Source organism: Mustela putorius, unplaced genomic scaffold (genome assembly GCF_011764305.1).
Source record: "Mustela putorius furo isolate JIRA1106 unplaced genomic scaffold, ASM1176430v1.1 tig00000253_pilon_pilon_pilon, whole genome shotgun sequence".
NCBI classification, from domain to species: domain Eukaryota; kingdom Metazoa; phylum Chordata; class Mammalia; order Carnivora; family Mustelidae; genus Mustela; species Mustela putorius.
The window spans coordinates 10205572-10349750 of record NW_025421329.1 but is presented as its reverse complement, the minus strand read 5'-3'; the positions used below and the strand labels follow the sequence as shown (position 1 = coordinate 10349750).

Genomic DNA, 144179 nt, shown 5'->3' with positions numbered 1-144179 from the left:
CTGATGGGTTAGACCCTTCATTGGCTTGGGAAGACAGGAGATATTATACCTCAAAGAAATAGGGGTTTATAGTTTGAGGGTTTTATGATGTGTAAGTCAGCACCTCAAGGGAGAGTTAGTGAAAAATCACTGGCAGGACTGACAGGTGTGGAGCAACAGTCCTATCATTCCAGATACATCTATCTGCCCTTTGACTCTATATTTTCATATAAGGCATTCCCTTGTGGCCACAGATTAAAACTCAAAGTGATCATCTGTTGTTTAATCCACTGTTCACTCCGACTAGGACAGAAAAATTTAACAAAGACAAGCACATTCTATTGCCATAGGAATAACCAGATTCCCCCCTAATTCCCTAAGGTTCTTCTTCCTTATCTTTTTCCTTAGCATTCTTACCTGTGTTTGAAAAATATGCAGGCAGGGCATTCCTCTGCCTGTAAATTAACCCCCTTCCCTAAGTGGAGCCCTTATTCCTTCCCTCTGATATTTTTTCTCCTTTGGCAATTCTCTTTTCTTCCCTGTGTCCTGTTTCAAATGCCCTTGAAGTTCTGCTTTTCTTTTTTCCTTCTCTCTCAGAGCTCCTATTTGGTTTTTCAGACAATAAGCATGTCTTTTCAGATGAATGCTATTTCCATATCTCTAGTTCAAATGCCATTCCCAACCTCTTCTTGGAGAATTTCATTTGAATGTAGAGAAAAGAAAGTCATCCAACTCCACATGGAAAACTGGACAATCCCAGGAGGTAATAATTTAACCCCCGGAAATTTAGTGTCTGAATCAAGATAAACTTTGTATTACAGAACATATTACTAATAATTTTTATATTGGTTACATTTAATAAATAAAATTATATTGTTACATTTAATTAAATAAAATATGTTATTAAAATTAACTTCATCTGATTCTTTTTACTTTTGAAAATGCAGTTCCAAGATAATTTGAAATTACACACATGACTCGCATATTTCTATTAGTGCTGGTCATTGCGGTAATGCATTTCAAAATACTTCAGCTTAAACAGTGGTAAGTGTGTGCATTCACAGAGATAAACTCTCCATAATCTAAAAACAGCTGTGAGTGTTCAGCACTCCATCAGAAATCTCCATCTCAGGGTGATTCATTGGAATCAGAAGTCACTAATTCGCAAAATGGCAGACAAGTTAACATTCACCATTGCAGAAATCCTCACCAGAAGGTTTAATCAACAAAAATGCTGATAGAATTTTCTTGTGTGTGTGTGTGTGTGTAAATAATAATAAGATTTGGCTGAAGAAAATCTTCACAGATTTGACCATCCTTGGATAACTGAGGCAAGCTCAGGAACCCCCAGCATCTTGGGGCAATGCGCAAGACGGATGGCTGTGCTGGCTGTGTGACACTCTACTTCCTGGTGGTTCCCATGCTGAGCCAAGCCCAAAGAAGCCCAGTCTAATCCACAGAATGTCTTCATCCTGGAGTCACCCTCTCAAGCAAACACCAGCTGGAGAAGCTAGAGGGGGGGACCAAAGGACTGTCTGGTGCCTGCACATTAATAATGTGTGAATAGAAGAGTCTTGCTTCTATAACTGGGTGACAAGTTTGGGAGGAAGAGAAGATTGTAAAGCCCTCTCTTAGCTTTATTTGGGAAAGGTTACTGATATATACCAAAAGAATTGACTTTTACTGAATGACCATATTTACTTACGTTATTTCAGTATATTTCCTCTGAAGGCAACAAGGTTAGGACAACTAAGTGGGTTATAGCATGTCATGTGCTGCTACAGCCATGCATTTTTCCCCTCTCTCCCTCCTCTCCTCTCAACCTATCTCTCTCTCTTTTATTTTTTTTTAATTTGCCTTCTTTATCCTTCCCTTTCTTTGTCACAAATCACATTCTTTCCCTAATTTCCTCGTGTCTTTTAATGGAACCATCCTTTTCTTTGCTACCCAAACTGAAAACTGCATTGACTCCTCTTTCTTTTCTTCCCTCCCCCACCCCTGCCAACAATATTAAGACAATTTCCAAGGTTGAATCAGTAAATAAAAACTTCCCAACAAAGAAAATGCCAGGAACAAATGACATTCGCCTTTCAGTAGGTGAATAGATAAATATGCTGGGTATATATCCACATAACAGAATATTATATATTGTTAAAAGGAAATGAGCTATCAAGCCATAAAAAGGCATAGGAAAAACTCAAGTGCATTTGAGTAAGTGAAAGAAACCATCTGAAAGGGCCACACACTGTAATTCCAGTTAGAGGACATTCTGGAAAAAAGCAAAACTATAAAGGCAGGAATAAGATGAGTGTTTCCAGGGATTAAGGAGGAAACAGGAATAAAAAGACAGAGCATAGAGGATTTTTAGGGCAGTGAAACTATTCAATGTAATACCATAATGGTGGATACATGTCATGCATTTGTCCAAACTCACAGAATGAAACTGTGGACTTTGTGGAATAATGATGTATCCATGTAGGTTCATCAGTTGTAAAAAAAAAAAAAAAAGAAACACTCTAACGGGGTGTTGATAATGTGGGAGGCACATGTTTGGGAGCAGAAGGTAAATGGGAAATCTCTGTAAACTTCTGCTCAATTTTGCTGTGAACCTAAAGCTACTCTAAAAAACAAAATCTCTTTTAAAATTTCAGTACCGTTTTTATGATAAAAAATGCAAAACAGAGAGAGAAGAAAACTACCTCAACATTTTTTTAAAAGATTGTATTTATTTATTTGACGGACAGAGATCACAAGTAGGCTGAGGCAGGCAGAGAGAGAGGAGGAAGCAGGTTCCCTGCTGAGCAGAGACCCCGATGCAGGGCTCAATGTGGGGCTCGATCCCAGGATCCTGGGATCATGACCTGAGCCAAAGCCAGAGGCTTTAACCCACTGAGCCACCCAGGTACCCCAAACTACCTCAACATCTTAAAGGTCATACATGAAAAGCACATAGCTCACCTTATTCTCAATGGTGAAAGAATGAAAACTTATCCTCTAAGATCAGAACAGCACGAGGCTGTCTGCTTTTTCAACTTCTATTCAACATTGTACTAGAAGTTCTAGACAGATCAATGAATCAAGAAAAAAAGACAAAAACTATTCATATTAGAAAGGAAGAAGCACTGTTTGCAGATGACATGATGTTATATGTACAATACCCTAATCACACACATATTTGAACTAATAAATTCAGCAGTTGTGGATACAAAGTCAACATAAAAAATCATTTGTATTCTATACACTAACAATAAATAATCTGAAAAAGAAAGGAAACTGTTTTATTTTTAAAAGCATCAAAAATAATAAAATACTTTGAAATAAACTTAACAAGGAAATCAAAGACATATACTGATAGCTACAGTGTGTTGATGAAAGAGAGTAAAGCAAACACAGATAAATGAAAGATATCTTGTGCCCTGGAAGAGATGACAATATCATTAAGATGGCATTACTATACCAAACAGTCTAAACATTCAAAGCAATCTCTAGCAAAATTCCAATGATGTTTTGCAGAAATAGAAAAATCCATCTTACATTGCATTTAATTTTAAGGGAATCTAAATAACCAAAACAAATTTGAAAAAGAATTTCAAAAGTGACTACAAACTTGCAGTAATCATAGAGTGTGGTCGCGACATAAAGAAAGATATATAGATCAATGGGATAGAATGAAGAGCCTAGAAATAAACTTCTCTATATATGGTCAAATTATTTTTGACAAAGGTACCAATAGCTACTCAACTGGAAAAAAATCTTTTCAACAAATGGCTAAAACAAGACAAGGATACCCAAAGAGTTGGGTAAACTAGATATCCACATGCAAAAGAAGGAGGTTGGGTCTCACTTAACATCATACACAAAAAATAACTCAAAATCATTATAAGACTTAAATGTAAAAGCTAAAACTATACAACTCTCAGAAGAAAATACAGGGGGAAAATCTTCATGAAATTGGCTTTAGCTATGATCTCTTGGATATTACATCAAAAGAATAGGGGACCAAAGAAAAAAATCAAATCAAAGTCAAAATCAAAATCAAATCAAAATTTTAAAAAAATCAAAAAACACTTTTGCTTGACAAAGGACTATCAAAAAAGTGAAAAAGAAATTCATAGAACAAGAGAAAATATTTGCAAATCATATACCTGAAAGGGATTAATTTCCAGAATATATAAAGAATTCTTACAACTCAACAACAAAAAACAAACTTTATTTAAAGATGAACAAGAGTTTAATAGGCATTTCTTCAAGGAAAATGTGCAAATGGTGGGTATTCATCTTTTTTTCTTTCTTTTTTTTTTTTTTTAAGATTTCATTTACTTATTGGAGAGAGAGAGAGAACACAAGCAGGCAGAATATCAGGCAGAGAGAGAAGCACGCTTCCTGCTGAGCAGGGAGCCCAGTGCAGGGCTCGATCCCAAGACCCTGGGATCATGACCTGAGCTGAAGGTAGATGCTTAACTGACTGAGCCACCTAGGTGTCCCGGGTATTCATCTTTTCTGATGGAGGCATGATATTCCCTTGTAGATATGGACCATATCTTCTTTATCCATTCCTCTGTTGAAGGTCATCTTGGTTCGTTCCACAGTTTAGCAATTGCGGCCATTGCTGCTATGAACATTAGGGTATATATGGCCCTTCTTTTCACTTCATCTGCATCTTTGGGGTAAATACCCAATAGTGCAATTGCAGAGTCATAGGAAAGTTCTATTTTTAATTTCTTAAGGAATCTCCACACTGTTTTCCAAAGTGGCTGCACCAACTTACATTCCCACCAACAGTGTAAGAGGTTTTCCCTTTCTCCACATCCTCTCCAACACATGGTGTTTGCTGTCTTATTAATTTTGTTCATTCTAACTGGTGTAAGGTGGTATCTCAATGTGGTTTTGATTTGAATCTCCCTGATGGCTAGTGATCATGAACATTTTTTCATGTGTCTGTCAATCATTTGTATGTCCTCTTTGGAGAAGTGTCTGTGCATGTCCTCTGCACATTTTTGGACATGATACCCAATTTTTGTATCAGCATGGATGGGCCTGGAGGAGATTATGCTGAGTGAAATAAGTCAAGCAGAGAAAGTCAATTATCACATGGTTTCACTTACTTGTGAAGCATAAGGAATAACATGGAAAACTTCAGGAGAAAGAAAGGAAAAGTCAATATGGGGAAATCGGAGGGGGAGACAAACCATTAGAGACTGTGGACTCTGATAAACAAACTGAGGGCTTTGGAAGGGAGGAGGGTGAAGGGATGAGTAAGCCTGGTGTGGATATTAAGGAGGGCACATATTGCATGGAGCACTGGGTGTGGTACATAAACAAGGAATCTTGGAACACTGAAAAAAAATTAAATTAAAAACAAGAACAGAATTTTTTTTAAGAACAGAATTTTTTAAAAAAAGAAAAAATATGCAAATGGCCAATAATCACATTAAAAAATGATCAGCATCACTAAATCGTTAGGGAAATGCAAATGAAAACTGCAAGACATACCATTTCACACCCATTAAGATGAGTATTAATAAAAAATTTGCAAATCAACAGCAAAAAATGGAAAATAATCAGTGCTGGTGAGGATGTGGAGAAATTGGAAATTTTGTGCACTGATGTGGTTGTGTAAAATGGTATAGCCACAACAGAAAACACATGATGTATGTGGTGGCTCCTCAATAAGTTAAAAATAGAGTCGTCAAATAATATAGCAATTCCACTTCTGGGTATATACCCCCAAAAATTTGAGATAGAGACTCAAAGAAATATTTGTACTCCCATGTTCATAGCAACATTACTCAAAATAACCAAAGGATGGAAGAAACCCCAAGTGTGCATGGGCAGATGAATAGATAAACAAAATGTGGTGTGTACATACAATAGAATATTTCCAGCCTTATAAAGGAAGTGAAACCTGACACCTGCTATAGGGATGAACCTTGAGGATAGTATGCTAAATCACAATAAGACAAATAATCTATGATTCCACTCATATAAGGGGCCTGGAGTAGTCAAATTCATAGGGATAGAAAGCAGAGTGGTGGTTGCCAAGGGCTGGGGGAGGAGAGAATAGGGAGCTGTGTACAGATGGGGAAGATGAATAGGTCTTGAATATGATGATGGTGATGTTTTCACAACAATGTGAATGTACTTAATGGCACTGAACTATGCATTTTAAAATGGTTAAGTTAGTAAACTTTGTTATATACATTTTACATACCAAAAGTGGAAAAACTCTCCAAATTGAGGCAAGTTTATTTTTTCCATAGATTGTTTCTTTCATCAGTCATATCTTCATACTTGCAGACACTGAAGTCTCACTTCATGCCAGAAACAATTGCCCAAAAGGGCAAGGTCTTACACATCACCAAGACTGGGGTGGACAGAACAGTATTTGGAGTGTGGATTTCTTTCTTTCTTCTTCTTCTTCTTCTTCTTCTTTTTTTTTTTTAGATTTTCTTTATTTATTTGACTGAGAGAGAGAGAGATCACAAGTAGGCAGAAGTAGGCAGAAAGGTAGGCAGAGAGAGAGGGAGAAGAGAAGCAGGCTCCCTGCTGAGCAGAGAGCCTGATGCATGGCTCTATCCGAGGACCCTGAGACCATGACCTGAGCTTAAGTTAGAGGCTTAACCCACTGAGCCACTCAGGCACCCCTGGAGTGTGAATTTCCGAGGAGGATTTTCACCTTCTACTACAGGCCCTGTGCACTTCTAGTTGGGACTTGCTGGGCTGGGACACAAAGGAGTCACAGTGAGGGGCAGGAGCAATAGGTGCTCTTCTCATAAGAGCTCCTTTCAGGTCCCAAAAGTAATCACAACTTGCAAGATGTATGGCATGGGCAGAATATTCCTTATGGATGGGTGTGTTGCATTAAGTGACATGCTGTGAGCTGTGAGCAACCTGGAAGATCCTTCAGATACTCCTCCTACTAGCATGTTGCCCTGTGTTAGGGACGCATTCATTGATTCAAAAGATCGTGAGACAGGAGAGCTCAAAGGACCTTTGAGACTTTCTTCCCAGTGCTTTCCAAATACTGGCCTAGAGATGATGCCCTTGCTGCTACACCAGAATCACCAGGAAGGTTTGTTAAAAATGCAGGTTCCCAGACCCCACCGCCAGAGGGTGTGACTCTATCAGAAAAGACCTCGGAATCTATATACATTTTTAAGCTCTCCAGGTTTCTCTGGTGGGGAGTCAGATTTCATATTGCTGGCAATGCTGAAGAAAGATAAGCAAAGTACTCTGAAAGTAAGTTGTAATTTGAAGACGCAGGGTCTGGTGGAGCTCAGTGGTCTCCCTATGGCATAAGGAGGATTGGACCAAATAGTCCCTGACAATCTCCTCCCCAAACTCAAGCAGACTTTGAAATTGGCCACATCTTCAGGGCTTTAATACCCACCTAATGACAGAGAAGAACAGGCAAGATTTTGTGCCCAGAGCATACCTGTGCTGGGGCTGAAATCAGTACTCTGAGCTTTCACTGAGGATTTCTTTGGTTTCCTGAGGCTCTTTGGTTTTTTCAGTTGGCTGGGGTTTTTTCAGTGCTAGACTGAGTAAATGTTGCTGTGAATTCAATTTCTCCAAAGCAATCTTGCAATCTCATGAGACAGGGTAATATGCAACCTCTGAAGAAGAATGTCCAGAAACAGAGACAGGAGTACAGAGATGGGTGTAGATTGGGGATCCTGAAGGCAGACTCTACACCCTCAGAATCTGACTGTGAAGACCCAGGCTTTAGGCTTTTGAAACATGTGGTCGTGAATGAAGAACTCCCCATGGTTATCTTAGATCATTTAACTGGAAAATCTAAAGACAAGTGCCACGAATTACTGGCTGAATGATTCACTAGGTTTTCCAGGAACTTTCCTGTCCTGTCCTGCTGCTCACCTGGGTACTGCTGAGGAGAATGGATCACCCCCTAAGGAGGATAGAGCACCCCCTAAAGAAAAGGGAGAACCCCTAAGGAGGTCAGAGCATCCCTTAAGATATTCTTTCATCCTCTTGACCCTGGCCCCCAAACTTCAATGCTCTATTAAGTCTGACAGTTTCCCTTTACAGTCAGGAGTATTAAAAAAAAAAAAAAAAGCTGAGAACCATTATCTTATTTTTGTTCAAAGTAATATTTGCATATAATAGGAAGTACAGATGAGCTTAAGATGAAAAGCAACAGTCTCATCTGCTCCATGCTACTGTCCTGACCCCCAGAGCAGTCTGCTATGCTCCAGTTCTTCTAGTGCCTTCCATTATGACTTGTCTAGGCTGTAGACATTTGTCAGCATTGGACAAGATCCGTCTGATCTCTGATATGAAATTGATCCACACAGGCACAAATCCATCTCCAGTATTTGATATTTCTATTTCAATACTACTATATGTTATCCTTTAACTTCAATCACTGTGTATGGACATTAGAGATATATATCCCAAACCTAATTCTTTAGCCTGAATTCACATGGATTGCAATGAGGCTTAAGAAAGACATTCACTTAGTCAAGAGCAGCTGATGTGTTTGGAAAAGTAAAAAGGTGGAAACTGGACTGAATTAGTGTTTTGTTCCTCCAAAAAGGAATGTTATCTTTGCAGCAAGTTGACTGTTTTATGTTTCCAAAATAAGTGCCAATGTTGGACATTTGTGGTTAATCTCCAAACAACACTATTTGAGGAAGTGGAAATTTGGCCGAGTCAACGGAAACTGTTGCAGGATACCCAAAAAGAACTCTGAATGGAACCATTTCAAGGAGAAAGCAGCCGTTGTCCATGCCTGGATAGCCATTAAGGAAGGCAAAAAGGAGACGTTTGTCAAATTAGCCAGGTTTAAAGAGACTGTTTTGAAAGAAGCAGCAGTAAACATTGCCCAAAAACTGTCAAATGAAAAGAATTGAGGACACCGTGAACAATGTGAGTAAAATGCCTAAGGCGGACAACCCTGACAGGCTGTGCAGACAGGGCTTCTGTGACAAAAGGCCAGCATAAAATAAAACAGAGCAGTTGGACGGAAGGCTTCAAGGGCCTCAGCCAATAATTGCATCTTTTGCTTAGGCCTTATTTTATAATACAGAAAACTTGCTCCCAGCAGAGAACAAGGAGAACCCATAACTGCTTGGACTTCAGCATCAGGGAAGAGAATAGGGGTACTCCATGAGGCAGTAGTTAACTGATGTGTGAGAGACCACACATCATCACTGCACATGCCTTTCATGTAAATTTCACAAGTGACCATGCCATAGAAGAGGGGAGGGGGCCTTGGGAAGCCTAGGTATGGGGTAGGAGTTTCCCAGCTGCAAGGTCAGAACACAAGGACCTGAACCCAAGCTTCTCAATACTTTGAATTCAAAGCTCTAGAGGGTGAGTTTAGTTGTCAGAACTTCTCAGAAGGAAAACCATCCTATTTGAATCTCTAGATTAAGTTTTCTTAAGCTCTGATCTCAATATGAATCAGACCAGAAGTCTAAACCTAAAGCCAAACAACAGTGCCTCATCCTGTGTCCCCACCATCCCAGCCAAGGAAACCTCTGCTTCGCTGCCTCCTCCACAAGCTCCCCAGTCCCACAGCTCAGAATATGTAGTATACACCTTAACTCAATCATCTTCTGCTGGTGATGAGGATGGTTAAAAACAAGCTTGGCTACTGGGGGATACTTTTTCAATAAGCAGAAGAATCAAACAGCACAAATAGGATCTGTTGAGCATCTAGTTCTGCCAGGTTGTTTGTCATTGTCTCATGCACATTTTCTCATTCACTTCATAACAACCCCCTGGGTAAGATACCAGATCATTCTAATTTCATGGTTGTAGAAACAGAAGCTCATATATAGTAAATTTTGTCCCATTGCTGAAACCAGCAAGAGGTGCAAAATGGGACCTAAACTCGGGTATGTCTAACTCCAAAGACCTCCTCTACTCTGTTTTGCCTCCTTCATGGTTTCTATAAACTACAACATATTGACCGTACAAATCATCTAAAAACTTCAGCCTCTATAAATGGATACAGTGATGATACAGCTTCTTTGCAATCAACTCACATTCTGAGTCAGCACCTGCAATTTTTTCTCTTGCTCTTCTGGGAAAGTGTTTGCCTGCATCCAAGAGATAATTCCAGCTTCCAAAAAAGACAAACTCTTTGAAGAACAAACCCACAAAAGTTCAGAAAAGGATAAAAGAAGAAATCTCATGTTTCTAAATGTTAAAGGAACAGGGTGGAGCTTGTAGGGTTGGGTGCTGGGAATATTAGCAACAGCATAAATTATGATGGCTAATCCAGGAAGGGCTTTCTATGACATTTACTCCCTTTCTGGCCAAGGTCAAATGATCACTTTCTTATATTAGGCCTGTATCTTCTTCATCCATCAGTAGAGTAGAAAAGAGACTCAAAAGCAACCAACGTGTTTTAGAAAATGGCCATATGATTCACAGACCTGTACCCCTGGGGATAAAAATACATTATATGTTTATTTTAAAAATTAATTAATTTTTAAAAAATAAAATAAAATAAGTCTTAAAAAACAAAAAAAAGAAAATGGCCATAAGACAGGCAGGCTACTAGACTCTGGGAGTAAAAAATGAATTGTTCCATGAACAGTGCTAGAAAAGCCAGCTGTGCATCCAGGGCTGGTTGGGGGGTGGGGTGGGAAGGAGTAGGTGTCAAACCTTAGATCCCTACCTCACACCTAACACACACTCAGACTCCAGCTGCATCACACATATAAAGGAGAAAAGCAAAGAAAATAACACAGCTCAAAAAAAGTATTGTCCCAGCAATATTCCTTCCAGGCCTCACCCAGAGTAACTCACATAAGTGCACATGGAAAACGGGATGAAGGTACCTGTCGCAGGTCCAACTTTAACAGGAAAAGAGTAGGTCAACCCAGTGTCACTCAGCAAGGAATGATCTCATTAACAATGGTCAATTATAGTAAGGTTCTAATGCATTAGATCCATAAGTGCCTACATGGGCAACCTCACCAATATGATTTGAGTAAAAGTGTAAAGTTGGATAAATGAAATGCAGTATGATATTATTTATGCAAATTGATAAAAGCCTTCAAGTTAATAACATATATTATTTTGGCTGACTTTCTCCCTGTGAGGTTTCACTGTGACAATGCTTGTAGAGAGCCTGAGGCAGCACCTGGCAAGAGTGAGCCCATGTGAATATCAGCTACTGTCTGTACTGAGAAAAAAAATAATAAACCTCTTGCTTCTTGAAGGCACCGTTATTTGGAATTTCAGTTCTGTTGAGGCAAACCTACATTTAGCCTAGTAAAAGTGTTTGTGTGTGAAAATATTTTTTAAATTTATGGAGAATATTTTGAAGTTAAAAAAAAAACTAAAGTACACAGGAAAGAAAAAAGTGGGCAATGTTAGGACAAATTCTGTTCGGGGCACATGGCAAGCTTGTCAAAGGAAAAGGTGGGTGCAGGTCTGCATTGAGCCAAAGTGAGAGAGCTCAGGGTCTGTTGGAATCCAGAGAAAGATACATTAGGAGACAAGAGCTCAACAACCATGAGCACATTTATAACAGGATTGGCTGTTTTTCTCTCTTGTTTCAGTTTTCAAATCCACTTTGCCCATATACAAGTGACAGTCAAACAACATGCATTCGAGCTGTATGGGTCCATGTATGGGTAAGATTTCTCCAATTAAGAATACAGTATGGTGGTGGGTATTAAGGAGGGCACATATTGCATGGAGCACTGGGTGTGGTGTATAAACAATTAATTCTGGAACACTGAAAAGAAAAAATAAAAGAATACAGTATGGTGCTGTCAATGTATTTTCTCTTCCTTATGATTTTCTTATTAATATTTTCTTTTCTCTATCTGCCTTGATTATAAGAATATAGTATTTAATATGATATAACAACAAAAAATATGTGCTAACCAACTGTTAAATTATCAGTAAGGCTTCCTGTCAACCTTAGCTAAATTTTGAGTGGGTCAGAAATTACAGACATATCCCATTGCACAAGGGTCAATGCCCCTAATCCCCATCTTGTTCAAGCTATATAGCCCAAGTTCAAGGAAAGCCTCTGTTTTCGTGTAGACAACAATGAAGGAGATGGGGCAGCCAGCTCTGGTCACAAGAAAGGCAAAGAATGGTTTGCAACAGTAAGTCATGGAGAAGGGAGTGGAGAAACACTCTGGTTCAGTGGGAGCCAAGCTGCCTTGAGACAAGAGGTCAAGTGGTCCTGTTCCTCCTAAATGAGTCTGTAAGACCACTGGCTCATAACCACACAGCAGGATGGATTGGTGGATAGGGGAGCAAACTACCACAGTGACTTTCCATCTGCACATGCCACAAGCGATTCCTGGTGGAGGGGTCACATATCTTATGGTCATATTAATATTTTTATTCTTTCTTTTGTCATTTGTATATTCAGTTGTTACTCCTCCTTATCAATTTAAATTAGCTAGAAGTCTAAATGAGATGCCTGCCTTACATGACCAGGACTCAACATCTCCTGAAGACTCAAGAAAGAAGAGCTCTCAAGATGGAAGCCCCAGGGAAGGGAGGATGAGGTAGGGAGCAGCTGTGATAAGCCTGAAGGTCTCCTGCTTCTCAGTGTTTTCTTTTGATCTGACTGTGATTGCTCTATTATGTCCTGAGTCCTGGGGTTCTCTCTGTTCCTGCTTTTCTCTTTTACTCACATGAACTCTGGGCATAGACTTGTTTCCCAGCACAGGAACCTGAGCATCTCAGGTTATCTGGGTGGGGCCCCATGAGGCAGTAGCAAGCTGGAGGTGCAGGGCCCTTAGGAAGTGGTCGGGAAGCCAAACAGGCAATCCTGGGCAAGATGGTGCAGGGCAGTTGGAGGGTAGGGCAGAGTTAGGCTGGGCAGTGAGTCAGACCACCTGGAAGGTGTTGAGCAGTGAGGTCAGAGGGAGGGAGCTGGGAGGACTGCCATGCCTTGTATCTGAGACAGAAATGGTGGTTTCTGCTTGCTTGCTACATTACCTTTGTCTCCACAGGGAAGAGCTGATGGTTTGGTCCTGGCCATGCTGACATTTCCTGATTTCTGAAAGGAAAGGAATGCTTCCAGAAATACAGGGTTTGGGTTCAAAGAATCAGGCCCATTGCAGTGAGCAGTTACTGAGACCTTCCTATGTGACCTACATGGGGCACTCTGTGCCAGTAACAAAAAAAGTGGACTTGACAAAAGTCCTGCATCTCCCAGGCGACAAAAACTTATTACTTAGGTTATTGAGATAGAGTTCTGCCATGGGCCTCAAGACAGCATTAGAGAAAAGATACATTTGGTCTGGGCATTGAAGGATCAATAGGAGTCCCTGGAGAAAAGGCATCCCAGACCCCAGATGGAGATGTGGCAAGACAGAAGGCTGTGAAAGGCTTCTATAGGCTTTCATATACCCAGATGGGGATCATATACCACTGAGCTTACCTGGGGCCTACCAAACATCTGTGCCTATGTCTTTCAGGTTCTGACAGGGTAGGATACACATTCACTCTTCTCATTCCTCGGCTTAATATGCTTCTCATTCCTTTTGATATGGTAGTAACTCTCAGTCTGGAAAAGGAAACCACTCCAGACCACTAAGGACTTGTCAAGAGTATAAATACATTTGTAAGAGAAGTGTGTCCATGCATCTGTGATCCCAGGTCTGGTATCAGCCGCCAACTTCCTCTTAGCTGCACCGTGAGGACCAGTGTGGTGCACAGAGGTCTAAATCATGCCTCCTGTAAGATGATGCAAAGACATTTCCTTGGATGGGGAAGACACAGGCATATGTAGGACAGATCTGTGCTCTGCAGGCCCTTTCCATGGCAAAGTGTGAGAGGCCTCAGTGAGTGGCCTCAGAGCATGCTGGCTCTGTTGGGTCACTTGCAATCTATCCATGTGTGTCAAGATTCTACTTCACACAGGTTTCCACAGCCTGTCCCCACCACTGAAAATCCACAGTGACATTGCTGTGATTGAAAACACTCTTATCCCACCTCTAAACATGCACAGTCATTCTTGGGCTAAAAACCACATCACTTAAGCTTCAGTATGTGTAAACTTAAAGCTATCTGAGAATGTATCTGAGAATTATAAGATCTCTTTCTTTCCTTTCCTTTCCTTTTTTTTTATTTTTAATTTTTGTTTTGGTTAATGTGGTTATTGAAGAACGATTGACATAGAAAAGCTATAACATTTAATATCTACAACTGAGAGTTTGGAGATGAGTATACACCGACGAAACTATCCTACCATCATTACAAATAACACATCACAACCTGGCAGGATGGAGTCTGTTGGGGGACAATAAAACAGTGACCATGGAACTTTGCCTGAAGAGAAAAGTCACAAACAACCATGGAGGATAAGACACAGGGATGCTCACATTCCCTGTAATAAGATGAAGTTCTTAGGGGATAGCTTTAGCTGAGGGCACCCGGCAGGGTCTCCTATTGTAGGCAACCTAAGAACTGCAAAACTTGGGGTGGAGAGGTCCAGCTCCTGGGAAGGATGTCAGCTCTGAGGGCCTCTGTGCAGTGAGGACATCCTGTCAGCTTCAAAGCAGCCTTCTCTCTGTCTGTAGGATCATCTATCTAGTCACTGATGCCCAGGGTCTGCAAATCCTGCACCAGGCATGGAGTTCTGACCCCTTCCCTGATCCAATGTGGCCCCACAAACCATCCTCAGACCCACCCCGTGCCCTTCCTTTGAGTGTCCTCTCCTGATGATTCAGCTGTAACTCCCCCCTCCCAAGCCCAGAGACTGTGCTCCCCAACATGTGGTCCAGAGACCAGGAGGATAAGTCTCCCCTGAGAGGTGAAGCATCCAGAAACAGGTGAAGAGGCAAACTTGCCAGGCCTGCGAGACTGACTGGGTCAGAGTCCTGGCTGAGGGAAAGGCCCAGGGCTCTGGGTGTCCACAGACCTTTCAGGGCATTCTGGTCTCCCTGAGTGCACAAGTAGTGGCATACAAATATTGAAGCCTTTCACAGGGACAGAGCTGAAGACTTGTTTGGAAAGATGTGCTCCTTAGTCCTTCCAGAGCCCCATCTGTGGCTCCACATGGACATGGTGAGGGTCCCTCTCTAGAACCCAGACTCTGCACAGAGGAAATTGTGTCCACTGAGCCTTGAGGACCTTCACCATGAGAGGGCACTGATGCTCACCCAATGGTCACAGCTCAGCCATCCCTGGGAGCTCACTGGCTTTGCTCTGTGTCTGCTTCTCCCTCATTCCACCCTCTCTCTTCTAGAGAAAATTCCTACAAAGGGATCTATAGACCCACTGTGTGTCAAGGGTCACCCCAACGGCAACACCTTTGGAGAGCTTATGCTTACATCATCCTGCCAGGCCCCAGACTGAGCAAGTGGCAGCATATCCAGGGGCTGAGGAGTGCAAAAGGATATGCAGTGAGCTCAGCTGGAAGCTCCTGGTTCCAAGACCCTGAAGTTCCCTTGCCTGACATCATCCCAAGGGCCAGTAAGCCTTCTCTGCTCCACTATTCAAGGGGGACTGGGGAGCTGAGAGGGACAGAGACACTTGGACTCATCAAGACCTCAATGCTCCTTCCTTCCAAAGATACCAGTTTTCTCTGTGTAGCTTACCTCTGTCTCCCCCCAACTTGGCTCTCAACTTGGACCATGTCCTTATCTCCATGGTCCTCACCCATTGCTCTGCCATGGGGTCACCTTCCACTTCCACATCTTGCTCTTGTGTCCTTGTTTCAGCCTTGGATTCTGAGGCATCCAAATGAAGTCCCTCCCCACTGAGGAGCTGAGAGGGATGTTATGGCTGGGGCTAGGCTACGGGGGATGCCTCGCACCCATTGCTGGTTCTTTGCAACCCACTCTGCCTGGGCTTGTCTGAACAGGAAACAATTATGCCACTTGGAATGGGAGGCAGGGTGACATGTGGGAAGGGACAGTGTGTAATAGCAGAGAGGATATCCAGAGGGAGGAGTTGTTCTGAAGCTGATGTACTGGACCAATGCCCAGGGAGGATTTGAGGGAGCTTGAGCTACAAGAAAAAAGGCAGTGGGTCTCCAGATTCCTGTAGCCATGCTGCACTTGCTGTTCAGGTGGGCTCTGCCCTGGGCCATGCTCCTACTACTACTAGGTTCCCAGCTCCTGGTGACTCACAGCTGGATTTCCCAAGAGGATAAAGACAGTTATGAGCAAAGGGACATAGAACTTCATTTCCCTGCTACTGTGGAGTATGCCTTGCACATATTCAACCTACAGAGCAAGGACTCAATGGCCTACAGGTTGGTGCACATCCTGAATTCCTGGAAGGAACAGGTAGGTGACCACATCTTCCTGCCTGATGACCTGAACTTGCTATAAAGACAGGGTTGTGGGAGGAGGGGTCTTATCGTGGTATCTTGTTCACCATCTGAAGTTCATAAAATAGGGAAAGTACAACCTGCCCAGTTAGATTCAGTTTTATAAAATAAAAAATGTGGAAATTTAAATACCTCAGACAAAATCTACTCTCATGTAAGGTATATTTTTAATCTCCATCATTTTATAGCCTTACTGATGAGTGACTCAGAATATAAACTATGAGGTGATAAAGATCCCGAGTAAGGAAAAGGTCCACAGAAGACATAAGCTGAGGAAATATTCTAAGGAACAAGTACAAGGAGATAATTAGAAAATAGAGAGCAGACACCAAGAGAGAGGGAGGGAGAAGGGCCTGAATATCAGGGCAATAAGGATTCTCCCTCATCCAGAGAAGCCCCTGTGACTTTGGGACCTCTTCTCTGGGCTCCCCCCTGTGGTCTCCACCTATGGGGAAGGATGCCATTCTACACTCTTCCCAGACCATGGTTCTCAATCCTAGAGCATTGATTGTCCTTGTAAAGGGATGTCTGCAGAATGCAGCCAGGAAGGCTGTTTTCGCATGGCCTGCATCAGGATCATGTACGGTCGTGGGTGGGTGGGTGGGTGGGTAGGGTGTAGGTGTGATTGTGTCAGTGAGTGTATGTGTACATGTGAAAGTGTGAGTTGAGGAGTGTGTGTTGCTTTGTGTGTCTCTGTGTGTACATGTGGATGGGAGTGAGTGTGTGTTGGTGGATAGTGGGGTTGTGTTAGTATGTGTGCAAGTATGTGTTGGTGTGTGTGTATGTGTGTCTTAGTGTGTCTGTGAGTGTGTGTGTATGTGTGCACATGTTGGGTCCTGACCCATTCGTTTCTCTCCCTCTGGACCTCTGCCCTGAAGGAAGGATAATGGGATCTCCACCCTGCACAGCCTTCAGCCTCTGTGAACACTGCTGGGCCAGGTCCTGGCTGGCTCTACTGCCTGAGCTTTCTCCGAGCTCTGTTCTGGGCTCCTAAATCGGCACTCACAGATCTGCTCTGGGCTCCCTAGAGCTGCACTCACACTAAGTTAGGGTGTGGGGAGTATGGAGTGGAATGAAGAAGATAGAGTGGAGAAGAGTATAGAAAATTCCAGCTGTACTTTGTAACAGGACAAGAGGTATATGGAAACCATAGTTGGTGTGCGTGTTTGTGTGTGTGTGTGTGTGTGTGTGTGTGTGTGTATGCTCAGTGGAACATGTGAGTGTTCCAGCAACATTGTAGGACATTTTCCTGTTTTGGGGCAGGTGAAAGGTGTGACAATGGTGTCATAAATGACTCTCCTACTCTGGGGCTAACATTATTCAGCAAACTGTTGCAGAGCCAACACCCTCCTAGACACTTGGCACCTGTCTCCTGAGAGTGCTGTTGCAGCTTCAGAAGGATGCTGGAAGTCAGGCTGGGTCTCCCTGGGGTATTTGGGGACATCATGCTGCATAGTGAGATATATAAATGGTGTGTGACTCAGCTGGCATCTATCCCTGGCCTCAACAACATCCTCAGTCCTCTTTGCTCTGAATTCCCCAAGCTTGGCTTTACCCCCAACAAGCTGACCCAGGCCCAGAGGCAGCTCCCTAGTGGAGGAGTGATTGGGGCTCTCCCTACACTGTGTGGATCTACATTAGTAGTTCCTCACAGGAACCGAGAAGCACATTGCCATTGTAATGTCTCCATGTACCACAGATAGAAGACATTTTGACATTCTCCATGGAGATAAAGCTTCGCAGAACTGAATGTGAGAAATTTGATGATGATATTGACAACTGTCCCTTTCAAGAAAGCGCAGAGCTGAACAATGTAAGACACACAGCAGATCCCTCAGGTCACGCAGCTGAGGATGCAGCTTGGGACAGATGGGGAAATGGGGCAGATGACAGTGGCATTCCTAGTAACACAGATGAGTGAGGGAACTTCAGGCCCTGCCATGTCCACTGCTGGCACTGCAGCAGGAGCACAGCTGGGCCAGCCAGCCCTAAGGTCCACTTGTATGCTCCTGGCCAATCTGGGAACCAACTTTGCCCACTCACTGCATTCCAGCTGCCTATGCCCTGCGCCTCACTGATATCAGGCAGGTTGCTCCTGGTCATGAGGATCCAAGTCTTCTGAATGGAAGAGACAAGATGTCTCTTCTCTGAACTTTATCCACCTCCCTTCCTGACCTCCAGGAATAGGGGAATGTTAGGGTAGCCTACAGCATCTTTGCCTCACTGACTATTTTGGAGTCCCCCTTGACCCTGTCAATAGTGTGAAGGAATGGGGCTTAAGGAAGGACCCACTGCCCTTTCTCCTATGCCCTGACCTGGGTCCCAGTGAACTACTAGCTCCTAGTACAAGGAAAAAGGTCAATGTGAACCCCAGCTCTGGGGCAATCCCACCTTGACCAGAGACTCCTCTGAAATAGTACCCACTGGTAAAGAGTACCCCAATGCTGCACTAGGGGCAGGTGAAAGGTGTGACAATGGTGTCATAAATGGCTGGCTCTACTGCCTGAGCTTTCTGGGTCAGTTTGAGTGTACCCCTGGAGACCACAGACCAGGGTAAGGAGTATGACACAGGTGCCCCTAAGGTCAGGACAGGTCCTAGGTCCAAAACAGGAAGGCCTTGGATGGCGGTACATCAGAGAACCACAGCCTGCATCCATAGCTGTTCACCTCAAGATGGGTGGTTGGGATGTGTCTTGTGTTTAAAGCTAGAGCCACTGCTTTCCAGTGTTCTTCACCCACCCTCCTTTCTTGTGCTTGTTCCCTCAGACCATCACTTGTTTCTTCACCATCAGCACTGAGCCTTGGAGAACCAAGTTTGTACTCCGGAATAAGACCTGCTTGGAAGACTTCCTTTGATTGAGGTCATGTCCCACCTGGCCTCTAGCTGATCTTCTTTTGGACACCAGCATTTCTCTGTAGGAGGCAACACAGGTTGTTCTCTTGCAAGTATCTGGGTCTCACTTCCAGGCATTGTGGAAATGCCTCATTGTCCAATTTTTTCGTGTAGAATAGATCATTAAACATCTGCATTTCAAGAAGCTTTGTGTGGCATGGTTCCAGAGAGGCTGCACAGGTGAAGGACTGGTCCCAGCAAGGCTGTAGGGTGGGCCCAGGGAAGTGGGTTCTCTTTCCTCTTGGACCTCTGGAGGTGGCATAGTCTGAAAGTACAAGGTACTTCTGAGCTGCTGTCTAAGGGTTCGGGAGGGATCACTTTTGTTCCCAAAGTTCCAATGACCATGACTTGGCAGAAAACCCAAATTGCAGGGTGGACCAAGACAGACCCTCAGACATTCATGACATATGAGTACCCTGTCTTCAGCGGTTTGCTAACACCCATATCCTGGTCCACACAGCTGTAAGGATATGGGACTGTCAGTATCCTCACCCACGGAGTGATCCAGCCACCACCAGTACCAGCAGCAGCCAGTCTTGAAGACTCAAAAATGTTCTATTAGGGCCTCCCCAACTTTTCACAAGAAGGCTGCATTTTCTTGAATTCCCAGGAGACCCATGAACACTTACCACTTGAGAGGTACTGTTCTCCCAAATGCCATGAGACTCAGCCTGAATCTCCTAAGAGAGGATTGTCAAGCTTTTTCTGTAAGTAGAGTGTAACTGTTTTGGCCTCTGTGGGCCATAGGGCCTTGTTCTCAGCTCCCCGACTTTGCTCTGAGAGTTCCATAGTGTAAACACAAACATGAGTGTTGTGTTCCAGTAAGACTATTTACACAAGTACGCAACTTCTCCATTTGGTCTTGGAGCTGTGGCTTCCCTCCTCAACTAGATGTCCCTCTTTTGCTCATGCAGCTCGACCATCCAGTACTTGACACTTTCCACTCCACTGAAAGATCCTATGCTCCCCTAAGTTCTGCTCAGGGATTTCTCTGTACAAGTGGCACTCCATCTTCAGAGTAGGCACACCTCAGTGCGGGGAGGTAGGCCCAAGGACAGCACTCCACCCCCACATACAGCTGCAGTAGGAAAAGGCCTAGAGTTCCAGCACCACAGAGGCAAGTCAGAGGCATGTTCTGCGGGGTTCTCATATAGTCCAGCAAGACTGTGACCCATAACAATAGCCATGTTGACTGTCTCCCTCCCTTCCCCTCTGTGTGCCTCTTGTGATCATCTCCCAGACAAACCACCTGTACCTTCCAGTCCACATTGCAGGGTCACCCTGGGGACTCACGGTAGACATGTAGTATTAGATATCCTCAGGGCTCATTCTTTCTGGAGACCTGGAATGTATGCTCCCCCAAGCAGAGCCATGAGGAAAGCCTGACAGTGGGCACCCTCACTACCAGATGAACATCACTTGGAGTGGACTCAGCTGTGTTCTTCTCCCCTTCTCCCTGTGTTCTTCTCTCTTTTCTACCCTGATGTCTGGTCTCAGACTTCAGAATGCTTTTCTTGAAGACCCTCCAACCAACCAACCTCCTGTCTACTCCCACACTGAACTGTTCTGAGTCATGCCTCAATCTGCAGAAGGAAGATTAAGGGGTCTCTTTACCCACTTTGATCCCATTGTATTTTCCGCAGTCACAGCACTAATTCTACTCCAGTCCCATCAGGAAGCTCCAGGAGACAGTTTCTGTGTGCTCAGAGCCTGCAAAGCAGGCATCAAGTCATAGCTCCTGGCAAGGACTCACTAAATCCTGCCTCACACCACACCTGTGGGGTTTTCTTAATAGTACTGGCCCACACCTAGAGACTCTGGCCCAAAGGCCTGACAGGGAGTCCATGCTCCAGGTGATCCATCTTTTTAACAGATGTAGGATGACAATCATGTGCTGTGGGGAAACATTCCCTCTCTTACCCTATCCACCTTTACCTAGCTCGAGGGGTCATGTGCCCTTCTCCTTTCATAGTAGGTTTGTTGAATAATCATAAGCTGTCTTCCTGGGGTCAGGGAAGGGAAGAACTCTGAGTACCCAGGAAAGGGGATCCAGGCCACAGCTGTGGAGTGAACTTGAGAAGGCACTGGGAATGGGCTGCCTGGAGCCATCCTGCCTCAGTGAGCAGGAGTGGCAGGTAGAGCCAGATGTCTGCAGCCTTCAAGGTCCTGGTTGAAGGATGAGAGTGGCCATGGCAGAAGCCTTGTTCAGGCTCACAATATTCCTCATGCATGAGCACACCCTCTCTTCCTAGGAATCAGTCCAGGGGAGAGAACACAGGTGGAATTTACCCATGAAAGATGAGAACAGGGTCAGGTTTAGAGGGGCCCAGGACCCCATGCTCTGGCTGACCCTCTCTGCCCTAGGCAGTAGGTGACAAAAGCCATTTCCTGGTGTGAGGCCACTGAGAACCCTGGGGACCATATAGCATTGGCCAACTGGGAGGGATTCCCCTTGGTCTCCAGGGAGCCCCAGGAAGCCAACTGAGGTCCCTGGCCTGGAATTGAGAGAGCCACCCCAGCTCTGCCAAAAGCCAGTCTTGCAGCCTTGGCCCTGCCCTTAGCCATCTACACTCCAGTTGCTCACATGACACACAGGGATAACAACCTCCATGCTTTCTCCAAAGCTGCCATTTGGGATAATACTCAGGGTTACGGAGTAGAAGTGCTGTTCCCTGGAATATTCTCCCTAGTTAGGAGTCACTCTGACTACTTGCTTCTTTACTTATCTCTGCTCAGGTCCATGTGGACCTTGCACATTGGTCCATAGTGTCTGACCCTCAGTCCCAGGCTTGGGGACAAAAGTTAAAGTGGGTCATAGAGCTGCCACTGAGATGACAGTAAAGTGCAGATTCCAGGAGTTGTTTTCATCATTGTGATTATCAGTGACCCTGAATGTGGGCCTGGGGAGGACAGAGTGATGGAGAGGATGGGCATACAGGCCTTGTCCAAGGGTGAACTGCAACCCCAGTTGCAGGCCCAGCTCCTGGTACTGAAAGATTCTGTCCATCTCTCATCCAGCCCATCCACCTAGGGCACCTCTAATGATTGCTCCTCACCAACACCTGGTGCCCACTGGTGCCACATGGGTGTGGTCCCCAGTGCTCATCCTGAACGCTTATCCTCTCAGAGCCACATAGGAATGGAGGGTCCAAGTCACTTTTCTCTCCATGTGAGACAAGGAGATAAACTCTTCCCCCACCTCAAGTGTAGACATCTATAGCCCCCTGAAAAGTCCTGTATTATGAGCCAACTCCTTCCCACACATCATTAGTCAGAGGACCATTGCAAGAACATTCTCATGCCAGCGGTGTTGTGGTACATGGTTGTTTCGAATTCCGCAGCCTCTAGAGCTGTACAGTTGCAGTGAGGTGATGCTAAGAGGAATGCTCCATCAAGGAGCTCCAGTACTCATGAATCTGCATCCCAATAACACCACAGGGTTGGACCCTCACCACCACAGCTGGTACTGTTACCGATAAAGGGGAATCAGCACTTGGAATTGGAAGAGTCTATCACCTGTCTCAGAGCTGATACCAAGAAGGTTAAACATTATAAAGGAAGCAGCAGAGTTGAAAGGCGAGTGAACCTGTCTACTTCCACAATGTCTATAAACCTCTCTACCCAATACAGAATGTGGGTTTTTTTTTTGACAAAATGAGCTGATAGGCATGAGATGATAGGATTGCAAATGTCACAGACATGACAGCATTCTGGCAAAAAAAAAAAACAAAAAAACCCTGATGATTGGGATCAATCACATATCCTGAAAATAACATTTTTATTATTAGTAGTGAAAAGTATGTTAGTATATTATCTTTGAAATAAATTGACAACAAAAGAACTGGTAAAATAAATGGGCAGTGCATTAGTTTGTAAGTCCATTTTACATTTAGTTCATAGTATAAATCACAAAAGAATAAACCACAACTAAAATATTTTGCTATTTAAGTTAATTCATAATCTCCAATCATTTTTATTTTTATTTTAATAATTTTTTATTTTTTAATTTAATTTTTTTTCAGTGATCCAAAATTCATTGTTTATGCACCACATCGAGTGCTCCATGCAATACATGCATGCCCTCCGTAATAATCACCACTAGGCTCACCCAACCCCCTACCTCGCTCCCCTCCAAAACCCTCAGTTTGTTTCTCAGAGTCCACAGTCTCTCAGGGTTTGACCTCCCCTCTGATTTCATTTTTTAAACAATGGATGTAATACATTTTAAAACTTGTCAATTGGAGCTACTATAGTATAACAAGAGATAAATGCATTTATTAGAAGCCATAAATAATAGGGAAATAAGAATATAATATTAAATGTAATAGAAAGGCAAGATTATTGAAAAAACAACAAAATTGTAAAATAAAAAAGTAAGGTTATGAACTAAGCCTAATGTTGGGTGAAAAGGGATTATTAGAAGCAGGCAGATATTTAGCAGGAACTATCAGTAAACAAAGAGAGAGAGAAAAAAATATAAAATATTAATAATAAAAAACAGCAGACCCATAGATGTTCAGGACAAAGATTAACGTGCACATAAAAAGGCTATCAGAAGGCAAAGAGATTTTAGACTTAACACCAAAGCATGATTCATAAAAGGGAGACGTGATCATTCTTGTCAAAATTAAAAACGTTTGCTCAGTGAGATCCCATGTAACCAGGATGAAAAATCAAGCTATAGAGTGGAAGAAAATATTTGCAAACCACACTTCCAGCAGATAACTAGGACTCAGAATATATAAAAACTCTCAAAACTCAATAGTTTAAAAATCTAAATAGAAATAGGGCAAAAGAAATGAACAGACATTTCACCAACAAAATATAAGATGTAAAATACACACTTGAAAATACATTCAACATATCTAAGCAACAAAGAAATACATATTAAATACAATGAGATAGAACCATCCAAAGTGGTAATGTAAGAAAACCCTGAATTCAGCTCCTTCGCAGACACACAATTTCATCTACAATTGCACTAAAAATTTAAAAAAAAATCTATGAATTAACCAAAGAAGTAAAAGACCTGTATTCTGAAAATAACAAAAACACTGATGAAAAAAACTGAAGATGGCACAAATAATTGGAAAGATAGCCCATGTGCATGGACTGGGAGAATTAGTATTGTTAAAATGTCCATATTACCCAAAGGCAATCTACAGATTCAATGCAATCCCTATTGAAATACCAGTATGTTTCACAGAGCTAGAACAAATAATACTAAAATATGGCATAACGAAACATCCCCAATAACCAAAACAATCTTGAGAAAGAACAAAGCTAGAGGTTTAACAATCCCTGATTTTAAGGTACTACAAAATGGCAATGATCAAAACAATATGAGTACTGGCACAAAAACAGATACATTGATCAATGGAACAGGAATAGGGAGACCAGATATAAACTCACACATATACGGTCAATTACACTAGGACAATGATGGCAAGAATATGCAATGGGGGAAATACAGTCTCTTCAATAAAGGGAGCTGGAAAACTGGACAGAATATATGCAAAACAATGAAATTGCTTTCCACTTTCTATACCATAAACAAAAGAAGCACAAAGTGTAATAAATTCCTAAATGTGAGACCTGAAACCATAAAATTCTTAGATAAAACATGGGCAGTAAACTCTTGGACACTGGCCTTTGCAATATTTTGCTAGTTACCTGTCCTCAGCCCAGGAGAAGAAAAGCAAAAATAAACTATTGGGACTACACCAAAATAAACACCTCTTAAACAATGAAGAAAACCATGAGCAAAAATGAAAAGTCTACTGTGTTGGAGAGGTATTTGCAAATATATCTCATAAAGTGTTAATATTCAAGATACATAATAACTTATACAAATTAACATCAAAAATATATGAAAAATATTCAGAATACTTGAATAGATATTTTCTCCAAAGAAGATAGACAGATGGCTAACAGACACATGAAGAGATGTCCAACACCGCTAGTCATCAGGGAAAAGCAAATGAAAGCCACAATGAGCAATCATCTTACACCTGTCAGAATGTATATTATCAAAACAATCAAGAAAACTAAAAGGCAACCTACAGAATGCGAGAAGATATTTGTAAATGGCATATCTGAAAAAAGGGTTAGTATCCAAAATTTATAAAGAATTTATCAAACTCAACATCCAAAAACAAAATAATCCAGTTAAGAAATGGGCAGAAGACATGAATAGACACTTTTCCAAAGAAGACATCTTGATGGCTAACAAACACATGATAAGACGCTCAACATCACTCAGCATCAGCAAAATACAAATCAAAACCATGAGACACTACCTCATACCTGTCAGAATGGCTAAAATAAACAGCAAGGAAATATGACAGATTGTTAGTGAGGATGAGAAGAAAGGAGAACCCTCTTGAACTGTTGGTAGGAAGGCAAACTGGTGAAGTCATTCTGAAAAAAAGTAAGGAGGTTCCTCAAAAAGTTAAAGATAGAACTACCCTATGATCCAGCAATTGCACAGCTAGGTGTTTACTCAAAGCATACAAAAATACAGATTTGAAGGGGTACATGCACCTTGTTTACAGTAGCATTATCAATATTAGCCAAACCATGGAAAGAGCCCAAATATCTGACTAATGAATGGTTGAAGGAAAGGTGGAATATATATGCAATGGAATATTATTCAGCCAACCAAAAGAATGAAAACTTACCATCTGCAATGACATGGATGGAACTGGTATATTATGTTAAGCAAAATAAGTCAGTCAGAGAAAGACAAATACCATATGACTTCACTCATATGTGGAATTTAAGAAACAAAACAGGTGAACATATGGGGGGGGGGAGAAAAAAGAGAGAGGGAAACAAACCATAATATATTCTTAAAGATAGAGAACAGAGGCACCTGGATGCCTTATTTGGCTAAGCAATGAGCTCTTGATTTTGGCTCAGGTCATGATTTCAGGGTTGTCAGATCCAGCACCCCCATTAGGCTATCTGCTCAACATGGAGCCTGCTTAGATTCTCTCTCTCTTAGACATCCCTATCTTTCCAAAACACATACATACACGAAAACATAATTAATAAATAATAAAGAACATACTGAGGGTTGATGAAGGGAGGTGGGGTGGGAGATGGGTTAGATGGTGATGGGTTTTAAGGAGGGCACTTGTTAAGAGCACTGGGTGTTGTACGTAAGTGATGAATCACTGAATTGTACTCCTGAAACCAATACTGCACTGAATATTAAGTAACTAGAATTTAAATAAAAATTTAAAAAGAAAAAATATAAAAAACAAGAAGACAAGAGATAACAAGCATTGGTAAAGACATAAAGAAAAGGGAAGCATAGTGCTCTATTGGTGGGAAATTGGTATGGCCATTGTGAGAAACAGTATAGAGGCTCCTCAAAAGATTAAAAATTGAAATACCCAAGGTGTAATTCCACTATTTGGTATTTATTCCCCAAAATGGAAACACTAATTCAAAAGGATATATGGACCCCTATGTTTGTTACAGAATGATTTACAATAGCCAAGATGTAGGAAGCAACCCGAGTGCCCACCAATAGATGAATGGATAAACTGATGGTTTCCAGAGGTATGAGAAATATGGGTGAAGAGTAGTGAGAGATGCAGTCTTCCAGTTGTTGAAATAACAAGTCAGGGAGATAAAAAGTACAGTGTAAAGAATATAGTCAATAATACTGTAATATCACTGAATGATGACAGATTTTTTTATTGAAATGACTGAACATTTATTGAATACATACAATGATGAACACCAACTATTGTCCTCCATTTATATTTCATACCTTTTGGAATATTTCTCTATAAATTAAACTTTAGGACTTTTTAATAGAAACCTTCATCCTTCTAATGCAATTATGGCTTTGAATGTCATTTCTAAAGTATAACTTTGCTGATTGTATTTTCAAATCCCAAATGGACCAACAAGATTCCAAATGGTACTGTTTATGGGGAAAATGGATTAGTATGTTTGACTTTATAACTAATTGAAAATCAGAACAATATATTTATTTATACCTAGTACACATTTTAAAAACGTTTTGAAGATAGTAGACCCCAATCTCAAGGAATCTTTCCAACACAGGCTTTTGTGTACTGTTTCAAATAATTTCAAATGAACAGTTGGGTAAGGCAGACTCTTGGAAGACTTCACAGTCTATTTACTATAAACTCAATAAATTGAAGAATATATTGAGGGTAAATGAAGAGGTGTAATAAAGAGCCCTAGTGTGGTAGGAAAACTCTAGAATGGCCCCGAAGGATCTCTATCTCCTCACAACCTCATGTCATTCCTTCCCTTATGTGTAGATTGTACTGAATGACTCCTTTCTGATTAAAAGACTGCTACAGAAGTTAGGGGTTGTTACTTTCAAGTTCAGATTATATAAAGCTGTAGCACCAATCTTGGGTGCTTTCTGTCTCTATCTCTCTGTCTCCTTTGTCAAATGTCTTACACTAGGTGATAAAAACTACTATGTTGTAAGAAGCCCTGTGGAGCCATCCGAAAAGCACAGTAAGGAACTGAGGCCCTGAGTTTCAATGCATTATAAAGAAATAAGACCGTCAGTTAAGATCCCATGAAGAACTACATGATTGCCAACAATCATGTAAGTGACTTAGAAGCTAATCTCCCATTTGAACCTTCACATACGTGCACAGGTGTGGTCTACAGCTTTACTGTGACTTCATAAGAGATATTGAGTCAGAGACATCTGACTAAATTGCAGTTGTATTTCAACCCACAGAACCTGTGGTATTCAAAACTTTTGCCTTTTGCCTAGGGTAGTAGTTATGTTTTGCTATGAATGATGACAGATTTTAACTACATTTGTGATGAACATAACAATATATGGGCTTGTCAATGCACTACAGTTTACATCTGAAATGAATGTAACATTATGTGACAAATATATATATACTTTTTTAAAGATTTTATTTATTTATTTGACAGAGAGAAATCACAAGTAGATGGAGAGGCAGGCAGAGAGAGAGAGAGAGGGAAGCAGGCTCCCTGCCGAGCAGAGAGCCCGATGCGGGACTCGATCCCAGGACCCTGAGATCATGACCTGAGCCGAAGGCAGTGGCTTAACCCACTGAGCCACCCAGGCGCCCCACAAATATATTTTTAATAGAAAAAAAAACAGGAGATATCAGTATACACTCATCAGAGTGACTAGAAAAAAATTGTGACAACACTAAATATTTGTAAGAATAGACAAAAACTAAACCATTCATACATTGCAGATGGGAGCATAAAATGGTACAGCCACTCTAGAAAACAGTTTGACAATGTCTTGTAAAATTCAACAGGCAATAGCATCCTTGGGCATTGAGTTCACAGAGATGAAAACTTATACTCACACAAAAACCTGTATAGGAGTGTTTATAGCAGTTGTGTGTGTGTGTGTGTGTGTGTGTGTGTGTGTTTATGATAGTCAAAAACTGGTTATCAGCCCAGAAACCCTTCAACAGATGATGGTTTAAACAAACTACAGTACAGACAAACTGAGGGATACTATTCAGGAATAAAAGTAACAAAATATTGATATGTACAACAACTTGGGCAAATCTTCAGGGAGGTATGTGGACTGAAGAACTTAAATCACAAAGGTTACATACTACATGATTCCATTTATATGTTTTGAAATGACAAATATTTTAGAAATATAGGACAAATGAGTGGTTGCCTGGAACAAGGATGGGGATTGGAAATGGTGTTGAGTAGCCTGGGGAGACTGATACGGTTATAAAAAGACAACATGAGAGGTCCTTTTAAGGTTGGAACTAGTGGTGGGTACATGAACCTACATGGGTGATAAAATTGTATATAACCCGACACACATAGAAAAGCATATGCAGAGACAGACACATGCACATATGAGTGTGGATATAATTGGGAAATCTGAACAAAGTAGGTGGATTGTATTAATGTCAATATACTGGTTGTGATATTTTACTATAGTTTTAGAATATGTAACATTGGAGAAAATGGGAAAAGTGTTCATGGGATTTTTTTTTTTTTTACTATTAATTGTAACTGCATGTGAACTACAGTTATCTCAGTAAAAATTAATTAAAAACTTGATAGTAGGTTTAAACTGATCCATTTGAAATCTGTGGCAGGGCCAAACTCTATGCATGTCACATGGTCCCTCTTCCCAGGAACACTGGAAGGCAGTCTCCCAGACTCCTCTGCAGTTGAGTTGGAACTAGGTGACTGAGTTCTATCTAGCCAATGACAATGTGAGTAGGGTCATGTTAACTCTGGTCCAAGGTGGTTAAGAGCAAGATTACTTCTCTAAGCATGGTCTCTCTCTCTTCTACCTGTACAAATGAAAAGAAGGAATTTCAAGATAGGAGTTGTCAAAAGAAATCACACCACATGCCTAAGGAGGAAGCAGTGGGAAAGAAATGCCAATAGAAGCTGCCTGACTTGTGTTGGATTTACAAGGGTCAAAATCAAATTTTGTTGTGTTAAGTAACTGAGATTCAGGAGCCTGTTTCTTACTGCAGCAGCATCTATCCTATCCTGATTAACAGAAAAATCTCACCTGAATCAGAAAATTTTTTCAGAAAAGTACAGAGTTGTCATATGTACTCATAAAAAACAGAGAACCTTTAAACTAATTTAACTTGACAGTCCATGATTCCTCCTGCATCTCTGACATAAAATAAAACTACAGAGACAATGATCTCAGCACACTGCACCAACTTTTCAAGGAACATATAATTCCTGTCTTACACATATTTCCCCAGATGTTACAAGTGGGGATAATGTTCCCAAAATTGTTCTATGAAATTGGTATATCTTACTATCAAAACTTGGCAAAAACTATGAGAACAAAACATGAAACATAATCTCCCACATGAACATAAATACTCAAATGCCCAGTACATTCCAGGAATGGGACAACTGTGCAGGGGAAAAAAAAAGGCCAACACTTTATGACTCAGTCTAGAGTTTATTCCATGCTATAAAAATAGTATGGTAGGAGTGCCTGTGTGGCTCAGTGGGTTAAAGCCTCTCCTTTCAGCTCAGGTCATGATTCTGGGGTCCTGGATCGAGCCCCACATTGGGCTCTCTGCTCGGCAGGGAGCCTGCTTCCCCTCCTCTCTTTTTGCCTGTCTCTGCCTACTTGTGATCTCTATCTGTCAAATAAATAAACAAAACCTTAAAAAAAATAGTATGGTAAAGCAAATAATAATATAATAAAGGAGAAAATCATCTTTATCTTAATAGATATAGAAATAAAAAAAGCATTTGATAAAATGCACCTAAATCTGAAAAAAAAATTCTTGCTGGTCAATTAAAAAATGGAAATAGCTTAACTTGGGAAAAAACTGCCATTGAACTGAAGGATAAAATAGCATTGCCTGCTCACAGAGTTAGTATTCAACACTTGTTATTAAGATATGAACAGAAACATGAATACAGCTGGCCCTTGAACTGCCCTTGAACAACTCAGGAGTTAGGAGTGCCAACCCCCAACACAGTGAAAAATCCATGTATAACTTTTGTCTTCTCCAGGACATAATTATTAATAGCTTACTATTGACCAGAAGATTTACTGATGGTGTGAATAGTCCATTAACACATATTTTGTATGTTACATGTATTATATACAGTATTCTTACAACAGAGTAGATTAAAAGAAATTATTAAGAAAATCATAAAGTAGAAAAATACATGTACAGTATTGTATTATATTTATCCCCCAAAATGTGCACATAAGTGAACCCAAGAAGTTCAAACCCATGCTGTTTAAGGGTCAACTGTAAATGGTATAAGCATTTAAAAGGAAGAGATAAAAATGAGGATATCTGAAGAGAATTTCACTTTCAAAAAAAACAAACAAACAAGCAAACAAACTTGTGGCAACTGGTTCAAATGAGAGGGCCCTGTAGTGTTGCTAACAGATCAAACTATAAACATGAATATTATGTTAAGACATTTGAAAAAAACAGATATAAAGTGTAATAGAAATAAAATAGGGTATCATTCAAAATGATAGAAAGAAAAACAAAACACTGCGAGTTACCAGTGAATAATTTATTAACTCAATATAACTTGAAAGAACACAGCAATGTATTACTGAAGACTGTAGGAGGACACTTGAGAAACATGCATGTGGACCTCACTGTAATGCTTGGAAAGATTTCCATTACTTAATAAAGAGACTCGATTTCCCATTTATGACCAATGTCATGCATTTTCAATGAAAACTCTGAAAAATCATCTCCTGAAGTGAGACAAACTTGTTCTACAAGGAACTAAAGACTTAAAAAATAGCTGAATTAAAAACAAAACAAAACAGCTGAGCTTTCTTTAAAAAAAAAAAATAATATTTATTTATTTATTTTGGAGAGTGAGAGAAAAAGAGAGAGTCCACAAGCAGGAAGAAGGACAGAGGGAGAGGGAGAGAAGCAGACTCCACACTGAGCATGAAGCCCTACGCAGGGCTCCATCTCACAACCCTGAGATCATGACCAGAGCCAAAACAAAGAGTTGGATACTTAACCAACTTAGCCACCCAGGTATCCTTAGCTGAGCTATTTCTAAAAAAGAACATGTACGTGGGACTTTCACTGTTATATGGTAAAGCATCTTAAGGAGTTGAATAGAAAGAAATAACCCAAACAGAATCAGATCCAAGCAAATTTCAGAAAGTGTTATATGGTTAAGCAGGTAAAGTGGTGTTGATTATATTTGTACATTTCAGGTATTATTTAAACTTAGAAAATTAAATTTAAACTGTACTTAGAAAACCATGGGAACCTTTATTGCTATGATGCAGAAATTATCCCAGTGAAGTCATTTAAGGAACATTTTTGAAGGATGTGGTCAGACAAAGGGAGTTTGGAAACATGTGTAATGTCTTTGATAAAAGTTTCCAGTTGCCATTACTGACAGACCTGGGAAGCAAGGTAAAGACTAGATGGGTGTGTTTGGCCATTCATGCCCATTTTTGCCTGCTAGGTCATCATGGGTGGTATTCATCTTGTGCCTTAAACTGTGCCTCCTAAGGAAGAAAAGAAGGAAGAGGAAAACCAGAAATTTTTGGAAACCCGTAAGAAAATGTAAAACAATTCCCTTTTCTTTTCCCTGGTGAATGTAGCTCAGGGAAGCATGGAGTCATGGTCATCATTGTGGGGTAGTACCTAAAGCCTGGGAACTCCTGAGACAAGCCTGGCTTTGGAGCCATCTCTGGACTCCCACTGGTGATCTTCTCAAGTCACCATCTGACTCAATGCTTTGCTCTTGGACTTTTTCCTGAAAAGCTCCAAGGATCAGGCTAGGTTCACAGGCCTTGACCTAAATTGCATAGCTGCAAACTTTACACCAAGAAGGGCATAAGACCATTGGGTAGCCTTGCTTCACCCTGGAATAGGCTGGGGACAGGCACCCTATCCAACAGAACCCTGGATTAAAGGGAGACAGTTTTGGATGCAGGGGCAGCTCTTTGCCTACCTACTGCACCCAAAGTTTCTAGGCTAAACAAGGCATACGTAGGGAGAGAATCAGCTGTCTTAGTGCCCTGAGCCAGATGAGTTATCAAACCAGAAAAAAGGCATGAGAATCATCAAGGACACAAGAAGCAGCTAAATCATTCTGCCTGAAACCTACAGAATAAGGAGAGGAAGAGCCAGAGGAACCCCAGTCCAGGAAGGAAGCTGCTGGCCTACCCAGGGGCACTGAGGGTGCTTAGAGACTATGCACCTCTGGTCTGCTCAGGGCCAGGGAATGAGAGCTCTGAATGAAGACTTCAGTGAGGAACCTCATCAGAGTAGCCCTTTCTGCCATCCCAGGATGTGCCAACTAAGATTCTTAGGGGATATTGGCTCAGCCACTCACTGAGCCCCCTGTGTTCTGGAACTCATTGAATTCAAATCACATACGCAACATTTGGTAATGTCCTAAATGCAAAAAGGGGTAAGTGTCAACATTGCCCACATACTTTTCAGGACTTATAGCCTAGCTTCTGGTCCATGAGAAATTCCATATTTAAATTCTGACATTGAGGCATGATACACATCAGCCTTAATGTTTCTGCTTTCCTTTTCATCAAATGTAATTAACATCTGCACTAGCCTCTGCCAGCCCTTGCTTCCAGGATCACTGAGCACTCAGCCTGGGCTTTCAGCAGGAGCACTAGGCAGCTCAAGGACTGACCCCAGGAAGGCAGACTCGGGAGTGGGTGCTCTCATGGAGGGGATCATTCCAGCACAGGACAGGGTCTCTTGGAGCATTGCTCTGCTTTTTCTTTTCCTCCCCCTGTACCTTGCTCAACAACCCTTCCTGCAATTCCTTCTCAATCTTACCCACTTTGCTTTCTGTCTCTCAAATTTGTCCTCTCTCCATTATTTTCCTTTTCTCTTCTTATGGTGATTTCTTCCTTAATAGAGAGGCATTTAAAACATATTGTAAAATATTTATTTTGCTACCTTAATAACTTTTGTGTGTATATATGCAGCAGCTTAATGATCTGTCCGCAAAGTCTTTGATTCTGTTCCTCTCAAGTAGTAGAGCCTGTTTCCTTCCCCAGTTTGTGTTGGCTGGATTCAGTGACATGCTTCTAAGTAACAAAGAAAAAAAAAAGTAGAAGTGACAGTCCACAATTTGAGGAACTGGCTCATAAAAGGCAATGAGGCCTCCTGCTTCCCTTTGGCCCTTGCGCTTTTTGGTATCACTTGCTTTGGGCTGAGCCAGCTGCAGTGTGGAGCAGATTTATAGAAAGGCCCACATGTGTTCCTAAAACAACTGGTGAGGAAATGTGACCTCCAGCCAATAGTCATGGGGGTGAACCTCGTAGAAGTGGACCATCACTCCAGTCAATCCTTCAGGTGACAACAACCCCAGCTGTTATCTCAACCACAGTGTCATAAAACCCTGGGCAAGATGTACCAGCCAAGTCACACTTGATTTTCTGACCCTCAGACACTGAAAGGTAATTAATTTCTTGGTTGATTTAACCAAGAAAAAGAGTGTGTGTGTGTGTGTGTGTGTGTGTGTGTGTAAAATAGGTGATAAATAGATAGACAGACAGATAGGTAAACAGACACACAGCCATGGTTGAAACTGAGAGCCAAAGATCCCCTCTTCCACCAGTTATAAAAGCTACTTCTTTGGAGCCCACACCAATGACTCTTTTCCCGTGGGTATTCCCTCACTTATCGGATGTCCTTTGCGCAGTCCCGTGCCTCAGTGCTGTCCCGCTCTCTCCCCATGTTGACTTGAGATCTGAGGACATCTTGATTCTGATTCTCCCATCCTTCGTCCAGCCAGAGAGAGGATCTCCCACGACTCAAAAGTCGAACTGAAATATCAGTGTGTCCTTTTCTTGTGTCTAGTACAGCAACAATCAAACTCTTTGTGTGCTAAGGAAAAGAATTTTTATTAACCATTTTGTAAGATGATGGTCAACGAGTCTTGTGGGATGAGGGCAGGAAAGATAGAGGCAGGCAGCCTTGGTTGCATTGTGAGCCTTTTAAATCCTGGTATCATCCGACTAGCCCACAGCCATAGCCCACACCACAAGTACACCTTAGCTGAGTCTAGGAAAAATCACTCCAGACCAGATTTCAAATTCTTCCCTGGGGTATTGTGTGTTTCTATCTCAGTAATGAGATGATGTACAGAACAGCTTCTGTGTCCTTGATATTTTTTGTCACAAGACTATCCTGCAGAAGGGTTCTAGGATGTGACATCTTACCAGGAAAGAGGTGATACTCACTGACCATTTTGAAATCAATTTCCTAGAAATGCTTCACCTTAAAAAGAGAATAACAATGTTTGAATGACCTAAAAGTGGGTACTAATATAGACATATCCTAGGACAGGCAAAGTATGCAGCCCTGAAGGCAGGAAGTTTGCCTGAACTTGACGCTTGGTGAAAATGGCCCTGAATCAGGCAGGGACAATTGACTGGGGTGGCATGGAGCAGAGCAATGCTGAGGGGACATTAATGAGTGAGACAGCACACAGTCTCCTCCCTGTCTGCATACCTGAGCATGGAGATGCCTACAAGCAATAATCTGAAGAAGATACTATTTGAGGATGTACACTTGCCTGAGTAAACGTCAGAGCTCACACCATGTCCAGCCATGTCTTCTTGTCCATGGGCATCTACCAGAGCAACAGCATAGCTCTGTGCCCTGACCTCAAAGGCCCTGGGACAGACTTTAGTCACAAGCTTCACCACCAGAGAAATGGAAATGCCTCCAGGACCAGTGATGGTCAACATACAATGACAGCATCCAGAGCCCTGGGCATGCTTGAAGGGCAAGCTTGATCTGAACATGAATCTCCAACACCATGAGTTGGTAGGGTCGCCCTCCATTCCCTGGAACCACCTAAAAGCCAAGCTTTCTGGCAACCATTCCCAGGAATGATTAATAGGCCTGCAGCCGGGAGTCATGTGGGACATGAGAACAAATTAGCTGTGTTGGTTATCAAAGGTCGGCACAAATACACCATGATCTGCTCTGTGGCCTCTTCCCCACCTGCCAGGGCAATGTTGGACACTTCCTTCAGCTTTCCCAGAAAATCAGGGCCAGGACACAGGCTGGGCACAGTAAATACAGGACTGAACACAAAGTAGCAGTGGAGAACAGTAGCCCAGGCTTCTCCCACACAGAAAAAAGGAAGGAGGAAGGGGGCTGGAGCTGGGATGGAGGGCTGTCCAGTGATGCACATAGGGACCTACCACAGCTGCCTACAGTCCCTTCCCTGTGTGGGAGTCTCAGCTTTCCTACATTCCTGAAGAAAATAAGAATACCTCCATGACAGGGAAACATGTATGACAGCATAAAGGTGTAGCATCATTTTGAAGATGGAAAATTAGCACCAAGTGACCCATACAAAGGCTAGAGGGGTTTCCAGGATGGGTGAAGAGGTACAGAGCATTCCTGAAAAGGGGAGTGATTGAAATTGGGACTTATTGGAAGATAAAGCAATTCCTTAGGATCTGGAGAAGCCAATGTAGATGGAATCATCATAAATATAAGAATTAAAAACAATTTTTAAGAACAATTATGTTGGACATTTACACAATGTAAATTTAAAATTCTTGAGAAATGAAACAATACAGAAGCAATTTAATAGCTGGGAACTTTGCTTAGAAAGAAGGAATAATGAAGTGTAAAAATAAATACATAACTAGAAATACACAATATAACATCACAATAGCTGAAAATAGAAAAATAATGAATTAATCAATTCTCAGACATTCATTAAATGTGAGACTGAGTTTTTAGTGGCACCATTCCTAGGAAGACACCAGCTCTGAGGACCTCTGTGCAGTGAGGACAGCCTGTCAGCTTCAAAGCAGCCTTCTCTCTGCCTATAGGGCCATCTGGTCACTGGTGCCCAGGGGTCTGCAAACCCTGCACCAGGCATGGATTTCCAACCCCTTCCCTAATCCAGTGTGGGCCCACAAACCATCCTCAGACCCAGCTCCCACCCTTCCATTTGAGTGACTTCTCCTGGTGATTCAATTCCTCACACCCAGGGACTCACTCTGAAGTGTGCTCCCCAACATGTGGTCCAGTGGTCCTTGGGATGAGGTGAAGCAACTGGAAACAGGCAAACTTGCCAGGCCTGCGAGACTGACTGGGTCAGAGTCCTGGCTGAGGGAAAGGCCCAGGGCTCTGGGTGTCCACAGACCTTTCAGGGCATTCTGGTCTCCCTGAGTGCACAAGTAGTGGCATACAAATATTGAAGCCTTTCACAGGGACAGAGCTGAAGACTTGTTTGGAAAGATGTGCTCCTTAGTCCTTCCAGAGCCCCATCTGTGGCTCCACATGGACATGGTGAGGGTCCCTCTCTAGAACCCAGACTCTGCACAGAGGAAATTGTGTCCACTGAGCCTTGAGGACCTTCACCATGAGAGGGCACTGATGCTCACCCAATGGTCACAGCTCAGCCATCCCTGGGAGCTCACTGGCTTTGCTCTGTGTCTGCTTCTCCCTCATTCCACCCTCTCTCTTCTAGAGAAAATTCCTACAAAGGGATCTATAGACCCACTGTGTGTCAAGGGTCACCCCAACGGCAACACCTTTGGAGAGCTTATGCTTACATCATCCTGCCAGGCCCCAGACTGAGCAAGTGGCAGCATATCCAGGGGCTGAGGAGTGCAAAAGGATATGCAGTGAGCTCAGCTGGAAGCTCCTGGTTCCAAGACCCTGAAGTTCCCTTGCCTGACATCATCCCAAGGGCCAGTAAGCCTTCTCTGCTCCACTATTCAAGGGGGACTGGGGAGCTGAGAGGGACAGAGACACTTGGACTCATCAAGACCTCAATGCTTCTTCCTTCCAAAGATACCAGTTTTCTCTGTGTAGCTTACCTCTGTCTCCCCCCAACTTGGCTCTCAGTCACTCACCCTTTTTGGCTATGTCCTTATCTCCATGGTCCTCACCCTATTCCTCTGCCATGGGGTCACCTTCCACTTCCACGTCTTGCTCTTGTGTCCTTGTTTCAGCCTTGGATTCTGAGGCATCCAAATGAAGTCCCTCCCCACTGAGGAGCTGAGAGGGATGTTATGGCTGGGGCTAGGCTACGGGGGATGCCTCGCACCCATTGCTGGTTCTTTGCAACCCACTCTGCCTGAGTTTGTCTGGACAGGAAACAATTATGCCACTTGGAATGGGAGGGAGGGTGACATGTGGGAAGGGACAGTGTGTAATAGCAGAGAGGATATCCAGAGGGAGGAGTTGTTCTGAAGCTGATGTACTGGACCAATGCCCAGGGAGGATTTGAGGGAGCTTGAGCTACAAGAAAAAAGGCAGTGGGTCTCCAGATTCCTGTAGCCATGCTGCACTTGCTGTTCAGGTGGACTCTGCCCTGGGCCATGCTCCTGCTACTACTAGGTTCCCAGCTCCTGGTGACTCCTGGGTCAAGATCTGAAGAGGAAGCAGAGAATAAATACCAAAATGCCATGCGAAGCTACTTCCTTGGTACAGTGGAATATGCCTTACATATATTCAACTTGCAAAGCAATGACACAAGGGCCTACAGGCTGGTGCGCATCCTGAATTCCAGGAGGGAGCTGGTAGGTACCACGTCCTAACCTGATGATCCGCATGTGTTATGAAGTCAAGGTCAGGAGCAGGAGTCCTATCTAGTTATCTTGTTCTGCAGTCTGTAAAATAGAGCCAAAATACAGACTGAGGCAATTAATATCTTCAATGAGGAAAAGACAAGACAGAAAGGAGGAGGAGGAGGAGATAGATTGAGAAAATGTCAGAGGAGATGGATTGAAGAAATATTCTAGCAAAACAAATGCAAACAGAAAGAGAGACAGGTGCTGAGAGAGGGGGAGGGAGATGGCTCTGGGGATCAGGGCAATAAGGATTCTCCCTCATTGTGACTTCAAGACCTTTACTCTAAGCTCTTCCCTGAGGAGGGAGGATGCTACCTATGGGGATTGATGTTATTCTACACTCTTCCCAAACCATGGTTCTCAATCCTAGAGCATTGTCCTTGTAGTGGATTGTCTTCAGAATGCAGTCAGGACAGCTATTTGCCTGTGGGCTGCATCAGGAGCATGTAGAGTTATGTGTGTATGTGTGTCAGGTGTAGGTGTGGGTGTGAGTGTTTTATTGAGTGTGTATATGGTTAAGTATGAGTTTTTGAATGAGTGTGTATACCTTTGTGTATCTGTGTGTGTAGGTGCAGGTGAGAGTAGCATGAGTATGTCACTGAGTGTGTGTAGTATGTGCACAAGCATGTGTGTGTGTGCCTGCACACATGTTAGGACCCCAGGCATTCCTTTCCCCTCTGGACTTGTCTATATATAAGTGTGAGTGTCAGAAGTTCTGTGTGTGTGTGTGTGTGTGTGTGTGTGTATGTGTGTTTGTCCGTGTATGACTATGTGTCACTGAGTGTAAAAGTAGGAGTGTGTCTGTGTCTCTGTGACTGTGTGTGTGCATGTACACAGGTTCTGGGGGCCCAGGGCATTCCTCTGTCCATCTGTACCTCTGCCCTGAGAGCCTGAGGAAAGGAAGGTGGGAACTCTACCCAGCATGGAACTCCAGCTGTGAACACTGCTGGGTCAGGTCCCACCTGGTTCTGCTGCCTGAGCTCTCTCAGTCTGAACCTCTGCTCTGGGATTCCTAGATCTGTACTCACAGATCTGTTCTGGGCTCCCTAGATCTACATGATTGTAGATCTGAGTTAGGGTGTGGGAAGTAATGGAGAGTGGAGTGGGAGATATGGAATGGAATGAATTGGTTGGAGAAGAGTGCAGAAGGAATACAGAAAATTCCAGCTTTATTTTGTAATAGGACAAGAGGTATCTGGAAGCCATAGTTTGGGGGTGGTGAGGGTCGTGTGTAAAAGCGGGCACTCATGGGCTCATGTGAGTGTTCACTGCACTGTAGGCAAATATCCTATTGTTGGGCAAGTGAAAGTGGTGATGATGCGGCTGTAGAAAAGCCACCCACTCTGGAGCTGAAATTACTCAGCAGACTCTTGCAGAGCCAACACCCTCCCAGGCATTCAGCACCTGACCCCTGGGAGTGTTGTAGCTTCGGAAACATGCTGGAAGTCAGGCTGGCTCTCCCTGGAGCATTTGGGGACATGGGGCTGTAGGGTGTGATGTATGAATGGTGTGTGACCAGGCCTGCATCTACCCTAAGTTTCACAGAAAACTCAGTTCCCTTTAATTGAATTCCCCACACTTGGCTATACCCCCCAGCAAGCTGACCCAGGTCCAGAGGCAGTGTTTGGGACTATCCCCACATAGTTCTACACTGGATGCTGTGCAAGGGAACCAGGAGGCAGATTCTCACATTAATGTCAATGTCTATTGCAGTCACTGGAGAAGAACACAATGGCGTTCTCCATGGAGCTGCAGCTTAGAAGAACAAGATGTGGAAAATTTGATGATGACATTGACAACTGTCCCTTTCAAGAAAGTTCAGGGCAGAACAATGTAAGACGTGCAGTAGGTCCTTCGGGTCACACAACTGAAGATGCAGTTTGGGGCAGAGGGGAAAGTAGGGCAGATGACAGAGCCATTCCTAGGGACATAGAAAATAGAAATGCAGTCACTGCTATCCCTACCACTGGTATTGCAGTAGGAGCCCAGCTGGACAGCCCATCCTTGGGGTCTTCTTGTAGCCCGCCTGGCCAATCTGGGAACCACCTTTGCCCACTCACCCATTCCATTTGCTAAGCCCTTGAGCCACAGTGATGACAGATTTCTCCTGGCCACAAGGGTCCATGTCCCCTGGGAAATCCATAGGATGTCCCCTCTCTTGTCTTTATTGACATGCCTTCCCTACAGAATTCAGGGGGAGAATATTGAGATAGGCAACATGGCCTTTGCCACACTGGTTTTCTCAGATTCCCCTGAGAAAAGAGCCCATGGTGTGGAAATTGAGGAGGGGACCACGGTCCTCCCTCTTAGGCCCTGACAAGATTCCATGGACTATGAGCTGATGGTTCAGGAAGAATGGTCAAGATGAACCCCAGCTCTGGGACCAAGCCACCTAGGGGGGAGTCCTTTAAAGAGCACGCCTGGTAGAAACTACCACAATGCTATGCCAGGGCCATGGGTCACACGGGTTCAACCTGAGTGCTTTCATGGAGACCACAGGTCTAAGGATGAGAAACTAGTACAGGGGCCCTTGAGGTCAGGACAAAGCCCTGAGTTCAGAACAAGCAGGGCTAAGGTGGGACTGTGGCTGAAGACCACAGCCTGCATTCCCAGCTGCCCACCCCAGTATGGGTGTTTGGGATGTGTGCTGTGTTTAAAGCAGGAGTCACTGCTTCCAGTCATTCTCCATCTACCTTGCATCCCTGTGCTTACCCTCAGATCATCACCTGCTTCTTCATCATCAGCACTGAGCCCTGGAAAACAGAGTTTGAACTCTGGAACAAGACCTGCTTGGAGGGGCACCTGCATGGCTCAGTTGGCTAAGCATCTGCCTTAGTCTCTGGTCATGATCCCAGAGTCCTGGATCAAGCACTATGTTGGGCTCCCTGATCAGCAGGGAGTCTGCTTCTCCCTCTCTTTCTGCCTGTTGCTCCCCCTGCCTGTGCTCTCTCTGTGTCAAAAAAAAAAAAAAATACTTAAAAAATATGAAAAAGACTTGCTTGGATGGCACCCACTGATGAGATATCAACACACCTGGCTCTGGCTGTTCTTCTGAACACTAGTGATGTCCTGTAGGTATCCCTTCAGTGGCTGATCAGCTCCAAGGTATGTTCTCTTTATTTGTAAGTATTTGGTGTTTCATCTGGGCATTGTGAAAATTCTTCCTACTCCTTTTCTTCATGTAAAAAAGATCATTAAACATTAGCATTTCAAGAAACTTGTGTGGCATGGTTCCAGACAGAGGGGCTGGGCATGTGAAGGGCTCATCCTAACAGGGCAGTAGAGGGGGCCCAGGGTTCTCTTCCCTCTCAGACCTCTGGAGTCACCTCCACATAGCACAACCTGAAAGTACAGGTGCCTCTGAGCTGCTTCCTTGGGGCTCAGGAGGAATGACCTGCTCCCTAGAGGCTCAATGACCATGACCCAGCAGAAAACCCAAAGTGCAGGATGGATCTAGACAGGCACTCTGGCCCTCAGGACACATACCCATTGCCTGAATCAATAGCTGTGAGGATGTGGGAGCAACTGTAGCCTCCACACACAGAGTGGTCCAACCACCACCTCCAGCTGCAGCAAGTCCTGGACCCTCAGAAATATTCCATCAAGGCCTCCCCACCTTTGGACTAGGAGGATGCATTTTCATGAATCCCAGGAGACCCACAGACCATTTAATTTTGAGTGACACTGCTCTACCAAATGCTATGAGACTCTGTCTGAATCTCCTGGGTGCAGATTGCTGCCGTCCAGGAGGCTCTGGGTCTCGATGGGCTTCCCAGGATTCCAGGCAGAGCCATGGGAAGATGCTGGCAGTGGGCATCCTCCCTGCCAGCCGAGCATGGACATAGCTGTGCTCTTGTCCCACAGTCATTCTGTCTGGTCCCAGACTTCAGTAGATTTCTAAAGACCCTCCAACCAACCACTCTCCCGTCTACTTCCATGCTGGTCTGTACTGAGTTGTACCTCAATCTGCAGAAGGAAGCATAAAGAGAGCTCTTTATCCACTGTGATCCCAGCATGTTTTCCATAGTCAACCCCACTAATTCTACTGAAGTCCCATCAGATAACTCCAGGAGAGGGTCTTCTGTGTGTTCAGTCCAATGGTGGGTGGGGGGTGCTGTCCAGACCCTTTTGGGGCTCACCTTATCTCCTTATCTTCTTCTGGAGAAGAAAGGTCCTCAAGGCAGGTATCAAATCATGGCTCCTGGTAAGGACTCACTAAATCCTGCCTCAGATCACACTTGTGAGGCTTTGTTAATGTTTCTACCCTCTCCTCCTCCCATGGGAATCTATACAAATTCGGGTTCTGGGCGGCGCCTGGGTGACTCAGTCGGTTGAGTGTTTGCCTTCAGCTCAGGTCATGATCCCAGGATCCTGGGATCAAGCCCCATGTTGTATTCCCTGCTCAGTGGGGAGCCTGCCTCTCCCTCTGCTTGCAGCTCCCCCTGCTTGTGATATTTCTCTCCACACCCCCACACAAATGATAAACAAAATCTCTAAAAATTAAAAAATATACAGAAGAAAAAGAAAGTGGGAGTTTTGTCCCAGTCCCCACTGTGTCTCCAGAGCCCTGAAAGTGAGTACAAGTTCCAGGTGCTCCAGCTTTGTAACAGGTGTAGGATTCAGGGACCTTGCCCTGCCTATCCTTGTGGCTTGGGGTGGTCCTACCTGCTTCTTTCCTGGAGTCTGTATATTGAAGGAGCAGGGAAGCCGGTCTCTGAATCATCAGTGTCACCTGAGGTAGGACCCTGGGTAAAGCCCTGACAGAGCCAGAGGTAAAGGCAGGGGGTAACTAGAGTCAAGGTTAGCTGCCTTGTCAGGCCCAAGTTCCCAGAGAGAAAAAGAGGCCCAGCCAGTGGCTCAGTCTCAGGAGAGCTCCTTCTTCCCCCAACATGTAAGTCTAGTGTTGACACTGTTGCCCTAGTCCTGACCTGTTAACCTCAGTCTCCACGTCAAGGCCTGCAACTGGGAAAAGAGCTATTCTGGTTATCAAACCCTCTGTGGCCACTTCTTCATCTATCAGGAGACAATGGACACTTCCCTAAACTTTCCCAAGGTGTCAGAGTCATGGTATAGCCTGGGCTCAGGACTGAACACAAAGTAACAATAAAGTTACTCCTATGGAGGCAAGAGGAAGGAGAAAGGGATCTGGGACCTGGGGGAGTGGGAGATGGAGAATGACATATGCAGAGAGCTATCTCAGCAGCCTGCAGTCCTTGCCCTGTGTGTGAGCCTCAGCATGACCCCATTCCAGATAACCACTCTGGTCCCTGATGCTCCAACTCCCCTCAGATCCTAATACCTGACATGGGATGCAGACCTGGATTTCTCCCTGGCCCTGGTGTAACCCAGGAAGGGAGCACGTCTTGCTTAGAAGCTACACTTTTGAGTATTTTTTTCAAAATTTCTCATGACCAAAGGGAAAATGAGGACATAGTGACCAAGTCAATGCTTCTGTCATCTGTGTATCTTCTAAAAAGCACAGTTTCTGCAGAAGTGGGTGGGGGCAGGATAACTTCTAATAGGCAGCTGGTCCCCCAAGTGGCCTAAGCTACAGGCTTGGGCCCAATGAGACTTTGAACTTTGGAAGGAAATGGGCCAATACTGAAGATTCCTCAGAGGCTATACATCCACACATTCCAGTCCTCTTCAGGCTCATGTATGACACTGCCAACAGTGGGCAAATAAAAACTCAAAAAACTGGGGCACCTGGACAACTCAGTTGGTTAAGCATCTGCAGTTACTCCTCTGTCTTTGGCTCAGGTCATGATCTTAAAAGAGTCCTGGGATTGAGCCCGTTGGGCTCCCTCTCCTTCTACGCCCTGCTTCTCCCTCTCCTTCTACTCCCTGCTTGTGCTCTCCCTCTCTCTCCTAATAAATAAATAAAACCTTAAAAAAACCTCATTAGTCAATATAACTGTTTTGATACTGATTCTTCATTCTGACTAACTCAGTGCCTCAGAAGGGCCCAGACAGCTTTGGAGAATTAAACACAAAGCAATATCCCACTAGTACTAGACAGCTGACTTTGGGTGTAGTTAGTAAAGTTTAGTTTGGCCCAGATGCTTGTAGCTATTATGAATACAATGGAAACAACCAGCCTAGGGTTTCTGAATGTGTTAGATCCCTCCAGGTGTGCAACCACATTGTCAGTGTTCAAAGGAGAAAGCCCTGCTCTAGCGGCTGTTCATGGGACCAGATGGGGCTGGCCAACTCCAGCTACAGAACAAGAGATCAAAGCCTTTGGCAGTGGTTGGCAGCTGAAGGGCAGAGGTGGGCAGAGAAGTGAAAGCTACAGGTGCTGCAGGCATAGGGATCCCCATCCCAAGGTGGGAGAGACAATGTGATACGAATTGCTCTGCCTGTGTCCCTAGAACTCTATGATCACATGGAGGAGGGAGGCCTGGCATGCCTTCCCCAGAACATTGTTGTTGGCTGAGGTGACAAAATGTAATTGTGTCCTATTGACTGACCCCCACAAGGGATGCCCCCACATGGTCCCAGGCTGCCCTTCATAGTAGACCTGGGCTCCACTATGAGGTTGCTTCCTCCAGAAACTCACCTTGAGACAATAATTCAAGTGCAAGTGGTTTATGCGGAGGTGATTGTAGAAAATACCAGAAAAACAGTGAGGAAGTAGGAATAAGAGTGAGCAGACTAACAATTTGGGAGATTAGGGCTTCTTCCTGGACACATTTCAGAAACTAGACATGTCTCAGTTTTACCTCCCAAGGGTCAAGAGACTGGGGCATTCCCTCACAGCACCCCAGCCACCTCACATAGGTGAAGAGAAAGCCTTCAAGCAGAGTGGCTCAGGTACAGGGAGAGGTTACTTGTCAGCCAGGTGACCTCTGAGTTTTACCATCACACAGAATGTCCCTGTGCTACTGTTGACACTGTGCTGGCTGGCCTTGACCTGCACATCAGTGCTGTAGTTTCCATACCCAAGTTTCAGAAAGTGCCTCTTTCTGCTCATGTTAACCATCTTCATCATCTTATCCCCACTTCTGCACACATACATGCACACACATATATACACATGTGCACACACACACAGTGGTAGCCACCCTCACAGATGGCATCCATTGGTCCTCATATCCTGGTCATCATACCCTTAAAGAGTCCCCTCCCACACTGAACGACAGCTATTGGGACCAATAACACAAGGAAGAGGTGATGGTGTGTGACATCTGAAGGTAGGTCACAAAGGGCAGTATGGCTTCCATCTTAGTCTCTCAGAACATTCTATCTGGAGGAAGCCATACCAAGCTCACAGTGGCTCTGTGGAAAGGCCGACATGGAGAACAGAGATCTCCTGTCAATGGCCAACACCAACATGCAGGCTTTAGTGTGAGCCACCTCGGAAGTGGATTCTCCAGAGCCAAACTATCCCTCTGATGAAGACAGTGCAGTCAATGTCTGAGTATAACCTCAAGGGACAATGACATCTGGAACAGCCCCACCAAGACTCCTTCAGATCCCTGACCCACACACACCATGAGAGATAGAAATTGCTTAAGCCATTAAGGACAGAAGGATTAGTTACGCAGTATTAACTAATGCATCCCACTGTGCGCACGCGCACACACACACACACACACACACACACACACACACACACATTCATGCACAAAGCAGCTTACTATCCATGAGCCATCAATCACCCTTGCATTGTTTCTGCTTCACTTCAAAACCAAAAGTGCACTCTAGATCCACACATGCCCCAACTATCTTCTATTTGGACCAGCTGTCTAAAATTGTTTCTAAGCCAATGGGCTGTGTCTTTCCTGGAGTCCCAGGTAGGGAGATTTTGGTGGAAATCCAGGGAAGGAACACTCTCAAGGGAGCTAGACCCTCAGAATCTTGCCAAAACAACTCAACAGCTCAAAATAGTCAAGGATTGGGTCCTCCAGTTAGTTCTCTAGAACAGCTGCCAGTGAAAAGTAATTTGTGCTTAGCGTTCAATGAGATCTGGAAACAGGTGTACACTCTCTTCCATCTACTGGTAGCAGATTGTCCTGCTAGTAAATGAATGGGTCAACTAGAAGAGGCTGACAACACAGTAAAAAGGCATCATGTTCTCAGTATCAGACCCTGAAGTGCATACAAAAAAGCACAAAGGCCACAAAAGTGAAGTCAGTGGGTCAGCTTATTTAAATGATTTACAAGCGTATTTGCTTCTTTAAAATGGAAGTGAAAGCAGTGGAATATGCTAGAAGGTAATTAGACCTCTTCACATTGTTTCTTCAGCGTAGTGAATTCAAATTTCCAAGGTTTTGTTGCAACAATAAAGGTGCAAAGAAACATCTAAAAGAGATGAAAAAGAATAATCAGTTTGTAAGAAAGAAAAATGAAAAACAAACAGAAGTTTCTATTTCTAGGTGCCAGAATTTGGCTTCAGGGTGGCTAAAGGCAGCCTGAGCCAGCCATGCCACTGCAGTTCCTGGAGCCCTTAGACTTGAGACCGGATGGCAGAGAAGCCAGTCTCACTCACCAGGATGGACCCCTGCCAATTCACCTGTGATCTGAAGTCATTGTGAGCGGTAGGAGCCCACAAACTGATTATTCTCAGCAATGCTCATCTCTAGCTCTGGCCCTCATCCAGCCACTGACTCCCCTGCAGCCTACTGAGACTCCACCTGGAGGGCCCAGGGAGTCCTTACCAGAAGAGGCAAGAATAGTACAGGTTCCTGAATGTCTTGGTGGGGGAGGGCAAGCTCTGGACCGGAGACTAGAAGCAAAACTTGCAGCCAGGGAACCGAGGGAACATATAGAGCTCTTTCCCAGGGCCTGCAGAATGAGCACGGTTTCAGGCTTCTGGTGTGGGATGAGTTCACTTATATGCCTATTCTCACTCCTAAAGATTTTATTCAGTTAGAATAAAAATGTAAATGAAGAATACCTCCACTACATCAGTGGAAACATGAATGGCAACATCAAACAGAATTGAAGTTGTGTAAGATACAAATATAGAGGGATCAGCCTGAGGAAGAAAATAAGACCAAGCTACCAACAATCCAGACAGGCCATTGGAGAACTAAGGCCAGTCAAGAAATTCATTCTGGCTAGAAGGGTGTCTGGGATGGGTTCAGGTGCTTCTTGGCAGTAGTAGGAAGGGAAGGGAGTGGGTTTATCAGAGGGTAGACTAATTGCTTAACTTCTGCATCAGCCAAAGGAAACAATCAGGAAACAGGAATTGAAAACCCAATTATCAGAATCAATCCTGGAGGACATGTGAACAATGTATATTAAAAATCTTTAAGAAGTGAAAAAATATTGAGTAATTTAACGTCCAGAAACTTTGCCCACAAGGAAACAATAATCACACAAATAGAAACAAAGAACAATATTTATTAAAGCACTGCTCGTAATAACTAAAAGTTAGGAAAACTTAACCAATTCTGAGGGATGGACTAAAGTAAAATGTGGAACACAATCAAATGAAATCATAGTTTCACTATATAGTGCTCTCATATAATTTTAGAGTTTGGGAAATTCTTAAAATTTATTGTTAAATGAAAATCTAGGTTATGCAACAGTATAGAGTATGATTTCAACAACACAAGTGTACAAATATAAAATATAGAAAAGTTAGTATAAATAACAATGTATTGACAGTGGTAAACTTTACATAATGGTATTTATAGTTGATTTTAAGTGACTTAATACTTTTGAAAGTTCCAAATTTTCTACATGAGATGAATCTAATAACTATTTAAAATCATATCAAGTTTTAAACTTGGATTCCAAGGAGCTCAAATGTTTGCCTTTTCTTCCTTCCTAAATCCAAATAAATAACTAAAGAAAGCATATGGGGTCAAATCTTGGATCTCTGAAATGCAAGACAGAAAGGATTCTCCTCTTGATAAGAAGTGGATGTAATCAAGGTGACAAAGTCTACTGAATTACAGATGCTCCATGTAGAAGATGAGAGCATTAGAGAAAACCAAGAGAGAGAACTACCTCCAAACCCCACAAAACTTGAAGTCATCCTCAACTCTTCTCCACTTACTCTCCATGGCCAATCCATCAGCAAATTCCAGTCAAGCCTTTCACAAATATCCAGAACTGAGTACCTCCACCATCCTAACCAACATCATCTCTCACTTGTGGTATTCCATTAGACTCCTGATAGCCTCCTATTGATCTTGTTGCCTCCACCCCTGCCCCCATGCTGGCTTTTTTCCATGTGTCTCTCCATGTCAGCATTCCTTCTATTACTAACTAATGTGTCTTGAAAGACCAGTGACCTCAATGGGCTGGACCAATGGGCACCCTTACCCTATAGCCTCTACAGTCTGTTTCAATGGGCTTTCTGCCCTCTTACTTCTATAGATCACATCCATAGTCACCCTCTGGTTTGAAGTTGAGTTTGGCCAAGGGTATATAGAGGCAGGAAATAGGAAGCATGAGATGTTGAGGTCAGGTGGTTCCAGTGGCTTGGCTGTGGCTCCTCAAAGGAGCCCTCCAGCTGGTTGTTCCAGGAAAAAAAAAAAAAAAAAAAAAAAGCAAGGCATAGAGATGAAAACCTGGATGATTACTAGGGATATTAAAGTATTTCAAACTCCTTAGAAATCAGAGATCAACCAAATGAAATGGTGGGGAGATCACCTTTCACATACTTCAAAATGGAAAATATTTAAGATTTAACCCCAAGTGCTGAGGGAAAATAAACAACCATATACACCACTGAAGGAAGGTGTGCTGGTTCTACCACTGTGGAGAGTAAAACTGAGGTTACAAGTATGTGTGGTGGCCCCACCAGCGCTGAAGCTGCACAAGTGGCTGAATGGTGGTCCCACTCCCTGGGGTGTCCCAAGGAGAGCCCCAAACCTGCTCGGTCAGCATGCATCCTGTCACTGCTGCATTATGGTTAAAGTGAAATTTTAAGATGACCACAAGTAGATAGAAGGTCAAAAATGATGCAATACAGTCATATAAGAGCTTAATATGTAGTAACAAAACCAATTTAGCTGATTTATATACACATTAAGTGACCCAAGAAACCATTTAACATAAATAAACAATAACAGATTGTACCAACATCATAAATTTCAAAACATGTTGAGTGGAAAAGAAAATAAGAGAAAGTTCTAAAATTTCTGTACATTTTAAAAAACACACAAAACTCTGCATACATGGATTAATTTATTTTTAATGGATAGGAACACTTCTCAACAACTTGAGTGTGTATCTTAGAAAGGAGGGGGTGGAATGCATATTTAATATTTTACTGGTTGAAATAAACATTTTAAATTAATGAAATAAAATGACAATAGTTATAAAATCAAGCACATGGGTATTTGATATATCATTCTTAGTATCTACTAGAATTTTTTAAATGTTACTTAATTGAAAACTAGTCCTAGTAACTTAAAATAATAGCTTACTCTCTAGATGTAGCCATCCTCTTGCATTTGGTGCTCTGCTGTGGAGCCTACTATCCATTAGAATATGAAGATGCATTTTATTTGCACATGTCTGGGCAATTTTAAGGAATCATTAATCTGCCATTATTTTTGCTTAGCCATGTGTCATGCCAGCTTTAGGTATATACCAAATAGGTGAAGGAAATACAAAAGACAGAGACACTTGTGTATGTACCTTCAACCATGAAAAAGAAAAACTGGAAGTAACTTCTATGAAAAGATCGCCAAGGCAAATCTGTCCAGCAAAATCCAGCTCAGCTTGCAGATCAGTGAAAAATAATGAACAGTTGTTGCTTTAAGCCACCAAGTGTCTATGTGCGTGTGTGTGTTGGCAGAGGAGAAAGATATCAGCAAAAACTTATAGAAACAGTGTGCTATGTCTAGAACCTGGCTGTCCCTGGTCCTGAATATGATCAGAATATGGTTTAAGACAAACCCTCAACTCTGTGGTCAACTAATCTTTGACAAATCAGAAAAAAATATCCAATGGAAAAGGGACAGTCCCTTCAATAAGTGGTGCTGAGGAAATTGGGCAGCTGTATAGAGAAAAATGAAACTGGAGCATTTTATACCATACACAAAGATAAACTCAAAATGGATGAAAAATTTCAATGTGAGGCAGGAATCCACCAAAATCCTAGAGGAGAACATAGGCAGTTACCTTTTCGACATCCGCCACATAACTTCTTTCAAGACACATCTTTTTTTTTTTTTAAAGATTTTTATTTTTATTTATTTATTTGACAGAGAGAAATCACAAGTAGACGGAGAGGCAGGCAGAGAGAGAGAGAGGGAAGCAGGCTCCCCGCTGAGCAGAAAGCCCGATGTGGGACTTGATCCCAGGACCCTGAGATCATGAACTGAGCCGAAGGCAGCGGCTTAACCCACTGAGCCACCCAGGTGCCCTCAAGACACATCTTCAAAGGCAAGGGAAACAAAAGCAAAAATGAACTTTTAGGACTTCATCAAGATAAAAAGCTTCTGCACAGCAAAGGAAACAGTCAACAAAACTAAGAGGCAGCCCATGGAATGGGAGAAGATATTTGCAAATGATATTACAAGTAAAGGGTTGATATTCAAGATCTATAAAGAAACCCTCAAACTCAACACTTAAAAAACTAATAACCCAGTCAAGAAGTGGGCAGAAGACATGAACAGACACTTCTCCAAAGAAGACATACAAATGGCTAACAGACACATGGAAAAATGTTCATCATCACTAGCCATCAGGGAGATTCAAATCAAAACCACAATTTGATACCACCTTACACCAGTTAAAATTGCAAAAATTAACAAGACAGGAAACAACAAATGTTGAAAAGAATGTGGAGAAAAGGGAACCCTGTTGCACTGTTGATGGGAATGCAAGCTGGGACAGCCACCCTGGAAAACAGGAAGGAGGTTCCTTGAGATGTTAAGAATAGAGCTGCCCTATGACCCAACAATTGCACTACTGGATATTTACCCCAAAGATACAGATGTAGTGGAAATAAGGGGCACATGCACCCCAATGTTCATAGCAGCAATGTTCAAAATAGCCAAACTGTGGAAGGAGCCAAGATGCCCTTCAACAGAAGATGTGGTCCACATACACAATAGAATATTATTCAGCCATCAGAAAAGATGAATACCCACCATTTGCATCGACATGGGTGGAACTTGTGGGGATTATGTTAAGTGAAGTAGGTCAAACAGAGAAAGAAAATTATCATATGGTTTCACTCATATGTGAAATGTAAGCAATAGCACAGAGGACCATAAGGAAAGGGATGGAAATCCAAAGGGGGAGATGGAAATCAGAGAGGGAGATGAACCTTGAGAAACTACAGACCCTGAAAAACAATCTGAGGGTTTCAGGGGGAGGAGGGTGGGGGAGGAGGGGGGGAGGGGGGAACAGAATGATGGTATTGAGGAGGACACCTGCTTTGATTAGCACTGGGTGTTACACTTAACTAATGAATCACTGAACACTGCATCAAGGACTAATTATGTACTATACAGTGGCTAACTGAACACAATAATTTGAAAAAAGCTAAGTTTTCTTTACAATGCTTCAGTGCTATGGAATTTACAATAATAAAACTGTCTTTCCACAAAGAAGAAGAAGGAGGAGGAGAAGGAGAAGGAGAGGAAGAAGAAAACTAGACAATCAAAGCAGAATTGGTCCTATCGGTTTTCTCTGTCTGGTACACAGACCTGGCCAAGCCCATACCTTTTTCATTTGGGGATCCTGTTGTAACAAGCAGTTTTCATTTTCTCCTGAAATTTTCTTGCACATTGTTCGGGCAATTTTGACTTCAAGAAAATAGTCCAAACTGTCTGTGACCTGTCAAAGAGTAATTTAAAAATTACATATCATAGCGGCACCTGGGTAGCTCAGTTAGTGAAGTATCTCCCTTAGTCTCAGGTCATGATCCTTGGGTCCCGGGATCAAGCCCCATGTTGGGCTCCCTGCTCAGCTGGGAGTCTGCATCTCCCTCTCCCTTTGCCCCTCTTCCTCTCTTGTGTTCTCTCTCCCCCTCTCTCAAAATAATGAATAAAATATTTTAAAAAATAAAAATTAGATATCATAAGTGAATATATGATACCAAGTGTCATCTCTGATAAGAAACATGTCATTGACTGCTTAGAGCAAAGAATGTACACCTCCTTCTCTTCCTCTTACATTTTCCATGTCAGAAATTTGGGGATAACTGGAGGGGGAGGGGTCCTTACCATAATCTTGCTCCCTCTGTCTCTCTTATCATGGTATTGAATGTTAAATAATGACAACTACCCCCAAGATAAAGCAAGAAAACTATTCCCCAAACAATGTTTTCCTGGGAAAGGTAATGGTTTTCTTATTGGAGTTTGGAAAATAAACAGCAGAGTCTATAACATCTTCATACATCATCAATAGATATTGGAAGAAGAAGACAAGACATCCCAGAACTGAAATTTCCTTGGAGGATACTGCTTCTCTAGTCTCCTTGGCAATTTTAGCAATTAAACCCTATTGCACATGATGCACCCTCCCAAGTCCCTGATTTCAGGGCCTCTTCCTTTCCCATGCAGAGCCCCCCACCAGCCCTGGTGTTCCAGAGAGCCCTATGGGGAAATGGAGATACCACAATGGCAAATGGAGACTCTTATTATTTAAAAATGAGAACAAGGTAATATTTTACAAAACTTAAGGGAGAGAATGTATTAAAGAAAATGACCAAGTTAAACACAATAACTGATCCTAGAAGAGTAAGAGATCATTTTGAAAATACAGTAAACTCTTTGGACATTCTAGAGAAGTTGCCTGGGTATTGAATGGAATGGTAGTGGTTGGCAGAATTGTAAGTATGGTTTATTGAATATCATATATACTTTAAAATTTTTCAGTTATATGTGTAAGTGTAAGGACAGCCAACTGCTTCTGGGGGTGCCTTCAGGAAATAACAAGTCAGATTGGAAATGCAAGAAATTGGGTCTTCGCTTCCATTTTTCAACTCAGTGACTTTCAGACGTACTCCTAGAATATTTTTAATGACTGGATAACAAGTTTCTCAACCTCAGCACTATTGACATGTAAGTCTTTGTGGTAGGGGCTGCCCTGAGCACTGCAGGGTACTTAGCAGCGTCCCTGGTCTCTGCACTCTAAGTGTCAGCAGCGATAACCAAAAAGCTCCGGTTGTGATAACCAAAAAGCCTTCCAGGTATTGCCCCAAATCCCCTGCCTAGCAAAATCTATACCCATTTGAGAGCCCTTGCTTTATGTTTGACTGATATTTCCAAGTTAAAATCACCATAAAACCAAACTGCTCTGAATCATCCTCAACAACCCACCAACTGACAACCAGCCCTAGCTTGTTCCCTGATTGCCCAGAAAAGGGAAGAGGATAAGGGTCCTGGCTGCTGAGGCAGCCCTTCACTGTCTTCACAGACAGGTCTCTGATTCTCCTGACCTTCCATGACCTCTTTCATCTGGCTGCAATATCCTACCACTTGCACTCCACCCATATTACTCAGGCAGTAACAGGTGCTCATTCACAACAGGCAACCTGGGTTTAAATCTTGACTCTTCTACGTACTAGCTGTGTGTCCCTGGACAAAATACTAAACCCGTCTGTGCCTATTTTCTCTTTAAAGTGGAAGAAAATAGTTCCTGTATAATGAGTTACAAGATCTGAATGAGCATATGAAAAGCAACCAGGTCTGGCACAAAGTACACTGTATATACAGTTGACCCTTGAACAATGTGGGACTTATAGGCACAATCAAAAAACCAAGTGGAACTTTGGACTCCTCAAAAACTTACTAATAGCCTACCGTTGACCAGAAGGCTCACCAATAACATAAACAGTCAACTAACACATATTCTTTGTATCATATATATTATATACTGTGTTCTTGAACTAAATTAAGCTAGAGAAAAGAAAAAATTATTAAGAAAATTATAAGGAAGAGAAAATACGTTTATAGCACTGCATTGTATTTCTTGAAAGAAATTAGCATATAATCAGACCCACAGTGCTTTTTTTTTTTTTACCATCATTCCCCTTGCACAGAATCTGCAGCAGAGCCTCGGTCAACTACGAAAAAGAACAGGTAGCTGCAAACTTTTTCTTTAAGGACTGGAGAGTAAATATTTTAGGCTTAGAACACACAATAATGTCAGTACTGCAGAAAAGTAGTCCTAGACTGCACTCAAACAATGCAGGTGACAATGTTCTAATAAAACTTTATTTATAGACATGGAAATTTAAATTTTATGTAATTTTTCATGTCACGAAATATTCCTTTTTTGTTTCTTATAACTATTCTTATAACTAGTTCATGGGGCATATGAAATAAGCAGCAAGCCAGACTTGGCTACAGGCTATAATTGTCTAACTCCTGATATAGATCTTTGTACTTTAAAGTTAAATCAACCAATAAGATATAGCTGCTCTCTTTATATAGAGCCTGTGTGTGTTACTAATTTTAATCTGAATTATCACCAAGAATTTTTCTTTTTGCTTTTGTTTTGTTTTGAGTTAATTTTGTTTGGGGGGGATGTTTCATTCTTCCTTACCTTTTTTTTCAGTGTGTTTTCCACTGGTATGTCGATGGAAGGTCAAGGAATTTTAAATACTTCTGTTCTAGACTCTTTTTGAATCTGTTTCTACCTGATTCTTTTGAATTCTTACCTGCATTCAAGTGTTTACAGTGAGCTGAGAAATAAAATGTGCATTCATGAAAAAACTAGCACACAGTACAAAATGATGTATAAGTTTTGAGACATGAGAATTCAGTGTACTTTTGATTAAGTGAAGCAGAACCATCTATTTGTGAAACTGAAAAATTGTAGATAAAGAAAAGTCCATGAAAGTGGAATAGTTCACTATCAATTAGTTCACTGCATATAAATGAGCTCCCAAGGCAGTTGATATTTACTTTATTTTAAATTTAACTACTTTTTAGTTTTAACTAATTTATCTAATATTTAACTTGGCCACCAGTGGTGACACACATCCTGGCCCCAGGTGTCCACTACTCAAGAAACACAAACAACATAGCCAGGACCACACATACAAAAAGGAGGGAGCCAAGGCCCATTGAGTGTGGAGGATGGTAAAGGGACCAAATGTCCCAGCCTCACAGGGACATGAAGCTGCCAAATGAGCTTTCTCTCCTAACCCTATTAAGAAAACAGGAACCTGAGCAGGTTCCTGATGACCTGCAGGTATGGACAACAAAGGTTAGAAGGCAGAGGATGGAGAGGAGACAGGGCTAGTGAAGGAGGAAGAGGAGCACAAAGACTGTCCGTGTACTGCATGTCACTCCAATGTTGCCGGGTAGTCCCATTCCCCATTAGCCCCTCCCTCTTCCCTTCCTTAAACTCCATCCAGACTGACTGGTTGAACCCCCATTCCTTTTGTGCACCTACTGATTCCTCTCCAAGTTCCCCCCAAACCACATCTTTCTTGGGATACAACATTGGTACAATGACCTCTTCTATGATACAGTCCATATTCCAGTTCCCCCAAACACATCTTTTACTGGTTTTTAATTTTTTTAATCCCAGAGATAATACAAGACCACATATTGAATTTAGTTGTCATGTTTCTTACACCTCCTTTAATCTGGAAGTTTCCCTGCTTTTTTCCCTATCTTTCATGACACTGATATTTTTAAGAGGTGTTATAGAATGCCCCATAATATGGATTTGTCTCATTGTTCTTCATGATAACCTATGGAGGGTGGATTTTAGACAGGGAATACCATGCACAGATGATGCTGTGTCCTTTCTATGACCTCACATCAGGGGCACATGATGTCAGTCTGTCCCAGTGTTGGTAACAAGCATTTTGGTAAACAAGGCACTTGCCAAATTTCCTGATTGTTTTTACAATCTTTTCCCTGCATCAGTTTGTCCCCCACCACTCTCCCACCCAGTGGTTGCAGGACTCACTCATGACGTTTGCCTGAAGTAGTTATTGCCATGATGATTTCCTACTTACAAAGCTTTTACATATATAGGTAGGTTTTTTCTATAAACAAGAGCCTTCCCTTCCTTTTTTTTTTTTTTTAAATAAAAGCTGGACTTGCACTTCCTTTGCTTTTTCTCTGTGTTATAATCCATATACTGACTCATTTTGATGATAACAGCCCAAATTCTCCCAGACTTGGCCCCTTCAACAACCCTTCTTGGACTCTCACCTATGCTTTCCAATATGATTGTAATCAATTTTAAGTTATTTTAATGGCTACTTTATGTTTTGTCCCAGAATGATAAAGGATAAAGTGTAACTAACTTTCCTCCCAAAACCCATAAAATAAAATTAATATATATTTGACTAACAGTGTCTCTCAGCTGTTTTCCCCTCCCTGGGGTCTGTGCCCTTTGTGGATAATGGGCCCCTCCATGACTGCATCTTGGAAAGAAAGAGCAAAGAGAACATGCTCACCAACCTGTTCCTGGGATTTCAGGACCTTCACCACCTTGAAGGTGTACTTGTCTTTGTTGGCCTTGTTATACTCTTTCATGGCATGCCACAGTGCCTGCCGCACATAGACGTAAGTTTCCGGGATGTCTTGGAAATTCCTCACCACCTTCGATCTGCCCCAGGTGTGGACACCTCTGGGCACAAAGGTCACAGTGGCCACCAGGAGCAGCAGGCTCAGGCAGAGTCTGGCCATGGCACCTCAGCCAAGCGGGTATAAGCCTTGTTCCTTCTGTCCTTCCAGGACTGGGGCAGGACATGGGCTGGGCTGGCCCTGCTGCTTCTGCACCCCCCCAGTCTTCCTGACACTGCTAGGGGTAAAAAAGAGAGAACTTCTGTTAGCTTTGTGTCCTATGGGCTTCTCTCTCTCTCCTTCCCAAAAGAGAAGTGGAGTGAGAAATCGGCAATCACAATTCAGCACATGTTCCCATCTTGGCTGTTCTCTTCTGGAAGGAATGCACTCACACTCCTTTCCTTCCCCACCAAGTAACCCCTGCCTCCTGGCCTGCGAGGCCCCCGCACATCCAGCGCAGGTGCCTGTCTATATCAGGTCTCAGTGCACAGAAAGGCACAAGGACAGAAGCACTGCCTCAGGGACAACATGGGCCTCAAAACTCATCTTGTCTCCTCTTCAGGAGCATGGATGAAAATCCTCAGGGAAGCCTTTGGCTTCAAAACTGCCCCCCTTTGTCTCCCCCATTTCCAGTAAGGCTAAGTAGCAATCACACTGACATCTGTTTGTGGAGCATTATTGAGTCTTACCAGACCCTATAATAAGGATATCACATGTTTCTCTTCTTTAATTTAGAATTAATTTAATTAATTTAATTTAATTTAATTTTTCCCTTGGGGCCACATAATAAGTAGCCCATTTTACACAGGAGGGAAAATAGTTCTCACAAAGAGGTCAAGTAAATGCCTCAGGCTACCTGTCAGAGTTTTTACCTCATTGCCTGAAACACACCTTCAGACCTATGGCAGTATAACTGATGAGTATCTGTAGATCACAGCTTTAATGTATATTTGCTGTTGGGGAGATTCCATTCGCCATAGAAAGTTAATCAAGATGTAGTTCATGAGACAGAGGCACAACAATTACTGTGTTAAGTACATGTAATTCAAAAGCAAATAGCCTGAGAGATATAGGGGCCAAAGGCAGGCCACCTCAAGAGGAGCCGCTTTGCCATGAAGATTATTTTGATTTAAAAAACAATCAAAACCCAGCAGATTCAGGAAAAGTTCTTTAGCTTTTCTCCTCCTCCAGCCGCCTACAAAGAATTTAAGTAGAGGACCTGCTCCAGGAAGAGAACTCCTGGACAACTACATTATACTACAGACAACTACATTATACTATCAGTAAGGTATGGTAGAGAGGTCCTACCTACAACAGCAAGCACTGTTAGATCAAAGTCCTCTCTGTACCCCATTGTTTCCATAGGGCCAATAAGCATTTGTTTACCAAACATCAATTCTTTTTTTTTTCTAAGATTTTATTTATTTATTTGACAGAGAGAGAGAGATCACAAGTAAGCTGAGAAGCAGACAGAGAAAAAGGGAGAAGCAGGCTCCCTGCTGAGCAGAGAGTCAGATGCGAGACTGGATCCCAGGACCCTAAGACCATGACCCCGAGCTGAAGGCAGAGGTGTAACCCACTGAGTCACCCAGGAGTCCCACAAACATTAATTATTTTTCTTTCTTCTTGAGGTTTACATTCCTCCCCTTTGAAGTCCCAAACCCCATACCATAGTCCTTTTCCTTAGTTCAGCATGACATGTATACCTCAGTTTGCCTGACTGTCTTTGGAATTTCCATGTCTGTGTGAATTCCCCATATGTATGAAATTAAATTTGATTTTTCTCCTGTTAATCTGTTGTGTATCAATTTGATTCTTAGTCTAGCTAGAAGGACCTTGAAGGGGGCACAAAATTTTTCCTCCCCCAAAGAGACAAAGGCAGAATCGTAAAGTTGTGTTCATTACAGACATGTGGTAAGTATAGCATGCCTAAGTTGAATAAGGAATGTGACAGCAGAACCGAGAGACATCTGATATCTATCAGATACTAAGTACACATGAGATACTCAGAAAACATAATATTCATAAGGTCTTATGTTAGCCACCCAACAATAATGCCATCCTGGCCCCACGTGTCCTCACCCCAGGAATCACCAACCCAATCCTCAACATGTCCAGCTGTGCTAAGCAGACTTCCCTGTGTGTCTCCTCAGGGCCAGTATGTGTTTCTGATCTGCTGCACAGGCTTTGCTCAAACCCCCACTGTGGGCCCCATAACCCCATCAACATGGAGACAGAGGCAGCAGAGAGCATGACAAGCCCAGGGTCTGGGCAACATGCTCTTTTTTTCTCCCCAGCTTGCCTCCATACCTGAAGTATGTAACTTGCTTCCTTTCCCTATCTAGCCTCTCACCTGATGGTTTGATGGTTTGCACCGACTTGATACACATAGGATTTAGTAGAGCAGCTAACTTTGGCCTGTGAGACCTTCTGCTCCATGATGTCTGAATGTGTTGCCCAGGGCACCCTTGGAGGCCACCCTGGTATTATAATCCCTCCCCACCTGGCACAGCTACACCCCAAACGCACCTCAGAACCAAGCTCTTCACAACACTCCTGCTTGGTGAGATGTGGCCTGGCTGTTCTTACCCAAAGGAGGTATCTTTCTCCTTCCTGAGGACTTGAGCTGTGACCAGCTCCACTCGTGGGCCACTCTCTGCCCAGCACGGTCAGTTCATGTCCCTGCACCTGGTCAGGGTGTTAGTCAGGCCTGAGTCAGGGGTCTTTCTGCCCTCTGGCTATACTCTCTGGCCAGGTGATCATATCTGTGGCCCCTTTGTGAGGTAAGCCTAGGCTGGGTTGCTGATGCTGCTCAAGTGTGGGCACATCTGACAGGTCTCTCAGCTCTCAGAGCCCCACAGGCTCAGCAAGACCAGCAGCTTCTGCCCTAATGTAGAAATCTCGTGTGTTTCATACCAGCTGGCTTTCTAAATTGGTGGGCTTAGGACTGAACCTTTAGGAAATGAAACTACCTAGTTTCTGTTGGCATTCTGTTATGTGACTCTGTAGTCCTAGAAGCAGGATGAGGCACCAAACTGCCAGACTCAGGGAATCTAGGACTGAGAAGCACTTGGGGAGGTGGTGCCTATGGCTGGCAGGGATTGCCCACAGAAACACCAAGCAGAAGGCATCATTTGACAGTGGCAGTCCTGGCATAACATACCTCTGTGGGATGAATGAATGAGTAGATCCCCACAGACCTACTAACAATATGTCCCCCCCCATTGTTAACCTTGTCCCAGATAAATATTCACAATTCTGCCTCCCTCCCCCTGTGAGGGTTCCCTCGCTTGGTGGTGGTTCTCAGGCCCCAAGCCAAGCTCCACTAAGGAGCAGGCTCCATCCCTCTCTGCAGAGAACCTGGCTGTGACAGGGAGCTCCCAGGAACTCAGAAACCTGGGGATTAATATTTGTCTTTCCAGAGTAAATTATAGATCAACATGAAGAGGATCATCCCTGAGAGCCATAAGGTAAAACTCCAAACAAGAAGACAAACTCTTGGGCCTGTGAAACCTGAGAGTTGCCTGGCTGAAGGCTCAGATGTTTGAGATAAAATTGTGTGCTCAGGCTGAGGAACACTTTCTAAACAGGTGTAAAACACAGACACCAAAATGGAAAAAAATAACTAATTTCGCCACACATTTTGTTGCACACACACATGTGCACATCCAGGCAAAGTCAAGAATTGAATGAAAACACAGAATAATTTATTTGGAAAATATTTGGTGTTTGGTAGAGGACTCAATTCTCTGTTGTGGAAAAAGTTCTTTAAAATCCAAAAAAGAGGGCACCCAGGTGGCTCAGAGGGTTAGGCCTCTGCCTTCGGCTCAGGTCATGCTCTCAGGGTCCTGGGATCGAGACCTGCATCAGGCTCTCTGTTCAGCAGGAAGCTAGCTTCCCCCTCTCTCTCTGCCTATTTTTCTGCCTGCTTGTGATCTCTCTCTGTGTGTCAAATAAATAAATAAAGTCTTTAAAAAAATAAAATAAAATCCAAAAGAGAGAAAGATAAACTATGAGAGACTCTGGACTCCAGGAAACAAACTAAGGGTTACAGAAAAGGGGTGGGATGGGATAACAGGGTAATGGGTATTAAGGAGGGCACATGTTGTGATGAGCACTGGGTGTTATATGTAACTAATGAATCATTGAACACTACATCAAAAATCAATGATGCCCTATACACTGCTAACTGAACATAGTAATAAAAAAAATTCAAAAGAAAAAGACAAGTTCCTCCATTGTCTTGGCTCAAAGTGAGTCAGGAATTTGAGCAGACAGCACATCCCAAATGAATCCATTCCCCCTCTTGGCCACACATCAGTTGTTGGAAAACAACAGGCCTATGGTGAGAGCTCTCTCTCGCTGCCCCTGTTGATCCACCTTCTACCTGATCCTGGTGTCCAGAGGAAATTGTACAGTGTAAAACCGAGAGATACTCACACCCTTCAATGTGAATTCCATAGGTCTGGACAGTAGCCCACTTTTGACACCACATCTTCTAAAGAAGATGGTCCTGGGAAATAAAAGGGAGTGGGGAGTTGCTGAATGCTGTGATGGGTGTGGACCCACAGGTGAAAGGCTCCATGAAGCCAGAGCCCAAGGGCCTCCACTCCTCCATCCAAAATCTTCTCCTCCCAACCAATCACACTCTATCTACTTTGGGGTCACAGAAACAACAGATAACGATTGCTCCAGAAGCTATTACCACCCCAAAAGTCTTTCTTTTCACTCATGACTGCAGGCATCAGGATTTCAAGAAGGGCCAGTGGGGTGCTTATCACCCAGGGTGTCCTCTGGATTCAGAGAGCAGCTAGGATGTACCTGGGCTTGTGGCTCATGTGTAGAGGGCCTTTTAAATAGCTGTATTAAAATCTAATTCCCGGGGGGAGTCAAGATGACAGAGAAGTAGCAGGCTGAGACTACTTCAGGTAGCAGGAGATCAGCTAGATAGCTTATTTAAAGATTGCAAACACCTACAAATCCAAATCCAACAGGAGATCAAGGAGAAAAAGAACAGCAATTCTAGAAACAGAAAATCAACCATTTTCTGAAAGGTAGGACTGGCGGAGAAGTGAATCCAAAGCGACGGGAAGATAGACCCTGGGGGGAAGGGCCAGCTCCCGGCAAGCGGCAGAGCTACGGAGCACAAAATCGGGACTTTTAAAAGTCTGTTCCGCTGACGGACATTGCTCCAGAGGCTAAACTGGGGTGAAGCCCACGCGGAGTCAGCATGGCATCAGGTCCAGCAGGGTCACAGAAGGATCGGGGGTGTCTGAGTGTCGCAGAGCTTTCAGGTATTAGAACAGGGAAGCCGGCTACAGAGACAGAGCTGAGGAGTGAGCTGACAGCTCGGGGTTTCCTTGAACCGGTCGCAGGCTCGGTGAGCTCGGAGGGCGGCCAGAGGCCAGGGAGATGGGAGTAAATGGACACTGTTCTCTGAGGCACACTGAGGAGTGGGACCCCGAGCTCTCAGCTCCTCCGGGCTGGAGACTGGGAGGCCGCCATCTTCATTCCCGTTTTCCGACTCTACAGAAAGCACTCAGGGAACAAAATCTCCTGAAAGCGAACCTGAGCAGATTACTCAGCCCGGCCCCTGGTAAGGGCAGTGCAATTCTGCCTGGGGCAAAGACACTTGAGAATCACTACAACAGGCTCCTCCCCCAGAAGATCAACAAGAAATCCAGCCGAGACCAAGTTCACCTACCAAGGAGTGCAGTTTCAACAACAAGGAGAGCAGCAGAATTCCAGAGGAGGAGAAAGCAAAGCACGGAACTCATGGCTTTCTCCCCATGAATCTTTAGTCTTGCAGTTAATTTAATTTTTTTTTCTTTTTCAATTTTTTTTCCTCTCTTCTGCTAATTTTTTTTAACTTTTACCCTTTTTTTAAACATTTTTAAACTAGTTTATCTAATATATATATATATATATATATATATACTTTTCTTTTTTATATTTTTTCTTTATTTGTTTTGTTTTTTTAATTGTTTCTTTTTTTTTTTCTTTTTGAACCTCTTTTTATCCCCTTTCTCCCCCCTCACGATTTGGGATCTATTCTGATTAAGTTAAAGCATATTTTCCTGGGTCTTTGCAACCCTTTTAGTATTTTACTTGCTCCTTCATGTACTCTTATCTGGACAAAATGACAAGGCAGAAAAATTCACCACAAAAAAAAAAAAAGAATAAGAGGCAGTACCAAAGGCTAGGGACCTAATAAATACAGACATTGGTAATATGTCAGATCTAGAGTTCAGAATGACAATTCTCAAGGTTCTAGCTGGGCTCAAAAAAGAGGAAGATATTAGAGAAAACCTCTCGGGAGATATAAAAGCCCTTTCTGGAGAAATAAAAGAACTAAAATCTAACCAAGTTGAAATAAAATAAAGCTATTAATGAGGTGCAATCAAAAATGGAGGCTCTGACTGCTAAGATAAATGAGGCAGAAGAAAGAATTAGCAATATAGAAGACCAAATGACAGAGAATAAAGAAGCTGAGCAAAAGAGGGACAAGCAGCTACTGGACCATGAGAGGAGAATTCGAGAGATAAGTGACACCATAAGACGACACAACATTAGAATAATTGGGATTCCACGAAGAATTGGGATTCTTTTCTGAAGAAAAAGAAAGAGAGAGGGGAGCAGAAGGTATACTGGAGAGAATTATTGGAGAGAATTTCTCCAATATGGCAAAGGGAACAAGCATCAAAATCCAGGAGGTGCAGAGAACGCCCCTCAAAATCAATAAGAATAGGTCCACACCCCATCACCTAATAGTAAAATTTACAAGTCTTAGTGACAAAGAGAAAATCCTGAAAGCAGCCCGGGAATAGAAGTCTGTTACATACAATGGTAAAAGTATTAGATTGGCAGCAGACTTATCCAGAGACCTGGCAGGCCAGAAAGAGCTAGCATGATATATTCAGAGCACTAAACAAGAAAAACATGCAGCCAAGAATACTATATCCAGCTAGGCTATCATTGAAAATAGAAAGAGAGATTAAAAGCTTCCAGGACAAAAAACCTGAAAGAATTTTCAAACACCAAACCAGCTCTACAGGAAATATTAAAAGTGGTCCTCTAAGAAAAGAGAGAGCCTAAAAGTAGTAGATCAGAAAGGAACAGAGACAATATACAGTAACAGTCACCTTACAGGCAATACAATGGCACTAAATTCATATCTCTCAATAGTTACCCTGAATGTTAATGGGCTAAAGGCCCCAATCAAAAGACACAGGGTATCAGAATGGATAAAAAAAAACAAAACGCATCGATATGTTGCCTACAAGAAACTCATTTTAGACCCGAAGACACCTCCAGATCTAACACTCATTTTAGACCCGAAGACAAAGTGAGGCTGTGGAAAACAATTTACCATGCTAATGGACATCAGAAGAAAGCAGGAGTGGCAATCCTTATAACAGATCAATTAAATTTTAATCCAAAGACTATAATAAGAGATGAGGAAGGACACATCATACTCAAAGGATCTGTCCAACAAGAAGATCTAACAATTTTAAATATCTATGCTCCTAATGTGGGAGCAGCCAACTATATAAACCAATTAATAACAAAATCAAAGAAACACATCAACAATAATACAATAATAGTAGGGGACTGTAACACTCCCCTCACTGAAATGGACAGATCATCCAAGCAAAAGACCAACAAGGAAATAAAGGCCTTAAATGACACACTGGAACAGATGGACATCACAGATATATTCAGAACATTTCATCCCAAAGCAACAGAATACACATTGTTCTCTAGTGCACATGGAACATTCTCCAGAATAGATCACATCCTCCATCCTAAATCAGGTCTCAACTGGTACCAAAAAACTGAGATCATTCCCTGCGTATTTTCAGATCACAATGCTCTGAAGCTAGAACTCAATCACAAGAGGAAATTTGGAAAGAACCCAAATACATGGAAACTAAACAGCATCCTTCTAAAGAATGAATGGGTCCACCAGGAAATTAAAGAAGAATTGAAAAAATTCATGGAAACAAATGATAATGAAAACACAAGTGTTCAAAATCTGTGGGACACAGCAAAGGCAGTCCTGAGAGGAAAATATATAGTGGTACAAGCCGTTCTCAAGAAACAAGAAAAGCCTGGTACACAACCTAACCCTACACCTAAAGGAGCTGGAGAAATAACAAGAAAGAAACCCTAAACCCAGCAGGAGAAGAGAAATCATAAAGATCAGAGCAGAAATCAGTGAAATAGAAACCAAAAAAACAATAGAACAAATCAACTAAACTGGGAGCTAGTTCTTTGAAAGAATTAATGAGATTGATAAACCCCTGGCCTGACTTATCAAAAGGAAAAGAGAAAGGACCCAAATAAATAAAATCATGAATGAAAGAGGAGAGATCACAACTAACACCAAAGAAATACAGACAATTATAAGAACATACTATGAGCAACTCTATGCCAACAAATTTGACAATCTGGAAGAAATGGATGCATTCCTAGAGACATATAAACTACCACAACTGAACCAGGAAGAAATAGAAAGCCTGAACAGACCCATAACCAGTAATGAGATTGAAACAATCATCAAAAATCTCCAAACAAACAAAAGCCCAGGGCCAGACAACTTCCCCAGGGGAATTCTACCAAATGTTTAAAGAAGAACTAATCCCTATTCTTCTGAAACTGTTCCAAAAAATAAAAATGGAAGGAAAACTTCCAAACTCATTTTATGAGGCCAGCATCACCTTGATCCCAAAACCAGACAAGGATCCCATTAAAATATATATATATATATATGCAGACCAATATCCTTGATGAACACAGATGCAAAAATTCTCACCAAAATACTAGCCAACAGGATTCAACAGTACCTTAAAAGGATTATTCACCACGACCAAGTGGGATTTATTCCAGGGCTGCAAGGTTAGTTCAACATCCGCAAATCCATCAATGTGATACAACACATTAATAAAAGGAAGAACAAGAACCATATGATCTCTCAATAGATGCTGAAAAAGCATTTGACAAAGTACAGAAAAGACCTTGAATAGCCAAAGGAAAATTGAAAAAAAAAAAAAGCCAAAGTTGGTAGCATCACAATTCCGGACTTCAAGCTCTATTACCAAGCTGTCATCATCAAGACAGCGTGGTACTGGCACAAAAACAGACACATAGATCAGTGGAACAGAATAGAGAACCCAGAAATAGACCCTCACCTCTATGGTTAACTAATCTTTGACAAAGCAGGAAAGAATGTCCAATGGAAAAAAGACAGCCTCTTCAATAAATGGTGCTGGGAAAATTGGACAGCCACATGCAGAAAAATGAAATTGGACCATTTCCTTACACCACACACAAAAATAGACTCAAAATGGATGAAGGGCCTCAATGTGAGAAAGGAATCCATCAAAATCCTTGAGGAGAACACAGGCAGCAACCTCTTTGACCTCAGCCACAGCAACATCTTCCTAGGAACATTGCCAAAGGCAAGGGAAGCAAGGGCAAAAATGAACTATTGGGATTTCATCAAGATCAAAATCTTTTGCACAGCAAAGGAAACAGTTAACAAAACCAAAAGACAACTGACAGAATGGGAGAAGATATTTGCAAACGACATATCAGATAAAGGGCTAGTGTCCAAAATCTATAAAGAACTTAACAAACTCAACACCCAAAAAACAAATAATCCAATCAAGAAATGGGCAGAAGACATGAGCCGATATTTCTGCAAAGAAGACATCCAGATGGCCAACAGACTCATGAAAAAGTGCTCCATATCACTCGGCATCAGGGAAATACAAATCAAAACCACAATGAGGTATCACCTCACACCAGTCAGAATGGCTAAAATCAACAAGTCAGGAAATGACAGATGCTGGCAAGGATGCGGAGAAAGGGGAACCCTCCTACACTGTCGGTGGGAATGCAAGCTGGTGCGACCACTCTGGAAAACAGCATGGAGGTTCCTCAAAAAGTTGAAAATAGAATTACCCTATGACCCAGAGATTGCACTACTGGGTATTTACCCTAAAGATACAAATGTAGTGATCCGAAGGGGCACGTGCACCCAAATGTTTATAGCAGCAATGTCTACAATAGCAAACTGTGGAAAGAACCTAGATGTCCATCCACAGATGACTGGATAAAGAAGATGTGGTATATATACACAATGGAATACTAAGCAGCCATCAAAAGAAATGAAATCTTGCCATTTGCAATGATGTAGGTGGAACTAGAGGGTATCATGCTGAGCAAAATAAGTCAATCGGAGAAAGGCAATTATCATATGATCTCTCTGATATGAGGAAGTGGAGATGCAACATGGGGGGTTAAAGGGGTAGGTGAATAATAAATGAAACAAGATGGGATTGGGAGGAAGACAAACCATAAGTGACTCCTAATCTCACAAAACAAACTGAGGGTTACTGGGGGGATGGGGGTTTGGAGAAGGGTGGTGGGGTTATGGACATTGGGGAGGGTATGTGCTATGGTGAGTGCTGCGAAGTGTGTAAACCTGGCGATTCACAGACCTGTACCCTAGGGATAAAAATATATTATATGTTTATAAAAAATAAAAAAAATAAAAATAAATTTTTAAATCTAATTCCCATATCATATATGCATCCACATAAGTATACAATTCAGTGGCTTGTAGGTAGTATACAATTAACACTTCTACACCCAAACCCAATTTAGAATGTTTTCATTACTCCAAAAAGAAACCCAGCCTCTCCACCCCCTTCAGCTCTAGGCAACCACTCATCTACTTTCTTCCTTTACAGATTTACCTAGTCTGGACGTTTGTATACATGACCTTTTGGTGTTTGGCTTCTTTCACTTAACATGTTTTCAAGAGTCATTCATGTTATAGCACATCTTACTACTTAATTTCTTTTTATTAACAAATAATATCCCATTGTATGTGTATACCACATTTCATTTTTCTATTTACCCATTTGTGCACATTTGGGTTGTTTCCACAGTTAAAAGCAAAACCACAGGCCTAAATGGCATCACTTAGGTTAAGGCCCCAAAGGCAGTAAACCAAGATTTAATAACTAACCTAACTAGAGTTTTAACACCCAAGAAATGTAATCTTTAACCAGTAAACACGGAATTTCCTGGTCAGCACTAGGAAATTAACTGAAAGACTCCCTTCTGCTCCCCTTAGGATAGTAATTTTGCTTAAACAATTCATCTCTTGGTAATAAATTCCTTTCTTCTTCCTCTCTTCCTACTCCCCCTCTTCCTCCTTCTTCTTTTAATGACCTCTCTATGCCTTTAATAACACTTTTCTGTTTGTCTGCTTGTTTAGTTCAGTGAAGTTCCCCTCTATTTTCTAGATAGGATGCTGCTTAATTCATGAATCATTTAACAAAACCAATTAGGCCTTCAAATCTACTCACCACATTTTGTTTTTTAACACTACTTTTTGGCTACTATGAATAATATTGTTATGAATATTTATGTTCCAATCTTTTGTGTAAACACTTGAGTATATACCTAAGAGTGAATTATCGGGTTGCATGGTAACTCTGTATTTAACTTTTTGAGGAATTACTTACTTGATGGATTTACAAAGTGAGGGGATCGTTTTACTTTCCCATCAGCCGTGTATGAGGGTTCTCATCTCCTTACATCCTTGCCAACACTGGTTACTATCTGTCATTTTTTATTATAGTCATCCTAGTGGGAATAAAGTAAGACTAGTGCTAAGAATGGAACAAATGTAACAGAATAAATTTTAATTTTCATAATATCAAAGTGCTTGTATGAGTAAATTTTTAAGACAAAAATCCAATAGGAAATTCAGAGAAAAGTCATGAACACACAAATCACGGGAAAAGAAATATACATGTCTAAAATACTCAAATGGAAATATGCTTAACCTCCTCAACAATAAAAACTCTAGTTAACCCAGCAAAGAAATGTAACTATTCCCCTACACAAGGAGAAAAAAAATAAACAGTGATAATGCCCCACTGATAAATCACCTTCATCAGCACGGACAGAGTAGAAATCAAACAGCCTTTGTTACAGTGATTTAGCAATCTCTGTTAAACATTTAAAAGTTACATATTCCTCAGCACAGTGTTCCACATCTAGCATTTTTGTCTCACAGAAATACGTGCCTACAGGCACAAAATTGGAAATTATTCACTGCAAACTGTTCCTAATAGTTAAAAAAAAAAAAAGACATGAGAACATCCCAAATATGTATCCATAGTAGATTATTAAATAAAATGTGTAATATTCTGTAGCCACTGTGGAGAACAATATGGAGATTCCTTAAAAATTTAAAAATAGAATGACCCTATGATCCAATAATCACACTACTGGGTATTTATCCAAAGAATACAAAAATACTAATTCAAAAGGATATATGCACTCCTATGTTTATTGCAGCAATATCTACTATAGCCAATTTATAGAAACAGCCCATGTCCATTGATAGATGAATGGATAAAGAAGATGTGATATCTGTGTGTGTATAAAATATTCATATATATAATATTCATATATGTATGAATAATATATATATTAATATTATTCAACCATAATAAGAATGACATCTTGCCATTTGCAACAACATGGATAGAGCTACAGGATATTATGTTACGTGAAATAAGTCAGTTAGAAAAAGGCAAATACCATGTGATTTCACACTTTTGTGGAATTTAAGAAACAAAAGAAATGAGTAATGGGTAAAAAGAGAGACAAACCGAGAAACAGACTCTTGACTATAGAGAAAAAACTGGTGGCTCCCAGGGAGGTGAGTGGGGCAGTGGGTGAAATAGGTGATGGGGATAAGGAGTGAGTGCCTCACGGTGAGCACCGGGTGATATGGAAGTGTCAAATCACTATAATGACACCTGAAACTAATATAACACTGTATGTGAACTACACTGGAATTATTTAATAAAATTTTAAAAATATGTAATATCCATGGAATGAGATCTAAAAAAAATTAACCAAAATGTGCCTATACTGACAAGCAACGATATCTGCTCTGGATAAATGAGCAAGTTGTAAAATATTAAGCTGAGAAAGATCTGGATTATTTCCAAACAATGATTTGTTAAGCTCAAAGAAAGGAAATCTTGGAATTTTGAACCATCCACAGGCTTGTGCCAGAGAGATGGGGTTACATAGAATGTCACATTCTGAGTTAATTATTTCCATAATATTCTAGTTCTTATAACAAAATAGAACTAATAATAAAATAAAATAACTTCTATAAAAATTTCAAAGCTCCACAATGAAAATAAAATGTAGAGAAGACCTTCAGATGATGAAAAGCAAGTGCTCACTGCACTCTTTTCCTCTCAGTTCCTTTTCACAGGACTCATAAAAGCTATTGCGAGTCCTTGCTATGAAAGATGACGATTTGGCTCACATGCCAGCTCTTTATTTTCCTCCTTCTTCTCACAGTTTGGATGGATGGAGGGATGAATGGATAGATGGATGGATGGATTGATCAATTGATATTCTGTTAGTTATTTGTATAAGTTTAAAAATATAATTAAACTTCTTAAATTAATCAACTTCCAGGAGCTCCTTTTGAACCTATGTCTGTAGGATAAGGGTGTTCGTAGCCCCATCTATCCCATTACCTCCTTTATCTTCATGTCTCACTCTCTGTTGTCCAAATCCTCATTTGTCCTTCCTCCCGCAACTGTGCTTTCCCCATTAGATGACTGAAGTGCTTGCAAAACAAAACAACAAATGCTTAAACATGGGAGTCTAGCAGACTGGCATGATAAGATTTCTAATTTTCCAAATATTATCTGTATGATGACAGATGATATATTGAAGTAAGGCAAAAGTAACTAGATTCTTAGTTAAAACACTGTTAGGATATTACAATTCAGAGGAGGTGGCAGCTGCTGGGGTATAAGCAAATGAGGGGGAAAGTAATGCCTGGAGTTATGAGTTTTTTGAGCCAACCAGGCCTAGAGAAAGAAGAGTCAAAAGTCAAAGGTGACCCCAGATAATAAGTGGCTTAAGCAGCAGGCAGTGTGTCATGTGCTGGGGAGGAGAATGGAGAAGGTTTGGGCAGAAAATGTGAAGAGTTGAACGTGGGGCAAATGGAATGTTAGGTACCTGCATCATACACCTGTCTCAGGTAGTTCTCACTCTCCACTCCCACTTGCCAATCAACCTCTACTGAACTAACCCATTCTATCAGCACTTTCAAATACTGGGAATAATCTTATTAATCTGCTCATTGATTTGTTATCTGCCCCCTCCCTCTTTCCCCATCATATGAACGAGATATTTCTATCTGTAATGGCTGAATAATGTCCCATGATTGATTTCTGTTCTGAACATATGTCATCTGCATCATTGCTAGTATTAGCAACATAAGTATCATTCTGTGCATGTATCTTTGTACATATCCAAATTCTTGCTTAAATGTGATTTTCTTGAAAAATTACATAGTCAACATGCACCCAAATGTAATAAGCTGAATCTCTCCCAAGCTCTGTAAAAGAATCGTGTGTGTGCATGTGTGTGTGTGTGTGTTTGAAAAACACAGAGAAAGAGAACACGATCAGTGTCTATAATTAATTAAATTCCTAAAATCAAGAAGCAAAGATTCTGCACATAGACTTAGTGATTGGCATATACCTTGTTCCAACATCAAGTGGAAAGATGAGAAAGAAGTGGAAAAAGAAATGAGAGAAGAGGAAAAGAGAAACCAGAAGGAAAGTGTGAACCAAATGAGAAGCAAGTAGGAATAAGAGGTTGGTTCTGAGTTGAGGTGAGGGGTCCAGTGAGACCTGGGAGCAACCAAAGAGCAGGACAGAGGCCAAAGGACAGACATGTGTCCTATACCTTCCAAGGCTTTGGATGTTCCTCCTCCCCTTGCTGAGGTCAGGGAGATTAGTGTCTGCTCTTGTTCCTCCTCCTGCTGACCTGAGCCTATAGTCAATCCCCAACAATGGGCTGGAGCCTCCTGAAAAATGGGTCCTGGTCCCACAAACCCTCTCCAGGAGGCTCCACCTGGGAGACTCCCTTTTTGGCCTTCCTGGTGTGGGGCCACGTGCTCTCATTCATTAGGATGGGTGACTGCCAAGATGTCCATGATCACTGGGGCTGTGTCTGTGCCACCTGGTGGTTCCGCTGACTTCTGCTCTATTTTGAAGCATATATATAATTTGGGGTGCATTTGAGTTCAGAATTATTCCATTTTCAGAGTGAATCATCTTTTATGACATTACGTGGGGGCTTTATTTAAACTCTAAGAGATATTTTCTGAGGTCTGCTCTGTGGCCTCCACTATTCTGAACATGACAGTCAGAGCTGGGCTTCTGCAGAGCATGGATGGTGGAGTGCACACCTGCTCAGATAACTTATATGAGTCCAGTGGCCAGGTATGCTTTTCACCCAACTCTCTTGGGTTCTCCAGAAAAAACAATCATAGAGAAAAAGATTGCTTCTTATCCTCTCTTCTAAGAGAGTTTGCCTCAATTCTTTTCCTTATTGCATTTTCTAAAACATTCCAGACCAGCATTCGTTCTAGTTCCTGAGACCTATTTTCATCCATCTATTCACACAGAATCTTATATTCGCCTGTATAAGGCATTGTGAATGACCAGCGTAGCTAGAGCCAGCTACAAGTTGTGTAGTGAGGCTCTGACAATAACCCAGCAGGTTAGTCCCTGGTTAGTTAGTTTCCCCTGAGGTCACACCTCGTTAACAATAGAGGGCTTTGGGGTATTTCAAAATGGTTCCTTTCCCTCCTCCTGCCCAAAATAGGGACTTCTCTCTGATACTTACTGGGGGAATCTTGTTGAATTGCCAGTGGTAAATCTCACAATACTGTGGGGACGTCTCCCTCACACTGCAATGCCTGGGTTTCCCTGGAGTTTTTATGAGTTGTCCTTACTGAGCCTCCAGCAACTTGCCCATTGAAATTGAGGCTTGCCTGCTCTGACAATGGTTGCTGCGGTGGTTTCTGCTAGTCTCTGCTCTGGTAAACCAGGACCCCTGTAATCGTCTCTGTGTCTCTCCAGTCATCAGGGCAGCAGTTTGCTCTGTGTCCTCTGATCTCTTATCAATCTATTGTCAGGCTATTCAGCTTGTTACTCGTTAGGACAGAGAGGTGACTTATAAGCTCCCAGTTTTTTAAAACTTTTTTTTGAAGTTTTCTTTAAATCAAACTTGTTTATTTTGAGATAACTCCAAATCCACATGCAGTCGTAAGAACTCACACAGATTCTGTGTACCCTTTACCCAGTTTCGTCCAAGGGTAACATCTCGCATGATGGTCCAATATCACAACCAGGATATTGACAGTGATGCAGTCAGAATATGGAACATTTCCATCCACAGGGATCGCTTATGTTGCCTCTACAGCTGCACCCTGCTTCCATCCCCACCTCAATCCCTGGAAACCATTAATCTGATCCCCCTTTCTATAGTTCGTCACTTTAAGAATGTTACATAAATGGAAACATGAGTTATATACCTTTGTGGGTTTTTTTTTCACGTATTGTTGTCTATACAATACTGAGTTTACATGCTTTGACAGAAAAAAAAATGTATATATATGCATCAGTTCTATCTTGTTCCAGGCTTTCCCTCAAATTGATTTCCCTCTATAGGTAGGATGCCATTTTTCTCTGACTGGTTTAAAGATTTTTTTTATTTGTCTGTAGTTTCCAGAAGTTTAAGGGTAGTTTAGGGAATTACTCTGTTTGTGATTTGCTCAGTTTCTAAAATCTGTGAATTAATATTTCTAGCCAAATTTAGGGAATTTTCAGCCATTTTCTTTTAAAGTTCTTCCTTTTTCCTCTCCTCTGTCCCCCTTTCTCCGACTCTGATTAAACAAACTTTAGACTTTTTTATAGTCATACTGGTCCCTAAGGCTCCATTCTTTATTTTTATGCCTATATTCAATCTGAAGAATTGCATAATTTCTATTATTCTATTTCCAGCTTAGTGATAATTTCCTCTGCTCCCTCCATTCTGCTAATGAGCCCATCCATTCAGTGTTTTTTTTTTTCTTTTTAATTTCAGCTATTATATTTTTCACTTATAGAATATCCACTTTGGTTCTTTTTCACATCTTATGTCTTTGCTGAGATTTTCTATTTCTTTTCTGAGGTTTTCTTTTTTTTTTTTAATCTTAGGAGTGTTTCATTTGTGTTCATAATTATTTCTTGAACCACTTTATCACAGCTACTTTAAAATGTTTTTTAGGTATGCCTAACATCTCTATCATCTGAATGTTGCATTTATTGATTCAGTTTGAGATCCTCCTGGTTGGTATGAGAACAGATTCTTTTGTTAAAGCTTGGACATTTTCATATCATGTTATGCAACTTTGGCTCCTATTCAAACTTCCTGTTTTAGCTAGCCTCTCCAGCACCTCTTCAGCAAGGAGACCAGAGGCACCACCTGATTACTGCCTTGTAGAGGTAGTTAGGGACCTCTCCACTGCCAGGTGGATGTCCAGACTCCCCATATCATCTCCACAGACACCAGGCAGTGGAAAGCCATATTATAGCCCCCAAGACGGTGGAAATATAGGCTTCCCACTAAGGTTTTACTGACATATGTGAGGATGAGGTCAGTTTTTTTCTTGACTGGAGTAGAAGAGTTAGTATCTATAGTTTTCTGTCTTGTGAGATTGTCCTATCCTGGACCTTTGGCTAAAGAGAGCAGACTTCTGTTGGAATGAGAAATTACAAACCCGGGGTGCCTGGATGACTCAGTCAGTTAAGCATTAGACTTGATTTCAGTTCAGGTCATGATCTCAGGATCATGAGATCAGGTTCTGTGTCAGGCTCTGCACTCAGTGGGGAGTTTGCTTGAGGTTTTCTCTTTCCTTCTGCCCACCCCCACCCCCCGCATATGGTCTCTCTCTAAAATAAATAAGTCCATCCTTAGGGGGAAAAAGGGAAAGAACTAACAAACCATTTACAAAATGGCAGTCACCATCTTTAGTGTTTTTCAATACAGATCACTTTCGACATATTAGGCAGGGTTTGGGTGAAGGAGAGGGCATCCAATGGATAGTGCTAACCTGTATCAAAGGTTGTCTTTTAAGAAGGGTACAGTCAGAAGCATGGTGGGCTGTGGCGGGGGGGGTGGAGTCCAAGGCCCTTGACACCCTCTGTCTCCGTGGTTATAGCAATCAGTAGCTCCTCCACTTGGTATGAACAATTGTATCCTTCTCATTCCTATACAAATTGTGGGAAAGCAGATCTAGACAAATCCTCCAACTCCTCTTCCCTCCAGATTGCTATGGGGAACTTTCCTTTCTGGAAATTCTGGAGTCAACCAGGCTGTAGGATCAGATAACATTAGTAAATTAAGTTGCCTAGCAATTTATTTCTCCCTCTCTCTCTATACCTCTTGCCCTCCAATCCAAACTCCATGAAGCCTTCTCCACCTGCAGGATTGAGGATCTGCTCAGGAGAACAGATTCTAGCCATTTACCAGAAAGAGACACCCATGAAAGGCTGTGCAACTAAGGTTTCAAAGTCTGCCCCAAGGGAGCCCTGTTCCATTTGGATTAATGACCTTGAAAAGCAAATAAGGCTAGGAAGGAAAGTGGTCCCATCATCCATTCCTTCATCTCATCCATTATTTACTGGCCACTTGCCAAAACAGATGCTGAGCTACAGAAGCATCAACAACAAGGGATGAAACCAAAACAGCAAGACACATGAAACACCAGCCCTGGAGTCAGGACACCTGGGCTCTTGTCTCATTTTGGAAAAGTTGCCTATCCTCCCTGGCATTCACCTGTCTCTGTGAAGCAGATAGACTTATGTGACTGGTAATTCCAGCCATGATAGTCTACTGTGGTGATTCTTCTTATAGGAGTGTTTTTAAGTCTTTCTCCCAGGGTGGCTGAATTGGAAAAGAGCCTGCAGAAATCACCCTTATTTCAAATCAACTTTCTTTGTCAGGAGGAAGGCAAGGGTGTGTTTCCCAGGACTTTAGAGCAATTCTCTGATCTTTAGCCTTATGGGTGAATTTGCTGTAACACTGAGCAAGTTGAACCTAGTTCCACCATAGGTCAGGCTCCCCATCTTGGCAATGGGAACAGTCCCACATTCCATTTCTTTTTCCAGTAGCAAGTGAGGCTGAGTGAGTGAGTACAGAAGGGGCTTCTTTTGCATGTGCACCGAGGGACTAGATTTAGGCCATTAGAACCCAGCAGAGCAGGGCAGAGCAAGAAAGGCACTTGCATGTGTGCATACCTTGGGATAAGCCTATCATTTGCAATGTCCAAGTTGAAAAGCTGTGTGGGGTAGTGAACAAAGTCATTACCAACCCCCTGGCAATTGTTTCCTAAAAGTGATCCACAGATTCCCATTCTTGTTCACATAGATAAGAGGGTGCATGCTACAGATGCACCCTGTGTCTAAATAAAAGCTGGAGATCTCCCAAACTCAAGCCTAACCTATTGCCAGTCCAAGGACTCTCTGTTCTTTGGCCAAGAACACTAGTCTGTTTTGATCCTGGCCTACTTTGAAGTTGCAACAATCAAACTCTGTGTCAGCTCAAGAATAAAGAGACCATAGAACTAACATTTTTCGACTCTTTGGTGGAACAAGGCCTATAGTGAGCAAGTGGGAGGAGGCACTAGATCTTGCCATTTCTACTGTCTGTCCCCAAGGCCACTGCCCTGGCTTGAGTCTATTGGTGACTCACAAATGTAAGCGTCCTAACAGATCCATAGCCAGACAGGTGTGGAGCAGACAAGGGCCTCCTGGGGGAGAATAAAACAGCTCTGGACAGAGGTGGAAGTGTAAAAGGAGGGAATTGTCCAGTCCCCACCACCAGGCCTGCAGAAGGTCCATCTAGGCACTGAAAGTCCCCTCTCCTTCCTGAAAAGCCACACCAGTGGGACCCGCAGTAGAGGTCCAGTTCCTCAGGGAGGACTGCAGAACATCTCTCACTGGCCCTGAATGAGGTCAATGGCAGTGAGTTGACCAGCCCCAGCACATTCTTTGGAAGTCTAGTGAACAAGGCAAGAGAAAACTTTGATCATGTCCCTTTGCTCTATAGACTAATCTATATTCTATATAATCTAATTTTGAAAGTGAGGAAAATGCATCAAGTATCAACATAAATGATACTGGTTAAACACAATTGCCCTTGATGGCCCTTTGAATACTTGAGGATAGAGACTGGTGTCATGACAACAATTCAGTGTAGGCGCTGGTTGAGTTAGGAGGTGCTAGAGAGGGAGACTGGGAACGATTGGAATACACCACTTTTGGTCTAGTTCCTGACAGGAAATCAGGGGCACACTCCGCAGGAGGCTTGGGGACATTTGGCAGAGTGCAATTTACCAGGAAAAATCAACAGGGACAAAGAACCCACAGTCAGCAGAAGGGTCATATTTCCCATCCCTCAACCTAAAGGTGTCTATGCAGGGTCTTCTGGCCATTCTCTCCAGCTGCAGTCCTAGGTTTCATTCTCTCTCCTTACTCTCTTCCCTTGTAGAGTACAGTGAAATCATTTTATATCCCTTGGAAACAAAATGGTCTCGTTATTTGACTTACTTGATCTAGATCCTTAATCCTGCCCCCAACTAGATGTGCCAACTTCTGAGTTTTCTCAATTTTCCACTCTCTTTGTGATTTCATCACTTCTATATTATTGGGATTAGGTGTCTGTCAGTGCCATTGTATTTGTATTTTCATGGCATCTCAGAATAAATTTTCCAGAGAAAGACTCCTTCTTCACTCTGCTTATTCTAAATTCTACTACTTCTTTTTTTTAATTAATTTTTTATTTTTTATAAACATATATTTTTATCCCCAGGGGTACAGGTCTGTGAATCAACAGGTTTACACACTTCACAGCACTCACCAAAGCACATACCCTCCCCAATGTCCATAATCCCACCCCCTTCTCCCAAACCCCCTCCCCCCAGCAACCCTCAGTTTGTTTTGTGAGATTAAGAGTCACTTATGGTTTGTCTCCCTCACATGAAAAAGTGCTCCATATCACTCGGCATCAGGGAAATACAAATCAAAACCACAATGAGGTATATCACCTCACACCAGTCAGAATGGCTAAAATCAACAAGTCAGGAAATGACAGATGCTGGCGAGGATGCGGAGAAAGGGGAACCCTCCTACACTGTTGGTGGGAATGCAAGCTGGTGCAGCCACTCTGGAAAACAGCATGGAGGTTCCTCAAAATGTTGAAAATAGAACTGCCCTATGACCCAGCAATTGCACTATTGGGTATTTACCCTAAAGATACAAACGTAGTGATCCAAAGGGGCACGTGCACCCGAATGTTTATAGCAGCAATGTCCACAATAGCCAAACTATGGAAAGAACCTAGATGTCCATCAACAGATGAATGGATCAAGAAGATGTGGTATATATACACAATGGAATACTATGCAGCCATCAAAAGAAGTGAAATCTTGCCATTTGCGACAACATGGATGGAACTAGAGCGTATCATGTTTAGTGAAATAAGTCAAGCAGAGAAAGACAACTATCATATGATCTCCCTGATATGAGGAAGTGGTGATGCAACATGGGGGCTTAAGTGGGTAGGAGAAGAATAAATGAAATTCTACTACTTCTGATATTAATACTTTCTCTTCTGCTTTCTCTCCTGCAGTTCTTTGGTGTACCTTTGTCTACCAAGAAATTTCCAACATGCCAAGATTGGTATGTGGTAACTGTCTCTTATGAATATCCTACAGGTTTAATATTTAAAAAAATTTTTTTAAAGATTTTATTTGTTTATTTGACAGAGAGAGACAGAGAGGTCACAAGTAGGCAGAGAGGCAGGCAGAGAGAGAGAGAGAGGGAGAAGCAGGCTCCCTGCCAAGGAGAGAGCCCAATGTGGGGCTCGATCCCAGGACCCTGGAATCATGACCTGGGCCGAAGGCAGAGGCTTAACCCACTGAGCCACCCAGGCGCCCCAGGTTTAATATTTTTAGAAAACAAAATTCAACTGAGTAAATTTTAGTGATCTTAGTGGCCTTATTCAGTGTGTCTTAAACCAGACAGCATGCAGTCCAGCAGATATCAGAAGTTTGGCGGAGCAGTACAAAATGAAGACTTTTATGGGCAGGAGGAAGTGGGATCAAGTAGGATACATGCAAAAGGAAGGAAGGAAGGAAGGAAGGAAGGAAGGAAGGAAGGAAGGAAGGAAGGAAGGAAGAAAGAAAGAAGGAAAGAAAAGAAAAGAAAGAAACCAGACTGGTTATCACTAGGTTACTTTGCTTTAGGGTATGGCAGGCACATTACCTAGATTACCTCACTAGAGCTGATCAGGTGATTCCCGACTGACTAAGATTCTGTTTCTAGGAGAGCCCAGACTATAACGAAAACTAAATCTCAGTTTAGTGTCAGGGGCTTAGCATAAGTGACCCATTTGGGGGCCTGTTTTCTTGTTTTTGACATAATCTTGAAAAATGCAAGAGTCAGGGTGCCTGGATGGCTCGGTGGGTTAAAGCCTCTGCCTTCTGCTCAGGTCATGATCCCACGATCAAGCCCCACATCGGGCTCTCTGCTCTGCGGAAAGCCTGCTTCCTCCTCTCTCTGCCTGCCTTCCTTCCTGCTTGTGATCTCTCTCTCTGTCAAATAAATAAATAAAAATCTTAAAAAAAAAAGTTCAAGAGTCTCCATTTCATGAATATACAAATTTCAATCACATTTTTATTTTCTTAGTTTGGTGCTCCCCTATATTATGCTTTAATTTCTTTCCTGAGTTTAGCCTGGGTGGATTGTTAGCATTCCTTTGGATTTCCTGTTTATGGGTTTGTAAGTGCTATCTGATTCTTCTATTCTGCTGACGTTTAAACTATTAAAGCCTGTAAACTATGCATTTACTCTGCTTTGTTCAGTGCATAAATCAGTATCTGCCCAACAAAACAAGCGTTTTTGCCAGTTTGACATTTGCCACAAGAAAATGGGTTTTCTCCTTTTTTCCCCACAAATGCTAACTGATTTTTTTTTCTTCTTATTTTTAAGAAGTTAATGTGTTCTTTTTTTAATAGAAGCAAGACTCTGGGTTGGTAAAATTTCCCTCATGGAAACAACCACAATGACCTGACTAGTTTACTAGAATATGGCTATGCCATCCTTTCTGTTTTCTTTATTTCTGTTTTTAAAATGGTAATGGCATGGGGAAGGAGATGTTCAATGTATGGGCTTTAGTCAAATCTCCACTCTGGACCGGTTTCCTGGACATGTCCTACAGCACGTGCTGGCTTTCAGGCAGTTTATGGGGACAAACTAGTGTGGTTTTATTCAAAACCAAAGTCAGGGGCTAATTTTACAATCAGACATGCCTATATGGGGCCCTGAGGTTTTTGTCACCTTACCTCAGACACAGGGCATAGTCTGGAGTTTTATCAGCTGTACCTGGGTGATCTATCTGCATCCGTGGTGCATGTGACAAATCCCCAAGAATCTGGTTAACAAGGCAGGAATCTGTCTTTTCAGACTACTGGGACTTGTGGTCAGTGTTCCCTGCTGCTCACTCAGAATGTCTCTGTATTCGGGGGTGTAGATATCAAAAACAAAAACTCGGAAGAGTTTAGAACCAGAAAACAGGAAAGTCTATTGCTCCAAGAGCACATTGTTCACTTCATTGTCTCTTAGCATCATACATTCAAAACCGAAAAGTCCCCATTTGGCAATGGGTGGCAGTTGTCTGTTTGAGCCCTTACCCTCTCCTAGTCAAGGGTGAAATATGGCATTCTTGGTGTTACTTTCTCTGGACTCCCAGCTGACTGATGAGTGTTTCTCATAGCCTCCAAGCCCTTGAACTAGGGGCCAGCATTTATATGCATCAATACAGCTTTTCACTCACTGATATTTGTATTTATCACTTACGGTCTTGAACCCCTCTCCCTTCCCTAACAAGTGACAGTGATGTGAGGAGGCCCATCTCAGAGTCAGTAGTCATTTGCACCTCTCAGGAAAAAAAGATGCCCACAAATGAACACATGACTTTAAAGTCTGGCTTTTAACCAATAATGAACAGAATATCAAACAGAGGTACAATCCCTGGAAAACTCAAAACTCCTCGTTAGACCCATTGAACAATGTCTAAATTGGCATAAAAAGTACATACTGACTTCTCTGTATCTTATTCTAAGTTTCAGGTAAACTTTTTTCTTGACAAAGACCAAGAAGAGGAGCAAGAAGTGAAGAACATGGCACTGGGAGAGAGGAAGTGGGGCAGCCCTTTCTCTGAGTCCCGGGTCCATTTCCAGAGCTCCACCTTGCAGCCCACTCCCAGGGAGCCCCCACTGCAGAGCATGAAGTTGGAGGTGGTGTCCCTCCATACTTCCTATACTCTCACTAGCTTCCATCCATCCCTGGGTCTTGACCGATTGACTGTCCCTGATTCCTTTGGAGACACTAGAAATGCATCTACAAAATCCAATCTAAAACTACCAACTGCATAGAAGGGGAAATGCCCTCCCTCCCTGTGCAGACATGCAAAATCACTCTGCACACCCACCCCCACTATTTCAGTTCCTGGAGGCCCCTGGGAGCCAGGCAGTCCTGATGCTCTCCAAGGTCATGGAGAACATATCAGGGGTAGATTTGGTGATAAAGGTGCTGCAGTATGAAGCATCACACCTGGGACAGCACTCACATCCTCTGAGATGGAGATCAGAACTGGACTGTGCTCTCCACATGGCGCACCTGGACCTTTCCTAGGTCTGAGGCCCTGAGCTCCCTGCCACTGCTGTCCATGTGTCCTCAGAGGGCTCACCTCTGGTCCTGGCAGACCCCTGTCTGCCTGTGGGGGTCTCAGCCTGTGTGGTTCTTACCCAGCCCAGGATTTGGCTAAATGCATTCATTTCTTGTTCTTACACACAGCATGGCCATGACCAGTCATCAGGTGAATGCAGGACACCCCCACCCCACCCATACCAGTTCTGAGTCTAGCAGCACCAAAATCATGTGGCTTGTCTTGTCAAGACCCATTTCTCTCATATTCATGGCCTCCTGGGGCTCCAGTGCTCCAGTGCTCCTGTGTCCCAGACCCAGACAGAAGTACTTGGGGTCCAAGGCCCACATACAGTACAACCTAATGGAGACTGCAGGGCCTACCTTGGGGGACTCCTCTTCTCCACAGAGGAAGTGAATGTGTGTGTGTGTGTGTGTGTGTGTAAGAGAGAGAGAGAAAGTGTACTTCAGTAACATCTTAGCAACAAGGACATGAAATCCAGAAAATGAAAGTAAAGCCTGCCTTGCATTTTGTTTCATGAAATGAAAGAGATTTGGAGAGACAGATTGAAAAGAGATGAGGTTAAATTAAATAAAATTTAAATGTTAAAATATACTTAGAAATAGGCCCCTGCTTATGAATGCATAGACACACATGGCATATCTCTGGACTTGCGGGGGAAGCCGACCCAAACAGAGCAGAGACAGCAGTCACCCCCATCCCCAGCTTGTCCAGGCTAGTCCCACACAGCCCTGCTGGCCTGCTCCAGACATCCGATTCCTGCCCACCTCTCCATAAGGAAAGACAATTCCAAGATGTTATTCCAAAAACACAGTCTTTCCTAAAACATTTTCACATGACTTACACTGTTCCACAAACAGCGGAGACTCATAGAGCCTTAAGCTGAGCAGTCCTGCAAGCCTCTCCAAAGCTGAGTGATAGATCGCTGCCCCCACATAAGGAGATCCATCCATGTGTCAGAGGTGGAGGGATGGAGGGTAATTTTTGATGGAGACCTCCTGGCCTGAAGGAAAGAATCCTCTTTAATCAGGATAAGCATAGTAGGTCCAAGTAATGCAAAAATCTGTTTCAGATCCAAACCTTGGTGCCTTAATTAGATGAGTATCTTGAGAGGGGGAAGAGGAAGCAGGACAGGGGCTTCATCAGCAGTGGCATAGAGCTGGGAGTGCCTGAAGAAAATCATGGAGGCTAATGGGGAGAGCAGGGAGAGCCACAGAAAAGCAAGGGCTTTGCAAGGTGCATGTCACACGTCCCCTGCCGCTCCAAGTGGTGCAGTGTCCCTACTTGTAATACATCAGTTGGGTAAAACACAGGGACCAGAGGCAAAAGGAATCAGCTTTGAGTTTCACGGCCTCATTCAGTCTGGGGCAGAAATACTGCAATTCCTACCAACTTCCAGGACCTGTGAGGTGAAGCCTGGCCCTTGTGTATGCATGTTTGAAATATAGTTGGCCTTCTGAATTGTACTCAACACTATGGTTAAAACAGACACATCCACTTATTTTTTTTTTTAATTTTTAATCCTGGTAAACGTATATAAAATCTACCATCTTCACCATTTTTAAGTATACAGTTCAATAGTGTTAAGCATAGTCACACTGTTGTGCAACTAATCTCCAGAACTCTTTCATCTGCAAAACTCATTAAATAATTCCCCATTGGACTGACTTATTTTTTTTTTAAGGTTTTATTTATTTATTTGTCAGAGAGAGAGCACAAGCAGAGGGAGGAGTAGGCCGAGGGAGAAGCAGGCTCGTCGCTGAGCAAGGAGCCTGATGCAGGACTCAATCCCAGGACCCTGGGATCATGACCTGAGTTGAAAAAAGACACCTAACTGACCGAGCTACCCAGGTGTCCTTGGACTGACTAATTTTTTTTCTTTCTTTCTTTCTTTTTTTTTTTTTTTTTGGATGAATATTTCTTTTCTTTTTTTTTTTAATATAATTTTTTATTTTTTATAAACATATATTTTTATCCCCAGGGGTACAGGTCTGTGAATCACCAGGTTTACACACTTCACAGCACTCACCAAAACACATACCCTCCCCAATGTCCATAATACCACCCCCTTCTCCCAAACCCCCTCCCCCCAACAACCCTCAGTTTGTTTTGTGAGATTAAGAGTCACTTATGGTTTGTCTCCCTCCCAATCCCATCTTCTTTCATTTATTCTTCTCGTACCCACTTAAGCCCCCATGTTGCATCACCACTTCCTCATATCAGGGAGATCATATGATAGTTGTCTTTCTCTGCTTGACTTATTTCGCTAAGCATGATACGCTCTAGTTCCATCCATGTTTTCGCAAATGGCAAGATTTCATTTCTTTTGATGGCTGCATAGTATTCCATTGTGTATATATACCACATCTTCTTGATCCATTCATCTGTTACCTAAAGCAATCTACACATTTAATGCAATTCCTATCAAAGTACCATCCATCTTTTTCAAAGAAATGGAACAAATAATTCTAAAATTTATATGGAACCAGAAAAGACCTTGAATAGCTAAAGGGATATTGAAAAAGAAAGCCAACGTTGGTGGCATCACAATCCCGGACTTCAAGCTCTATTACAAAGCTGTCATCATCAAGACAGCATGGTACTGGCACAAAAACAGATACATAGATCAATGGAACAGAATAGAGAGCCCAGAAATAGACTCTCAACTCTATGGTCAACTCATCTTCGACAAAGCAGGAAAGAATGTCCAATGGAAAAAAGACAGCCTCTTCAATAAATGGTGCTGGGAAAATTGGACAGCCACATGCAGAAAAATGAAATTGGACCATTTCCTTACACCACACACAAAAATAGACTCAAAATGGATGAAGGACCTCAATGTGCGAAAGGAATCCATCAAAATCCTTGAGGAGAACACAGGCAGCAACCTCTTTGACCTCAGCCGCAGCAACATCTTCCTAGGTACATCGCCAAAGGCAAGGGAAGCAAGGGCAAAAATGAACTATTGGGATTTCATCAAGATCAAAAGCTTTTGCACAGCAAAGGAAACAGTTCACAAAATCTTTCTTTCTTTTTAAATTAACATATAATGTATTATTTGTTTTGGGGTACAGGTCTGTGATTCATCAGTCTTACACAATTCACAGCACTCACTATATAGCACATACCCTCCCCAGTGTCTATCACCCAGCCACCCCATTCCCTCCCACCACCCTCTCTTCCAACAGTCCTCAGTTTGTTTTCTGAGATTAAGAGTCTCTTACAGTTTTAGACTGACTTTTTTTTTTTAAGATTTTATTTATTTGGTAGACAGAGATCACAAGCAGGCAGAGAGGCAGGCAGAGAGAGAGGGGGGGAAGCAGGCTCCCTGCTGAGCAGAGAGCCCAATGTGGGGCTCGATCCCAGGACCCCGAGATCATGACCTGAGCCGAAGGCAGAGGCTTTTAATCCACTGAGCCACCCAGACGCCCCTAGACTGACTTGTTTTTAATGATTATTTTCTTCAAGAGAATTTCATCTCCTGGTATCATCCTTATTTGCCCACTTCCTTTTCCATTCCCCAATTCTGTCTCTGTCTCTCTTTTTCTCAATCTCTACACACACACACACACACACACACACACACACACGCAGGTACACAGGAACAACGCGGCTTACTCTGGAGGTGTCATTGTCCTTCCCCTCTCTTGGTGTGACCATTGTTGACATTTACAGGAGAAGAAACACAAGTTTCCCAAATCACAGAGACCCCACAGGGGAAGACTGCTTCTTCTGCAGGAGCTATCCCAGCCCAGGTGACCTGTGGACTCAGAACTCTCAGGAAAAAGAGCCTCAGGCTGAAAAGGAAGCTTCCAGAAGGAACCTGTTGAGTTAGCACCTTCTGGCTTCAGACCTCTGGAAGGGGTTATTACCCAATCTAAAATGAATGCCTCCACAAATTTGCAGACCTCACTCAATCCTTTGTACTCAGGGACAAACTTATTCCTGGTGGTGAGTCACCAAGTTGGCCAAAGTCAAAGGGTTTCCCTTGAGGCCAAAAAAAAAGGAAGGAAGAAAAGAAAAAGGAATTGGACATACCCATCTTTTGTCACCACCTAATAAGAAACTAGGAAACAAAATAAGGAAAGAAGCATGCATGAGGAAACCACATTGGTAACACAATGCATGCCATTTATCTCCTCACAGAGAAAGGTGGTGGGGGCAGGGGGTGCTTCCGAACCCCCTAAGCGTCTGCACACTGCTTCTTCATCACCATGAATTCACCATTCCAGGGGAGTGCTCCAACCAAAAAACTGCACATTACTTTCTGAAAAAGACCACAATCACAGCAAAATCAGTAATACCAAAAAAGAGGGGAAATTGTGTCTTACTGCTAGGTATTAGCTTAGGAATATGCTGGAGGATGTTTCATCAGCCATCAATGAGTGTTCCTAGGAATCTGCTAGAACTTTGCAGCCATCAGCAGATACCTGGAGGAGTCTCTGTTCCCACAAGCACCAGGGATAGAAAGCAAATACTAACAATCATCATGTTTTGCTGGGAGATCAGATGTAAACGATTTTATTTTTAATTCTCTCTAATATTTTCTATAGTGTAAAGAAAGCAATTCTATGTCAGATATGATCTAATGTATGTTATCTTAAATAATTAAATACTGTATTTTTTTTCTAATAACAAGTCTAATATTGCCTTTTGTTCCAATAACCAGACCAGTCTGGAGGGCTCTAGGGCCTGCCATCTTTTATTCCAAAGAGACCTTCTCTCCATTTCAGAACATAAGCAAGAGTATGAAGGACCATAGGAGAAGAGAGGGAAATCCAAAGGGGGAGAAATCGGAGAGGGATTTGAACCATGAGATACTATGGGCCCTGAGAAACAATTGGGGTTTTCAGAGGGGAGGAGTGTAGGGGGAGAGGGTAACAGGATGATGGGTATTGAGGAGGGCACGTGCTCTGATGAGCACTGGGTGTTATACTTACTAATGAATCATTGAACACTGTGTCAAGGACTAATTATGTACTATACAGTACTATACAGTGGCTAACTGAAAAGAAAGAAAGAAAGAAAGAAAGAAAGAAAGAAAGAAAGAAAGAAAGAAAGAAAATGAACCACAGACCTGAAGAAAGCCTTCACCAAAATCACACTTAGGACTTGGATCAACGTGGGGCTCTCCCCACCTCTGAGATCAGAAATACAGGCTTGAGGCTAAAAGATCCTGGGCCAGATCAGCCCTTTTTTTTTGGGGGGGGGGGTGTCTCTGGGCTCTTCCATGACCTTCCTGGAAATCATGGCTGAGCCTGGCGAGAATCAACTGTAACTGTGAGGGGGTGGGAACACTGTCCAGCCTAGTCACTGCTTAATCTCCAGCACCCAAAATACCACCTGGGGCAAAGTAAGCTTTGATGCATAGCTGAGTGGATGAATGAGTTTCCTTTTGTGTCTTCACAAGAATGAGCAATCCGGGGCCAGCAATGGCTGAGTTGCTCTAGGTCCTCTGGGTCCAAGAGGACAGACTTTCAATGAACATATGTTGTCAAGTTTTCCTACACTAAGAGGCCAGAGTTGATGAATCCCTTGCAATAAGGGTGACCCTGGCAGCATTCTGCCCCTAGGAGGAGGGGTAGGAAAAGACTCAGAGGGGTTCATCACATTCCCTTGTTGTCTATGCTCTGCTCTAAAGCCCACTTCTGGGGCAGAACTTTGGGAGTGATCCAGACCTCAAAGGATACAGGCAACCCAAGTTCTGTCTGGGGCTCAGAGCAGCCGAAACCATCACAGAAATTTGGTCACCTACCTTTTCCAGTTTAGAGTTCTCTTGAATGGAACAGTTTTCCGTACTGTTTGAAAACTTTCTACAATTGCTGCGGCCAATTACGACATCAATAAAGTATTCCAAACGATCCGTAACCTGTCAATTAGCAATGGTGCCATTTTATTCAAAAGATTTTTATTTTACTTTTCTTTAAGTTTTAGTCCAAAAAACCAAAAACAAAACAAAACAAAAAAACCCACAAACAACAAGAACAACAACAACAACAACAACAACAACAAAACCACTCTCCCCCTCATCCTCTCTCCCTATCGCCTAATCCCCGTCCCCTCTCTTCAGAGTCCCAGAGTCCAGGGCACGCCACATGGTCCATGAAGGATCAGGGAGAAGAACGAGGTTACCAGAACTATCAGCTGTCCTGGGCCTGAGATACTACAGGTTCCCACAGGCCAGAAGAAAGGACAGGCCCTGCGGCCACATTGGATGCTCCTCTCTGATTCCTTTCCCACACCCTCCCTCTGAAGTCTGCTATCTGGTGACAACTCCTGCTTTGGAGGGCTTCTCCATCACTTTAGCCAGCAGTCCTTAAAGGGGCCGTGTTGGCTGGAGTTGGTTTTGCTATTCTCTGTTGAGTGTTTAGTAAGCAGAGAAGCAGTAGGTCCTCAGTAAGACATCAGCAGTTTCTGAACTCACTAATGGCTGAGTGTGGTTAAGGCCACTCATGATGCTCATTTAAATCACTTTTTATCTGGTTTTAAGAGATTATAGCAGGAGGCAAAGAGGGTGTCTTTCCTCATGGCTGTCTTCAAGTCTTTAATAAAATTGTATTACATTTTAGCTACATTCCAAAGAGTTAACAAGGTGACTCTGGCCTGCCATGGGGGAGAAGCTGGTTAGTTGACAACAAGACACTGACAGAGTTGCCCCTAGGGTTTGAGTGTTAAGTTGGGAACCTCGAAAATATCATGGAGGCAAACCCAAACACCAACAGGACTTCGTTTCAGTCCTAATACATGCTAACCCTCACCGGGTGCTCGTTCTTTGCCCGACACTGCTCCTCGAGCTTGGCAGACAGTAACTCAGGCTGCACACCAGCCCTCTGCTGGAAGGCTGTCACTCCCTCTGTTTTCCTTAGGGAAACTGGGCAGAGGAACTAAGTGACCAGTGACCCTCCATCTAGAAGGTGAGACCCAGGGCTCCAACAGAGGTAGGTGCCCAGAACTAAACTTCAATTCCCTAACCACGTGATCCACCCTTTCCACACTTCTGCCCTCTCTACTCAGCCAACCAGAGGGCAGCAAAGGGTGCAATGTGCTCATTTCCAGGGAAATGCAAACCCGACCTGAGGGAAGCTCAAGGCTATTGGTTACATGATCACTTTCATGGAACACTCACAATCCTTTCTAAAAATAACTAGACCAGATAGACAGTTTTAAAACCCCAGTCTGATCATATGGATCCCAAGACCTCCCCGACTTAATGTCTATGTGGCTTCTCAACACTCCTAAGATAATTTAAAAGGGTTTTTCCCATGATCTTCAAGGCCCTGAGGAGTCTGGCCCCTGCCCACCTCTCTGGCCAGTCACATTGTCTCCTTTGAGTTGCTGAGTGAGCCATGTTCCTTCCAACTGGCAGCCAGCTATGCCGACTGCTCTTCCTAACCCCCATGCAGCCTCCCAGTCCTCCTGGCTCCCCTCCTGTAGCAGATGCTATGAATGGTGCCCAAGTCCTCTGCTGTTCTCAAAAACTGCCACTCCCTGGGTCTCCCTGTCTGGAGGCTTCTTGACCTTCAGGAGCCAAGAACACCTCTTAGCCATCAGTGGATGGGAGTTGATAGTAAGCAACTGAGCTTCCCTCCTTGCAGGGTGGCCAAACTCTGAGGCAGGATTTGCATCTTTTCCCAAGGTCACAGGGAGGACCATAGTGGTCACCTGCAGAGTAACTCATTCTGTACTGGCCACTTCCCTGCCCTCTCTCCCTCCTCCTCCGGCCTCCTGGTGCTTTCTGGGATGGCCTCCCAAATAAACTAATGGCACTTGAATTCTAGCACTAGGATCTGCTATGGGAAACCTGAACAAAATGACTTCCAACCAGCATCCTTCACTTGATTCCCTCTTAGTTTACCCTCAGGTTTAGCACCAATATCACTCCCTAAAGAGGTGATTCTCAGCCTTGACTGCATATTGGGGTCACCTGGAAGGTTTTAACACATATGAGACCTGGGTCCCACTTAGAGATCCTCATTTAATTGGTGACGGTGAGGCCAGTGCAGTAAGACATTTACAAGTTCCTCAGGTCCTTTCCGGGGAAGTCTTCCCCTGACCTCTGGACCCCCAGTACTGTTTCATCAGGTCAGATGCCCCAGCTCTCAGGCGGGTTTGGCACTGTTCCTTTCTGATTAGGCTGCTGGAGCCCTACGAGTCATTATTTCTGTCCATCTCACCACCTCATCTCCAGCAGCTAACATAGAACTAGTGTGGGAGAAACTCACTGAATATGTGTGCTACTTGGGTGCCAAAGAAAGACAATTGCAAGGGGGTCTGGTGAAGTTACAAGAGCCAGAATCCATCCCTCTATTTCAAAGGGCTCCAGGAGTTCTCCAGGTGGATTGTGCAGTGTGACAGTCAATACACAGATATCATCAGCATGATATCATGGAAATTCCGACTGTTGGCTCCCAAGACTGTTGGCTCACAGCTGCACTGTTGGCCCACCCAAAAGGATGGGGTCATAAGTGCCAACATGTACACTGGCCCAACTTCTGCAAATGGACACACCATATGGAGACATAAAAAGTGGAGTAAACCCCACCAACAATGACCTCTCTGTTGAGTATCTTTACAATTCCCTCCCGCAAGTTTCATGGTGGAATTACAAGTCACACCATGAACCTGCAGACTGAGGATTGTATATTAAGCTCAGTCCCCACTCTGGGGGCTTCCTCTTGACCATAGCATGCAGGGCCATGTGTTGCAAGCTCCGGGAGCATCATCCTCAATGGAATCCAACTAAGCAATGTTTCCTAGCACTGGGCTATGCCTGACCCTGTGAGGAGGGATGCAGTTTTACAAACTCAGAATCAGATTGCCTCCACTTGCACTAAACGAATGCTGGATTCAAAGAATTACAGACCATAGGAGAAGAGAATTTATTATTATTATTATTATTATTTATAGAATTTATTATTATTATTACCTATATATTAGACAGACCACATGCCTCTTTTCAACCCCACAATCTACCTTATGTGGACAGATTGAAATGTTGTCCATGGCAGCATTATTCCAGAATATTCATGGCACTCAATTTGTCTCCCAACCCTAGCATATAAAAATCACGAACACTTGATTTGCAGTTTGGAGTTTGCATGAGTTAGTACACATAAAGTACTTAGAAAAACAGTGGAAGCATCCATAGAAAGTGCAGTGATGTTACAGTGACATGCAAAGGTATAAGTAACTTGATCACTCACATACTTAGGACTTTTGTATATCATTGTTTTTCTCCCATGCCCACTCTTTCAGTCTGGCTTCAATCGGGGACACCATAGGCATAGTGCCTAGTGAGAGGGAACATCTTTACCTGCAGCTGGACTTGTACTGTCTTGACCACTTGGAAGAGGTACTTATCCTCACTTTCTTTGTTGTATTCTTGCATGGCAAACCAGAGACACTGCTTCACATTGGCATTTGAGGCGTTGATCAGTTTTAATTCTCTCAACACCTTGACCTTCTTTTTGCCTGGGTCTGTGCTGGATACCAGGGCCACCAAAATGGTAAGCAGAAGCAAGCAAGTCCCCCAGGATCTAGTCATGGACCTTCCGTCCCAGGACACAAACAAGCTTCCTCGTTCTCCCATGGCTGTAGCTGCAGGTGGGATGGGATGGCTACGGTTGCTGTTGGTTCCAAGATCTAAAATAGCGTCAGCCCAGTTCAATTCAAGAAAGAGCCATTAGGTTCCCCTTTAGGGCTACCCCTGTCTCTGAGGAAATCGACCCACAAGAAACCAGTTAAAGAGTCCCTGCTAACGGCCTTCTGCCATCCATCCCACAGCTGTGGTCCACAATTCCAAAGAGAACACTTAGACCCAGGTCAGCCAGGACCTACACTGGTCACCTCACCACCCAATCCTGCTTCCACACCTTAGGCCTCTAAGATGTGACTGTGGAAAGTGTTGCTTCTCCAAGTTTTCCTGGCTTTGGCTCTCTGGGGTCTCTCCAACCTGCTATACCCACTGGTTGCTCCCTCTTCCTTGTGCATTTGGGTGTAGCCCACGCCTCAGCCAGTGGTTCTCCTGGGTCTATAGCACTCAGTTTGTGCCTAATCTCTAGTCAGGCCCCCCCCCATTCCTGATCTCTTCTCTGTCCATGTCTCTATAGGCAGGACACACTTTGTGACATAATCCAGCACCTGTGATGCAACCACTGTCCTTTGGTGCAGACAGCTCACACACAGCAGGCAAGCTGTGGGGACCATCCAGAGGTCTTCTGCTCACCTGCACAGTAACCCCAGCTTCCCCAAAGCCTGGCCTCAGGAACCCCTCTGTTTGGGCCAATAGCACTTTCCTCTGCTGTCCTACCAGGGTAAGGGTCACCCAGCCAACCTGATGGCCAAACATGTGCTTTAGCAAGAGGGGGTATATACATGCCCTGAGCTCTCAGAGATTTTGCTTCTCTGTGAAAATCCCAAACCAATGTCCAACAAGTTCCTGGAGGAACCGAGAGGTAGATCTTTTCCCAGAGCCAGAAGACTGATGGGCTGTTGACCATGAGAAGTGGCAATGCATAGGAAACAATACGCAAGCATAAGTCGGCATGTCAGGTTGTAAAACGTTGCAGTGTAAATACACCATATTTTATTTTAGCTGCTTACTAATGGATGTTTTGCTTATTTCCCATTTATAGCTGTTACAAACAGTACTGTAATGGACAACACTTTTCCAATATGTTTGTGAAATTACACAGGTATTTCCATATAATAAAAGGCTAGATGGAAAATTGAGGCAAAAGCTTTACCTAGGGCACCTGGGTGGCTCAGTGGGTTAAGCTGCTGCCTTCGGCTCAGGTCATGATCTCAGGGTCCTGGGATTGAGTCCCGCATCGGGCTCTCTGCTCAGCAGGGGGCCTGCTTCCCTTCCTCTCTCTCTGCCTGCCTCTCTGCCAACTTGTGATCTCTCTCTGTCAAATAAATAAATAAAATCTTAAAAAAAAAAAAAGCTTTACCTAAATTAAAATTTAGTGTATATTGCCCAGCTGTTAAAAATGTATTAATAATGTATTAACGACTTTGAAATATTGATACATGTTAAAAGCACCCGGGAGTTTTAAGAAGTATCTAGGCCACCAGTAAAATCAATCTTGGGAGAAGGCCCAGGGACAAGGAAGCCATCCCAGGTTTCAGTGTATAGCCCTTTCTGAGAACCAGTGTACTGCATTTGTGCCTCTTAGGTATCAATGTACACATGAATCAGGAGGCAAAATGATCTTCAAAAATAATTTTTTATTAAAAAAATGCAAAGCCATCTTAATCACTCTTTGATTGTGTGAACCCACATCTTCAACCACATGTCCGCCTCTCCCACCTCACCAAGGACCAAATGGCACCCTGCCTCCCCACCCAGGCCCAGCTTTGTGACCAGGGCTTGATATTCCGTCACCTCCACCCAGAGGCTCAGCCACCTACAAGTCTCAATACAGATGTCACTGCCTCCATCCAAATCTAAAGTGTTTCTCCCACCTACTCCCAGCTACTCCTACCTACTCCCAGCTAGTCCTATTTACCCTCACTTATTCCCAGCTCCTCCCCTCTACTCCTAGCTACTACCCCCTACTCTCACCTACTCCCACCTATTCCCAGCTACTCCTGTCTATTCCCAACTACTCCCACTTACTTCCAGTTATTCCCAGTCATTCATAGCTTCTCAGGCCAAGCAGATCATTAAAGACTAACCCCAAAGACACAGCCCAGTAGACAGGGAGCCCACTAAAGTGGAAGGTCTTTGGAGCAAGGAGTCCCACCAACCCAGGGCCCACAGAGCCTGTGCTGCTAGAGTAACTCCATAAACTGCCTCTAAGCCCTTTCCTAATTAATTGCCAAATTCAGAACATCTGTTTGATTTTCTCTGACTCCATAGTGCATTTGAGTATTTTGTTTACTTGTCTTTTTCTTTTCTTATGAATACCAGTTGCCCAGAGTTTGCTTAAATATCATCTTTTCCTTTGTTCATGACACACCTGACATTGGTCCATGTGTGGCTATATAAGACAATGAACAGTCCACAATCTATCACCTAAACCAAGAGTGAGGATGTTATCAATATCTGACAATATGTGCTCCCTTATTGTACATGACACCGTATAAAGTCCCTGCCTTTACTCAAGAGTTTAATCACCAGTATCTGCACACACGACATGCTCAGTTATGCCTGTTTTTGTACTCTATAAAAGGATATCTACCACAGTTTATGTAAGACTCCTGGGACTTAGATTTTTATATTCCACATTATATAACCAAGTGTTACAGACTGAGTCATTGCTGCAGTCCTCAAAGCCTTCCTGTTTAAGAATACTTCACCAAGGGGTGCCTGGGTGGCTCAATGGGTTAAAGCCTCTGCCTTCAGCTCAGGTCATGATCCCAGAGTCCTGGGATCAAGCCCAGAATCAGGCTTTCTGCTTAGCGGAGAGCCTGCTTCCCCCTCTCTTTGTCTCTGCCTGCCTCTTTGCCCAATTGTAATCTCTGTCTGTCAAATAAATAAATAAAACCTTAAAAAAAAAAAGAATACTTTATCTACACCCTTTGCAATGACTTCTCAGGGTCTCTCCTAGAGTGGGTGGAATATGTTTCCCCATCCATGTGATGGGTTTCAGCATATGACTGGTTTAGCCCTGTGCAGTAGAGGCAGAAGTGACCATGTGTCAGGATTATGGTGAGATGTGAAGACATACTGCATTTTCCTCTTGTTCTCAGGTGATTTTCCAAGGAAAGGGGGTGCCTTAGGAGGTAGTCTGAGAATGTGCTGTATAGGAACACCTGGTCTGGACCCCAGAACCATGTTCCGAACTCATTTGAAAGTGAGCCCAACTGCATCAACCTCAAGTGAAGCCATACTAGCACACCTCCTAGACCAAGTATAGTGTAAGTGCCTGATGCAAACCTTATTGATTGCAATGTAAGTTCCTATATTGAGCTATTGACTTCCAACAGATCCATTTCAAAGACATCTAACTCAAACAAACACTGCCAGCTGTCGGACACAGGTACAAGCAAATAACTAGATAAGGAAGCAGACCACTCCACCCATGAACTTCCCTTTCTCAGAAAGCCCTCAGTGACTTGGATAACCTGACCACGTGGGTAACCCTGCTTCTCCTTTCCCATGCTTCACCTCCTATTCTTTTTTTTTTAAGTTTTTTTTTTTAATTTATTTAAGTAAACTCTATACCCAACATGGGACTCGAACTCACAACCCTGAGATCAAGAGTCACATGCTCTTCCAACTGAGCCAGCCAGGTACCCCTCCACTTCTAGCTCTTATGCCTTAAATTCACTGATAAAGAATGAACCCATGAAACCCTATATACCCAACCTTCAGCCTCTAATAAGGGCGGAGCCCCGGTTCTGTGCGCTCTCCCTCTCTCTCTGAGACCTCACTGAAATGTACTACATACCCACCAGGACTTGTGATTAAATAAATCTTGTTTTCCAGAGTTCCCTGATGGTTTCACTGAGATGTGTTTTGCTATAATAATTGAATCACAAGAGCAAGTACATCCACGTTTTCCCAGTGCGGCATAAAGGAAATATCTGTGGAGCTTGCTATTAGAAAAGACAGGCCCAGGAGAGTGCCTCAGGCAGCAGTGTGAATAGGTTGGCAACAGCCAGCCAAGCTACAGTCAGCCTTTGGACCCATGCACCAGATAGTGGATGCTTATTTTGGTTAGCTACCAGGGTAAGTAATGACTTAGTATAAAGCATTTCTTTGCCAAGAGCTGACTAGTACACTCAAATTCACCCAATTTAAGCATATTGCTAGTGTGTTCCCACTTCTGCAGACATTAGCACTTCTACTTTTCTCCTTTACATCAGCTCATCTTTCTTTCTTATCTTGTTGTCTTCTCCTGTTGCCTTCTGAGAACTTTCCCAGCCAGCTTGTCCACCCCATGATTCACTCCTCTCATGTCTTAATACCCCATCCATTTCTCTACTATACCCATTCACTCCTTTGGTTCTTTACATCTACTATTTCCTGTGATCCTTTTTTTTTTCTTTTTTTAAAATAAATGTTTGTCTACTTTTTTTCAGATTATGAAAACCTTTCTTTACCTTCTTAAACATTTTCTCTTGCTTGTCTTAATTTTTCAGCAATCTTTTCTGACAGTTTTGCTTCAGAAGGTATATTATAGAGAAGGGATCAGCAAATTTTTTCTGTAAAGAGGCAATTAGAAAATATTTCATGCTTGGCAAGTCATGTGATCTCTAAGACTTTCTCAGCTGAACCACTATAGCATGAAAGCCACCAGAGGCAATATGCCTCTGTTCCAATAAATGAGTAAGTATTTCTGCTCCAATAAAATTATTTATAAAAACATGCTGTGGGCCAGATTTGGTCCACAGGCCATAGTTTGATCACTCCTATTTAGAGTACTAAGTTGAACCACAGGGAATGACTAATATTTGACTGGTAAGGATCTATAAAAATAGTGGTTTTATATGGTTTATCTTCATAATTGTACTCCTCAGGTATTTAGTTATTTTGGCCAGCAAGTCCACATTCCCCAGAGATATTCATTCTGGAGACTCTAGAGGGAAATGCATTTCTTTTTCTTTTCCAGCTTCCAGAGGCTGCCTGAATCCCTTGATTCAGTGCCCCTTCCTCCATGAAGCCTCTTCAAAGCTCTCTCTGTATATCAACTGCTTTTTTAAAATTTTTTTAATTTTTTTATTAAGATATAATGTATTATTAGCACCAGGCGTATAGGTCTGTGAATTGCCAGGTTTATACACTTCACAGTACTCACCATGACACATACCTTCCCCAGTGTCCATAACCCCACTGTATATCAACTTCTTTTTCTCTTTATGACAAGCTCTCTTTCCTCTGCTGCTTTCATTTTCACATCTGTCTCTGACTCTGATTCTGAGCCTCCTGCCTCCCCCATTATAGGGACCTTTGTGGTTAACAGTGGGCCTACCCATATAATCTGGAATATTCTCCCCATTTCGAGATTCTCCATAGCATTTGCAAAGTCCTACCTGCAAAATGTATTCATCCCAAACCAACACTCCCACCAGGAATCCATTACACCACTACACCAGGAGATTTGAATTTGGAAGCTACATAGCTTCTTGGAAGTAGACCCTTGACCCCATTAGTCTGCACCAACTCCCCTTTCTGGAAGGAATCTTGCCCTGGTCCTAACTCAGGTCCCTGATACCTGTCACTGTGGAGGTCGCTGCCAATTTCTGTGGTGGAAAGGTAAATAGTGATTACCACAAAACATAAGTAAACCTAGAGCCTCCAGTCACTCCCGGAGTCTCACATGGTTTTTATTTTCTTATCCTTTGCTAGTTTACTAGAATCTAAGTTTTTCTCACTTCTGTAATCTTTCTGCATGGATCCAAGGAGGGAGCAGCAACCTATGGTAGTTCATCAGCTGAAACTGGCTGGAACTGGGAGACAAAGGAGTAAATAAACATGAAAATGGCCTTAAAGTTAAATGAGCAATAGCCATAAGAATAGAAATGGAATGGAACCATCAGGAGATACTTCAATTGACCCATTGAAATGCAGATTAGGAGTGCAAAAAACGTAAAATGAGAAAATACAGTAAATGGCAAGCAATGGAAATAGCAGAGAAGATACATAGTATAATAGCAATAAAAGTAGCTCACTAAATAAAATATAAAAATTTACAGATTGGATTTTTAAAAAGGACCATATCATGTTGTCTCTACAAAAGATACACTTAAGACAAAAAGACACAAAAAGGATAATAGAAGGATGAAAAAATATTTAGGCAAATATGAAGCAAAAACAAAATTAGAGCATCAATCATAATAAATGACAAAATAAGGATTAAGACCAAAAAAAAAAAAGGAGTCATAAGAAACTGTGATAGACAGAACTCTAAGATAACTCCCAATGTATACTCCCTGGTACATACTACCTGTATAATCCCCTCCCATTGATTGTGGGTAGGGCATGTAAATATAGTGGAATACCAGTCCTGTGATGAGGTTGGGGTATACGAAGATACTTTGCAAAGTAATTCAGATTCCTAATCTGCTATCTTCAATACAATAGAAAGCCACATCATTCTGGGTGGAGTTGACCTAATCAAATCAGTCCTTTAAAAGAGGGTCTAGAGAGGAGTTTCACTTTCAGGAAGTAGAATAAAGAGCTCCGTGGATCCATTACTCATAAAATGTGAGGGACCCATTACTCATAAAATGTGAGAAACCCAAACTAGCCCAAAATATCTTAAAAAAAAAAAAAGAGACAAAGTTGGAGAACGGACACTTTCCAATCTCAAATTTTACTCCAAAGCTACAATCCTAACAATGTGGTCCTGGCATAAAGATAGACATACAGTTCAATAGAATGGAACTGAGAGTCCTTAGAGCAAATGCTCATATTTTATAGTTATTGAGTTGTGACACAGGACCCAAGATAATTCAATAGGAAAAGAAGAATTTTTCAACAACTAGTTCTGGGGCAACTTGATATCCACATGAAGAATGAAATTGGACTTCTACCACACACCATACACAAAAAATTAACTCAAAATGGATTAAAGACCCAAGTGTAAAAACTAAAACAATAAAACCCTTAAAAGAAAACAGAGGTGTAAATATTTGTGAGCTTTGATTAAGCAACACTTTCTAAGCATGATGCTAAAAGCAAAAATACATAAATTAAAAATATTTAAAAGGGATTAATCAAAATGTAAAACTTTTATGTTCCAAGAAACATAAAAGGAAAGTGAAAAGACAAACCACATAATGGCAGAAAAATCTTGAAAATCATCTATGACTTAAGAGATCTGAATTGGGAATATATAAAAAAAACTACTATAACTCAATAATAAAAAGACAAATAACCCATTAAAAGATGGGCAAAATATCTGAATAGACATTTCTGAAGATATATGCAAATGTCCAATAAACACATGAAATGTTCAACTTTATTAGCCATTGGGAAAATGCACCTCAAGCTGTAATGAGCTACCACTTCATACCACTGACATGACTAGAATAAAAAAGATGGATTATTTCAAGTCTTGGCAAGCATATAAAAAAATTGGAATCCTTATACAATGTCAGTGGGAATGTAGAGTGATGCAACCACTTTGGAAAATATGCTGGCAGTTCTTCAAATAATTAAAGAATAGAATTACCATACATTCCAGCCATATTGCTCCTAAGAATATACACAAGAGAAAAATTACATCCACACAAAAATGTATATACAGCATGATTGATGAAAAGTGGAAACAACCCATCAAGTAAAGAATGGATAAAACATAATGTGGTATATCCACACAATAGAATATTATTAAGCAATAAAAAGGAATGAAGTACTGATTACATGCTACCGTATGAATGAATCTTGGAAGTATTAGGTTAAATGAAGGATGCTAAGTCATCAATATTGTATGATTCCATTTATGTGAAACATCCAGAGTAGGCATATCTATACAGACAGAAATTTAGTTGCTAACAGGGCTGAGGCAGAGGGATACTGGGAACTGGAAGGTGATACCTAAGGGGTGTGACATTTGTTTTTGTGATAATGAAAATGTTCTAAGTCTGGTTCTGGTGATGGATGCACAACTTTGTGAATATAGTAAAAGTCATTGAATTGCACATGTTAAATGAGTGCATTTTATGTCATATAGATCATCTCTCACAAAAGCTGTTTGTTTTCATTTTTGTTTTTGTTTCTGGCAAAAAAAAAAAAAAAAAAGATGACCTAGAGCTAAAAGACAAGAGGCAGCAGAAATACTTGTTTAGGGCACCTGGGTGGCTCAGTGGGTTAAACCGCTGCCTTCGGCTCAGGTCATGATCTCAGGGCCCTGGGATTGAGCCCCACATCAGATTCTCCACTCAGTGGGGAGCCTGCTTCCCTTCCTCTCTCTCTGCCTGCCTCTCAGCCTACTCGTGATCTCTTTCTGTCAAATAAATCAATAAAATCTTAAAAAAAAAGAACACTTGTCTATTGGCCTTAAAAGAGTAAATGCTCATGTTGAGTGGAAGACCATGTTGGCAGAGAATAGCAGCCTTTAACAGCTGAGAGCATCAGTCCTACAACCTCAGGAACTGAATTCTGCCAACTACCACATAAGCTTGGAGGAGGACCCCATCTTTGGTGAGTCCCCAGTCTTGTCCAATACTTGGAAGCAGCCTGGAAAAACCCTGCACAGAAGACCCAGGTAAATTTGACCCACAGATACAATGAGATAATAAATGGGTATTGTTTTAAGTTGTTAAATGTGTGGTTATTTGTAGCATACATAAAAAAAACTAATAAAGGAAGAAAAACGGACAAAAGAAAAAAATGAACAAGAAGATACAGTCATCCAAGTATTTATAGGCCTAGTAATGGTCTAACACACACCTAGCAAGAAATGAGACAGCTGCAGGGGAAAACAGGTAAAAGTGGTCAGCTTTTTATCTTATCGATCTGAATCCAAAAATTGATAATCAAGAAGCCCCAAAACAAGCAAGTTCAAAAGCATAAAGAATACATTAATAAGTTCTAGTATGAAATGCCACACTCTACATTAAAATTCACAAAATTTAGGATGTCTGTTCAACAAAAGATATCATTCACAAAAGACAGTAAAGACATTTGCCAAATCTGATACTGAGGAATGAGCTAATGTTGTGAGACAGGCATTGTCAGAGGGGAAACCTAGCAGTCTGAGCATATCAACAGATATTCAAAGCCACTGGTAACCAAAGAAGTGGAAGTAGGTGTCACCAATGAGAAGGATTACTCCTTTTCACCTACTACATTATCAAAAATGAAAAAGCTAGATGAGACTGATCATGGGGGCACAGGAGGGCTCCTGCAAGTATAGGGAGTATGAGGTCTGGTGCCTCCATTCTGGAAAATAAATTGAGGACTTGCAAAGCCCAGTACACAAGTCTGTTCCTGAGTACTAGTCCAAGGAATTTCTCAGGACATCCATAAAGGACCTAAAGGAAGACATTCACTGCAGCAGATTTGATGGGGGAGTCAAAAACCACCTTGGGGTAGAGGAAAGGTGGGTAAAGTGATGGACACTCCCCACAGAGTACAATGCAGGGGTTGGAAGCTAGACTGGATGTATGCAGAGAAAATCCATTCTTGCCTCCAAGATTCCGAGATTCCAAGAAAGGATCTTTTAAAAGACAATATTAACAGGAAAGAGTCAAATTCGGAAAACAATATATAGCAATATAAGTAACTATTATGGACACAAAACGATACTACACACTCTTTAAGAAATCCAAAGCAAAGGCACACATAAAAGACATAAGAATGGTTGCCTAAGAAGAGGGACAGGGAACTAGAGTAGGTGTGGAAAAAAAAAGACAGTGAATGAATGAATGAATGGATGGGAAGCTAACAAACCACAGAGGACTCCAGGGTTCTGGAGATGCTGAGAGGGCAGGGCTAGGAGTGGGAAAGTACTGAGAACTGAGTCAGAGTGGAGGCAGGTGTCAAGTGTCCCTCCTCCATGAAGAGGTTCCCCCATGCAGGGTCTCTTGAGCATCTTCCCCATGGGAGGGAAATTCTATCCAGAGAATGCAGATGTGTGCATGGGGTTGGTGGAGAAGGCCAGCCTCCCTCTTACACCCACCAAGTGAGACTTTATAATTATGTGCAGCCTGAAAAGTTACTCATACCAGTTTGGCCTGGAACTGTCTCCTCAGAGAGGAGCCCCTCAGAAGTTTCTCTCTCTCTGTAACATATCCTCTAACTCCAACCACCTTAATCTCCAGGTCATTTCAAGGAAACAGCCAACACAGAGGACAGATAGGGTCCACAGAACAAAGGAAAGCTTCTCCTGATCTCTGGAAGTCACTAACATTTTCTTATTGATTGATTTCCCACTTAATTTTATCATGATCATGGAATGGTCTGCAAGGTGTTGGGCTTATAAATTTTTTTAAGAATTACTTTGTGGTACACAATTGATCAATTCTGGAAATACTTCATGTGCACTTGAAAAGAGCATGTATTGGGGCACCTGGGTGGCTCAGATGGTTAATCTTGTGATTTTTTATTTTGCTCATGTCATGATCTCACGGTTGTGATATTGAGCTGCACATCTTCAGGCTCCACAGTGGGTGTGGAACCTGCTTAAGATTCTCTCTCTCCCTCTATGCCTCCCCATCCTCACTCTCTCTCTCTAACCACCCCCCCCCAAAAAAGAAAGAATGAATGAATTAAAAAAAGAGCATGTATTCATGGTCAGTGTTTGAGTGATGTTCAGTATAAGTCAAGGACAAGTTGACATGCCTCTATGGGAACTTCAGAACATGGCTGATGACCTGCTTCAGCTGAGTTTTGTCAAGTCCTGCGGTTTGTGTTTGTGCTCTCTCGCTGTGATTATGGATTTGATTATCTTTCCTTTCTATTCATTCCGTGTCTGCTTTGAATATTCTGAGATAGGTACCTACACACTTAAGAGTTGTTATATCTTCCTAGTAAACAATATTTCCATTAGTGAAATGCCCACCTTTATTTCAAGCACTGCCTCTTGTCTTGGAGTTTTCCATTTTACAGAATCTTAGCACTGTTACACTGACATTTTTTGGTGGGCATTGACATAGTATACTATAATCCATTCTTACTTTTCCCATATCTCAGTGTTCTCATATTTAAGATATGTTTCCTTTTTGTTTTGCCTTCTTGTATTTTTTTTCAGAGGTCAACGAACCACATCTTTTAATAACAGTACACAATTCATTTATATTATCCTAACTACACTGACTACTGTTCAACTTTGTGCTACTATTTTCATGTGTACTAATTCTATATGTATTTAACAATATTTAATACAATATAATGATTTTACATGTCAAAATAGCATCTAGATGTGTCCACAAATTCATCCTTTTGATGTGTTTGTTCTTCTTTCCTTCCTACCATACTATTTTTTCCATCTGGGCTTGTTTCTCTTTCTGCCCAGAGAATTCCCTTTAGTCTTTATTTTAGAACAGTTCTCCTGACAGCAAATACACTCCATTTTGCTTATTTAAAATAACTTGGTTTTGTATTTGTTTTTGAGAGAGATTTTTGGTGCCCAAGGAATTGTAGGTCAGTGGCTAATTTCCTTCAGTGGTTAGCAAGTTCATGACAGTATCTTCTGACTTGTTGTTTCTCATCTGAGGTCAGCTAAAAGCCTGATGGTGGTTTATTTAAAAGTAAAAGATCTTTTTATCTCTGGCTGATTTTAAGATTTTTCTCCCTAAATTTGATTTAGAACTATTGTATGCTTGATTGTGGTTTCTTTCATTATATCCTGCTTAGGATTTGTAACCTTGTTTAAATAAATGGTTTGATGTCTTTGATCAATTATGGAAAACTCAAGCTTTACATTTTCAAATACTGCTTCTGCCCCATTGTCTGTTGCTCCTCTATGAGGAAAATCTCACCTCACCCTTCTTTGTTTCCCATTCTGCATCTGCTCTGGCCTGCCTCCACCTGTCTAACCTGCAGTTTAACCTGACAATCACATCATTCATATCTGTTATTAAATTTTTCAGTTCTAGAATGTTCCTTTTATTCTTTTTGGTAGCTTCTACTTTTCACCCATATTATCCATCTTTTTCCCCTAACTTACTCATCTTGAGGTTAAAGCCCCATATCTGATAACTGCCCTATTGAGACATTCTCAGGTTTGTTTCTATTGTTAAATTTTGTTCTTGACTTACCCATCAAGTCTTGTCTTTTTTTCTTATTGTTTCTGACTGAGTGCTGGACATTCTGTGTTTTTAACATCTAGAACTAATTGAGACTTCCCTAATTTAGAAAATATTTTACCTTGATCTGATAGCAATGCACAAGATGTGAGCAATGGGAGAGGTTTATGTAAAATATAGACCATTTCAGAGAAAATGTCATCATTTAAAGAGTAGATTCCAAAAGTGGGTGCATCCAGGAGACTGGAGAAGAAAGGGAGGTTGTACAGGATCTATCGGGCACACTAGGAGGACTTTGGGGCAGATGCTGAAGGATGGAACCTGAGTGTGGGGCAATTGAAGATGGAGGTGAGGGGCCAGTCTAATGAATGCAATGCTTCAGGACAACGATTTGTTAGTTTTGATTCACTGATGGTATTATTGGACTGACAATGTGGCCTCATAAGAGAAGACAAGGAAGCAGATAAACAATAGCAGTTTCTGTGGTGAGTGATTTTGCTCAGAAAATAATATTTGGAAACTATCACAAAAAGGAGATAACAAATGGCTAGTTACATGTATTTCCAAGCTTTTGTTTCTTTGCTAATGCCTGTGGATATTTGTGTTTGGAAACCAAAAAGTTAACATAAGAGCTGGACTCAGTCTATGAGCTCAACTTAAGAAAAGCACAATAAAGAATCATGACACTAGCTACCAGGGCCCTGACAGGGAAATGGAGAAGGAAGCTGGTGGTTAATAGAGATCATCTCATAACTTCAATTTTATGACATTGCAGGGAAAGTGACATTTTGCCTTCACCTCCTCCCTTTCCCTTTTGAAGCTTCCCTGAAGACCCCAGTGCTGAAATTTTTGGATAAGCCCCTATTTCAGGAGAGGTCTCACAAATATATTCCAGGAACCTCTATTTCTTCAGGGCAGGAAGTCCCATAAAATATTCTGAGTTTTGTGGAAATCGAGAATTTCTGAGAAATGTGTCAATGTTTCTATGTGTGAGCTTGTATGGTAACTTCCAAGTATATTTTTGCTCCCTACTGATTTGGGACAATGAGTCACTGGGCTGGATCTGGAGAGGTCTCTCCAGGACATGATGACACAGGACAGGCTGCCTCTGGTGCTGACTCACTTTGGACAGTAATGTTTCATTCAAAACCTACTAATGTGGGCTCACCACGGGCAGTAGTGGCAGACACATTTACCTGCCCTACCAAACACTCTTGCACAAACCATGACCTGTGAACATCAACTCCATGAATGGGGCCATGTTTTTAATCCCTTATTCTGTCAGAGTAGGAATAAGAGGAAATACACTAGTCACAAACAATATACCCTAACCTCAATTCACATATTTTTAAATATAGCAGTTCCTTAGAAAACTATTTCCCAACTGTGGCCACAGTGCCATGCACCTGGGGACTTCATGTATTTCTGGTGGCTGGTCAGAAAGATTCTTCTATGTAGTGGTGGGAGGTGGGTATGGCCTGGTCTCTACATTTTTAAAATGAAACCAAGGACGTTTTCATGTGGATCAAGAGAGAACATGACAGACATAGTGAGAAAAAAACAAGACACCAGGCCATCCTCAGGTGAAGCTACATGGCCCAAGAACAATGGTTCAACCCCTCAGAACCTGAGGGCTCTAAAGCAAGGGTGGAAAATAGGTCAGCTCTGCTGACCACACAGACTTACCTTGTAAGATTTTGTATGTCCCTATCTAAGTTACAAATTCTACTCTCAGATTGGTCGAAAAACCAAAGCTGAACGAGGCCACTACTTCTGTGCTGTACCCAATGGAACTATCCCCAATTTTCTTGGGAAATCCTGTCACATCATTGCTTATGACCACTTCGTGAAAAATGCATGGTCCAGGAAACAGGCAGACTTTTAACTAGGAACCACTCAAATCAGTCTTTAGAAAGCCAAGAAGAAGGAAGAAAGATATCTCAGCCCTTGCATTCTGAAAGATTCCTTCAAGTAGCATTGCCAGTGCTTCTCTGTCCCAGTCATGCCCCCAGGTGGTCCCATACCCTTCCTTACTCTGCCTCTTCAGGGCTACTCCCCACAAGGATCCCTGAAGACAGAGTTGCTCATCAGACTGGGTGCTATCACCACAGTGCCTATCCAAGGGGTAATGATTGATGTTGACAGCCATGGAGGCCAAGCTGGGTTGGGAAGGAGGCATCATCAGGGAGCAGGTGGGACATGGTGACTGGAGCTACCATTCTCTGAGCTATCCTCAGAGACCCTGGGATGACTTTCTATGTGTCAAGAGGCTCATGTGCAGATGCCCTGATGGGTGTCCATGGAAGGCAGAGCATTTTGTCAGCTTCACTCACCCACCTCCAATCTCTGTGACTAGATATGGCCCCTTTTCAGTAGGATCACCCCATTGTGAGCCTGGCCCCAGAGCCAGAAGAGAAAAACAGGTGTCTGCTCCTTGGCAAATTTGTCTACATTCCTTTTGAGTGGGATGGATGAGGGGCATGGAGAGATTGGAGGATGAATGAATAGGTGAGTGGGTACAAAACAGTGCAAAACAGACAGGGACCCAGAAAGTGCTCTGAGATACATTTAATTTTCCTGGTACTAAGCAGACCTGGGACTACAGACTGACTATTGTTCTCTGGAGGGAAAAGAACATCTTTTATTTTTTTTTAAACGATATTTATTTATTTATTTGTCAGAGAGAGAGAGAGAGAGCACAATCAGAAGGGGGGAGGATAGAGGAGAAGCAGCCTCCCCACTGAGTACAGAGCCCGATGCAGGACTCAATCCCAGGACCCTGAGATCATGACCTGAGCTGAAGACTGATGCTTAACTGACTGAACCACCCATGTGTTCCAGGAACTTCTGCTTGAGGAGCCAGGGTCTCCTTCTCTGCCTATTTCTGCACACAGGTACTGTTCAGGAGGAAGAACTGGGAAAGCCATGGTCTGGCATCCACAATAAAGGTGCAGTCCAACTGAAAAAAAAGTAATTATGAGATTAGAACAGTTTAACACATGGAGAGCACTTCACATGAAGGACTGAGTAGGAGTTCACCGTACATGAAAACTATAAATGATGAAAAGGAAAAAGAAACAGTGGCCTAGGGTAAGATCTGAAGAGCTCAAGTATCCATCAAAATGATGGGCAGGGGTTGTTGAATCTGCACATGTGGGTCAGGGGCTCCTGAGAGGGTCCTAGTGGGACCATGACTTGCCCTTCGGGGTCCTGCCAGTACCCATGACACTTCCTAGATGCTCCATGCCTCCCATGAGTTCTGAGGGATCCAGCAGACTGCTCAGGAGATGGTTCAATTGGACATTGGACACTCAGCAAGAGCTGCAAACCTACCCAGAGGGGAGGCTACCCCTCAGGCTGGGATGAGGGGTGGGGTTCAGACAAGCCCCACTGAGGTGTCATCCTGACTCTGGCTCATGCCCAGGGTCCAAGTCCCCTGGATGATATCAGCTCATAGATGATGACATAAGAAGGCTATTACACAGGCCAGCTGTGAGCACAGGGCTCAGTAGGCCGGAGCAGCTATTTTGCCCTAGAATAACCATATTCCCCTCAGGGGGAGCCCTGGGACCTGAAGGGCCAGGACTTTTTCTTGCCCAGGATCATCCCTGATAACTTCCCTAAGCCTCTTTCCACTCATACTCCTTTATGAATGTTCATCATATTCTCAAACCTTTTTCTCTTCCGGGCCTTCTTGCAAGGGGCAGTTTTCCAGATCTTCATCCTCTTTTGTGCAAATGGTTTGGCCCAATTCCAACTCCATTAAATATATCAAGGTAAACTGCTGTTAATAACAAATTGGAGAAACTGCAATGAAATACTTTGGTTTTTTTGGTTTTGTTTTTTGTTTTTATTTTTTCAATTTATTTATTTTCAGAAAAACAGTATTCATTATTTTTTCACCACACCCTGTGCTCCATGCAATCCGTGCCCTCTATAATACCCACCACCTGGTACCCCAACCTCCCACCCCTCCGCCACTTCAAACCCCTCAGATTGTTTTTCAGAGTCCATAGTCTCTCGTGATTCACCTCCCCTTCCAATTTACCCCAACTCCCTTCTCCTCTCTAACACCCCTTGTCCTCCATGATATTTGTTATGCTCCACAAATAAGTGAAACCATATGATAATTGACTCTCTCTGCTTGACTTATTTCACTCAGCATAATCTCTTCCAGTCCCGTCCATGTTGCTACAAAAGTTGGGTATTCATCCTTTCTGATGGAGGCATAATACTCCATGAAATACTTTGTTTTAGTAAAAAAAGCAGAGAACCAAAAGGAAAACATGCAAAAGCTGTGAATGCATATGTAAATGAATAAGGACATACATATGTACAACATCTCTTATTTTTCTTATTTTTAAATTGATTTATTATTTCACCTTTCCCTTTTAATTCGCCATTTTTCTTACAAAAAGAGGTCCATATGGACACCTAAAGCATGTATGGGAAACTTCCCTGAGGCACTCCTCCTGATGGCCTGCACCTGCTAGTCACATCTACAGTGCCATGAATACACAGGAGGGAACCGGCTCACAGGATCAGAGGCCACACAGCATGGAGCCTGTGTGGGCCACAGCAACCCTAACAGCACCACTGATCTCTCAATCGTATGCCTGCATGGCGTCATCCAGACACAAGGGGAGCACTCCAGAGAATCCTCCTCTGGAGAGTAGGGTAGTGGGTCTGTTAGTCCACTAATGAGCCATCTCAGCTGGTGGTCCCTTTCAGAGCAGCATCTAGACAGGGGTGTAGGGGGTCCTGAGGGCTGGGAATGCTTGTCTTTTTATATGGGAGCTGGCTGCACAGAAAGGCTTTTCTTGCTAAGATTCATTGAGGTGGATATTTACTAAGAAGATGCTGTTCCATGTGTTTGTTAGGCTTCTATCAGAAGTTATTAAGTTACTATTTGATCTTGTTAAATAGAAAGAAGTGCATGAAAACTTAAGAAGAGCTCAAATTTAGAAATGTAGACAGAAATCACTGTAGGGAGGAACCTGTCTCTTACTGGACTGACCTGGAATTATCTGAAGGCTGACTTCTTTGTTTGGGGTTCAGTTCTTACAGGTGACACATGATACCCACTCATGACCCAATAAGCACCACCACCACCAACACACACCCACACACACATTCATGTACCCCTAGCTTCACTTGCATGGCCCCCAGACCTTCCTGAGCTAAGACAGGCACAAGGTTCTAGAGCAGCAGCTATAGTCTCAATGCCCAAGGGGCTCCCACATCCTCCAGATGTTCAGAGTTGGCTGCTGTCTAAGAAAGAGGCAGAGGGTCAGGAAATGGGAAAGACTGAGGGAAGCCAGTGGGTGCTGTGCAGGGAGGGGGCCACACCCAGTGTGATGCAGAGATGAGACTTTACCCATCAGGGCCTTGCAGACATGGTGCCTGGCTCAGGACTATTCATGCAAGGACCAGAATATGGGCATGGACAGAATGAGTTCTGGACAGTAGTCTGTATTCCATTCAAAGAAAGCACAAAGTGATAAAAATAAACAGTAGTGAGAAAGTTTTGCCCAACAGAGGCTAAGGACACATTTATATCTGGCCCAACATTTTCTCTACTCTTAAGGCTCTGTAGCCCATGGCCTCCTGCATGGGCTATTTCAGGAATCCTAAATGTGATGTGCTGCCAAGATCTCTTTGTGTCTCCTCCAACCTTGCTCTGTTGTCTTTTCAGTTGATGGAATCACTGCACACCCGTGTGTTCTGGGAAAACACCGGGGGTCCATATTTGACCCCCTCTGTCTCTACACCCTCACACCAGTGCACCCCACATTGACTTCCAACACATGCAGAAACCAGCACTTCTACTTCCCAGTGACCAGAGGACCATCCACTGCATCTTGGTCTCAGGCTGCATGGCTTGTGGAACCCTCAGTGACTTACTTCAGTGGATCCTCAGATCTTCAAGGATAATATCCCCAAATCTTTGCCTGGGGCCCTGAAATGCCCCCAGCCCTACCTCCTCCTGCACTCCTGCCTCTCTGCATCTCCTTCCCTGTAACCACAGTCCACAGAATTTCAGGCTGTCTACAAGTATATTTGTTGCTTGCCCCCAACCAGGGTCCTCTCCACGGCTGCCTGCCCTTCTCATCCTCAACCTCATGTGACCAGATCTTTCCAGGACTATCTCTCATTGAGATGCCTTCCCTGACTTCTCCCCCTTGTCCCCAGCTTCCCCTCTCCCTGGGCCCCCACACCTACTGCTCTTCTCCAGCCTTCCCCAGCCTTCCCCTATTCCATTCATGAACTTGGAACCATTGGCCTGTCCTCACTATCACCACAGTCCCATGAGAACATGTCCCAATCTGTCTTCTCTGCTGCCTCCTGTCCAGCCCTGGACCCACAGTGTTGCATGCAGAAGACTCACAGCTCAGCCTCTGAGATGCCTTTCCTTCTTGGGCTCTTGCTTCCCAGCGACTGCTTTTCTTAGTCTTTCTGGTTTCTTGTCTCCCTGCTGTTCTGGCTTCTCCCAACCACCTCACTAGCAGCCTTTCTTCCCTCTCTCACTCTGCAGCTGGATCTATGCTTTCAATGCTTGCTTTCTGCTCACCTTCTTTACATCCCTCTATTATTCAGAGGCTTGGCTCATGAAAGAAACAAATCAGAAACTCAGAACATTTCTAATGAAATCTTGCAACTTTTTAAACAATATTTACCAAATTAAAATATCATTGCTCTTTCCCACAGATCAAGGACTCACCCCTCCCAAGTGTGGTCTCAGGGTAAACATGGAGCCATCCGGAGGGAGGATACTCAACTCACCTTGCGCTGGCTTCGCCGCACCCACAGCAGCTTATACGCATACTCATCTGGGTAGACTTGGTTGAAATGAAACACCGCAAACTCAACACACAAGATGAAGTAATTTGTTCTACTACCAATGTCCAGAAAGTCAGAACTGCAGACATGAGGCACCAGCACAATGAGCCCCAGAATCAGAGGTGCCTTCAGGAGCATTCTGTCTGGTGTCAGTCCTGGAGGCCAGCAGCAAACAGGTGGCAGGGTGGCAGCTAGTTTGGGACCACCCTCTGAAGCTCGGCATCCCACACAGTCCTATACCAGGGAGTCCCTGGGCTGCTGGCCAGTGCTCTGTCCAGCTCCTCCCCTTCACTGCCTCCTGCCCCTCCCATCATCACTAACAGAAGGCAGAGCAGGGGCTCACAGTTTTCACTGCTTTGTTCCATAAGCCTTGGATGCAGGAACATGCATGTAATATGCTCTGTTTCCAGTGCTGCTTCCACCTGCCCCAGCCCAGCCCTAATAGACTCTGAATGCAGGTCTTGAGCCCAACTCCCTTGCTCTCACAGCAGTGTATCCTACAACTGCCAGGTCACAGGAGCTCTTAGGAACACTGGTGGGCTCTAGGAAGTTGAAGTAAAAACCAGGTCTACCTCTGACCATGGATGCAGCCATCAGGAGGGTACAGGGAAGGGTTACCATGGGGGCTGAGTTACCATCGCTTCCAACACCTCTAGCACCAGTTGACCTGCTTGCCATTAGGTCTAGCTGTGTTTGGCAGTGGGGAGAGAGGTTTCTAATGTCCTGAATGGGTGGAGAGAAATCCAGGACAAGGCAGGTACCAGCCCAGGGCTGGGCTTAGCTGGAATGGATGTGAATGGCAGCCATGGGCATGAGAGGGATCGGGACTGGGAAAGACAGGTCTTCTCCAGCCCTAGCTAACATGTGTTTCCACACAGTGTTGCCACTTTGAAGTCCCATGGCCTTTGCTGAGGCATCTTTGTTAGGCTTTTCTAAGAGGAACCACAGTACCTGTGAGTGTCCTGCCTGACCTCATACAAGGTATTGGGAGTGAGTGGACCAGGAAAGTATGACATGTTGCCCATGCATGTGAGGACACTGCAAGGGAAGGATTTTCCCACTTTGGGCATGGAGTAAACAGATACCTGAACATTGATGATGATCCCAGAAAGGATACAGGGCCAGGGTCACAGCCGGATAGGCCATAAAGACAGATTGGCACTACCCCAGAAAGAGATAGGAATGTGGCCAGAATGGCAGACACCTTTGTGACCACCTTCACTGTTGCACATCAGTAGATAGCTAGCAACCTGGGTGTCTAAGGATAATCAAGATGAGGACTCCACAGCCTGCCTAGAAATGTGTCTGATCCTGAGTGCTGCCTCCCCTAAGAAGCTCAGGTCAGTCCCCACATGGCTGGTTCTTTCTCCCCACTCCCAGCAGCGGGATGACAAGAGTGGCCATTGTCATCTTTCGAGACCTGCAGGATACTACCAACATGGGTTGTAACTGCCTTTCTTCTAGATATCTTGTACCAGGCAGGGATCAGTAATTTCGTGAGGCCTGCCAATGGACCCACTGTTGCATTTCATGACCCTTTCTATCAAGCTGCTTCTTCTTTCCTTTGTTTATTTTTTTTTGTCATAATTTCTTCCCATTTTTGCGGGAGACACAATTTTTGTGCCCATTCTCTGCATGTGCCTGTCCAGACTGTCACTTCCCTTGAGGCTGAACCTCAGGAACACCACATATGCTTTTCACATCCTAAGTTTAATCATTTCCTTTGATCACATACCCTAATCAGAATTGTGGTTACTCATGTTCTTTTAAGGTATGTTGCTACCTCGACAACCATTTTTCTCCTTAATTTAATCAAAACATCCCTGCAGCCAGAGACACTTATCCTTAATGAACTTAGTTCTTTCAAATTCATTGAGATTCACTTTATGGATCAGAATATGTTCAGTTTGGATCCATAGTCTATCAGCTCAAGAAGAATACCCGTTCCATAATTGGTGGTGAATATCCTATATAATTGTTACTAATTTGCCAATTAACACTTAAGTGGAGCACAGGGTGATGCATGGAGAATCTCAGTTCAACAAACGACCACAGGAGAAATTGAAACAGAGGAGCTATGGGGAACGTACTCAGCAGCTGAAGGGTCCACAATGTGGAGGTCACGGCACAACACAGGTGAAGCCACAGGATCTGCTTACTGAGTGGAGTACCTTGGGGTTCTTGGGATACAGCCAGATTGGCCAACTCAACCACAAAGGGCAGAGTTCTGGTAAACCCCACGGGGGTCTTATCTAAGGAAGAACAAGGGGGAGGTCCTGGCAGGCAGAGGAGACTGTTGCTCACAAGAGCTGCAAGGGAAGACCCATCACGCACTTCCATGTAACTCTGTAGGATGCTATCTAGGGCACATGCTTGTGCTTATATGAGACGCCAGTGTCAATTTTAAGACCCTGCAGGCCTCCTGGCCACGCAAAGTAGATGCCAAGACAGCAGTACCATTAAATAGCTTAGCTAAACTCCCAACAAAAATAAAAAATCAGATTTGTTCAGTGGATTCTTGAAATCCAGGACAATGATTTGTGTACAAATACATTTTCGTGTATATGTACCTGGTGGCTTCTGGATTGGATTTGATCATTCTCCCACTAGCCCTGTCTGGTCTGGCTTTAACAATGTGGAGACCATAAGAAGAGGTAGCCTGAGGATAGAACTATTGTAACTTCCATATTCAAGCAAAACTGTGACCGTCAGTTCCTGAAAGGTTGTGTTTCTAATCCCATATTTATTGAAAGCTGCAAGAGGCCACAGTTACAAACCTGTATTTACACCTTGGTGCCCCAAGGGAAGCTCATTAGAATCATCAGTATAGGGCTTAAAATAATACCGTGGCAGGGTCCACTGAAGGACTTGATGCTAACAGAAGGACATTTACAATGCCCCCAGGTGCATGTAAGGTGTATCTGAGCTCAAAGCACAACGTAACTGAAAAGAACAAGATGCCAAACCTTCCCAATGTGAAATGGAAGAGAAGATGAAGGTGTTCACCTATGAGGGGCACCCATGAGCAACAACAACTGGACTTCAGGGAGGGTCTGGCTGTCCTCAGCCACCAGGGGTGTCTGAACAATGAAAGCTAGACCACTCTGAACTGACTGATCTCAAGCCAAGGGCAGGTAATAGGCTGCCTTTACTGACCACACATATTCCTTGTCAGCTTATATTTGCTCCTATCAAACTGTGGGGAGATGCCAGAAATTCTATGCACAGGCTGGTCAAAGGACCAAACCTGGATCAGGCCATCATCTTTATTCTGTCCCCAATGAATATACCCAAAATATGTGGGAGATCTATCTTTACAGGCTTATAGCCAAATCATGGAAATACATAAGCAAAAAAGGATAGACTTTGAACCACACTCAAAATAGACACCCTAGAAACCCAAAAGGAAGGAAGGGAACCCCTAACCCCTCCCTGCTGAAGGATTCTTCTAAGAATCATTGCCATAGCCTCTCTGCCCCAGGCTTGCCCCCAGGTGGTCCCATACCCTTCCTTACTCTGCCCCTTCAGGGCTACTCCCCACAAGGATCCCTGAAGACAGAGTTGCTCATCAGACTGGGTGCTATCACCACAGTGCCTATCCAAGGGGTAATGATTGATGTTGACAGCCATGGAGGCCAAGCTGGGTTGGGAAGGAGGCATCATCAGGGAGCAGGTGGGACATGGTGACTGGAGCTACCATTCTCTGAGCTATCCTCAGAGACCCTGGGATGACTTTCTATGTGTCAAGAGGCTCATGTGCAGATGCCCTGATGGGTGTCCATGGAAGGCAGAGCATTTTGTCAGCTTCACTCACCCACCTCCAATCTCTGTGACTAGATATGGCCCCTTTTCAGTAGGATCACCCCATTGTGAGCCTGGCCCCAGAGCCAGAAGAGAGAAACAGGTGTCTGCTCCTTGGCAAATTTGTCTACATTCCTTTTGAGTGGGATGGATGAGGGGCATGGAGAGACTGGAGGATGAATGAATAGGTGAGCGGGTACATGGAAGGATGGATGCATGGATGGAACAGTGGATGAATATATGAGTAAGTGAATGAATAAATACACCAACCAACCAGTGGGGACACTGCAAGGACCACTAGGACAGCCTCCCAGGAACTGGGGAGTCTGATTGACTCAACATTCTGCACCTACAGTCAAGGTAAGAGAAGTAATGATGAATTCTCCACCCCTTGTCACAGGCAGCAACATTTACAAAATATAAATTTTTTTTCAAGATTTTATTTATTTATTTAACAGACAGAGATCACAAGTAGGCAGAGAGGCAGGCAGAGGGAGAGAAGGGGAAGCAGGCTCTCTGCTGAGCAGGGAGCCCAATGCAGGGCTCAATCCCAGGACTCTGAGATCATGACCCGAGCCAAAGGCAGAGGCTTAACCCACTGAGCCACCCAGGTGCCCCTACAAAATATAAAAGATGTGGGAGAGTGCAAAACAGACGGGAACCCAGAAAGTGTTCTGAGATACATTTAATACTCCTGGTACTAAACAGACCTGAGACTACAGACTGACCGCTGTTCTATGGAGGGAAAGGAACATCTTTAAAAAAAAAAAAAAAGATTTTATTTATTTACTTGTCAGAGAGAGAGAGAGAGAGCACAATGAGAAGGCAGGAAGACAGAGGGAGAAGCAGGCTCCCCACTGAGCACAGAGCCCGATGTGGGACTTTATCATAGGACCCTGAGATCATGACCCGAGCTGAAAACTGATGCTTAACTGACTGAACCACCCAAATGCCCTAGGAACTTCTGCTTGAGGAGCCAGGGGCCCCTTCTCTGCCTCTTTCTGCATGCAGGTACTGTTCAGGAGGAAGAACTGGGAAAGCCATGGTCTGGTATCCACAATAAAGGTGCAGTCAAACTGAAAAAAAAAAAAGTAATTATGAGATTAGAACAGTTTAACACATGGAGAGCTCTTCACATGAAAGACTGAGTGGGAGTTCACCGTACATGAAAATTAGAAATGACAAAAAGCAAAAAGAAACAGCAGCCTAGGGTAAGATCTGAGGAGCTCAAGTCTCCACCAAAATGATGGGTGAGGGTTACTGAATCTGCACATGTGGGGTGGGGGCTCCTGAGAGGGTCCCACTAGGACCCCACTAAGACCCATGGGTCTTGCCAGTACCCATGACATTTCCTGGATTCTCCCTGCCCCCATGAGTTCTGAGGGAGCCAGCAGACTGCTCAGGAGATGGTCCAGCTGGACACTGGACACTCAGCAAGAGCTACAAACCTACCCAGAAGGGAGACTTTCCCTAAGGCTGGGGTAAAGGGAAGATTGGGACATGTCCTTGAAGTCCAGGATATTAGAGGGGGATGTGGGATGACTAGATAAACTAAAGAGTCCTCCAAAACCAAAATAAAGGAAGAGTTAGGATCACAGAGCCAGAATCCAAGGTTTCAGGAAATATTCAGGCTATGTTCTAGAGAGAGGGCTTCATCCTGGGAGGAAGGTCATATGGGTATTTTCAGAGTATTTCTGGTGGGCCAGCCAGGTGAAAGCAGGGCTCAGCTTCACTACTCTGCTGGAAGCCACTCTGTCTTCTTAGTGTGACCACCTTCCCTCTCTGGGTGGAGCCCTGAGATCTGGATGGAGTGGGCCAAGACCCTCATTGTGGCCCAGGATCATCCCTGACATTTTCTCTAAGCTTCCTTTCATAGACCTTCCTTAATATTATTGTTAATTTTATTATCAACCCTTTTTCTTTCCTGGGCCTTCTTGTAAAGGGCAGCTGTTTAAGTCTTCACCCTGTTCTTTACAAATTGTGCAGTGCAACGTCAACTCCATTAAAAATATCTATCCATTAAAAACCTCTGTCAAGAAGAAATTATAAAACAGCTGCTAAATATTTGCTTCCCATGCATGAATAAAATAGAAAAGTGGGCAAAAGCATAGAGTGTCTATGATATGGACTCTCTCTGGTTCTTGTGGGGGTGGGGTGTAGGAGGGGAAATCCTTATCAAGCTAGTTCCTGTTTTTTTCCTAGAGAATGGAGAAAGAGATGGTAGGATAGAGGGAGGGGGTAGGTGAGGAGAAGATGGCACGGCACACCCAGCCATCTTGGTGAGAATCCCAGAGTCTATAGGTAGTAGTGTGCCAAGGCTTTGGCACTGAAAGAAGCCTCCTTTGTAATAATAGACAGGAAACGGAGTTTGCTATTGTGCTGCTGCAGCTGCCTGCTCTGAAACTTTGTGAAACCATTGATCTGACTTCAATGAACCGTAATTCTATTGATTTGGTGTCAGATCACTGGTAGGCACTTGAGTGACCGCTTGAGTGGATGTGATGTTACTTTTAAATTGTCCTTTTGTTTGCTTTCTAGTTGTCAAAATCTCTTGATAGAATGTGTGCTGCCAAATGCCTGTACAGTCCTTATTAAAGTTCAAGTACCAAGAGCAGGAAAAAAAAAGAAGTGGGCAAAAGACTAGAATATGAATATAAATAGAATATTCAAATCATGTGCAATTTCTCTGTAAGCGTATGATCAACAGAAAGGTTTCCCTAAATGCACCTGAAGCATGTACTGAAATCTTCCCTGAGGCACTCCTCCTGATGGCCTGCACCTGCTAGTCGCATCTGCAGTGCCTTGAATGCACAGGAGGGAGCATGCTCACAGGATCAGAAGCTGCACAGCAACGAGCCTGCATGGGCCACAGCAACCCTAACAGCACCACTGATCTCTCAATCATACACCTGTGCGATGTCATCCAGACACAAGGGGATAACACCAGAGAATCCTCCTCTAGAGAATAGGGTAGTGGGTCTGTTAGTCCACTGATGAGCCATCGCAGCTGGTGGTCCCTTTCAGGGCAGCATCTAGACAGGGATGTAGGGGGTCCTGGGGATGTTTGTCTCTTTATGTGGGAGCTGGCTGCACAGAAAGGCTCTTCTTGTTAACACTGAACTGGATATTTATAAAGTAGCTGCTGTTCCATGTGTTTGTTTCGTTAGGCTTCTATCAGAAGTTATTAAAAGTTACCATTTCATCCTGTTAAATAGAAGTTCATGAAAATTCAAGAACTCAAACTTAGAAATGTAGCCAGAAATCACTTTGAGGAGTAACCTGCCTCTCATTAGATAATTCCTGACCTGGAATTATCTAGAAGACTGACTTGTTCGGAGCTCAGTTTTTGTAACTGACACATGATATCCACTCATGCCCCAAAACACACCAACAACTCTCTCTCTCTCTCTCTCTCTCACATACACACACACACACACACACACACACACACATATTCCCAACCTCACTTACACAGTCTCCAGACCCTGAGCTAGGACAGGGCACAAGGGCTGGGAGAACAGGTATAGTACCTGTGCCCAAGGAGCTCTCACATCCTACAGGTGTCCAGGGTTGGCTACTGTCCAAGAAGAGGCAGAGGGTCAGGAAATGGGAAAGATTGAGGGAAGCTGGTGGGCACTATGCAGGGAGGGGGCCACACCCAGTTTCTTCAGGAATGTGGTACAGAGGTGAGGCCTTCCCTACCAGGGCCCTGCTGGCATGGCATCCAGCTCAGGGCCGTTCATGCAGGGACTATAATCTGGTCATGGACAGAATGATTCCAACTCACCTTTTTCTGAGCTTGCCCAACCTCCAACAACTTGTATGAGTGTTCTTTCATGTTGTCTTCACTGAACTGAGCCAGATCAACTCCACAGATGTCACTAAATAATCATGGTTCTTACTAATGTCTACAAATTCTTTTTGACTGGTCCAGACATGAGTTCCCAGCGCAACGAGTCCCAGAAGCAGAGGCGTCTTCAGGAACATGTTGTCTTTTGTCAACACCAAGGTCTGGGGACACATGGGAGGAGGGGGTGGCAGCAGCTTCTGGGCTGCCCTCCACATCTCCGGATCCCACACAGCTCTGTTCTGAGAGCTGCTGACCTCCCCACTTTGACTGGTGCCTCTGTCCAGCTCCGTCTCTCCATCTACCTGCCTGTCCCTTCCATATTACCAAACAGAAAGAATGGAGGAAGAGGGGTCACAACTTCACCCCCTGTCACAAAAACCCTGGACACAAGGCATACATGTGACATGCTCTGTTCCCTGCACATTGCCAGGGCTGCCTGCCTGAGTTGTTATTTCAGCCCCCATCCTGCAGAGCATTGTATCCACCTGTTTGCTCCCATGGCAGTGCATCAACTGAACAAGTCACATAGATTCCTGGAAATGCTGATGAGCCCATTTATGGGAGTGGAGGCAGTTGCCAAGGCTTCCTACAACCTTGGCTGGAGCCCACCACCACCCGGACCCAGGGAAGTACCGGATGGCCAGCCAGCAATGAGGAAGGTTGGGGAACTGTCTAATCTACTGTTCTGACTTGGCCTCTGCCAGAAGGTACATCTGGCTTCATCCTCCCAGTTTAGTATGATTGGTTTTCCCTCCCTTCAAAATATGTTCTCAGTTTCACTGTGACTTCTTTCTTGATCTGTGGGCTAGTGTGACTGTGTTATTTAATTCCTACTATAGCCAATTTCTAATCATCCTCTCTCCTGTTGACTTCCAGCTGAAGTCCACCATTGTCAGAAAATGCCCTATTATTTAACTTCTTTGAAATTTGTTCAGATTTCTTTTATTGCTCAGAATATGACCAACATTCTATATGTTCTTGAAGGTATATTCTGTATTTTTTAGGAGTTAGATACCACTCAGTACACCATTTCCTTCAAACCTTTCATATACTTACCCTTTTTGCTTTATTTTGTTATATCGAGTTTGGTTTGCTTTGGTTTGGGTTCAGGTTTCAGTCTCTTTTTCTGTCTATTGCTCAGAAATGTGTTAAAGTCTCTCATTGTGATTGATCGTGAATTTGTTCTTTTCTCACAATGATTGCTTTATGTATTATGAGACTCTGTCATTAAGTGCTTATACAAATAGAACTGTTATACCTTCTTGGTGGTCAAATAGTTTACCATTATGTGTTAGTTGTATCTTTTATCCCAAGGGACTTCTCTTGCTCTGCAGTCTGCATTGGGTGATATCAGAACTCCTACATCACCATTGTTGTCATTATTTTTCTCATGATACATCTTTATCTATCTTTTTACTCACGGTTGATGTCCTAATCATTAAGATGTTCCTTTGTGAGCAGCAAACAGTTTTTAAAATCTGTCTAGAAGTCTTTTATTTTGAGGGTTTATTCCATCTACAATGACTCATATTACTGATCACTAACAACTAGTATTACCACCACTATTGATGGGTTTGGGTTCCAATTGACCATATAACTATTTGTTTTCTATTCATCTCATTATCTGTTCCTTCTTTCTTCTTTCTTGCATTCTTTTTCAAGTTCAAAGTTTCCATTTATTCCTCTCCATGGCTTTATTTACTCCTTATTTTACTCTTCTTTTGTGGTACCATTAACAATTATGACAAGCATCATTGAGTTACTTGTATCTGATGTAAATTAGTACTTTTACCATTTCAGAGATGGTGAAAAGACCTTAGAAGACTATAACTCCTAACTCCCTGTTATTGTTGTCAGGTGTTTAAGTTCTGTATATTTGAAAGACCATACAACAGTATGATTGTCTTAAGTTAATTGAATTTAATAACATATTTACCCTTCTGCTCTGCATCCTTCAACATTATTTTCACTGGGGTTATTTCTTATTCCCAAAGAACTCTCTTAAGGATTAATTTTTGGCTGGATCTTGATAATGTACCTCTTAATTAATTTGTTGGTTTTTTTTTCTTTCGAAAACTGTCTTCTCACTAAACAACTGTACTTCCATGGAGCCCTTGTCCTAAGGGTTCAGCAAACATCCCCCATACCCCCGACATGTCCTTCAAGCATGGTTAATATATGGACTTTAAGATGATAAATTATTCTCTGTGCCCTGCTTTGGCTACATCTCAGAAGACTTGCTATGCCATATGTTCATTATCTTTTGATTGAAAGTATTTTCTTATTTTCTATGTGATTTCTTCTTTGACCCTTGGCTTATTGAGAAATATACTACTAACTTTACAAGAGCTAGAGTTTTCCAAATTATTTTTATTGTCTACTGTGTGAAGCATAAACAATGAATCCCAGAACACTGAAAAAATAAAATGAAGTTTAAATTTTTTAAAAAATACTCTGAACTCTTTTCACCTTTTAAAATTTTGAGATTCCTCTCCTTTTTGATGATCTGAAATGTTTTTACTTTACCTTCATTTTCAAGAAAAATTTTGCTGGCTATAGAATTCTAGGTAATTAGAGTTTTCATTTCAGTTCCTTGAAGACTCGAAGTGGCGCTTCTTAAATTGGTCTATTTCCAATTAACATGCAGGTTGTGGCCCTTCATGGTCTCAACTGAAGTCCTGGGATATTTGCTACAGCTCTTCTTCTTAGCAGGTGCCGAACTCCAGGTTTTGTCCCCCACTTGAGGCAAAGAAACACCTCTTCCCCAGGGTACTGAAAGCCACTCCCTCCCATTCCTCCATTCACACCCTGGTACCCTGTTACGCCTCTCTCCTCTCCACATCTTGCTTTGAGTCAAGCAAGACAGAGATGATACAGTTCCACACCGCAGGAGTGTCCATCACCACTTGTCTTTCCCAGGAGCAGTAAATAGTGCCTATAGCCTAAGTTCTCACCAGAAAGACAAGGCTGAGTCCCCAGGTAGGGGAGTTTAAGCATCAAGGAGCAGGTAGGGATGTGCTGAGTTGAACTGCTACCTTCTAAGTTCATTTGCAGTCCTGATGAAGGCTTTCTTTCAAACTGGTGGCCCCTGTGCCCTGGTGGATATCTATAGGTAGATGGAATCTCCCTTGGCCAACCTCTTGTGCCTCTCAGATTTAGGTATGGCCCATCTACAGAATGCCTGTGCCCTGTGAGCCTGGTGGCCGGAGTCTGAAGCAGAAGTAATGTGGTCTTTGCTTCCTGGGAAATTCTCCTATAACCCTTGACTCTCAGGAGGTTTGTGTGAAAAAAAAAAAAAAATTTCATTCCTCTTGAAAGAGCACTGAACATTCAACCTGGCTCTACCTTAAAGTTCTCTTCATTCTGTCTTTGGCCTCCGGTCCACGGTCCAGCACTGCCTCTGGAAAGGTCAGCAGGACCATTTCCCTCCTTCCCTATAGAGATCAAGCCCATAGGTGACTGGGCTCACTGTAGACTCATAGACAAAGCAGAGAGCTGCCCAGGTCAGGACCCCTGGGAATTCTACTGGGGTTTGACAGTTACTGCTCCAGAATGGGGCTTACTGAACAGATATGTACTCATCCACGTCCACAGAAGCATTAGGCACAATAGCCAAAAGTCTGAAGTAACGTATATCTACCAACAGATGGATGGATAAACAAAATATTTTACATCAATACAACAGAATACTATTCAGCCTCAAAAAGAAAAGAAATTCTGTCACAAAGGATAACATGAGTGAACATTGAGGGCATTATGTTGAGTGAAATAAGCCAGTCACCAAAGAACAAATATTGTATGACTACACTTATATGAGGTACCCCGGAATATTCAAATCCATACAAACAGAAAGTGGAAAGGTAGTTGCCAGGGACAAGAGGGTGGGAAGAGATGAGGTATTACTATCTAATGAGTGCAGAGTTTAAGTTTAGGAAAATGAGAAAGTTCTAGGGATGGATGGTGGTGATGGTTGCACAACAATGTGAATATACTTAATACCAATAGAATGTACAATTAAAAATGATTAAAGCAAAAGAACACAAACAATAAAATAGAAAATGTCAGTGAAAAAAAATGATTAAAGCAATAAACTTCATGTTATGTATCTTTTGTTACAACAAAAACTACATATACCTATTAGGGGCTCAGAAAAATTCTCAATTACAAAGGAGAGAAGCATATGGTTCTGCAGGGAAGTCCAGGTTGCTCCCATCACACATGCTGGCACCACCCTCCAGAGCCCATGTGTCAGCAGGGAGAAGCAGGAAGAGAACCCCTTCCCTGAACATAAACGAACTCTAACCTGCTGGCTGTCCTCTGCCAGTCTCCCAGCTGGCCTGAGCACTGCTGCCTCTTTCTACAGCAATGTTATCCACCGGGGGCTATTATTGGCCCCTCTCAAAGCTGTGCCCTGTATCTCAGAACACCTGATGCTTGCCTGGGTGTCCAATTCTTATATCACATTCAAGATCAGTCATTCCCAAGTAAACATTAAAACTCAACAGAACACACAGAGTAACTATTATAAGAATATGTTATCCTCTGTGGAGAAAGGAAAACCCTCTTACACTGTTGGTGGGAATGCAAGCCAGTACAGCCACTCTGGAAAAGAGTATATGGAGGTTCCTCAAGACATTAAAAATAGAGCTACCCAATGGCCCAGCAATTGCACTTGGTATTTTCCCCAAAGATACAGATGTAGTGAAAAGGAGAGGCAGGGCACCTGGGTGGCTCAGTGGGTTAAAGCCTCTGCCTTCGGCTCGGGTCATGATCCCAAGGTCGTGGGATCCAAGGGAGCCTGCTTCCCCCTCTCTCTCTGTCTGCCTCTCTGCCTACTTGTGATCTCTCTCTCTGTCAAATAGATAATAAAATCTTAAAAAAAAAAAGTTTAAAAAAAAGAAAAAAGAAAAGGAGAGGCACATGTGCCCCGATGTTCATAGCAGCAATATCCACTATAGCTAAACTGTGGAAGGAACCAAGATGTCCTTTAACAAATGAATGGATAAAGAAGACATGGTTCAGATACACAACAGAATATTACTCAGCCATCAGAAAAGATGAATACTACAATTTGCATCAACATGGTTGAAACTGGAGGGGATTATGCTAAGTGAAATAAGTCAAGCAGAGAAAGACAATTATCATACAGTTTCATTCATATGTGGAACATAAGGAATAACATGGAGGACCATAGGGGAAGGAAAATAAAACTGAAGGGGAGGAATCAGAGAGGGAGACAAACCATGAAAGACTCTGGACTCCAGGAAACAAACTGAGGGTTACAGAAGGGAAGAAGGTAGGGGGATGGGTTAAAAGGGTGATGGGTATTAAGGAGGGCACATGTGGTAATGAGCATTGTGTGTTATATACAACTAATGAATTGTTGAACACTATATCAAAAACTAATGATGCATTATATGTTGGTTAATTAAATGTAATAATAAATAAATAAAAGAATATTTTATCTTCTTGAGATCTGAAAGTTTAGATAGCAATGTTTTTTTTAATGGTGCAAAGAAAGTTCTGTTCCTCAGTCGTTCAGCTATAAGTCAGAACCAGGACCAAGCACCAATATAGTTCAGTGCTCGAGGAACCCAGACCAAAGCCAATAGGCCCCTGCTCTCCTGCCTCATCCCACACTTCTGGCCTTGTCCTTGGGATAATAAGCCAGTGAATAAACATGCTTTCTATAGGGACATTACTATTCCTTAGCTCTGAATGAGTCTCATTGCTACTATCTCAAAAGTTGGAAAGGGGAGGGGGATGGGTAAGCCTTGGTGGTGGTTATTAAGGAGGGCACATATAGCATGGAGCACTGAGTGCAGTACATAAACAATGAATCTTGGACCACTGAAAAAATAAAATTAAATTTTAAAAAAATGTTGGGAGAGACCAAGACAGCTGGCAAGACAGCCACAAAAAGAACAGAGCTTTCCTTTTTCAGGGAGGTAGGGTCAGAACTGAGGCCTTGAGAGGAGGTGGGGTATGTATGTCCCCTGAGGCCAATGGGCACAGACCAGGAGAGATCCACAGACAGGTTTCTGTACTGTCAGAGCACTTACCAGGATGCCATGCTATTGCACAAATTAGAGAAATACATATTTAGGGAAATTCCACAGTATAATGCCTCTTCAAAAATGTCAAGGTCAGGGTGCCTGGGTGGCTCAGTCAGTTATACTTATGGAAATATAAGTCATGGGGATGAAAGCCACAGCATAGGGACTATAATCAATGGTGTAATAGCATTGTATGGTGACTGATGGTAGCTACACCAGCTATACCTGTGGTGAGCATAGCATAACATATAGACTTGTTAAATCACTCTTTGTCCACCTGAAACTAATGTAACATTGTGTGCGAACTACAATTTTTAAAAAGACACCAATGCTGAAATAACTCAGTCTGACAAGGAGTTTAAAGCAACTGTTATAGAACATTCAAAGAAATAAAGGCAAGGACTTTTGAAATGAATGGAAAGGTAGGAAATATTAACAAAATCAAGAAAATTTAAAAAGAGGTAGCAAACAAAAACAAATACTAAAATAGTAGGCTCAATCCAAACACAATCAATAATTACATTAAATATAAGTGATCTAAAGTAAGAGATTGTCAAAATGAATAAAAATATGACTCAACTACACACTCTCCTTATTCATATACAACATGATTATATGTATGCCCAGAAACATCATATGAGTACATGCATCATGTTGTGAAAATCCCAAGGAAACCAGCCCCAAATTCTATAGAGCTAGAGTATGGTTCCTGCAAAATGGTAGATAAATACATGGAACAGAATAGTCAAGAAATATAACCACTGGTAGCCTACTCGCTTTTTACATTGATGTAAAAGGCAATTCAAGGTAGAAAAACACTCTTGCAACAAATGGTGTCGGAATAACTGAGCTCCTTTGGGCAGTAAATGAATCTCAAACTCAAGGAGTAAATATGGAGGAAAGAAGAAATAAAATCATCCTATCATGCTCATGCTGGGGTGAGGGGTGGGGGACAGAAGAGCAGGAAAAAAATAAGTCTAAAGAGTTCATCTTTAAGGGGAGAAGGCGTGAACAGATAATAGTCTTGAACAGCAGGTGTGATAATCATTTTAAGAATAGGAAAATACAGTTTTACTTGGGACTAATATTCTGTGCTAGATTGATAAAATGGTTACAGTTCTTTAAGCCTCCCTATATCCACCGACTTTACAGTTCCTCTCACTGAGAGGTGGAGTCTCTTATCCTTTTTCATGGAATGTCACAGAAGTGTCTGTAAGCCAATTCCAAGTCTAAACCCCAAGGACCTAGAGCATATCCTCTCATTCTCTTGGAAGCCTGTCACCATCATGGGACATTCCTAAGTTACCCTGCTGAAGCATGAAGGGCCATGTGTAATAGAATCAGGTGGACCCAGGTGAGACCCCTGACACATGAGAGAATGCCACCAAGATCAGCAGAGCAAAGATTATGCTTAAAAAGTTGGAAGGGAGGCGCCTGGGTGGCTCAGTCAGTTGGGTGTCTGCCTTCAGCTCAGGTCCTGATCTCAGGGTCCTGGGATTGAGCCTCACATCAGTCTCCCTGCTCTGCATCAAGTCTGCTTTTCCCCCTCCCTCTGTGATTTCTCGCATTCACACTCTCGCAAATAAATAAATAACTTAAAAAAAAAAAAGGTTGGAAGAGCTGAGAACACAAAATAAATCAAGAGAAAATGTTAGAACACTTAACGTAATATGCAGAAATTAACTCTGCACAAACTGCATTAAACCTGAAAGAATCTGGGCAAAGCAGCAGACACTGCTTTGGAAAGTGAGAAGCCATGAAACTTTCACGATAGCCTTATACCAACTGTAGAAGGATTTATTGTGACTTCTTGTTTTTCAGACTGTTCCTGAGTTATTATTAACATTTATTTAAGTAGAAAATATGCATATTGTTTGTATCTACATTGATATATGGATAATGTATCTTCAGTTTTATCTATAATTTACAGATGATATATTATAGACTTATTTATTATCTACAGATGTGTTTAAACATAATTTCATACAGTACAAAATGGAGTGCATGCATGGCATATACTGAAAACAGGAAATATATGTCAGTTCATTAAACTTTATTTCAGTTTTATATATGTAGGTATGTGCTAGACCATAATAAACACACTATTTCTTCCTGTGGAATGATCTAACATGTTTATAGCCTAGTACGTTGAGTAACAAAAGAGTCTGTGCAGCCAGCAGAAAAGGCCAGTACAAGAATAACTATTCTTTTTCTGTTCTGTACACACACCATCTTAACCCCTCAAGGCCAGGCTGCAATCACTCTTTGATAGGCTCATATTTTTTGGCCTTGTCTTTTCAGATTTGCAGTCAGACAGTGATCCTCATTTAAAAGAACTTCCTCCGGGACGCCTGGGTGGCTCAGTTGGTTAAGCAGCTGCCTTCAGCTCAGGTCATGATCCCAGTGTCCTGGGATCGAGTCCCATATCGGGCTCCTTGCTCTGCAGGGAGCCTGCTTCTCCCTCTGACTCTGCCTTCCACTCTGTCTGCCTGTGCTTGCTCTCACTCTCTCTCTCTCACAAATAAATAAATAAAATCTTTAAAAAAAAAAAATAAAAAAAAATAAAAGAACTTCCTCCATTTGCTATGATTACTTATAAGGCTAGGCATTCTGGTGGCAGGTTCCCAGATATTTATAGCTCTGCCAAAGGTTTAGAAGTTGTTTACACCTCTTTGTGACGTTTTTAGAAAAGACTACTTTAGAAAGGATGGCTTCTCACAGATATTATCCCAAACACCCCCAACCCATGGCTTGAACAGGCCAATCAAGAAATTCCAGTTAATGAATCTATCAATAACCAAACTTTACCTGAAGTCTTTTGTGCCTCAACTGGTTTCATTTTTGTTTGCAGTAGACAGCATTTCCCATGGGCATGAACGTTTAGATAGCTGGTGCACAAGGGGTCAATGCTTTTGGAGACATTTAACTGTCCGAGTCAGCATCTATAACACATCAGAAGTTTCCCACTTGCCCTGCCTTGAGCCTCCATAGCCACCTTCAACAAAAACTTCCAGGAGGCATACATGACTCCAGAACTGTCTCCAAAGGGAGAACCTTTCTCACATGCCAATCAACACATGACCAGAAATCTCTCCCTAATAGTAGGAAAGCTAGCCAGTCCCACAGCCAAAGCAGTAGCAGCCCAGTGGTAATCACTTGACTCGCCAGATAAAGTAGTTATAGACAATCACATGGCCCTTGATTATCTACTTACTGAACAAAGAGGCATTTATACAGTTGTGAATTCCATCCTTTTTACATGGATCGATGCCTCTAGAGAAGCAGAAATTTAATTATAGAGGATCAGAGAGCAAGCAAATTTCTCCTTACACTCCATCGTCTTGATCTATTTAGCTGGCTACCCTCAGGTTTCAGCTCCTGGCTTAGAATGATCATACTAACTGGATTTACCACATTACTCTAATTCTACTTTACATAATTATTCTTCAACTTCTTACCTGCTGCCTGTCAAATGTCTGCAAAAGGGATGCATCCAAGAGGATGATGTTGCTTCAATGCGTGGAGATGATCTCCAATGCTTACCACGTTGATAAGATAAAGAGTGTGGGTGGAAAAGGCCCGAAACTTCTCCCTCCTACCCTTCCTTGTTGCTCACATGTGGCCTCAGTAGTTTCAGTGAGTGCACTTTACCTCCAACATGGGACGTGACAGCCAGCACAGGGCTTTCCTGGCAACAGGACAAAGGCACAAAATGGGAGAAATCCTTGTGATCAGTGATGCTCTCTAGGGAAGATCTTGATCAAAAGCGGAAAATGTAGAAATGCCTAAAGGACACCTCATTTAAAATGGAGTCGGGAAGCCCTGAAGGGAACACTCTCTTGCACGTACTGTTCCTGGCAGTGGGCAGCACCAGCAGGAAGAGAAAAGATTAAAAACTATCTTGACAAGGAGGACATTTTTCACATAGGAATTTTGTCTCCTGCCTTTAAGAAAAAGGAGGAAACCCCCTCCCTGTCCCAGCAACGGTGCACTAAGCACTGCTTGCCCTCAATGAGAAACCATCACAGTCTGTAAGACTTGTTCTTCTCCAGTGAACTTTTGCTCAAAATAATCCTCCCTGATGTCCTCCTAAAACCTAATGAAAGCTGACCTTCCTTTTGTCTCTTCAGACTATCCTATGGTTCACCATACTGTGTATGTCCTGAAGTGCGATTCCTCTGCTATCTCCAAATAAACTCGCTTTGCCAGTAAAATAACTGGCAGTTTTATTTTTAAGGTTGACGTCATCAGAGAACTTACAAAAGCACTAGAGAATGTGTGACTTTTAGAAACAAACCAGGCAGACTTCCTCAGCGTGTCCTTCAAACTGAGGTGAGAGTTTGGTGGTCAGATAACTTCTTCCAATGGAGCGCATCCAAGCCTGTGGCAGGAAACACATTAAGCAAATCCATGTAAACCTGAAACTAAGTGTCCTGTTCAAAGTTGAGCAGGAAGACTTTCTGACAGCGGGCAGTTACCCTCCCTCCCCTTTTAATTTCAGCCTCCAAACCAACTGTCAGTAGGATGCGGAAAGCCTCCTGCCAGGAAGAATGTTTTTTTGTTCTTTTTTTTTCACTGTATGTCCTCATCTTCCCTCTTTTTTTTTTTTTTTAAATCTTTTTTTTTTTTTTTAGTTAACATGTAATATATTATTAGTCCTAGGGGTACAGGCCTGTGAATCTCCAGGTTTACACACGTCATTGCACATACCTTCCCCAATGTCCATAATCCCATCACCCTCTCCCTATCCCCTCCCTTCCCCCCCCACCCACAACCCTCTGTTTGTTTTGTGAGATTAAGAGTCTCTTATGGTTTGTCTGCCTCCTGATCCCACCTTTTTTCATTTATCCTTTTCTAGCCTCCAAGCCTTCCACATTGCTTCTCAGCTTCCTCAAATCAGGGAGATCATATGATAATTGTCTTTCTCTGATTGACTTATTTCGCTAAGCATAATACCCTCTAGTTCCATCCACATTGTTGCAAATGGCAAGGGTTCATTTCTTTTGATGGCTGCATAATATTCCATTGTGTATATATATCACATCTTCTTTATCTATTCATCTGCTGATGAATATCTAGGTTCTTTCCATAGTTTGACTATTGTAGACATTGCTGCTATAAACATTCAGGTTGACGTGTTCCTTTGGATCACTACATTTGTATCTTTAGGATAAATACCCAGTAGTGCGATTGCTGGGTTGTAGGGTAGCTCTTTTTTCAAATTTTGAGGAACATCCATGCTGTCTTCTAGAGTGGTTGCACCAGCTTGCATTCCCACCAACAGTGGGAATTTTCTTTTCTTTATTTTCTTTTATCTTGCTTTCTTTTCTTTTCTCTTCTCTTCTTTTTAATAAGATAAATGTACTAGGAAGTGTACCCAGAGATGCATTGTCTTATGGCAATAAAGCCATTGGCCCATGTTACCCATAAATGATCCATGGTGGGATGTGGGCTGAAAATGGTGAATGAGGACTAGGTGGGCCCTGGTGGCTGCTTTTGGGACTTCCAAGGGACAGTTGTGTGGTACACCCAAATGGGCAGTTTGAGGGGAGTAAGGACGATCTGGTCCTGAGTTTGAGGAGCTTCACTACACAGTGGGATTTTCAAAGAAATTTTCAGCAACCAGGTAGAAATATAGGATCAGATCTCAAAATAAGGACCTGGCGTGAAGGCAGTTATATAGGGGTCTACTCTATGGAAGCACTGAATGTGGCCAAATTCTTAGTAGTTTTGAGTATGGAAATGAGGTTCTTCATTCAGAGCCCATGACAGTGGGTATAATTTGGGGATCTATAACCTCTCTAAAGTTACATACAACATTTTATGTGGATGTTTCTCAATGCTCAAATGGGCTTTTTTTTTTTTTTTTTTTTTTTGACACAGAGAGAGAGAACACAAGCCGTGGGGGGGCGGGTAGCAGGAAGAGGGAGAGGGAGAAGCAGGAGAAGCAGGCTCCCCACCGAGCAAGGAGCACTTTGCGGGACTCATTCCCAGGACCCTGGGATCTTGACCTGAGCTGAAGGCAGATGCTTAACCGACTGAACCACCCAGTTGCCCCTCAAATGGACTTTTTAACTGAGAGAGATTTCAAGGTGAGGTTTTAGAGAAGAAATGGGAAATTTCTCACAGTAGGCGAAGACTCATAGATATTGAGGAAATAAAGCAGTCAGGAGTTGGAGAGCAGAGAGAAAGTTTTAAGCAATGTGGGCTCCTGTCTGAACCTCACCAAGGCTACAAGTTAAGACTGACTCAATGCTTTCCAGCTGGGCACCCAAGAAACAGCTGGGCCAGAACTCGTCTGAGCAGAGAGAGCTGGAGTGGGAAAGTCCATACACTTTAGCTTAAAGAAACCAATGGATTCCCAGGGAGCAAACAACCAGATGGAAGACATCTTGGGCAAACAACCAGATGGAATGCTGCTGGGATTGACAGAATAACTTCCCCCCAGAATGTTCTGGTCCAATTCCTGGAATCTGTAAACAGGCTGCCTCCAAAAGCAAAAGGGATTTGCAGGTGTGATTAAGCTAAGGCTCTTAATATGGATAGATGAACCTCAATTATCTGGGTGGGTTGAAATAATTACAAGGATGCTTGTGAGAGGGAGGTAGAGAGTCAGAGAAGGACAGGTGGCAGAAGAATCAGAGGTCAGATGAAACATTTGAAGATGCTACACTGTTGTCTTTGAAGATGGGAAAGGGGATATAGGCTAAGGCATGCAGGTGGCCTCTACAAGCGAGAAAATGAAAGAAATCGGTTCTTCTCCAGAGCTTCCAGAAGGAATGCAACCCTGCTAGCACCTTAATTTTAGAATTTGTAATCTCCAGAACTGTGAGATAATAACTGTGTGTTGTTTTTAAGCCAGTGATGATGATAACTTATTACAGCAGCCCTAGGAAACTAACACAGCTTCCAAGAGAGCTGTGGAGGAGAGGTTACTAGCAGTGGAGGCTGGGGTAGAGCCAGGAAGGGACTCACAGAACTGTATACTGCATAATTCCCAACAAGTCCAGAAGCACTGCAGCTGGTGCCATGTAGGAACTTCTCAGTATCTCCACCCCTTCTTTTTCTCCTCGTCCCCACATCAGAAGGGTCCTGAAGTAAGATGGTAAGATGAGGCAGATGGAACAGATGGGGAAAAATGAAAAAGGAGCTATCACTCTTCCCTGTAGGTAGGCCTCCAGGAGGAAGAAGTATAGCATCACAACACAATCCAAGCTCTAACCACCTGGAGAGACTGGTTCTTGATTACTAGACTGAGGTTGTATGTATTGTCTGAGAGTGCCCTAAAAGGTTACAGGGGACAAATAGCATAGCCGGAGCCATTCAATGGGACAGTGGAAAGTGAATATAAAGCTGTCTCATGACTTCATTCATACATGGAGTCTGCCTCCCATATGGGGCACATCTTTTGTTTTCTGAAAACCATTGGCTTCTCCAAGGGAGGCCATGCACCTCCCAAATTTAAGAGTTCTTAACACAGGGAGTCATCTGGGTGGCTCAGAAGATTAAGCGTCTGACTTTGGCTCAGGTCATGATCTCGGCGTCCTGGGATTGAGCCAGGCTCCTCATTCAGCAGGAGCCTGCTTGTTCTTCTGTCCCTCCCCTTGCTTGTGTTCTCACTCTCTCTCAAAAATAAATACATTTAAAAAAAAAAAAAAAGGAAAGAGTTATTAATACAGGCTGTCGCACCACTGCCATCATTGTGCCAGCCCCTTGGATCTCAACAAGGCTGGATGATGTTTCAGAATGGCCGACAAGCCTATTTGAGAGCAGATTGCATCCATATTCATTCAATATGACAGGAACCAACTGGGAACAATTTATATTGACCCATCATGCCTTACATGGGAGGGACAGCAATTCCTGAGGAAAGCTGCCATTGTGGAGAGGTTGTCTAATCTTCCATTCCAGAAACCCAGTGCAGCATCACAGTGCAGAACCAGCAGCCCATGCCAGATAGCTGCATCAACAGCATGGTTGTGGGCCAGCTCAAGGCTGATGAAAACCCCAATGTGGGGTTCCACCAGATGTTCCCATTAAAGAACATTGCCAATGCTTGGCTTTGCACCAATCACATGTTCAAGGCTTTCCCTGCACAACTTCAACTGGTTTCCTCCCAGCCAAGCACTTCTGCTGCTCCTCTTTTCTCCTCTTCTTTATACTATTCACATTCCTCCAGATATTCAAAATATTATACACAAACGATCAGGGTCGTGGTGGGAGTGGGCTCAGTGTGCTGCCACTATGGAGGTATTGGGCATGACATTTGGACACTAGCTGCATCTGACAAAGTCTGTGTTGAACCAGCACATACCTTGGAAAGACTTAAGTAATGCAAAGGCTTGTCTTTTTATTTCCTTATTTTTAACCTACCGGCAAGTTGCCCTAATAACTCAGAAGTGAAGGGAAAGGTGGCTGCCTAACTGCCTGGATATTCATCTGTTCAGATGTTTCAATGTCTCATGATACAATAACATCACAAATATTTTCTTTAAAAAAAGATTAACACAGAGGAAGAGACCAAGATTTAGGCCTGAAGGAAAGGTGATATCCTGGCCAGGCAGAGTATGGGAAAGGGTGATAAGAAGAGTCCAAGAGAAAGGCAAAGGACAGAGAGGATGTGGTGTTCACTTGGCTGACCTGTTTGTGCCCCACTGCCCTGTGATCCAGCATCCCCCATGTCTCCATTGCTTTCTGTCACTCCAGAACACCCACAGTGCTGGCTGAGATGGGTTCAATAGATAGATGCACCTGGCCTGGCTTCCACCTAGATCATGCTGGGTAGCAAGGCATACCCAGCATGGGGTAGCAAGAGGGTGTGTGTTGCTAAGACGGAAGCCCCCAAAAGAGAAGAGATGAGTATTTGCATAAGTGTATGTGTGTGATAGGTGAATGTATGCAAAAAGAAGAAGAGAAAGTGGGACTGAACTTGCCAACCATGACAGAGTATTCCTGCTCATTCACCAGGTCCAGCTATAGTAGAGAGGGTGGAGGAGGAGGGCTGTGGGTTTCAATTACTGACCATTTAAATATGGCCAGGCAAGGAAGGTCAGTGGGATCTTGCTTGGCCCTGGAGGGTAAGGGGGGGTGGTTTCTTCCTATCACTCCCCAGGTGAGGGACAATGGCCAGACTCTGGCAGGTCCCACAAATCCTGCTGGCCATACTGGTATCTCTGATGGCCCTCACCTACCAAGAGAAAAGGAAAACCTTTCTGAGTGTCAAAGAAGTTCCTGCATCAGAGTGCTATGTGGCAGCCACTATGCAGTATGTGATCAATGACTTCAATGAGAAGAGTGACGACAAGTACAGTTTCCAGACTGTGCATGTCCTGAAGGTCCAGAAGCAGGTCAGGTCAGCCCCCTCTCCTAGCCATGCCTTTCCAAAGGGGACAGTCCAAAGGGGATGCCCATACAAGTGAATTTCAGCCTCATTTAGTTTCAAGTGGGAATTTTAGGAGAAACATAAATTCACTGACATGGATGAAATTATTTAAATGACACCTAAGAGCAGGGGTTAACAGATCATACCCCAGGAGCCAAATATTGCCTGACTGAAATTTTTGTAAATAGTTTTATTGCTACCCAGCCATGTCATGCATGCACACATCATCTAGGGCTACTTTTGAGCCACAGCAGCTAAGTTGAGTACTTGTAATTGAGATTGCATGGATTGCAAAGCCTAAAAGATTGACTATCAGGCCCTTTCCAGACAGTTTACAGACCCGTGGCCAAAACAATTAGTATCATTTGAGTTGCCCAAGGGGTGCCTTTGCCCAGAGATTGGTTTCTGGAGAATTCTCTTTGAATGGCAAAAGGACAGGAGTCAGATAAGAGGGGGAGAGAGAAGCCCACCAGTTTGTCCAGGAAGGAGTACTTGACCTTGGGCACCATGCAAAGGAGTTTTTGCCACAAGAAGCTACAGAGAAAGGAGAAGTCCTTTAATCTCCTTGCCACTTGCTCCCTACAGATTACCGGCCATGTGTTGTATCATGTGAACATGGAAATGCGGCAGACCACCTGTCAAAAGTTTGAGACTACTAACTGCTCCTTTCAGGAAGGAGAGATTTATAAGGTACTGTGTGAATGCACATTAATTCAGGAAGAACTCACTGGGGTTTTCTGTGGTATTAGGATGAGGGAGGGTAGAATTACTGGGGGTATATTCAAGCCTGCTTGAAAAGAATGCATAGATAACAATGACTTACACAAAGAGGAGAAGTGAAGGTAAGAATGACCAAGATCCTACTTGGCAGGCATTGCTCCTTTGTTGCTGAAAGAATTTGGGAGACAAGGAAAGTCAGGAGTCTGAATAATTGACTATAACAACAGGGTAAAATCAGAGGATCTTCTTGATGTGACTAAGCTGATGGAATTGGTATTTTGATTCCAATTTTAAAAGAAATGTAAGTGTGTAAGCCTCCTACCCCCAACCCTGGGCTTTCAAATGAAAAGCAAGAAAACAAAATCAAACTAAGAAATTATGTTTATTAATTTTTCATTATGGGATAAAAGAGAAGTGAAAAAGAAAAACAAAATCTTGAGAGAGAATGGGGACAAGGGAAGGAGGGAGAGGGTATGATGAATCAATGGATGAACAAAGAGAAATGCAGAGAAGAAAGGATAGATGGTGATGGGTGGGTTCAAGTAGATGGATCCAAGTGGATGGATGGATGGATGAATGGATGGATGGATGGATGGATGGAGAATGGATGGACGGATGGATAGATGGATAATGGGTGGATGGACAATGGGTGGGTGATGAATGGATAGATGATGGATGGATGGATGAAGCCAACAGAGGCCATGTAAGGGAAAGTATGAAGTAAATGACACGTGAGTAAAAATAAGGAGGAAAAAAGAATCACTGGTTTCTATTATGAGTATGGCAGGATGGAGCCTATTTTTAGTCTCCAATTATCACCATAAACAGAAGGGTGTTTTAGGGAATGATCTCACTAATTCTACTATCAAGTGATTGAAATCAAAATAAAAGTCAAATCATGTTTGGATGGAGGCATGGTGAAGTGGTGTCATTTCCCCAACTACATGTGTTATATCCTCCTCCTGCTCCTTTAAAATTTTCACTTTGCATGTTGAACTTTTTTGAATACTGTTTTTTTTTTTTAGCAAATTGAATGCTTCCACTCAGTGTTTGTTCCTTGGTTTGAAAAGTACAGAATCCTGAACAAAAACTGCACCAATGGCTAGGTGTCCCGGAGCACGTACCTGCAATCACTATACATGAAAGTATCCTGCAATAAGCAGTAATTCTCAATATAGAAAATAAATATTTGTCGAACTATTATCTTAACACGCTTAGTGTTTATGATTCCACTCTTTTTTTTTTTTGCCAGATTCTTCAGTTCATAATGACATAATCTGAAGTTACTCTGGGCAAGGGCAGTTTGGGGATTCTAATGAGGCAATGTGGATAATTCCTGACCTTATAGACTATACTTGCATGACAGCAGAATTTCAACCCCAGCCTCATTTCAAGTAGGAGTCTTCAGACTGTAGAATAAGTAGATGATGAGGAGGAGGAGGGGAAAAGCTGAGGTTACTTATCTGATCAGACAAAATCTGTTTGCAAGTGTGACCTACAATACATTCTCTGAAGGGCCCAATGAGGAGGATCCCTTTTCTTGCTTAAAGTGTTGAATAAGGACAAATAATACAAGTAATTTTAAAAGATGAGAGTCTTTGTTACCGATAAGGACTAAGTTGGGAGACGTGTGTTATTTTTTCAGGACAATGAACTGTCTAATACCAAACTATAGATTTATACCCCTAGCCTCAGCAAAATTGGATCAGGGCAGGTCTCTTCACAGAGGACTTCACTTGGAGTTACCAGGGGAAATATGTGCCCATGTGGGAAGGAGGAGGACCGGGGGGTACCATGACTATTTTATTCATCCCAGATAGACCCATCAGAATAATTCCTCCAAGAGACAAATGATTGAAGGTGGAGAGAAACTAGGAAGACTATAAAGGGACTATAAAGTGGACTCCCTTTCCACTGGTGCCATATTAGTAGTGGGGACTGAACATATACACACACCAAGCCAACAGTTTGATTCAGGATTTCAAATAGTGTCACCAACTTCATCTCTCCACTCCACTTCTTCCATGTGGTCTCAGAGGGCTGCCAGCTGGGTCACATCTGTCCTCATTCACATCCAGCAGGGGAGAAAAAGATCTCATTCCCAGGAACTGAGGAAAAAGCCTTATGGCTTAATACTACTGGGGAACTTTAGGGACATTATAAAACACACACACACACACACACACATGCACGCGTGCACTCACAACTTTCTATTTCTTACACACATATGCGTGCACAATCACAACTTTCTCTTACACACACACACACACACACACACACACACGCACATATCTACCTGAAGGGAGAGGGAGTAAGGTATTTATGCTACAGCCCAGTTAGTCATTGGCTGCATAAAAGCTCCTATAGGAGAAATTAATTCCCCAAAACCACTGGTATGGGGTGGCTTGAGGGCAGAGAAGGCAGCCAGAGATGAAGGGGCGTAGGTGCTGCATTTGGAGCTGACATGCATAGTAAGATAAGATGTGGGAGGATAAAGGCAAAGTGCCAACGGGGTACTCTTTCTACATGTGGACTGTGTACAGGGATTCAAAATAGACACATCAAGTCTCTACCAGATAGAGAGAGCTGAGAGCTTTGAAAGAAAAGTATTTTTCTTTCTACCAAAGTCTACACTTTCTACCAAAGTTCTGGAATGCTCAAGACCCCATTCCAGGTGGTGCTCAGATAAAACTCCCCTCCGTGAACTATTCAGGAAAATGTTAACATAATTTCCTCATCTTTAATTGAAAATAACAGTACCTATTTCTTGGGGTAGTTATAAATATCAATGATGATAATGCATGTAAACTACTTAACAAAACAAATATTCAAATGGATGGTAATGATTAGTAAGAATGCTGGCAGTAGCATTAATACTTTAATATTAATCAGTCATACAACTATTTGCTGGTGTTTTGGCTGCTTTGTCTGAAGGCAAAGTTTATTAACCTGGGCTAGAATAAAAGAAAGTTAGAACATTTATGTCCATTGATTCTTTTGGATTTCTCAGGCCAAGTTTTTTTTAATTTATTTTGAAACAACAAAAAGAAGACACTTATCAGGTAGTACAGAGAGGTCTCTTGTATGCTTCATTTATTTTCCTTGCATGGTCACATCTTTTGTAGTTATAGAAAAATATCACAAGTAGGAAATTGACACTGTTATAGTTTACATGTGTGTCATTTTGTCATCTGTGTAGATTTGTGTGACTGTAATCACAATCAAGATATAGAACTATACTGTCATCATGAAGTTGCTCTGAACTAACCCCTATACAGTCACAACTCCCTTTCTTCACTTAACACTTCTGAATCTCCTTGAAGCCACTAATTTATTCTCTCTTTGGTTGCACCATTTTGAGAACGTTATATAAATGGAATCAAGTATGTGACCTTTTGATATTTGTGACGATGCCCTTGGAATCCATCCAATGTGTTTCATGTTTTCAGTAACTTGTTTAATTGTTGAGTAGTATTCCATGGTATACGATACCATCACAGTTTGTTTACTTATTTACCTATTTTAGGATGTGTTTGTTGTTTTCAGCTTTTACAAATAAAGTTTCTGTGAACAATCATATATGAGGTTTTGTGTGGAGGTAAGTTTTCATTTCTCTGGGTTAAATTCTGAGGAGTGCAATTGCTGCACCATAGAGTAAAGTATATTTTTGGACTTTCTCTCTTTGAAAAAGAAACTGCCAAACTATTTTCCAAAGGATGTATCATTATGTAATGTCCCTCTGTATCCCTGGTAATTTTCTTTGCTCTGAGATCTACTTTATCTGATATTAATATAGCTTCTCTCGCTTTCTTCTTCTTCTTCTTTTTTTTTTTTTTTTTTTTTTTTTAGTTCTCCAGGTGAGAATTTATTTTTTACTTTTTATTTATTTTTATTTTATTTTTTTAAGATTTTATTTATTTATTTGACAGACAGAGATCGCAAGTAGACAGAAAGGCAGGCAGAGAGGAGGAGGCAGGCTCCCTGCCAAGCAGAGACCCTGATACGGGACTCGATCCCAGGACCCTGGGATCATCACCTGAGCTGAAGGCAGAGGCTTTAACCCACTGAGCCACCCAGGTGCCCCATCTCTCTCTTTCTTCTAATGTTCACATAATATAACTTTTTCATCTTTTCACTTTCAACTCACACATATGATTATATTTGAAGTAAGTTTCTTGTAGATAGCATTTAGTTGGGTCATGTTTTATTTAATCCACTTCACCAATCTTTGTCTTTTAATTTGCTTATTTAGACCATTTACTGTAGCTTGCACATTCAGTGTAATTGCTGAAAGGAATTAGGTCTATTATTTTATTTTTTCTTCTCTCTGTGTTTTGTTTCTGTTTTATAAATATATAAAAATATATAAATTTATAAATTTGTATTTATAAATTTATATATATATAAAAATATATAAATTTGTTTTTGTTTTATAAATACATTGACATTATAAATACATAACTTGTCATTCAACTGGTGCTGATTTCTTACCAGTTTGAATGAAATGTAGGAAGTTTACCTCCCTTTATACCCCTTTATTATTCCTCAGTTACAAATGTCCTAAATATTTCTTCTGTATACATTGGGAACCACATCAGGAAATGATATATTTTTGCTTTAACCATCAGACATAATTTTGAAAACTCAAGAGAAAGAAATATTATTGTATGTACCTATATTTTTACTTTTTAAGTTTTTCTCTTCTGATACTTTAAGATCCTTTTTTAAAAAAGTTCCTTTATATTTAGAGAACTTCTTTTAGCTGTTATTTTAAGGTGGGTCTTCTGGTGCAAATTCTCTAGTTTCCTTCCATGTGAGAATGACTTATTTCCCCTTTATTCCTGAGGGATATTTTTGGTGGATACAGGATTCTGGATCCTTTTCTTTTGGCTCCTAAACAACATTGTAACACTTCTAGTCTCCATGGTTTATTATGAGAAATCTGTTGTCATTCAAATTGGAGTTTCCCACCTATAGGTAAGGTGCCTTTTCTCTTTCACTGCTTTCAAGATTGTTTTCTTTATCTTTAAATTTCAGAAGTTTAACTCTGATGCATTTGTTGTAGATCTCGTTGGGTTTATCCTGTTTAGTATTTACTCACTTTAGTAATACACATTTGAGTAATATACATTCACTTTGATACTATACATTTATGTCTTTTGCCAAATTTGAAAAGTGATCAATCTTGATGTCTTCAAATAGTTTTTTAGTCCCCATTTCTCCTCTCTTTCTGCAATTCCAGTGTGTTGGATATTTTGTAATAGTTTCAGCAGTTTCTGAGGCTCTGTTCTTTTCTACTCAGTCGACTTTCTCAGTATTATTCAGATTGGATAGTTTCCATTATTCTCACTTCTGCTTTATTTATTTTTTTCCTTTATTCCTCCCATTCCACTAGTGAGCCCACACATTTAATTTTGTATTTCAGTTATTTCACTTTTTAATTCTAATATTTCCACCTGTTTTTTTCTTTACATCTTCTATTTCTTTGCTGAGATTGTCTGTATTTTAGCTGAGACTTCCCATTTACTCATTTGTTTGAGGCATGTTGATAATTGATCATTGAAGCCTTTTTATGATGACTGCTTTAAAATCCTTATCAAATGGTGGGTATCCATCCTTTCTGATGGCTGAGTAATAGTCCTTTGTATATATAAACTGCATCTTCTTTATCCATTCATCTGTTGAAGGATATCTTCCCTTCATCCACAATCCTTATCAGATGATTTTAAGATCTGTCTCATCTCTATGTAAATATCTGTTCCTTTTCTTTTCTCATTTAAGTTGACATTTTACTTATTCTTAGTAGGACAAGTGATTTTCTATTAAAACCTGGATGTTTTCATATTGTACTTCTGGATCCCACTTATATGTCTCTTAGAAGGCCTCCCCTGACAGTGCTATATAGGGAAGAGGAACACCATCTCATCACTCCCAAGTGGGCAATGAAGGCTAGGTTCCTCATTCAGCCTCTGTTGACACAGGTCAGGGAGATTCCTCATCACAGCTGGGTGGGATGGGAACTCAGCCTTTTTCCCCACCCAGGCTCAGTGGGGAAAAACAGAACTCCAGGCTCTATGTGGCCTCCACTATCACCACAGGGAATGTGTGTGGGGAGCAAGGGGGTTGTGACACTCAATGAGGTGAAAGCTCTGCACCCTACTTGGCTTTCTGTGACACCATTTCAACATGAGTATTGGGCTCCTCATTACAGTCTCAAGAGGTTGAATATCTACTTTCCCTACTCACCCTTTGTCGGGGGTCAAGGGATTGTAGAGTCTCATTTTTTCCTTCAGTATTTGCAGTGAGTAAAGCACTTATCTAAATGTTCTCTGTTCCAATGGGGTACCCCATCCTGATCTTTTGGCCAGAGAGAGCAAGTTTTTCCTGAGACTTTTTTTATCTGCCCCTATTGTCATTTCTAGGTTTCCCTCTTCCTCATCTCCAAGTCTGAGCTACAAAGCACAAAGGAAACATAGGGTATAAACTTCCTATAGCTGCTGTCAAATGTCCACAAACTTGTTGACCTCAAACTGTAGAGACTTGTTCTCATACAGTTCTGGAACCACAAAGTCTGAAATCAAAGGTGTTGGCAGGACTGTGATCCCCACAGAGGCTCTAGGTGAGAATCTGTTCTTTTCTTTTTCCAACCTCTGGTGGCTGCTGGCTTTGCTGGGCTGTGGCCATATCACTACCCTCTCTGCCTCGCACACCTTCTCTTCCATGATTCTCTGCTAAATCCTTCTCTGCCTCTCTTATAAGGAGATCTGTCTTGGGTCTCTTAGACATCAGGGACTGGACTCCCCTCCCCCATCACAGAGGCCTACCTTGTGTCTATCCTTCCTAGTTGCCATTCATAAAAGCAAAGCAAATGGGTAGGGCAAGAAGAGTTCACTTTAAAAATTCAAAGCAAAGTGGTGGCTCAGTGGGTTAAGCCGCTGCCTTCGGCTCGGGTCATGATCTCAGGGTCCTGGGATCGAGTCCCGCATCGGGCTCTCTGCTCGGCAGGGAGCCTGTTTCCTCCTCCTCTCTCTCTCTGCCTGCCTCTCTGCCTACTTGTGATCTCTCTCTGTCAAATAAATAAATAAAATCTTTAAAAAAAAAAATTCAAAGCAAAGTTATAAAGTTTAGTAAAATATTATCAAAAGAATAAAGTATTATTTGAAATCACATAAATAAAGCTACAAATAAAACAATTAGGTCATATAACCAAAAGATATTTTAAAAAGTAAGAACTTAGAAGCCGAACAAGGTTTAAATCAATAATTAAATAACATTAGAGAGGTAAATTAAGTAAAAAATTTGAAAATATTTTAAAAATCTTGAGTAAATTAGCTAAAGCTGAATGTACATATATCCTATTATCCATGATTCCACCCTTAGCTGTATGCTCCACAGAAACTCATGCATATGTCTCCCATTAGACACACACATGCATATTTATTCTTAATATCTATTATTCTTTAGAAACTAGAAACTACCATAAAGTTCATTATCAATAGAATGGATAAATATAGTGCGGTATAATCACAAAATAGTATTCTACACAATCTTAAAGTGAGCTACAATTATACACAACATGAAAAAATTCAGAAATATGTTGAATGAAAGAAGCCAAAAACAAAAGAATATATACTGTATGATTCCATTTGTAAAAGCTCAACCAACACGTCAAACTCAGCTAGGATGGTAGGATCTGGAGAGACACTCTTTATCTGTAACATGAAGGTGGGAGTTGCTATTTCATAGGTTGTTATGATAACCAAATGAGAAAGTGAGGATAGCAGGCCCATGCAAGTCACCCACTCAGCCCTCAGTGACAATAGAGTTGCTAAACTGGATGTTTCTGCCTTCTCTCTTGCATGAAAATGTCACCACCTCTAACACTGCACCTCTGCTCTCCCTTCTCTCTCAAGTCACTCAGGTGAATCTGAGGTTCTTATTTGTGTGTTTACTCTTTCCCTTTGCAAATCCTCTTTCGAGCTGCCATTAGAAGTGTGCTGGTGGGTCTGATCACTGAGGACGTTCTCACTGTTCATCTGCTCCCCATTTCTGGTCTAGTGTACACCTAATCTGCTCAACTATGAGTTACATAAGGGAAAACGCCATAGGTCTTATTCCTCTAGCAGTGAGCACTTAGGAGGCTCAGGAACTCTCTGTGAAGAAAAGAGATCACACAGCCAGCCCAGAATGGTCTTTGGAAAGCCCCACTTGTAAAATTGGTCTTGGTTGAAGTGTGGGAACATGGATGGCAAACAGTTCCCTAATCTGATATAAAACTATCTCTAAGTGATGAGAGGACCTCATTGTGTCTATACTATTTATACAATGTGATTCATACTGAATACATTTTTTTCTTTCTGGGAGTCTGAAGCTTGGACACATCCTAGGCAGAGACTGCCTATGTGTGCAGCTCCAGGGAAAACCCATGACACTGAGTCTGTTTTTCCCTGGGAAAAACATTTCATACATGTTATCACAACTCACTACTGGGGAATTAAGTGCATACTATCTGACTGCACCAGGAAATGACTCTGGAAACCTGCACCTCATTCCCTGGAACTTCTCCACATTAGCCTTTTCCCTCTGCTGGTATTATCTTATCCCCTTTCACCGTAATAAGTCATAGCTGTGAGTACAACTATGTGTTGAGTCCTGAGGGTCTTTCTACTGAGTTACCAGACTAGTGAACTTAGGGACTACAGCCACACTCACAAAGATATGTAAGTCACAGAGAGTATGGGGAAGAAACATAGCTCCTGCAAGCACAGGCCAGGGGTCAGAATGTGCCTGAATCACAACAACTTCAGAGACAGGCACTGAAGTAGAAAAACTCTGTTTCCCCCAAAGAATTAACATCCTTCTGTTCAAATTGCAGCCAACACCCTAAGGGCCACTGAATTTGTGCATGAGTAAGTGTGAGCATGTGAACATGTGAGCATGTACATGAGTGTGAGTGTGTGTCTGCGTATGTGTGATTATGCCTGTGCATGAGTGTGTTGTGAGTGTGCATGTACACATGTGTGAGTGTGCATGTGTGCACAAGTATGAGCAGGTGTATGGAGACCCTGTTGAGGGGGAAGAGGTCCTTAGAAGTCTAATAGGAAGTGCACAGTATGACCATCTAAGTTTTCATCAAATATCTTTGCACCAGTGCATTCAAGCCTCCAGACAAGAGTTGTTCCAGAGTTGGTAATAGTTCATCCAGGGCACAGTGTACACCAAAAAATCACAAATGAAACTCTGTCGAAGGAGAAAGAAAACAGCTTTCAGGGAAATATTTTTTGAAGGTGAACAAAAAGCTCCTGCCCCCCAACAAGCCTTTATCTGAGGGAATCTGGACCAGTCCCCATGTCTGCAGTCACATGGTTGGGCAGAGTGGGGTCAGCCTGAACAGGGATGTCCCCCTGGACGCCCCCTGTCCAGTCACTTGGGACCTGGAACAGGTGCACCTGGAGCCTACAGCCCAACAGGATTCTGGGATGAAATCTGGGCAGGACAGCCTGCAGTAGCAGCATTACCTACTGTCCTCCTGCTTCTGCACTCAGGAACAGAGTATCCCTTCTGTCTACACCAGCTTGCAGGTGGTTGCACCAGGATAGACTGGGAAAGGCCAGAAAAGATGAGCAGAAGTTGGAAGACAAGAAAGAAACTAGATAATTCCCAGGGACAAGAGAGTATGAGCTGAGACCAGAGCAAAGCCCCAGGGAAAGTAAACCGTTTCCACCTGAAGGTCAGGGGCAGGACTGCCAGGGGAAGGCAATCAGGACTATGACAGCTCAGGGTGAAGAGACTGCCCAATCAGAGAACCTTCCTCCCACCATCTGCCACCTGAAGAACCTCAGGATGCAGGGCTCCTTTATCTTTGTCAAAGGACAGTTCCTCACACTCACCTTTGGACACCTCCAATGGCATTGGGCAGCCTGAAGGCCCATATCCATACAGTTAGAAAAGCTGTCGATGTCCAAATACTTTTTAAAATTTTACTTTTCCCCCTTTGATCACAAGTCCCTGCTCAAATTACTGTCACCACACACCTTTTTCAGCTTCTTTTTGCTTTGAATGGGGCATGAATTTCTTGAGCTGTTTCTTTTGCATTTGGTCCGGCTAATCTTCACAGATATCATATATTCCACTCCAGTTGTGAGCTACCGAGAAAGAGTGGCACGGTTAGTGTCGGCTCCCAGCATCCAGTTGCTGAACTTGTCCAGGAAAAGCTAGGCCATGAAGCCCCAGGACCCACACTCCCTGTTTCCAGAGCTCATACACTAAAATATGTCTCCCTCCTCTCCCAGAGGGAGGATGCACAGTATCAGCTGAAGCCCTTGGTCGACCCTCAGCATGTGCAGAGTCCTTCCCCCTGCTCTGGACTGCCTTCACTTTTGCAGCCATAGAGGGTTTCTCACCTGTCTCCCTTGCGTCCTCAGGATGAAGGACTGGCAAGACATTGAGTTTGGCTGCCCAGAAGCCCCAGAATACCCCATATCTATACA

At 42.6% G+C, this 144179-nt stretch overlaps 7 protein-coding genes and 1 pseudogene across 9 annotated transcripts in view; 4 read left to right on the top strand and 4 right to left on the bottom strand.

Moving 5' to 3' along the window:
- Positions 1-14075: 14075 nt before the first annotated feature.
- Positions 14076-19305, top strand: LOC101674130 (cystatin-9-like). Its single transcript, XM_004754093.3, has 3 exons — positions 14076-16223; positions 17967-18080; positions 19034-19305. The coding sequence occupies exons 1-3, from the start codon at positions 15984-15986 to the stop codon at positions 19121-19123; spliced, it is 444 nt and encodes a 147-aa protein (XP_004754150.1). The 5' UTR covers positions 14076-15983; the 3' UTR covers positions 19124-19305.
- An 18523-nt stretch (positions 19306-37828) lies between these two features.
- On the top strand, positions 37829-41136 carry LOC101674810 (cystatin-9). The gene is made up of 3 exons (XM_004754096.3): positions 37829-38205; positions 39970-40089; positions 40975-41136. The coding sequence occupies exons 1-3, from the start codon at positions 37966-37968 to the stop codon at positions 41077-41079; spliced, it is 465 nt and encodes a 154-aa protein (XP_004754153.1). The 5' UTR covers positions 37829-37965; the 3' UTR covers positions 41080-41136.
- A 5180-nt stretch (positions 41137-46316) lies between these two features.
- LOC101675093 (cystatin-13-like) lies at positions 46317-59454 on the bottom strand. Its single transcript, XM_004754097.2, has 4 exons — positions 59238-59454; positions 56604-56946; positions 51895-52008; positions 46317-46560 (listed from the first exon to the last, which is right to left on the bottom strand). Exons 2-4 carry the CDS (start codon positions 56829-56831, stop codon positions 46477-46479), a joined length of 426 nt encoding a protein of 141 aa, XP_004754154.1. The 5' UTR covers positions 56832-56946; positions 59238-59454; the 3' UTR covers positions 46317-46476.
- A 26057-nt stretch (positions 59455-85511) lies between these two features.
- On the bottom strand, positions 85512-91487 carry CST8 (cystatin 8). Of its 3 annotated transcripts, none has more exons than XM_004754101.3 (4): positions 91268-91487; positions 90709-91037; positions 87151-87264; positions 85512-85662 (listed from the first exon to the last, which is right to left on the bottom strand). In XM_004754101.3, the coding sequence occupies exons 2-4, from the start codon at positions 90982-90984 to the stop codon at positions 85579-85581; spliced, it is 474 nt and encodes a 157-aa protein (XP_004754158.1). In that variant the 5' UTR covers positions 90985-91037; positions 91268-91487; the 3' UTR covers positions 85512-85578. The 3 variants fall into 3 exon arrangements, with proteins under 3 accessions (XP_004754158.1, XP_004754159.1, XP_004754157.1); XM_004754102.3 differs by having other exon boundaries at positions 90709-90992; XM_004754100.3 differs by having other exon boundaries at positions 90709-91487.
- Positions 91488-105800: 14313 nt separating this feature from the next.
- Positions 105801-110124, bottom strand: LOC101676505 (probable cystatin-15). The gene is made up of 3 exons (XM_004754103.2): positions 109824-110124; positions 106714-106824; positions 105801-105999 (listed from the first exon to the last, which is right to left on the bottom strand). The coding sequence occupies exons 1-3, from the start codon at positions 110016-110018 to the stop codon at positions 105919-105921; spliced, it is 387 nt and encodes a 128-aa protein (XP_004754160.1). The 5' UTR covers positions 110019-110124; the 3' UTR covers positions 105801-105918.
- A 21209-nt stretch (positions 110125-131333) lies between these two features.
- On the top strand, positions 131334-131864 carry LOC101683163 (annotated as a pseudogene).
- Positions 131865-132709: 845 nt separating this feature from the next.
- Positions 132710-134795, top strand: CST11 (cystatin 11). Its single transcript, XM_004754213.1, has 3 exons — positions 132710-132934; positions 133555-133659; positions 134715-134795. The coding sequence occupies exons 1-3, from the start codon at positions 132710-132712 to the stop codon at positions 134793-134795; spliced, it is 411 nt and encodes a 136-aa protein (XP_004754270.1).
- A 7422-nt stretch (positions 134796-142217) lies between these two features.
- Positions 142218-144179, bottom strand: part of CSTL1 (cystatin like 1) — a 5399-nt gene continuing 3437 nt past the window's right edge. The window contains exons 3-4 of the mRNA XM_004754104.2: positions 143724-143834; positions 142218-142929 (exon numbers count right to left, since the gene is read on the bottom strand). Of these exons, the coding sequence (XP_004754161.1) occupies positions 142846-142929; positions 143724-143834 (195 nt within the window). The 3' untranslated portion in view covers positions 142218-142845. The remainder of the gene's footprint in view (positions 142930-143723; positions 143835-144179) is intronic.

Bases quoted from the DNA above. Each gene is read 5' to 3' on its own strand.
- CST8 (XM_004754100.3), bottom strand. From the start codon at position 90,984: ATGGGAGAACGAGGAAGCTTGTTTGTGTCCTGGGACGGAAGGTCCATG. The intron at 87,265-90,708 runs GTAAAGATGTTC...GCTAATTGACAG, and splicing joins CAGTACAAGTCCAGCTGCAG to GTTACGGATCGTTTGGAATA. The intron at 85,663-87,150 runs GTAGGTGACCAA...GGTCTTTTTCAG, and splicing joins AGAACTCTAAACTGGAAAAG to AAAGTAATGTGCAGTTTTTT.
- LOC101675093 (XM_004754097.2), bottom strand. From the start codon at position 56,831: ATGGCCAGACTCTGCCTGAGCCTGCTGCTCCTGGTGGCCACTGTGACC. The intron at 52,009-56,603 runs GTTGGTGAGCAT...ACTCTTTGACAG, and splicing joins TCCTGAAATCCCAGGAACAG to GTCACAGACAGTTTGGACTA. The intron at 46,561-51,894 runs GTATGGGCTTGG...CATCTCTTTTAG, and splicing joins AGGATCCCCAAATGAAAAAG to ATGTTTCTTTGCACCTTTAT.
- CST11 (XM_004754213.1), top strand. From the start codon at position 132,710: ATGGCCAGACTCTGGCAGGTCCCACAAATCCTGCTGGCCATACTGGTA. The intron at 132,935-133,554 runs GTCAGGTCAGCC...TGCTCCCTACAG, and splicing joins TCCTGAAGGTCCAGAAGCAG to ATTACCGGCCATGTGTTGTA. The intron at 133,660-134,714 runs GTACTGTGTGAA...TTTTTTTTTTAG, and splicing joins AGGAAGGAGAGATTTATAAG to CAAATTGAATGCTTCCACTC.
- LOC101674130 (XM_004754093.3), top strand. From the start codon at position 15,984: ATGCTGCACTTGCTGTTCAGGTGGGCTCTGCCCTGGGCCATGCTCCTA. The intron at 16,224-17,966 runs GTAGGTGACCAC...CATGTACCACAG, and splicing joins TGAATTCCTGGAAGGAACAG to ATAGAAGACATTTTGACATT. The intron at 18,081-19,033 runs GTAAGACACACA...TTGTTCCCTCAG, and splicing joins AAAGCGCAGAGCTGAACAAT to ACCATCACTTGTTTCTTCAC.
- LOC101674810 (XM_004754096.3), top strand. From the start codon at position 37,966: ATGCTGCACTTGCTGTTCAGGTGGACTCTGCCCTGGGCCATGCTCCTG. The intron at 38,206-39,969 runs GTAGGTACCACG...TGTCTATTGCAG, and splicing joins TGAATTCCAGGAGGGAGCTG to TCACTGGAGAAGAACACAAT. The intron at 40,090-40,974 runs GTAAGACGTGCA...GCTTACCCTCAG, and splicing joins AAAGTTCAGGGCAGAACAAT to ATCATCACCTGCTTCTTCAT.
- LOC101676505 (XM_004754103.2), bottom strand. From the start codon at position 110,018: ATGCTCCTGAAGGCACCTCTGATTCTGGGGCTCATTGTGCTGGTGCCT. The intron at 106,825-109,823 runs GTGAGTTGAGTA...TGTTATTAACAG, and splicing joins TGCGGCGAAGCCAGCGCAAG to CAGTTTACCTTGATATATTT. The intron at 106,000-106,713 runs GTTTGAGAATAT...CTTTTTTTTCAG, and splicing joins AAGGCCCGGAAGAGAAAAAG to TTGGACTGCACCTTTATTGT.